This window comes from Photinus pyralis, unplaced genomic scaffold, assembly GCF_008802855.1.
Source record: "Photinus pyralis isolate 1611_PpyrPB1 unplaced genomic scaffold, Ppyr1.3 Ppyr1.4_LG5, whole genome shotgun sequence".
NCBI lineage: Eukaryota > Metazoa > Arthropoda > Insecta > Coleoptera > Lampyridae > Photinus > Photinus pyralis.
The window spans coordinates 44219360-44350966 of NW_022170596.1; the positions used below are offsets into that span (position 1 = coordinate 44219360).

General features: G+C 35.4%; 9 protein-coding genes and 1 long non-coding RNA gene across 16 annotated transcripts; 5 read left to right on the forward strand and 5 right to left on the reverse strand.

Annotated features, from left to right (window-relative positions):
* Positions 1-2516: 2516 nt before the first annotated feature.
* On the reverse strand, positions 2517-65386 carry LOC116172474 (aquaporin-like). Of its 3 annotated transcripts, XM_031489696.1 has the most exons (7): positions 65371-65386; positions 9890-10047; positions 4176-4384; positions 3828-3971; positions 3508-3768; positions 3369-3449; positions 2517-3276 (listed from the first exon to the last, which is right to left on the reverse strand). In XM_031489696.1, exons 2-7 carry the CDS (start codon positions 9990-9992, stop codon positions 3109-3111), a joined length of 966 nt encoding a protein of 321 aa, XP_031345556.1. In that variant the 5' UTR covers positions 9993-10047; positions 65371-65386; the 3' UTR covers positions 2517-3108. The 3 variants fall into 3 exon arrangements, with proteins under 3 accessions (XP_031345556.1, XP_031345557.1, XP_031345558.1); XM_031489697.1 differs by lacking the exons at positions 9890-10047; positions 65371-65386 and adding an exon at positions 6157-6291; XM_031489698.1 differs by lacking the exons at positions 9890-10047; positions 65371-65386 and adding an exon at positions 4907-5042.
* LOC116170759 (zinc finger MYM-type protein 1-like) lies at positions 57993-59018 on the forward strand. The gene has a single exon (XM_031487262.1). It carries the CDS (start codon positions 57993-57995, stop codon positions 59016-59018), a length of 1026 nt encoding a protein of 341 aa, XP_031343122.1.
* Positions 65387-65938: 552 nt separating the features above from the next.
* On the reverse strand, positions 65939-66685 carry LOC116172476. Its single transcript, XR_004145665.1, has 2 exons — positions 66425-66685; positions 65939-66106 (listed from the first exon to the last, which is right to left on the reverse strand). It is a non-coding gene; the product is annotated as an uncharacterized LOC116172476 (long non-coding RNA).
* Positions 66686-81445: 14760 nt separating this feature from the next.
* On the reverse strand, positions 81446-90621 carry LOC116170461 (RNA-binding protein 33-like). 4 transcript variants are annotated; one of them, XM_031486888.1, is made up of 9 exons: positions 90459-90621; positions 90230-90408; positions 90022-90183; positions 89917-89967; positions 89531-89748; positions 88825-88866; positions 86538-86993; positions 86010-86486; positions 81446-82021 (listed from the first exon to the last, which is right to left on the reverse strand). In XM_031486888.1, the coding sequence occupies exons 1-9, from the start codon at positions 90473-90475 to the stop codon at positions 81881-81883; spliced, it is 1743 nt and encodes a 580-aa protein (XP_031342748.1). In that variant the 5' UTR covers positions 90476-90621; the 3' UTR covers positions 81446-81880. The 4 variants fall into 4 exon arrangements, with proteins under 4 accessions (XP_031342748.1, XP_031342746.1, XP_031342747.1 ...); XM_031486886.1 differs by having other exon boundaries at positions 81450-82021; positions 89800-89967; XM_031486887.1 differs by having other exon boundaries at positions 81879-82479; positions 89800-89967.
* Positions 90622-92443: 1822 nt separating this feature from the next.
* LOC116171809 (probable tRNA N6-adenosine threonylcarbamoyltransferase, mitochondrial) lies at positions 92444-94396 on the forward strand. The gene is made up of 7 exons (XM_031488812.1): positions 92444-92707; positions 92758-92891; positions 92941-93197; positions 93246-93453; positions 93498-93646; positions 93692-93837; positions 94184-94396. The coding sequence occupies exons 1-7, from the start codon at positions 92535-92537 to the stop codon at positions 94368-94370; spliced, it is 1254 nt and encodes a 417-aa protein (XP_031344672.1). The 5' UTR covers positions 92444-92534; the 3' UTR covers positions 94371-94396.
* LOC116171811 (GTP-binding protein 10 homolog) lies at positions 94335-95761 on the reverse strand. The gene is made up of 5 exons (XM_031488813.1): positions 95611-95761; positions 95127-95563; positions 94842-95080; positions 94668-94791; positions 94335-94620 (listed from the first exon to the last, which is right to left on the reverse strand). The coding sequence occupies exons 1-5, from the start codon at positions 95739-95741 to the stop codon at positions 94385-94387; spliced, it is 1167 nt and encodes a 388-aa protein (XP_031344673.1). The 5' UTR covers positions 95742-95761; the 3' UTR covers positions 94335-94384.
* A 483-nt stretch (positions 95762-96244) lies between these two features.
* Positions 96245-98554, forward strand: LOC116170874 (decaprenyl-diphosphate synthase subunit 2-like). Its single transcript, XM_031487417.1, has 2 exons — positions 96245-97044; positions 97093-98554. Exons 1-2 carry the CDS (start codon positions 96743-96745, stop codon positions 98048-98050), a joined length of 1260 nt encoding a protein of 419 aa, XP_031343277.1. The 5' UTR covers positions 96245-96742; the 3' UTR covers positions 98051-98554.
* Positions 98555-98762: 208 nt separating this feature from the next.
* Positions 98763-104298, forward strand: LOC116170875 (decaprenyl-diphosphate synthase subunit 2-like). 2 transcript variants are annotated; one of them, XM_031487418.1, is made up of 3 exons: positions 98763-99052; positions 102912-103162; positions 103211-104298. In XM_031487418.1, exons 2-3 carry the CDS (start codon positions 102918-102920, stop codon positions 104157-104159), a joined length of 1194 nt encoding a protein of 397 aa, XP_031343278.1. In that variant the 5' UTR covers positions 98763-99052; positions 102912-102917; the 3' UTR covers positions 104160-104298. The 2 variants fall into 2 exon arrangements, with proteins under 2 accessions (XP_031343278.1, XP_031343279.1); XM_031487419.1 differs by having other exon boundaries at positions 98763-98971.
* Positions 104299-115458: 11160 nt separating this feature from the next.
* On the reverse strand, positions 115459-116307 carry LOC116170760 (uncharacterized protein K02A2.6-like). Its single transcript, XM_031487263.1, has one exon. It carries the CDS (start codon positions 116305-116307, stop codon positions 115459-115461), a length of 849 nt encoding a protein of 282 aa, XP_031343123.1.
* A 5903-nt stretch (positions 116308-122210) lies between these two features.
* On the forward strand, positions 122211-127032 carry LOC116172268 (set1/Ash2 histone methyltransferase complex subunit ASH2-like). Its single transcript, XM_031489444.1, has 9 exons — positions 122211-122306; positions 122357-122515; positions 122565-122743; positions 122793-123137; positions 123364-123566; positions 125784-125961; positions 126015-126295; positions 126342-126599; positions 126653-127032. Exons 1-9 carry the CDS (start codon positions 122284-122286, stop codon positions 126755-126757), a joined length of 1731 nt encoding a protein of 576 aa, XP_031345304.1. The 5' UTR covers positions 122211-122283; the 3' UTR covers positions 126758-127032.
* The last annotated feature ends 4575 nt before the right edge of the window (positions 127033-131607 follow it).

The following is a 131607-nucleotide window of genomic DNA, read 5'->3' on the forward strand; positions in this document are numbered from 1 at the left end:
CTTGTGTTACGTAAAAAAATGTGTATCAAACCAATACGTTTTGTTATCTTTCAAACTGTCGCTTTTCATCGATACGTCAGTACGGTAAGTGCCATTCAGTTAAGAATTTCGTGAAATAAGGTAAAAAGAACAAAAAATGTAATTCTTGTGCCTCAAAGCCAATGTGTTTTGGCAATGAATTGACCAAAAACTCAAAAACACCTGTAGTTTTGTGCATCCAAGTAGATAAAGTGTTTTTGTGATTTCCTCGGTGATTTTGGCGAGTTTTTTCTGAAACTACAAATAAAATTGAATAATTATCGTATGCAATAACGAAGTTTGACACATAGCAATCTAGATGGGAGTATGTTTCAATTTTAAATGTAATTATTAAGATTAACACAGCCGTTGTTTTAATTTCCTCATACTAGAGAGGAAAATTACATTTTATCTTTACCGACAAATTTAAGCGCAGCTTAGCTTAAGCGTAAATTAAAATCCATGGTAACGATTACTGAGACAATGGTTGGTTGCCATGGATTTTAGCTAAGTTCAGCTTAAATTTGTCGGTGCAAACCGCCATAAGTGTTTATTATTTTTTGCATTATTTTGTAGAAGTTGTTCCAGCGAGTTACAGAATTGTAGACGTAATAATTCTACCCTATCGTTAAAGGATAGGTTGGTCCCATAACATCCGCATTTGTAAAGGGTATCTTTTACAGAAATGGTTGTTATGCTTATAATGAATTTTTGTGGCCTGTTACTAAAGTAATTATAAAGGAATAACGATTGGCTATACTTAGCTATTATAGCAGTTATTACTAAAGCATAGTATAATACAGATATTATGCTATAAGTCTATAAGTAAGGGGTATTTGACCATTTGTGTTGTTTTGTAAGGTTTTTGCGTGTATTCGTAGTAGATTTATATTGTTTTCATTGCGCGTATATATGCGGTTTACACCCTTTTCTTTATAAATTCCTATAGTTTGGTATAACTTGTTGGTGAACTTGTAATGTTTGCGAATTGGAATCCGAATCCCAAGCTACCTTCAGTGACATTGATTTTAATTTAAAAATATTTGGCTTAATTACAATAAACAATAAACGACGTAGGTAAAATTCTGTGAAGGAAACTTAGCCGTGTGTATAGTGTTCTGTTGTGTATTCTTGTAATTTACTCTTGACTTGCATTATCATATACCTTATATATGTTTAAGATGCTAATCAATCACTTTATAATATTCAAAGCTTTATACCAGATTCAATAATACCAGGAAATTGACGTACAATAATTTATTAACTAAAGCAGATATTTGGATATCATGCATCTTAAAAGTTACAAACACAAAAATGTTGTCTTACGTACGATGTGCGTTTTAATAAGCCATTGTAGTTCTTTAAACTGCGGCATAACTTGACTATCCTGCGGTAATTCATGGCAATTTGAGAAATGTGAGGAGCGGCTTTTGTTATGTCAGAAACTTCAATGTGGCTAAATCTTTTCCGCTAATTAAGTTATCTATCCGATCCCCTATGATGTATATCTTCGGGTCTTCTTATCAGACTGTGGAATTTCCAAGTTGGGATGTAATGTAGAAATTTTTTTTTAAATTGTCAGCGTGTTCTGATTTGGTAGTGTTTAACAGAGGGTTAATAGTTTTGGATGCTCCAAGCATGAAAGCGAGGCGATATTATTTGGAGTTTGAGAAATCAGAGGTTATCATAATACCAGACGTGCAGTTTTGTATTATCAAGCGCGTGCTTCTAATCCGTCATCTGGATTCTGGGAACATTTAAAAGAGAACAAGTAACCCAAGAAATAGCGTAGATGGGCGGGAATATTGTGCTCTCAATTTTAACGTTTTCGTACTTTACACTGACAATATTTTTCACTATTTTTCTTATCTCATGAATAACGATCGTGATAGGGCAAAGGTGGAGAGTATCAGTGGAGAACCATTCCTTTTTGTTGCAAATACAAACAACAATGTCTTAAAAAATACACAATGACATTGTGGAATCGGTGAACAGTGTCTGAACATGCATTATCTATCGCACGACATCTTGCGAAGTACGTATAGTATTACATATGCGTTTAAAGGACGCTGAATGACGCTGTTCGCAATACGATTTGTATGATTGAGAAAATATGTGATCAAATTATGTAGAACAAATTATCTACTTTTAACTACTTAAATTATCCCTTGTGGCGTCCTTGATAAGTATAATCTGTACAAATCATCATCATTTACTTCAATTTCAGTAACAGACGAGATCGATAAGTTTCACTATCAGCAGCATGCTAGCAACTCTTAATTACTTAGGTAAAAGAGCCCAATTAAAAAAACAAATTATAAACAGAATTTTTAATTCTTATTTACATCGATATATAAAATCCTAACAGATATGTACAATTGATCTCTATATCAAACACCGCACCCAAATTACGATAAGGAACTACGCGATCACTATAACTTATCACAGTTATCAAATAGTGATACTTCAGGTCCCTTAAAATTTTGACACTCAGTTCCCTTCTGCATTGAATACTACAAGAAGTGGGATTAATCAGTAAAGTCTATGCGAAACGATTTTTCAATCTACAAAGTCTATATCTATATCTCTATATCACAAATATAATATCATTTACATTACCCTGAAAGTAATACAACAAATTGGTACAAGATTCACTAAAAATAGCTATACGTAAGGAACAAGTAGAATCTTGCACAATTGCATGCGTATAAAAAATAGTTTGTTTTTCCTACTTATATAAAATCACAATCATTCATGGCTGCATATTCCAACATCGAATAAACTTAAAAACATTAAAATACTACTTACTGGTAAAATTAAAAACGATTCTCACTTTTTCAGTTTTTCCGTCAATTATAAAAAAATAATGCAACCATAGTCTTCCTGCACAATCTTTACCCAACCAAACAAACAGATCTACACTATAAATAAATTAAAAAGCAAATATTGCTTCGAATAATTATTGATCTTTCACTTAGTGAACATTTTGGAAAACACACTTTTTCGAACAGTGTGCAGGGAAATCAGTACGGTTAATTGGAGCAATCTTCATAGGATATAAAATTGGGTTTATTGGGCAAATATTGCTTCTTACACAATGTTGTTTTTCATACGTATGTGGCTTTCATGTAAAGGAATATCTTCGGTGTTGTTTAATTTGTCTTCATTGGAGTCCTCCTCGTCGTCCGAATCTTCAAAAAGGAATTTGTAAGAGAACGTTCCGATTAGTGCGCCAAGAGTTGGACCAACCCAGTATACCTGGAACAAAAGAATGTTATTATTGCAACTGTTGCAAAATGTTGATCTCGAAAAATGTCTTAGTTCAATTGAATTGAAGGGTTGATGCTTACCCAGTGCGAATCCCAGTCGCCGTTGAATACAGCGGGCGCAAAGCTTCTCACAGTGTTCATGCTTGCACCAGTGAAGGGGCCCTGAAAAGAACAAAGATGTTTAGATCTCGTCCAGCAGAATGAGACGCGACAAACTTACCGCTGTCATCGAAATGACGCTGATGATCAAACCAAATCGGACCGGCGTGGAATCTGTATTCTTTGCGTTTCTTTTGTCCCAAACCGAGCAGCAGATCATAATGAGAACCGTAGTTATGATAGCTTCGATTGCCAAAGCCTGCATCGATGTCAACCTGGGGTGTAGAGTTGTGCTGCACAGTCCCGGTTTCGCCACCGCGGGCACCGCCGTACCGTTCACGTCACCGTTGAATTCTTCCGCCAAGTCTTCCGGTATTAAAACCTGCAACAATAACAAAATCGCGTTAGGGGTGGGTCTTGAGCAAGCGAACTTGATCTCACCTTTAAGAGCCCGAAACCTAGGAATGCGCCGATGAATTGTGCCGCGATGTACACTGGTACCAGTAGCGGTTTAAGATGCCCCAGTATTGCCGAGGATAGTGTAACGGCGGGGTTTAGGTGGGCGCCAGAGATGTGACCAAAGAGCTACAAAGAAAAAAAATTCAAAATTAGTTTACATTTTCTCAGAAATTGCCGCTAATTTAGTACAGCCGTTCAACTTGTATAATGATCATGTTAACACAAAACAAATGGTAAATAGACGTTAATTATACGGAGATCTTTAATTACTATAGCACAGAAATTTACGGGTAGTAATTAGACAGGAGTCAGTTAACTGTAGCTAATTACCTGAATTATAAGCAGGACTGTCATTCCAAATATTATTCCGGACAAATGGTGAGGAATCGGAACGACGCTAACTCCACTCACGCATCCCATGCAACCCAAAAATAGCAGAAGGGCAGTACCCAGGAGTTCGGCTAATCCCATAACGAATATGTTGCATACCGCCCTGTTTTTCTTCCTGACGGACTGCGAGAAGAAAGTACTTTGCTTCCCTGTAACAATGAAATCGCATTGAGCAAAATTGCGAGCGCAACCATTTTTTCTAAGCACATTTTGAGTGTAAGAAGTTGCGGTCTGGTTTCGACATTAACGGACGAAAGATAAATTTTTAGTAATCTAGAATTTACTGGTATGAGATGTACAAACTCCACGTGCGCAATATCGGTGGTGACAATATTTGATACGTTTTAATGACAATTATTTTATTGTGTAGGTATTATGGCTTAAAGCGGGGTTCGTACAATTGCTTAAACGCTTGTATTGTAATAGGTTTCAATCCTAAATTGCAATTAAGGTCAGTGCATTGTTTGCTGATGTTAAGCGGAATTTTGTTTAACTTTTTCGCGCAATTAGAAACTGACACGTTAATCAATAATTAACAGAAGAAAGTCTTCTGGATTTAGTAAATTTCAATAAAAGTTAAATGGCTAGAAAATTGCTTTCACGTGTGGAAATTTTTTCATAAAAAAATTATTTTGAATTAACGCGTTCTTAAAAAAATTTTAAAAACTGACCTGTACCCATTTGGTCTCTTTGGTAGGTATTAAAAAAGTGGTAAGCGTATGTTGCTTTACTAAAGGCACCAATCAAACTGTTTTATTGACTGACCACTGGAGATCATGTTGTTTACTTCAAGCTAATGATAAGAAAAATTTAACAGTAGAAGTGCTGGCTACTTAACGGATAATGCCATCGCGTATTGCAATTACGAACAAAACTATTAAGCGGTAGATAATGATTGGGAGGTTTAAGAGTACATACTGTATTGTGCTGATCGAAGCAAAAAAATCACCTTTCAGCTTTTTTCATTTTGTACAGAATTGATACGTGTCAAATTCCACCAAATTATCGCACTAAGATGATCATTTTTGAATATGCGGATTAATTTAATTTTTTTTTGGTTTCAGTTGAACTCGAGTGCATAAGAAATATTTCAAGGACAGGGTGCACCATCCGAAGAGAAAAGTGGGAGAGACACACACAACCTGTATGACGTTGTACGGAGGTGTGTCTGTGACGTAGCAGTTGCCTTGAAGTAATGTTAATAAGGTTAATTATATCACATGACATCGAACGAGCCTCTCATTTCGCAAAGTAATTATTTATTTTTTCGTTGCAGGCTGATGCAATTATCGTACCATTCCCCTACATTCCTGCGGTGCAAAAATTTTAACTGCACATTCACAAAAAGTAGGATAGCGTCCGATAATTAGAACGCCCGCGGGTAGTTGCTATAGGAAAATTCCTATGACCTGAGAAATGCACAAAAATGAAACCCAATCGGTCTTATACGTCTAGACACTTAAAATGCCGCAAAAAATCTAAACCCGGAAGTGAGTGCTGCAATAATTACAAATTATTTTTAAATTGCATTTAAAATACTTTCATTTTTATGCATTGATAATGTTAATTACGACACGTGTCTGATCACATTATGCAAAAAATAATTAAACACGACAAGCAATAAAAAACGGAAACGATTCGCATTCATAGAAAATTCGTATTAGTAAGAGAATCTCTAAATTTAGCAAAACTAGTTTAAAAATAAACAAAAGTGCAAAGAAAAGGGCAGTGGAATTTTCCATTAGATTGCATTGAAAATGAGAATAGCGCCGGCAGGTGTGCCAATATCCAAGGCTTAATGTTACAAGTAGGAGTGGCCAGTTCTTTTCCACTCCACAAACGGAAGAAGCAGTCGATAACATAAGCGGAATACATATTTAGAAAATTGATAATAGGTAGAATTGTAAATAAATAATATTACCTAAATCCATATAGCTGGTCAACATTTCGGTACTCTCCAACAGCATAATTGTAAAATTATCAAATATTAATTAACCAATAACAAACACAGAAGCACTACTGTACTGTAATGAACACGTTCGAATACGGAATGCTTGAAGAACTACAAACGTTTAAACATTCAACACAGCGCGATTAGCTTTTAAGTTTCAAATTGTAATTAGCAAATTGCGACAAAAAACTTGCATACGTAAATTTAGTACTCTGTACGCAGGAGCTTTTTTTTAAAATTTTGTTGTCCCCCTTTATTTAAAAAAAAAATCGGAAGCTCCTATTAACTTTTATTTTGCGAATTTTGGTGTTCCGCTTAACAGTTAATATATCAATGACAAAAAGGAAGGGATTGTGTTGTATTTTAGGTAACGTGAGAGTGTGCCCGAAAAATTAGGTGGGGAAAAAATTGCTCCGCTCTTCCAATTTTTTGTGCAAGCAAAAATTTGGGTGTTTGTTTTATGTTAGTCTTACGTAGGAGAACTCGGAAGTGAAATGCAGGTGCATTATGCAAAATGCAATACCATATTTTAAATGTACTGCCAAAAGCGGAACTATTATTTTGTCACGTCACGTTAACATAAACTGATTCAAGAGTACGCTTGCGTACCGCCGGTTGCCTACAAGCAGAATCTTATCGCTCCAGATCTGTGGAAAACGGATTTGGGATTATAAACAATAAATTAAAGTTTGTTCGATTAGAAGCCAGTTACACGCACTCAAATTCGCAAAACTTTCGATGCTTGACCGTAGGGATATTGATCACGTTTACCTACGTACAATTGTATTCCTATTGCGCCATGCAATTCCATTATTGATTGCTTCATTTTAATTTTCGCGCCAGAATTTGTATTGTAAAACCGATTCGAGCGATAAAGTTTGCTTCGCTCGTTATACCAAGGCGATAACAATGAATTTTGTGCATTATGTTCCGATTACTGCATCTCCATCAATATATCCCTTTGACGTCACAAACCTCATTGTCCAATTAGAGCGAAAATAAAAAAATTATCAAATCATGTTATCTGGATATGCCCAACCAATTATTACTTTTCTAATCTTATCTTAACGATAGTTTGCGTTACTGGAGTACGTTTTTATCTCTGCTATAACTGTAATTAGGAGTATTAGGACATAATGGTCCTTCTGTTGATCAAAAGATTTTTTGATTTTATAAGAGCAAAAGGGACAATATCACTAAATTCACTAAATTAATAGACAGCCAACAAAATAATTTTCGTGAATATTTTTCCAAAAAATGTCCTATTTTTGAGCATTAACAAAAGCTAATGGATCACAACGTCAGGAAATGTGTTCTCCGATGCTCTCTATCGTACTATTTCAAATTTTAACTATCGTGACTCTTAGCGATAAGGGATTAATAAAGGAGTTTTATCGTGAAATATGGCACCCTTCGAACTCAAAATTGGAACTAGCCAAAAATAATCCTGTTTCGAATTTCATGTGCCCCTTTTTATTAGGAATTTCTTTAAAAGTATTATGAAATGTCCTTACTATCGACCCCTTCACAAGTAGGAATTTTTATTGGCGCATCTGTCCTGTTTATAATTGTTGGATCTCTGGCAATCCTATTTTAACCCCCAATCTAACTTGCGTTACAAGTATAATTTACTTAGACGATGTCTAATGGATTACCCTGCGCAAACTTTTATTATAGCATATTGAACGCAACCGCGTCGGAAAGAAAAAAATTTCCAAACTTGGAAAAATATTGAAACGCTTTGCACGTATTAAAAACCCTGGCAGAAAGCCAATTGTTTCTTATTTTAGTGTGACGGTCAAGTTCGAACTAGATACTTTTTTTTCCTTTCGTCATATGAAAAAAGTACCTATGTCCTACACAATAGTGCATCTTCTAGTTTGCGTCATATACCCCACAGTTATTGCAACATTGTTATTTAGTCCGATTCGAGCAGAGCAAATTTAATAATCTGAGCCTTCCTCTTACGACGGTCATTGGATTTTCGGATTTTTTAAAGGAGAAATTTGTTCTGAATAAAACTAAAATAAGGTGCCTTGAAACAAGAGACGATAATTGCGTCGATTTTAATGTCGTACGCTTTAGGATTTAATAATTATTTATACAGAAGTCAGGAAAAATGACACATTAGGGATACTACTGGCGAGAAAATATTGAAGCAAGAGAGTACTTTAACTTCCGAGGCATTGTTATAGGTATTTGATTGGCGAATTTTATATTACATTACTCCCGAAATCGTCTTTTTTGTTATATAAAATTTTAATTGCTATGAGTGTGGTAATTAGTGGTAAAGGACAGGAAGCAGGAAAAGCAGTCAAGTAAAGTGTTACGGCCACTGTCATGAAAAGTAAAATTTCCTCACATAAAGTACCTACGCATGAAAATGAAGGTTTCCTGACGATTTCGGGACAAGCGATTTACCACAGTGATTGAAATGCCAAAGCATGATTTGAGAGCTGTATTTACAGTTTTTTAACTGGTAAGGTAATTTCACAAGTTTTCTATATTGTGTTGACACATGTGGGGTTTATACGTTATTAGTGGGTAATTCACAGCCATCTTTTGTTCCCCAACTTGAAAATGAAATAATTAGGTATTTTTGTCAAATCGTAATAGAAAATCAAATTGTGTTGCATTATTTTAATGAAATGCTAAATTTGGAAAAACATGAGTGCTTTCAATTCAGATGCGGGATTAAATGTTGCAATTCAACCAAAAGCTCCTAAGATGTTGGAGATCCATCCTCATGGTGAAGCGTGAAAAATGGGAACAATGTATAATGTTAAAATCATCTCATAATTAAATCAACATTGATGCTAGTTATGACAATACTTATATCCTTCCACCCCCTCCCCCACTCCTTACACAAACGGAACTGGTATCAGGTTATCAAAAATTCATAATCGTTTGAGTATTAGCAGGGCTTTAAAAACTTTTGCTTTCATAATCTGTGATATCACTTCCCTGAAAAACTATTAAATTAACACTAAGAACTGGCAATTTAAAACACCTAACATTGCACAACCCTTGTTCAAAAAAATGCCTGAAATGCGATAACGAATCAAATAAAGTCGTAATGCATCAGACTGTAAATTTAAGTACAAAATTTAGATTATCTGTTAACGATTATTGTGGCACTAGCTGAGAATACAAATTACGGCTATTCAGTATGCAAGTCACACATATCGATTGACAGTTTGCGTATAGCTTTAGCGCTTCTAAAAAAAAAAGTAGAAGAAAATGCAAATGATCATTGTCATTGTCAAGTTCCGACGAGGAAGTCCAAGTGATCGTCCTTCCTTGCATTAGAAGGTTAGATTTATTTTCCGGTATTCCGAAATGGTAACAAAGTTACGTTTACGGTACCATTCCACAAAAATATAAAAAAATGCTTTTGGTTTTTTAAGCTGTTAAAGGATTAATTGTGCACACGCTGATCCGAAAAAAACTTTTTGCAACCACTCGGTATAACACAAACAAGTGTGTTCGATTAAATTAATTTTGTATTTGGTAACTTTCCACTACTGGAAAGTACCCAGAATCTTTGCTACCTGTCCATACTATAATTAAATAATCTCGATACAAAACCACAGATAACCAACCTCGTCTCTCGGCAGAGTAATTATAGATTTTAATCTCACGTAATTGGGAAACAAATTTTGTAAATAAAATGGAAAAAAAAAAAAATTAAAATTGCACTCACCACCCTCCTGATGGTATTGCTGCTCGCTGCTTCTTAAGATGTTGGGCAGTCTTCTTACGGACAACCGTATCCCATCACTGATACTTGGAATATTATCTAACATTATTTTATTACGTTGAAAATACTGTGTTTCTTTAGCGAATGTTTCTTAATCGACGCTGAAACAATTATTATCGATTAATGTCGTTAGATCAACAATAAAAATTTTTAATGCTGTTTTAATTTTGCAGTCGTTGCAAGCAACGGTACAGACTGTAAATGAATCAAAACGTTGTACGCGCAGCTTTTTTATTAAGAATACATCTACTTACAATTGGGGGAAGAGTTTAATTTTTCTCGATTCATTATTTAATACGTAAGTCGTAAATGCAATGTTAATGAAATATCATCAGTGATCTATTAATTTGTTTACTACCGCCATTAATTGTCTTTATGGATCGCGAAAATAAAAACAAAACGCCCATTTATTAAATTACTCATCAGCAGGTACGGCAAAGATTATTTTTTAAATTGTGTCAAGACCACCAAGAAGATTATTTTAATTAGGATCTCGACCCTTAAAGTCTTATTGACCAAATTTTTCAATCGATTAAAATCAATGGTAATTTTCCGTTAGCGTTTGTTTATTTTATTTTCTATCAATTCGGCATCCAATTAAACTACATATTTAAAATTATGTCTAGGATGTTTTAATTAGAGGTAATAAGATAATGTCCATAATTTTAGAGTAGCACGGTGATTGCCTTTTGTGATAGTAAAACAAAATTCAATACGTGAAAACAATCATGCAGTAAATTTTCAATTAACTTGTTAAGAGATGATGATGTATCAATTTAATACTGAATAGAGCGTAACGAGTAACGTCATTTACGAGCACTTTAACTAAGATCGAGGTGTAAATTTGAGCAAAAATTTTTAACGGGTGGGTGCCAAATATTAGTTATGAAAGACCATACAATTTGCCAAAATGACGTTAATGGCCCAAACTCGTGTTCCCAATCACTAGCCTTGCATGAATAAAAAACTTCATATTCTAATTGAAATGCAGCGGGTAATAAAGGTCACCGGTATGAAAAATAATTTTCTCAATGATAAACTAGAAGTTGCCATTGGCCAAAAAACATTGACACTGCGGTTAATTCATTTACCATAAAATGACTAGAACAATTATTAATTATATAAAGCTGAAAGCCACAATGCAAACTTATCCACACTATCTTACCGGATATATCCAAATAAAACAATACTGGGGTGGTAAAAATCGGTTAAGTGCATATAAATCCAAAATGCCGAAGTGTGTGCGGTAATGTTTTATTTAAAAATAAATTGGCGAAGCGAAATTGGCGCTTTGTATATAACGAAGTAAAATTCGACCCCCCCACTTCATCTGCATTGCATACCTAATCTATTTCAAGCCCCAACGTGCCTTTTTTTGCGTCACGAGATGGTAGGTGTGTTCTGACGTTTTCCCCCTACTCATTTTAAATGGTGCATAGAGCCAAGTAAAATAAAACACCATTAAAAATAATATGTGCAAACTGCATCGTTCGTGATGCAATTAAATTACATTGAGTTCATCAATGAGTTGCGCTATTTATCAACGTTTGATAACATATCAAATACGCGCCCTTTAATTTTGACGTATAGGCACTCCTTGAAAAGTTAGAGCCTTTGCCAAAAAATGCGTAGATAACAGTTGTGAACGTTTATTTCATTGTTATTATTAAGAAATCAAGGAAACACTTCTGGCCCCTACCTACAATCGGTATACCTACTCATTCATTTCAATTATTTGCGGTGCAGACATACTTTAGGGGTTGAGACTGAAGGTATATAAATTTGTCTAGTGTCACAGGCGTAGTTGGCATATGGATAACACGAGTCTCAACGTTGTAATATGAACAAACAAATTTATTTTCACAAACGGGCTGTTTGCGGGGTGGCGATTTTGCCATAGTACTTTCCGTCTTCTACGACAATAAATACTTACGAGCAAAGATCTTATACGAGATGCATGCGTATTTAGAGGCATTCCACAGCCGGATGTAAGTGCAACTTTCGGAGATAATCGATAAACTCTATATAAGTGTCAAGAGAAAGATCGACTGCTTGAAAAATTTTTCGCCCACTTTCGAAACTAACACTTGTAGGGTTTTTTCAAGTTAGTGACACGGAATCATGTGTGCTGAGTAAAAGGAAAGACTTCTTCCAACGCAGGGTGATCTATTGATCTATTGATTCTTGTATTACGTAAGCAGTGGCGGATTTTCTGGAAACCACACCAAGCGCGTATTTTTGCCCTCACACAACTAGGGGTCTAGAAAAAGTGTAATGTCCTATTTTACAAACGTAATCCAGTGAAATGATACCCGTTTTCGCCCATCTTCTTGAAGAATAGTAGGTACCTAGAATCACAAGCATACAATGGCAAGCTCATGTGATTAGGTAAAGTCATTGAATAAAAATAGCGATTTTATTTTATGGTAAAATGTAAAATTTAATGTGAAATCGCAAGGGTCATTGTAAACACTGATGTACGAAGACTGAATGGGGAGAGGGGATATCTTTCCTGTAGCGGAACACAAAAGTGATTAAAAATTTACCCTTCAAATGGATTTTTTTCTAGAATTCCCGAAAATGAGTTATACAATGTAGTTTTTGCAGATACGCTAGTAGATTTTATTACAAAAAGGTTGTAAGCCTCTTTTATTGCCGATATCTTGAGAACCGAAGGTGACATTAGGTCCGATGGATGCGCGGTATATTGGTTAGCATAGACTTGTTAGCGGATTGTAGCCGGTTTGCTTGGATTCACAATACGTAGGTACATTTTTGATTTTCATTCATCAGGGACAGGGAGTCAACTGAACCATCGAAGCGGCCTAAAGGGAGCAGCGATTTTCGGCAAGAGGTAATATCAATTAATACCAGAAGAAAAGATTACCCACGTCAATAGCTGCAAGTTATTTTAAATTTTAGATATGTATACAGTGGTTGGTTATTTTTAGGAATTCGTATAAGAATTTTGTTCGAAGTAATTTTAATATTCCTAAAAGAATCGACCTATGAGAATTAGTTTGATAACTTGAAGTCCATTTATGGACCTGCATGAAACAGATTCTATATTATATTTATTGATAAGAATCGGATCCAAACAAAGGATTTGGGGTATTTTGATTCACTGATTGGAATTTTGCATTTTATTTCGGTAATACTAGTCCTTTGGTTGGATTAAAATTTTGTTTAGCATTTAGAGGTGTGTGTGTTATATTTTAAACAGAATAAGGTATCAGTAATTCATTATATGGTAAAGATGAATCTTAGATAAGGATCAAATATCCTTTACCCACAACTCAAACGAATGGAGGACCAGCACTACTATTTTAACGTTTAAAAAGGGAGACAAAAAAGTAACGTCGAATTATAGAGGAATAAACTTACTGAGTACCACACAAAAGCTCAATTATAATAAACAAGACCGATACCCTTATCTCCCCCTAGACTAGTCTAGAGGATACACAACAACGATTTAGATCAGGCAAATTTTACACAGATACCGTTTTCGTCCTAAGACTGAAAAATCAATCGAATACAATTATAAGCCTGGATAAATATGCTTCATCAATCTAGTGAAAGCATTCGACCAGGTCCAGTTGAAAGGCTCCTTTACGGTAGGCAGTAATCATAATTGACTTTATTCCCATACATCATGTTATACAGGTGCATTCACTACATGAGAGTAATATAAACAAACAAAAACTTTTTTAAGATATCTATAAGAAAAAAAAACAATGGAAGACATAGGTACATAAAACAAATCCGATCCAGGGAAGAATTAACGCAGAACTCATCATTATAACTTTTGATTGAGAAGTCTAATCGGAAAAGTACGAATTGTTTTGGATTCTACGCCCCAAAATTAATAAGAAAAAGTGTTTTCCAGAGAAATTTTGGTGCTGTCGATTTTTGGTAAAAAAGGAAGGTTATACACTACCTTTTTTTGATGCCCGAAAAAAAAATTGTCTCAGATCGACCCGGAAAAAAAATTTTCTTATAGAATGGGGCCTGTAGAATCCATAATTTCAAACAGTTCCAATATTGGGCTACTAGTTCAAAAGTTACAGCCCTTTGAATTTTCTTTCGAAATTGGTTTCTAGTCTATAACTTTTGATTGAGAAGTCTGATCGAAAAAGTACTAATTGTTTTGGATTCTACGCACCAAAATTAATAAGAAAAAGTGTTTTCCCGAGAAATGTTGGTGCAGTAGATTTTTGGTAAAAAAGGAAGGTTATACACTGCCTTTTTTTGAGGGCCGAAAAAAAAATTGTCTCAGATCGACCCGGAAAAAAAATTTCTTATAGAATGTGGCCTGTAGAATCCATAATTTCAAACAGTTCCAAGATTGGGCTACTAGTTCAAAAGTTACAACCCTTTGAATTTTCTTTCGAAATTGGTTTCTAGTCTATAACTTTTGATTGAGAAGTCTGATCGAAAAAGTACGAATTGTTTTGGATTCTACGCACAAAAATTAATAAGAAAAAGTGTTTTCCCGAGAAATTTTGGTGTAGTCGATTTTTGGTAAAAAAGGAAGGTTATACACTGCCTTTTTTTGAGCCCCGAAAAAAAAATTGCCTCAGATCGACCCGGAAAAAAATTTTTCTTATAGAATGTGGCCTGTAGAATCCATAATTTCAAACAGTTCCAAGATTGGGCTACTAGTTCAAAAGTTACAGCCCTTCGAATTTTCTTACGAAATTGGTTTCTAGTCTATAAAGTCATCATCATGGACGAGATTATAAGGGGAGTACGTACTACGTACAATGAAAGGTCATAAAATGGAAGAGAAGGAAATTAATATATTATGTTATGCTGACGACGCGACGCAGTCTAATCAAACAGCCAACTCATTTAACATGATATGTAGTACAGTTTGGCATAACTGTTTAAGACTTGGACTCTAGCCCCACAGGTTGCGAATTCGAATCCAACAACTTGCCAGTTTTTAGTGGTACATCTCCTGACTACCATGCTTCGTACGGGCATGTAAAGCTGGCGGTCCCGGCAGTCATACCACGACTGCCGTCACTGTCACACAGACAGCTGTTGATACGGCCCGAAGACGTATGTAGCTAAGGAGATGCCACCCATACGATACAATACAATACAAAATCAAAACTACCTCTAAGATGCAAACTTGTAGTTGACGAAATAATTATTCAACAATCTTTGAAATCCAAATACTACCAAGTTACAAGAGCAGCAAACGTAGCTGGATGCCTAAATAACACAATATTCCGCAACAAAAACATAGGAATTGAATCAAAATCAATAATATATAAAAGTGCTATAAGGCCTATCATGATGTACACGGCAGAAACAAGTTCAAAAACATCCAAAACCAAAAGAACGAAGAATGAAAGCGCTTAATGCTGGGAAAACGCTGCTGGACAGAGAGAGAAGCGAAAATATAAGATACACATGCGACGTGGAGGACAGTTGGATGCAGAAAACAACTAAAGAATGGAACTAACATATCAAAACAGGATGGAGGATATAAGAATTGTATGAATTGCCCGTGATAAATCACCAAAAGGGCAAAGAAGCGTAAGGACTTTATGTCCTCACTGTATAGCTATGGTTAAATTATCAATATCGTTAACATGTGCTTCGCCCGTTGCATTCAGACATATATACATCGTGATGAAAATTTAGTTTTTTGTGTAGTTTCAAGAGACTTTGTAACCCTTACAGATATGCTTTACGATGGTAATAGACAATATTGACGCCATTATGAATTATGGTGTATATTACCGACTACAGTCAATATTATTAATATATGGATATCGACCAGCACTAGTTGGTAGTCGTTTAAGACAAGAACATGATAAACAAGTTAAAAAGTAATCGTAAACGATTTACATAAAGCGCATTTCCACTTGCATTCATTTCCCATTTGTAAGATGGAACTTGTGTTAAAATCGTAAAAATCCGGCCACAAATATGAAAGATAGCGTTGCACATGGGCAATCCATTGTTGACGTGCTACTTCAATTTCAGTTTATGAGAAGAATTTCATTTCAATGCTTTTCTAAATAAGAAAGTTGGAACAAGCATGCGCAAAAAATAAAATTTTGAAACTTAGATTTTCCTTTATTCCAAGTGCCTATGTATCAAATTTCATTTAAATTCTTCCATAAATAAAAAAGTTGGCACTTTTCGTTCCTTTATCCCAAGTGCCTATGTATCAAATTTCGTTTAAATTCTTCCATAAATAAAAAAGTTGGCACTGGGCATGCGCAAAACCAAATTTTGAAATTGGCGTTTGATTTTCCTTTATCCCAAGTGCCTATGTATCAAATTTCGTTTAAATTCTTGCATAAATAAAAAAGTTGGCACTGCGCATGCGCAAAACCAAATTTTGAAATTGGCGTTTGATTTTCCTTGTATCCAAGTGCCTATGTATCAAATTTCATTCAAATACTTTTTTGCGCGATCGGTCATTTCTGACTATTTACCATGTGTGTTTCCATGACAGTACGTGGAATTTACCAGTTGCTATGATTACGACGACGCCAAAATTACTTACCGATCTAAAAACAGAACAGCAAAAATACTTACCGACGCCTTTTTAAAAATCAACAAAATGGTCGAGATGCGAAAAGGGCACTGTGAATTTTGAATCGATTCGATTCAACTTTTGGCATTGCGTATTATATGGCTAAAGCTATGCCCATATTGAATTTCATACAATTCAGTTCATAACTAACGGAGATGTAAAAGCGATCGAACATTTCTAAACAAAGTTATCGTTCACACGGACAGATAGATGGACAGACAGACAAAGGAACAGACGGAGAGACCAACCGGCAGGCGACAGATAGCAATGCAAAATTATAAACGATCTCTAGGATCGTTAATAAACGGCAAAAGTGTAAAATTATGGAACATGTAAAAAACGGTTTTTTGTTTTTTTTACAATAACTTTTTTTGTAAGCGGTACAGAAAAAATTCCTTCCTTGGTACAAGACTCGACACCATAACGAACCAAATAGCGAAAAAAGTAGAACAATAGCTCTTAAGATAAAGAACTAGTAGCGTCGCAAAACGAGCGGACGGACGGACGGACAAAGTGGCCACAATAGCGCATTTTTTTTTATTTTTGTGGAAATGCGCTAAAAAGCTACGAACACGTTATGGCAAGGATGCATTATTCATGTATAGATTAGTATTTTGTTGCATAGTCAATTTTCATGACAAAAAAGTGTGTATAGGGAGCGCCACAAATAGTATAAATAGCAGAGTAACAGTTACATGGACGTTAACAAATGACGTAATACTTAATTAATTAAAGGTGATTCCAATTGCACACAATATTATTGCGAACAATCATTTATATCTACCCTCACTCATATTCGTCAATGGTATAAAATGCTTCATCTGAAAGTCTTAAATGCATAAAGCGACAACATTGCTTTGCAAATGCTGAGGCTCAACAGTCTGAGAAACGGTAAAATCATGGTACCTTAGTGAATTGTGCCTTTTCTGTTTTAGTCTCTGGAGCACTTTAATTTTTTCTGAACGTTCAAAATGGGATCATTCGCACAATAAACTCTTCCTTGCAATCAATTTTAATTTAATAAATTAAATGGAGATACAAGTAATAATAACAGGAAATTTGGTATCTGACGACTGACGTGCAATCAGCAACTACGAGTATTTATTTCTCTTAAACTCTGTCTTGCGATATGATTTCATATTAAGCCACGGCATAAGTTCTTAAAATTGAGGAATAGATCAGCGTTCCTAATTGTGACGTATTTTATGAGAAAATTATGAATTCAATTTTCTTGCTTATGACATATACTTTGAGCAGGGATTCCTTCTCTAACACACATTATCTGCTTGATTCGTCCGTTTCTCCAATTTCCTTTCCTATTTTGACACTGTGCCGAAACACTAAAATTTAACACCCATCACCCCAAATGCTGACAACCCGTCACTACGTTGATTTGTAGCCCACTTCTTCTTCTCCTCGGCTCTCAGAAGCAACTATCTATTGGAACTGGAGATTTAAGGTTTGAAGATGTAATTATATTTTTTCCCAGCTCACAATATCCCAGCTCACAATTCTGCAAGTGAATAGTGAGCAGGTACCCTGGTACAGTTTATGAGGCATTTTCTTGAAGTTTATTTACCAAGTACAACACATTTTTTCGTTTTTTGTTTAAAAAAGTCGGTCAATGTTATTTTTGTTTAATTGCATTTTTGTTTGTAAAATAAATACGTAGATAGTGTTTTGTTTACTTTGATTTATGTTTGTTATCGAGCTCAAGGACGGCTTGATAAGAGGTTACCAGTCTTAGATTTCGTCATATCACGTAAAATTATGTCCCAACAAGAACATGTGCTGTAATGCGACAGTTACATTATTCGTTTATACTTTGCATATTCTTCTATTTGCCATATTATTGATTTTTATTTAATTTTTTTTAATTTCCATGTTGAGAGGGTAACATAAAGAAGATTAAACTGGCGAATGAATAACATGCAGATCATACACAATCTTGAGCTTGACTCAAGCAACACACAAAGTGATGGTTTTCAGTAACGAAACGTTAGTTCAGCTGAATTTAATTTAGGATAGTCAGACTAATTTTTTGAATAAGGAACGTTTTTGAACGGTGCTCTCCTGTGGCATTTTTCAATTTCTTTCCTAAAGTATTTACAAATTGGTATATACTATTAAAAGTGCAAAAGTTAAAATATTTAGGATAGTTAACTGTATTGATCATGCTAAAATGATTAAACAAAACTTAAGTAATTCTCTCTTTCTCTCTCCGATTTTAAACTCAGGAATGTCACGTGCATTATTCATCATTAATCGACGCTCAAAATATTTTAATCAATGGGCTTCATCGAAGCAGTGCAGTCAGGTGGACAAATGATGTCACGAGTTGAGCAAATTCTTGGCACAGCTGCTTACCAAATCCGGCGATAATGGCCAATGGGACAGGTAGCTTGTTTTTGGACTGATTTTAATCACAGATATGTTGATATCTAAAAAGCGCAATATAATTTGGTATTATAATACGTCACAAACCACTATCAAATTACGATAATAATTGAATGAACGTAAATTATTTTCGTCAATAAAGATATACGAATAACTCTGTAACTACAATTGAAGACCCCACACTCAAAAGCAAACATGCCAATTGTAATTTTTCCAAAACCCCCCATTCATCACATCTTTGTGATATGTCGCGATGATCATCCTCAAATCGCATGCATTTCCACGTTTTGCAGTCCTGGACGAGTGCTAGCCTGGTACATTTTGATGTCCTCAACTATAAATACTACAGATAAACATTTTGACTGGTCTTGGTAACATGATTTTGTTTTAGGTACATAAATGGGATTACTGAAATGAGGCGCGCCCGACGGTGATTATGTGCAGTGGTTGCGTAAAGTATAATTATGCAAAAAGCCATACTGGCTTTTCAGCAATTTGGGCAAGTTTCGTTGTGGTTAAGTAAGTTGGGCAAGAGAAAGTTGAACGATTGATTTTACCTACAATGTAATCTATAATCGCCAATAAAATTGCTCAACTCAATGAAACAGAAATTAATTTAGAATAACCTCTCTATGCACCGTGGTTTCATGGACCTTAAAACCTACCCAATCGAATGTCTAACCTAATCCACCAATGAGAAACCAGTTGGATAACTATTTAGCGATAGGGTTTTCATACAATTTTGGAGATGGATGTCTCAGAAATGGGTCAAGTGGGCAGTCTACAAGTTTTAAGCCTTGATGCCTACAATAGACGAATGGATCGTACGGTACGTGCATAACGAATAACCATAATCGATTTTTAGAAAAAGAAAGCCTCTACGGTTCTCTGAATGCTTTCAGTATACGAACGTAGCGTGTTTCTCTCAATAACGGAACTTTCGTGGTAATATGTGATACACAGTGTCCCAAAAGCATTCCCAATATTTTTGCATAAAATCATGCATAGGATATTCCATGCTTTTGGGAGAATGTTTACGTAGAAATAGTAATTAAAATAGGTAAATGTCAACATACCTTGCGAATCAAAAACAATTTGGTGGGAAGCAATGCAAAAACAAGGTACTTAGGTAATCGTAATACCCTGGGTAATACATACCAACTCTGTACGTTCTGGAAATGGAATGTAGTTTACAATTGGTTAAAATCTGTCAAACACAAAATAATGGTGATATATCATACAACTACAACAGGAGTTAGTGAAGACATAGACTAAGTGAAATGATCAATATTACATGCTTATATACGTACTTGTGCTATCAGATTACAGACACTTGGAAAAGGAATGTCTACCTTGCGAAGTGTCTCATTGAGGTGAAACCAAAAGCCGAGGACGAAAGTTTAATCCACAGTGTTTAACCATTAGCCCTAAATGCTTATTATCATATAGTCACAATCGCTAAACAGTTACCAACGGATTCGCAATACTGCATAAGTACTGTACAATTCTGGGGTGCGATCGCGAATTAGCAGGGTTTTGCATCGAAAAAATTAATTGGGTTGCATATGTGAACCAAAGTATTTCCAGTGGTGATGTTCTAAAGGAGTTCTTTTGTAAGGTGATTGATATGTCGCTGGCAGACACAAAGAGCTTGGTCGCGAGTAAATCACCTGGACAAACTTTTAGAGTATAGATCATGGATGGATGGTGCGTAACATATCTGAACGCCTAGAGGTCATTTCTACTGAACATCACGCACGGAAAGTTTTACTGATTGATAGAATCACACCTCAACTTATTACGTGATACGTGACTACGGGCCCTTATCTCCGCTATCATCCCAGATATGTTGTAACAATTGGAGCGATATATCTAACCTTGGTTGTGCCCAAATGTCCTTGAAAATGAGTATCAATACGAAACAAATTGTTTTACAAGAAAGTTAAAATATGTTATTTATGTAACAGGGCAGTATGGAGTAACCGTAATGGGGTAAATCTATATCGAAATAAATATTTTGCAAATTCAAAGTCGCAAGGTTTACGAAATCTGTAACAGTTCAGTTTAATCGTAATCAGTAATCAGTAATGTTTATTGTTAAACAGACTAATCATCGATAAATGAACAATAATAAAAAAGTAAATATACAATATAGAAGCGGATACATACTGCATTATTAACACTATTATAGGAAAAGTAAAAAAAAAGACAAATAGAATTAATTACCTATTACAAATCTGTAAGAAAAGTAAAGAAACAGTGACAGAAACTGGTACGCAGGGCCGTAGCTAGAACGAAAATTGTAAGGGCGCAAACGAAATGTTAGAGGGTGCACTTATTGTTTACAAAAATGAAGTCTCGAGAGACTTGTTTGTCAAAAAAGCAAAAAATATATTTAACAAAACTAATTTTATTAACTAATTACGATGCTCAATAGATTACACCTAACCTCTGGCTGGCGTACGATGTAATCAGCGATGTTGCCAACTTGTCAAGCAAGAAACAAGCCTAGAGCTAGAATGTCCATAAAATCAGATTTCAGATATGTCTGAATCTGAGTTATTTAAACGTATTACTTTTGAATCAAATTGCATAATAACCATTATTGTACTCATACTACAAAATGTAGTATGTAGGTATTATAATTATCAAGAATACCTAATCATTTTTATTCAATTTTATTGTAATAATTATGAACAACAAAAATATTGTATATTTGTGATAATTAATTTACAATGTACAAAAATAGCACTATTGTACATTTTTATTTTACGATTCTGATCGTGATCGGTCAGAGGGTGCCATTCTGCCATTTAATATCCAGAGGGTGCCAAGCACCCTCTGGCACCCCCCTGGCTACGGCCCTTCTGGTACCGTTGAGTGAAGGATTAGTAATTACTCAATGCTGGTACGTGTATATAATGGTACACTTAATGTTTCAAAGTAGAAAGTAATTCTATGAACGAGGGCAAAATAATTACAAAATTATGTTAAATAAAAAGTTTAAGTTTTAAGCGTATTGAAAATGGGTCAAATCCAATGATCCCGTGGGGTCACGCTTTTCTTTCCCTGCCAAACTCTTGAACCTATTCGGTGGAAACTTTGCACAGTAGACGTATATGCCACATATAACAAGTCATTGAAAATGGGTCAAATGCACTGACCCCGTAGGAACACTTGCACCTATTCGGTTCAAACTTTGCACAGTTAACATATATACCACGTGTAATACCGAGGTGCTCTGCCGCTTTTTTAAACGCTCTTTATGGGTTTATTAAAGATGGCGTTCTACGAAGAAGATCGGATTTTGGAGTAGGATAAGTGAATGTATCTAAATGCCTGGGAGAATACATTGGAATAGTAAATGACAGTTTTTCAAGTAAATAAGGACAATCTAAACTAAAGTTGTTGAGGACCAATGTTAAATGTGGCAACAGTGTGTGTAATCTATAGTAGTAGAATGATCGCTCATGTTTGTAATAGTTATGTATATTGTTCGTGAAATTAAAATCGTATACTTCTGAAATACTTATTGCTTTGTGAAGTTTTTATCCACCGTACTTCTACAGGTTATGGGCCCAGGCCCCAGACGTTTAATCAAAATATTATTATATATAATTCTACGGGCATGGTGTGTTTCTTTTCGAGCGCGGGAGTCTATAATATTTAAATATAACACCATGGATCAGAAGTTAAATATACCAGTTTTAAAGCTAAATTCGAAACTGGGTAATTTGGAAATTCCAGACAACAGTAATGTTGAAAGGACAAGGTTTGTTTGAGTGGTTACAGGGCAGCTTCAGAAACATACTGAAGGTGTTGATGAAATATCAAAATGGTTAAGGATTGATGCTAAAGCTCAGGAATTAATCGTTACAAGAATTGAACAAGGACCCTTAACACACCTGTTATCATGTGAAACCTCAAAAGAAATGTGGTCAAAGTTAAAATCGGTCTACGATAAGGAATCTGTAGTCAGTGTACATTTGCTACAACAGAACAATTGGCCGATATTTTTACTAAACCTCTTGCTTGTGTAAGTTTTAAAACTCTATGCGATAAAATAGGTCTCAAAACTTCTCCACATTGTACCATTGAGGGGGTGTGTTGAAGACCAATGTTAAATGTGGCAACAGTGTGTGTAATCTATAGTAGTAGAATGACCGCTCATGTTTGTAATAGTTATGTATATTGTTCGTGAAATTAAAATCGTATACTTCTGAAATACTTATTGCTTTGTGAAGTTTTTATCCACCGTACTTCTACAAAAGTATTGTTAATAAGTTTGTACAAAACGTGCCCACAGCGTGTCCTGAGAAAAACCACGTTGCGGATATTCGCCATCAATTTTAAAAGCAATGTATTTTAAAAATCTCGCTGAATATTTTCAATGTCGTTTTTATATACGTTGTACTCGTATAGTGGATACCATAAGAGGTCGCATAGTACTCGAGCTTAGAGCGAAACAAGGAGTAATACAAACGAAATAGTAAATTGATATTTTTAGATTGTTTCATATTTCTTATGATGAATCCCAGGGTTTTCATAGCTAAGGTGCAAATCGAGTGTATGTGCTCCTTAATTTTGAGACGAAAATCGAAAGTGACAGAAACTCGAAAAACTGTCAACCTAAAAATGCTCTACGTTCGGTGTCGCATTTTTATTAGTTGACAGTTTTTCTCGTCTAATTGCTAGGCAACAGATTTTCATTACGTTAACAACCCAAATTAACTCGGTACACAACCGTCTATAATTACAAGCCGTGCTGAGAATTATGGCAACACTGCATGGTAGGCCGATTTCCTAATTCAACTTGGCAGTTTCAGGTGTATTTTATACGTGTTTTGGGTGTAATATTCCTATGTACCTGTTTTAACAGTGAGATTGCGACAATTTGTGTTACTCCGTATGGAATGAACAGAAATTATTATTCAGGTAAGTTGCTAAACGAAATACATCGATTTGTTGTCATAACCTCTAAAGCAGGCTACTCCTTGCTGGACCCTTTTCAAGCACTTGTATTTGTTCAAAGTACCTGTACAAGCTCAAATATGACCTACACACTACGTGGTGCGTAAATACGGTATGTGTTTATCGTGAAAAAATACAATTAGTTTGTATTTCAGGTATTCTAGCACGGACATGTCAAATCGATTTTCTGAAGGAACCCTTCAACTTATTCCCAAGAGTTCATGGTACAGGAATTTGAAGTTTACGGGGCTCCCCTCTTTAAAAGCTTCGTACCTAGATCCGCTGGAGTAGTGGCTGGCTTAGTCTGCCATTCCGAATCACACCTGGTCGTTGATAAAACCTCGCTGATGCGCAGCGATTTACTGTCCTTTTACCGAAATTAAGTGCTCAAGCGTGTGCTTCACCTCGACCTCTTGCGACAGAAGTTCACCAATTTCGGAGATCTCGATGGAAAACACATTATGATGCAGTTACCAATTTACAGCGTTCCGAATTTTAAAGTCAAATAAAAATGTTATTATCCAATTTTGTAAATAAATAATGTATATGCACAATTGTAAGCTGCCTAAGTATCTTTCTTCTATATTAAAACCGCCCAGGCGAAACACAGGAGAGAGGAAAATGCCATATTTCAAGAGCAACAAGACGCCATTAAAACTTGTATCGGCCCACCGATTGACTTTCGAATAACGTTGCCAAACTTCTCAGCATGGCTTGTAATTATAGACGGCTGTGCTCGGTAAAATACAAACCTCTTGTGCACTTATAAGTGATTAAATTTGCAAACGTCAAACTTTTACCGCGGTTAAAAATGTGTCAAAATTTTATCGCTTCCGATTTTATTACTTTCAAATATCAAAGATACTTAGACGACCAAAACTTGCTGTTGCTTAGATACCAAACTGTCACAGTCACTACAAACAAGTCTACAATGCGCTAATTTCGAATGCACTTATTTCTTGCGCGATGTCCAGTTTTGGTGCAAATTCTTTCGCATATGTTGAAACCGCTGTGAATATTTATTCAGGAAATAATAATGCCGAATATCCCGCGTGCTAACAAATAGCCTTATCAAATTTTGTCGTTTTTCGTCAAATTGTTTTGCTAAGAAGTACTTCTCGTCAATTTTCCACCCAAAATCCCTCGTGCTACGCGCTCGAGATATTACTGTTACTCACTTCAATTAATATACGACCAATCAACTTTTTTATCTTAGCTTTGTATCAGCGATAAAAATGCGCGTAGGAACGCGTAAAATATAGTGGTTGTGGAATTTACTGTCTTGTATTAATCTCCCTAAAATACACTCGATCTTGATTTTAAATCAGGATAATTTTATTTTTAATTCACTCAAATTTTGTTGCTCCCTGGAAAAAACTTTCGATCAAAAACACATGATCCTTTTGATCTCTAGTTTTAAGATAGTATTTACTTGGCCCTAATAATAGTTGAAGTCATAGTCATATCTGCCACCATTAAAATTAGAGTCTTGTAATCAGGAAGTGTGTGAATTATGACGCCAGTGATTTCGTTATCCACTTATTAATATAGAAGTAATTTTTTCCAAATGTTTTAAAAGCTCATTTTGAATTAATTTCCTTTATATTTAAAAACTCCCACATAGTGAGATCATAAATGTTTTTTCGTATCCATACTCACCTTGAGGCAAAGATTTGGGAAACAATTACCAACTCGAAAACGCCAGAAAATGATTTACTTTATTTCGTCTGTATTTTTAAATTGGTGGGGTTTACTCCATGGCTGATTGATCTACAAAAAAGTTCAAGGGAATCAACAGCCAAGGTAGTGGTAGCTCCCCTATTTTTTCTACAAAATGATAATCTTAGACTGTCGCATTAAAGTTAGAACTAACTGGTATAGGTACAGTTCATTTAAAGATTTTCAATGGGCAGTAGCAATTATAAATACAAAATAAGATCAAAATGCTCTCTTGCTCATTACTCATTTTGAAATTACATCTGAAGTACGTTTCTTTTAACATTTTTTTATTATGTCTCCAGAGAACCACATTCTTATATAGTTCAAGTAGATAGGATTATTTACTTACACGCAGACGTATAACACGGATAACATGGTTTTTCTAATGTGAGTAAAGCTTTTTGCATGAATTTAATTCTGCTGCAGTCCTCATGCTTCATAATTTAAATTTAGGTAAAAGATTGGGCGGTAGAGGCCATAAACACAAATACTTTTTAAAATTAGGAACTGCGTCACCAAGAGCCCAAACATTTGTAATTTTTTTTCAGCAGCCTTAATCGGTTTTTGAGAGTACAAAATTCCGATCTCGGCGAATCTGGTATTCAACACGAAAACAACGAATCCAAGGTAGTTTTTGAAAAAGTAAAAAATTCTTATTACTTACTCGAAAATAAACCTTCTTGTTGCTAATAGTTTGTTTCTACGTTTCACTATTTTAGGATCTCCCATTTCAGAACCCAGACCACCCCTATTTTCTTTAAACGTTTCCCATATCTTTTCGAATTTTTATTTCATTTCACTATTTTCTTCGTTTTGCTTAAATAATGCTTTTTTCCGCTTTATCCATAAACTTATAATTTGTTTCTAATAGCAATAACAATAATCCAATAACAGCTAACCAAGGTTCCAAAACGGTTTCAAGATTTGCGTTTCTTTAAATTTTTTAGCACTCATGGAAGGATGGAACCGCTGATTTAACGAACCAGGAACCACTATATACCCTTACAACTTTACACTCGGAATATCCGAATGTTCAATAACTTCGATAGCCTACAAATGGTACACCCAACAGTTTACGCGAGTTCGGTCGAGGAGAAAAGAATACAACGGTGGAAATATGCGAAACGTGACGTTCAAACAAAATATTACATTAGCCTTTGAAAGAAAGTGTTTGTTTTGGTGCCATATACTATGCAATTTTATTTACGTGCTGGTATTATGTAACAGTCACTTTTAATTATCCTGTATGGAAAACCAATCCCTTAATTAGTACGTAGTCATTTTTTTCAACTCATTACATTTTTTTCAGCTAAAGATGTATTACCGTCTGATATGATAACATAAAAGTAGCAAAAAAGTGAGTAGCCTTGTAACGTTTTTCTATGAATAACGAAAGCGATATTCAGTGATGCAGCACCTTTACATGACTTAAGTCATCTTCCTATTACCAAAATAATGTGGTAGTAATGGTATTTTTCATTTAATTAAGGAATTAATTATTAATCCACAGTCATGATAACGCAATAGCTTATTACTTCCTATAAAATGCAAAATACCTGAATACCGAAGCTATTGTCCCGTCTGCACCGGTAAAGTGAGTGTGATGTGATGATCAACAAAACCTTGAGACTAATTACTAGTAAAAATGCAATGATTCAGCTACTTATTGAATTGAGTAATTATTATGTAAGATGGAAAAATGCCGGAAATGTTTTCCTGTGTTTTCTACAGAGTTGCGACACTGCTTTGGGAACTGTTAATACCACGTCTATAGTGATCAGTTATCCAAAATGTTCCCGCAATGTACCTTCATTTTGTAATTCAATCTCAAATTACTCTAGTTCGGTTGCTTTTCCGGAAAACAACCACTCCTTTGTTATTTCACATCACGAAAATTATTCGATACTTTTGTAACTTCTATTTTGTATACATCGTGGGCACATTTATGATATCTATAGGTTATTGACATTTGTCTATGCGTTGAGGAGAAACATTTTGGCAACGAAATTTGTCCATAAATACATTTACTGAAACGTTGAGATCATTCTGTGCGATTCATGCTAGCTATACACACAGTGTGTCCCTGGTGGAACGCGCCATAGGGAAACGGCAATGTATTATCTCGCGAAGGATCCACGGGGCTTTTGGAATTAGCGTTCAACGTACTTCAAACTCTTTCTAGCATCAGGCAAGCTCAATAACGTACGTTGCGCGCTAACTTCTCATAAAAGAGCGACTGCCTCCCGGTGCTGTTTTTTAGCGGTAGGAATTTGTTCTGGCTTATACCACACTTATACTATTACTCGTCCTTTGATTTTGCTTACATTCTAACTGTAAAAATGCTTCAATTAGTATGGTTATTGTTTAATTGGAACTCATCGAATCTTTCCATTGTTTCAAATTTCACCTTGATTAGGTGGATCCGTATAGAAAAGGAAGTGCGCCGTTAAAGTGATTCTAAACAAATTAGGTGTAATTGTCGATAGTTAGTTAATCGCTCGAACCTAACGAAACTTAAAATAGGAAAATTGGTTGGATTCATGAGAATGTCCTTAGATGTACGTCAATTGTGTTAGTTTGATAGTTTCCGCCTATTCATATTAATAACAAATTTATGACTAACATATAAGAACACCTACGTTAAAGTGATTTAAAATTTGTCACCTAGTGTTTTAAATACATCGGCTCCAATTCGGAATGTTAATGTACTTGGAAATGGCGATGGTGACATATGACAGCTTAAAGTGGTTATTCAGAATATTTGAATCACTAATTATTATTGTCAACCCACTTATTTTCAGACCGGCTTGAACATTCGAACATCATTTTCATTTTGTATTGTAGTCCAGATCATTAAATTGCGAAGAAATATCAGAATGCAACAATTATTTGTAATAAAATCAATTAAATATCATAAGGTTTTTTGACGTAGTGACTAGTGAGTACAAAATGTATCAATACTTTAGTCAGTTTATTTAGTAAATAAATAAATTCTTTTAAAATTTCGCTTCCAGGTTTTAATTCCCACTACTACGGTAAAAAAAACATGATATTAAACAAAGAATTCTGGACCGATTTGAAAAAAAGAACTGTGTTTGTAAGGGAAAATCTCCAGGTCGTCCTTTGATAAGGAATGCCGGTGATAGAAGATGTAAAACAATGCACAGAAAGGAGCTATTAAAATTCGGTTAAGTAAATTAAATGCGCTAAGAACATAATGCAAATTCGTTTGTGGTGCAATTTTTTTCAATTTATACAGTTATTTACGTTAACTTCCCATCGTATTTTGCATAAAGATCCACACCTGAACCCTTCATTTGTCTGGTTAAGAGAATAGTCTCAAGTTATCGATCGCGGGGAACTAAAAATCCAGGTAATTGTTAGTGTATCCCCTTTGAGACTTGGAATTTTGGTTCGAATGCATCGAAGACGTCTTGTTGGCCTCATTTTTTCAATGATACAATTAATGCAGAAATATTAACTTCATTTTTAAATCAACTTCAGGATGCCGGATTGAGGGGAGTACATTTTCAACGGGATGGAGCGTTCACACACACACTGCAAATTTTACACCTCGATATTGTGAATAATATATTGCCTGTAATTGCTTAGTTAGCACTGGATTTAGTTCTACTAGATTTTTTCTTCTAAAACCTCCCTCGCATACTTGATGAGCTTCGAGGAGTAGTATCTAATAACATTTTTTAGAAGCAATTCATAATCATTGCAATACGAAAAATTGTAACTAATGCTTGGAAATATCGCAGTGCCTTTGTAAAGGTTAAATAAGTTAGCAATTCAATTTGTCAGACTCGTGCAATTAAATAAATGATTATCAGTTGTTACCATCCTTGGATTTTTTGTTTTACGGGAAATTCAAACATGAAACAATCCGCAGTCTTTTTGAAACACCCTGTAGTTCCCAACATCACAAGATTGAATTGATTACATGTATTAACATATCATTCTTCTTTGGTAATTACGGTATTTTCCCATTTACCCGAGTATATTTCAACCACGATAGTTCCTAAAATACTTATGCACAAATTTTATTGTGCGAATTCTTAAAATATTATTGTGATTCATTTGCAGCTAATTGATAATTTCGATAGTGTTAACAAGTGTATATTTATATGTCACTCTTCATATCCTGTGCCATTCGCACAGTTTCGCTGCGGCAATCGCTCTTTTCGGGTGCGTATTTTGTGTACTGACCTGATTTAAGTAACCGCCTAATTATTACTTGAAATATCGCTTACCTGTCAAATTTGTGGCCTATAGTTTATCTACCTACAGTTTGAGAGTTTCATGAGCTCGAAGAAGGTGTTCAAAAACCTTTCCTATTCTTCAGTATAATTTTGAGACCTTTTTATTACCGATTTGGAGTTTTGGCTACCATTTGAGAGTCAATTCAATGAATTATTCGGTCAAGATTATTTACTGTTGCAGTATTGATGTTGTATAAAGTTCATTTTTTACACAGACTTAAAGAAGGAAACCCAGAGGGGTTAAATCTGGTGAACGAGGCGCCCATCCATGAATAATTGGTACAAAACTTCAGCAATTCTGCGGAAGTTGAGCGGCGGCGCCCCATCTTGTTGGAGGTACATAACTCTTCGACTTTGTAAACTCATATTATTATCTAAAACGTCTGTTATTAAATTGAGGTATCTTTCCCCATTAAGTATAGCCCCATAAAAAAACAGGCCCAACAATTTTTTTCCCCATCATACCACCCCACACGTTGATATTAAACTTTCGTTGTGGATTACTTGGATGCGTGTAAGAAGTGGATTTTCGCGAGATCAATGGTACATATTATATATTTTTCCTTGTGAACGTATGAAAAGTTGCATTGATCGCTATTAAAAACAAACTTAACAAAATTGGGGATCTCAGCACATCAGGAGTCAATAAACGTGATAAAATGTGCATAAATGTTTCTCAAAATCTTCATGGAATAATGTTAGAACCGATCGGTACTTAAAAGGAACAAGCTTTTATTTTCTTAATATCCTCTAAATTGTGGTTAATTCGTGTCTCCTAAAGCAATTGTTAGGATGAGCATAAATTGAGTAACTCAAAACATTGATTTTAGTTGTTTCACTAATTAAAAAATTGCGTTGACCTCGTTTTTTGAAATACGATAGTTCATTTTTCCTAAATTTACTATGCAATATCAGAAAATATCTTCGAGGGGGTGACTGGCGTTCAGGATATCATTTTCAAAGCATGTAAGTTTCTAAAATATCGCAAATTCAGAATGCGTAAAAGGCACATTTTCTAGGAAAGAAACTTAATTGGCACCATGTCATAAACTTCAAAGTTTGCTGTCAGAAACTTTATAACAAACAACATTTTATCATTTTCATGGATAATGGAAATAATTGAACAATTGTGGTTATTTGGGTATGGTTATATGTAAGTAATAATATACAGGGTGTTTGATATAAAAAGTTACATTTTTGTTATTATCTGAAGAATGCGATATTTTTTTTAAATTACAGATTTGGCTTCAGTAAAAAAAAATACAGTTAGAAATAGTACCGACTTAATGGGAATTGCGCCTTAAATAAGCTCTTTCGAGAAAGACCGGCATTTGCTGTTGTAACGTAAATTTCATTACGTGATTTTAACTGATTTACTTATTTACAATTAGTTAACAATAAATTTATAACATTCTTGAAATGAATTGATTTATAACAGTTAAAATGTATCACTCACATATACACAATTTATAACAGCGCGAACTTCGGTGTTGATATTGTAACCCCCTGATCGCAATTCGATTTGTTTATATAGCAAAATCCGGTCTTTTATGAACGCTTCCGAATGCTCCAGAACTAGCTCCAGAATGTTCTAAATCGAAACAGGTCATATATCCCGAAAAATTGCGTCACATCCGCCTTCGTTCTTTATCGCTGAAGACTAATCTTTCAAGGTATAAAGCCATCAAATCGTCAGGAAAATCTCGAGTTGTGTCTAATTGTCCTGAATATTTTGCGTACAGTGAAATTAAATGTCCATGATGCTAGCAGAAATCGACATATTAGCATGATAATTCAATATCGAATGCTAGCTAGCAGTACATTTCTAAGAGTGGCGGAAAGAAAAATCATTAGGAATTAATTACGAGCCAATGAAGTACAAATTTAGTGCATTAATACCGAAATATATTGTTCTATTATTAAAAAAAACCCAGCTCGTTCATGATTTTAGACTTTCCGTCCGTCCGTCCGTCCGTCTGTGTACATGATAACTCGCGACGGTTTCGATTTTCCAATTCTGTTTTCAGTAATATGCACACAATGGTTAAGGGACTAAGTGATTAAATTTTGGTCATTTGGACTTTCTGTCCATCCGTCTGTGTTTGTCGCTCGTTATCTATATTGGTTTGAACAGTTTATTATTTTTAGAGTTATTGTATATTTTATTAGCTACATATGTACCTACTGATACTGAACAGAATTTAATTGTAAATTAATTCGTGAAAAATACACTACTCATTTCATTTCATTTCATTTGATTTGATTTTTCATTTCATTTTATTATTTGTGATCTATACAATAGTATTTTCACACGTCATCAGGTACAATTACATAATATTTAAAAAAAAAGACAAAGGACACGAGAACATGATCACGCAAAGTATTGTTGCTTTTAAAACTTAAATGTTATCAAATTTATTTAAAAATTCTTCATAAGAATAAAAAGCTGTTCGTTTAAGGTAACTATTTACAAAGTTTTTAAATGCGTGCAAATCTAAATATTTATCACTCACTGCTAACAACATAACGATAGCAGAGCACATAATAATTGGGCATAGGTATTACATGTTTATCACTAGCTATACAGTAGGAGAACATAAGGATTTCAAAATTGTAAAAGTTTGGGAATTCAACTACCACAAACGAATAGATCTTTAACTTTTCTAGGTTAATTTGTCGAAATGCTTCATATTACCTGCATGATGCATCATTCACATCACTTACTAATGTAAAATGAAACGAAATACACAATATTAGATCAGTGTAATTAAAACGTTATATATACACAAACTGTTACAGTAAAGTTTGTTTTCATTTTTATTTAGCAGGACTTTTGACGTAGCATTGTGAAAAAGATCTATGACGGCTTTAAGCTGATGATGTTACTAATATTTCAGTTGTCATATTGGGAATATGAACCTATAGGATAAGAAAATATATGTAAATTGCATACATACAAAAAATGTTATACTTTTTTAACAAAAATGTAAAACATGGAAAAAGTAAACTACTACTTTTGAAGAGGCTTCATGAAACCTGAAGGGGTTGCCGATGCAGATGTGATGGTGACCTAGCAAGTAAAATGAGCCGAAAGGCTACGTGCATAGACCAATTAACAGTGACACAATTTATCACATGCTGATTCGATTGTCCTCAATAATTCTGAAAAAAAACTTAAATTGCACAATTTGCCTATATTTTTCCCCTATTTGCATTTTTTCTTGCTTATACACAAAAATGATGTTTGGTCGATATTATAATTCCACAATGTATGGAATGCTTTATCTGTTTTGTGCGTTTGTGACGGACCTATGGGTAAATTTATCCATCTTATGTACAACAAATGTTACATATTATATATTACTATCGGTGATTCTCATTTTTTTTTTAATCTCCTGGTAGAAATAACGTGATATTGTATTCATCGACAGATAATTTCGCCTATTCTTGCGAAAGTATAGAGACCCAGAAACCCAGTTCACTTCAGTTTTATATGAGTAATCAGTTTACTTCTTGTGGAGATAGGTACTTTGTTGACATTTCAGTCGATATTCTGTTAATAGGCACCCAGCCTCGTCTCTTTGACACAAAACTGTATGCTGATTACATTGTACAATGTCGCGTTACTCATCCAATCACGCACGCCTTTTGTTATACATCATTTACTTACTTATAAGGGATACCTGTAAAAGTACACGTGCACTTCTGCACAGAAATTCAATTCATCAATGAACGTCAGTGGTTACCGCGCATTGACCTCAAAAGTAAATCACGAATCGCAATTTGGCACTAGTAAATGTAATAGGTCCCCAGCTAAAAGATCTTGAAGGAGGGGGCTGTCTATTGTCTAATTAATATAAATAATTAATTCCTATTAATGACCAACATGTTCATCCAGTTTCAATAAAGCTAAATTGTATTAATTAAAGATTTTATGATTTATCGAAAAAAGTATTTAAAAAAATCATGTAGGTAACAAGAGTACCTATAAAAGAAAGTCAATGACACTTTCATTATACCTCTGTATACATTAAAAACGAGAAGGTTGAAATTATTTTCATTTTTGCGTTGACATTGAGCGTGCCATTTCAGTGTGAATTACAGTTCCATTTTCGAGAAAGCGTTTGGCCCGATCAGGAAGTACATCATTTTGTGTTTGTTTCTTTAGACGTGAGCAATAGTAATATTTACATACGATTGTATTGTATTGCATGTATTTATTTCCACTCCTCGAATAAATATCTTATCTTATCTTATAGCATATACTCTTCCAATGTTTGGGGAAAATGCTGATCATTATTGGTTTGAATCCGTTTCTAGACAATAACGTTTTTTTGCGTGTTGGAGGAAGGTTAGTTAATATAAATAATACAATATAAAATTACATTGGTCCAACTAATCTATAGTAAGTGAATAATGTTTAAGAATGTACTTTTTTCTAAATTATTGTAGTTAAGCGCTTTTATTTCCGGATCCGGAAGAATATATATACGCAATAATTGCTTAAAGTACCTAGGGTTGACAGTGCTCACGATATTCAGCACCTGCTATCATGCGAATTACTTATTTTTGGAGAATGAGACATTTATATTTTAGAATTTTAGATGAATTTTCGTTAAGCTAAATAGTCCAATGCGAACCATACAATAAAATGCGCATGCGAAAGAATCAGCTTTATTCATCCAATCGTAACCTAGTTATATCCGCAGAAAGTTCGAGAAAACCGACTAAGAATTGTTTTTTATGAAATGTTTGCGATTTTTTTAAATATTTTTTTAATCGCTGTTATCAACGTTTTCATTTGGTGTATAACTCATTTTCGAAAAAAAACATTTAGTATTGGTACCACAAGAAGTACCGCAGCCTGAGGCGGCAGACGGTCGATTTTAGCATACTCGGATAGGCCAAAGTGGCACTCCACCGGTTAAAATTTTGATCAATCTCGTTCCGTGGATTTCGAGCCAGCTCCCCTACTAGGTATTATAGGGTAGGCACAATGAGTGTAAAAATAGTCAGTCAATGCCCAAATCAATACTTGGTCCTTGGGTTTGAAAGAATATCGTATAGAGTGAGCTTTATTTGTACACGCCACGCGGTTCTTTGAAACACGCTGTACAGACACCACAATACAACACGATTAACATCTTTAGCTCACCAATAGTTTGCCTCAACTACAATTTAAGCCATTTAAGGATTAGGTCAAGCGGTGTTGATCCTTTTCTTGTAATGCGGGAATTTCTAAGAAATAATTTGCATTTTTCATTCACCAGATAATGAGTTACCGGAGCTATGATTTATGGAGGTATGGTCACTTTCTTTGAATACGACACAAGTGTATTGTGTATGTGAAACTAGTTATTCTTTCAAGTTTCAACCTAATTTTAGGTACTACAATACAAACAAGGCAATTTTGGGGCCAATTCATTATCCAAGAAAATTACCTCCTGTAAAATCACTTAGGATATACTTTTGTTATCAATATGCAATTTTGCTGAAAGCAGTCAGCAGATACACTCTCCAATACTGGTTTTCATTCGCCGAGTGGAATTATCTATTGCTTGTATGGTGAAACAAAAGTATTAATGTTTCACTGATTCTGTCAGCCAGTCAGGTATCATATCAGATTCGTACGTTGAACTTCAAATCAAGTACTTTAAATTCCAAGTGTAGGTAAAGGCCTAAATTCTTTACGTATCATTAAACTAACCCATTGTAAAGATAACAACAAGGTCGCATTGATAACTAGTATATAAACACTTTAAACACTTACGCGTGAAATGCATTGCAAACTTGGTTAAAAGCTCTCTTGTTAATGGTAACCATAACCTACATATGCCAATGGTTATAGCGTTTTTGAAAAATAACACATTACTTGTGCTTAGAAGCACTGCAATTTCCAAACCAAACTAAAGAAGATTTTGCTCATAGATCCCCCTTTAATGCCAAATGGATCAGCATCTGCTGCAGTAGGAATAGTTCCCCTTCAGGCGCCTACACTCGTAGTAACTTCCAGGTGAAACAGTAATTTATTTCTTTTATTTATTTATTTATTTTCCTTCTCTTGTTCTGGGCACTCAACAGGCTTGCGTCCAATTACAGAGTGATCCGCATAATTTATTAGAGGTGCCCTTGCCGAAGGTCTTAAGTTGTTCTATACTACTCCGGTATTTACCTTACGAATTAGGAAAACTGCAGGAAAACCTAATTCGGAGTAGCCAGCAGAATGCTGGAAACTGATCTAAGGAAATTCCCATCTCTGCCACAGATGAACAATTCTTACCTCAGCTCAGGTTCGAACACCTTCCGGCTATGTAGCCCAACGCTCTACCACTCCATTGTCTTCAAGAAAATAAATCTCATTTAAAACACTTTGAACATTACACATCAGTTTCAAAACAGCGGACATTTTAAAATGACGGACGTCAAAATAACTTTTAAAATACGACTGAAATCAAAATCACTCCAGACATTTTGGTATGTAAAGCATCAAAATATGTTAAAAAATACGCATTTTGCTGTATTAAGTACCTACGCACCAAAACGTCTAAAATATACCTCTCGACAGTATTTATAATGCGCTAAATTTTGATTTGAATTTTGAAAAATATTTTGCAAACTGTATAGCGAAATAGATTTACCATTTACCATTTTGAAACGCCACCATTTTAAAGATATGAAGTGGTCAGAGTGCTTCTCATGTACAAAACATTTGAGTCTAAATTTTCTCTACAAAAACAAAGCAGCGCGGGTATTTTAATTAAATTAACAACATTATTTCGTGGGAAATATGTCGGTATTTGCGCAATAAATATGCATATAATTCAAATTACTTTTTAACGTGTTAATTACTTACATAATGTTGATAAAGCAGCATAGCTGCTCTGTATGAAGCGAAAAAAAGATAAAATATTTATTCAAATCTCAGCAATTATATCTACAAGTAGGTAACTATTCACGACTTTGAAACCGGAGGCGACATCTACACAAAATATTCTAAATCACCGAACGAGTATTGGCACTGGCATCTGGTGAATCTCATGTTTCCAAAGAGTGTGTTTTGAGAGACAATTCAATTAGGCGTAAAATGTGTGCAACCAGCCGGAGGTTTAGTAAATCGTTTTGCAGGCATACTATATAAAGAGAGATCAGCCCTGGATTAAAGGGGGGGGGGGGGCTTTGGGGGCTACAGCTCCAGGCCCCGCGCCTTAAGGGCCCCAGTCTAAGGATGTACTATTTATGATTTATACAGATTTTGTCTCTCCCTTTTTAAAGCGGTTTTCTAGTATGTCATAATATATTAATGTCTGGTTTGCTATTATGAAAAATCTGTAGGTATTCGTATTCGATAAGCTTAACCTTTACTTTAGTATTAGTATATAAGTAACTATGTGTCAGGGTATGTATTGTTATGTGCGACATAAATTCCTGTTAAACAGCATTCCCGAAATTAATGCGAATGCTTAGACTGGACGGTGTGTAGGCAAACACATTCTTAATATTTTAAAAGTAAGTTGGATTGGATTACGCATTGCACTTTGCACAGCATACATTTTTAACAATAAAAATTAATATCTAATATCTTTAGCCCCTGGCCTACAGAAACGTTAATCCGGCCCTGAGAGTGATCAAACCTGATTATTCCAAGGTATCGTGTTTTGTTGGGGTTTAAGAAATGTTCTGAAAATCTGCCATGTCTGCGATTTCTTTTGTTACTGTTTTTGTATTGTGTCTCTTTTTTCTCTTGTTAGTTATTAATATTTAGAACTGATACTCCAATATTAATGTAAGATAAGAAGAATAAGATGGATTCACTTGTTACAATCCCTAACAATAATAATCTTCAATTATATAAAAGGTCTTTCTCTTATTTAATCGCTTTTTATTTAAACTAAACAAAACTAAAGATTAACTTTTCATCTAAGTCGCTAGCCTTCATTAAAAAAAGCTGTATGCTGATGAAAACATAACATAAATATAAAAAATATAAATAATGTACATCAGTACCATCTTACGTAATTGGAATCATTGATTTTCACAACTCAATGAATGTAGGTAGATTTCCACGACGTATGTATACCTCTCTATGACGTATTCGGGCTAAGTGGTAGACCAGGCGGTTAATATTTGACCAATCTTAATGTTAACACCTTGGGGGAAAAGGCTAATTCCGACAATCTGCAAGTGGGCGAGAAATAATAAAACAGGGCATGCCAATTATCTTGTTACTAAATTTTTGAGCGGTAATGGTTGTTTCATGGTGGACTTGCACAGAATAGGAATAGGCAGCGAGAAGAAACCACGGATGAAAATAAATAGGGGAGAGTACATTAGACAACGTAATGGAGGATGATACAATATATACGCCCTTGACTGGCAGAAGGAAGTGGAAAACAGTTCCTGCTAGTAAACATGCTATGGCCAAGGAGTAGTTTTAGTGCGTATGCCAACTTGGATCGGAAGGAGAATCCCACACTACCTTGCGCTAATAGATCTAAAGCCTAATTTACATTTGGCAAGTTTACTGGCGAAAAGTACTGTCGGCCAGTAACCTTGCCACGTGTAAATGCGTGGAAATAGAGATAAGGTAGCAAGTTTACTGGCAGAAAGTACTTTCCGCCAGTAAACTTGCCAAATGTAAATTAGGCTTAAGGCGCTTTGTGTCGATTAAAGATTTACACACAAAAGAAAATTGTGAAGTAGTAAGTAGTAAGTAGTAAATTTGATAACATTTAAGTTTTAAAAGCAACAGTACCTTGTGTGATCATGTTCTCGTGTCCTTTGTCTTTTTTTTAATATTATGTAATTGTACCTGATGACGTGTGAAAATACTATTGTATAGATCACAAATAATAAAATGATAAATGATAAAAAACTATTGGGTTATGTTATTTCATTATTTGATAGCAGTTATAGGAAAACGTGTCAAACGTGTCTTAATCCATTCATAGATTACCTATGCTACCACCTTGCTAGATTTTGTTGAAATTTAGTACCTATTTCACCTAAACCAATATGCGCAAACTGCAGCTGATACTGCCAGAAAGGACACATTTAAAACAAATCAGTTTAAAAGTTCACTAACCCGCTGAAAGTCATACTAAGCTTATCGGCTGGCGATTTTTCTGTTGTCCAAGCAAAATCAATTATTTTTTGTTGCATTATACCTACTACCCAACTGCTAATTCTCTGATAGTGATATGTATCAAGTCGAATGCAATCTACAAGTCTTGCTGAAGCTGAATTACAGATTGTATCGTACGACAATGGATTAAGCCTAAATCAATCTGTAGAAGTGAAGACTGTCCCTATCCTTGCTAAAAAATAGTTTCAATTGGTATAAAATATTTGTAATTTCCACAAACCACTTACATTTTCAGCCTGTAGTGACTACAATCAAACATTTTTAGTTGAAATGTTCGTCAAGCAAAAGGGGAAGTTGACCCCACTTTGCTTTCCAGTTTCAGTCAATGAAGTACAATCCGATATTAAGCACCTGTCACCTATTTCAGCTTTAATACAAATATATAATGCTGTGAGTGATTGTTGGCCGAGAATCTCGATCTATAAATAAACAAACATGTGATCGCATTTGTCGAAATTTTCTCTAAATATCCTACAGTTGACACTATTCGAAAGACACGGCTAAATAGTTTGAGGCATCCGCAAATTTGATTGATCCGTCGATAAATGAAACTTAATCGACTTGCCATCAATAAATTTTTCAATTGCATTCATTTTTGGAACGCTTTAAATTGAATCAATTTAATACATCTAAAATAGGTAATGATGGAAAATTTCGTAACGTATCGCTAAGTGCATTTTTAGACAGCTAAAAAAGGTTAATGCGTTAGGTGTATTAAATGTTATAGTACTTGGACAATCTCCAAAGAATGAGCGAGTGCAATGTTTTGCATTATGTTACTGTCCATCAAGCAACAAATTTAGAGCAGAGAGAGAAAGTTGCCTATAATGTGCCAACCCTATACTGTCTGAATAAAGTTTATAAAGTGGGTGTTCTTTGCACTAGAATTATTTCACCCTCTTCCATCATATCAAAATTTTCCATCAGAAATCACTCTAACGAGTAGATAAATAAATTATAATACAAAATCCAACACAGACCGCAACCAAATTGTGTTTCTGTTATATACTGCCCGCCATAAGTATCTGAACGCCCAGTTATACTTTGATCAATTTTGATGAATTTTTCAGGACAGTATAGTATTTATTCCGAAATAAGAAACGATGAGGATTTCAACACTAATAATAATAATAATAATGGAACCATGGCTTTCCCGTTCGCCGGATCGATGACCAATCGAACACGTGTAGATATAGGGTATGATGGGTCGGAGGCTAAAGGATTTACAACCACCTGAAAACAGTTTAGATGATCTTCGAAGACGTCTTTTAGAATCTTGGCACAATATGTCACAGGCTAGCATTGATTCGCGAATTTCAAGTGTGCGTAGTCGAGTAGCTGAATGGGAAGAAACGGTACATTATTATTGTTGTTTGAATTAGTTGTTACTGTATCATGCTGAAATTTTCATCATTTTTTTATTTGGAAATAAATACAACTGTCCTGAAAATTTCATCAAAATTGATCAAAGCACACTGGGTGTTCAGATACTTATGGCGGGCAGTATAATATCATAATAGAAGATGTATAATTGACTGTTTTATAATTGCTGCACAAATTTTCACTCCAAGTCCTACAAGAACTCGAATTACACAGCGCCTTTAGTTTCTACTATGGAATCTTCTGAATGTCGGATAGGCGTTACTTACACAAAAAGTTACAACACAATGTGCCCTATGATCTCTCATTATTTGAATTGCACGTTTATTTAATTCATATTTCACGTGGGGTTTTCGTATCACCACCTACCGTACCTAAATACTTAATGCTTTTGTTTCGGCCGTTCCGAGGTAAAACGTCGAGCGCGAAGTCAATAATTAAGGTAAATATTTGATTTATATCCAGTCAACCGAGTCTTTAAGAGAGAATTAGAGATTTCTTTTCAATCTGTTTTAATAGATGACATAATCAATTAAAACAAAATAATGTCAATAACGTTCAAAATCGAACCAATTTTTAAGTAATTAATCAAATCAAAGTTCAACTTCCGTGAAATTACTCAAATTTCCCACGTGGGCGACCCCCGCGAATCAATTTAATTGACTTGATTAACCCAACGAATTAAAGTGCCAAAAAAGGAGTGGGGGCCAAGTGTATGTATACTACTAGGTTTATTCGGGAGCTTGATTTTGATCGGATAATTTTATGTTTACACGAAAATTTTATTGCGACGGCAAACACTAGAGATCAAAAGTGTGATAAAATCGCGACCGCTTTAGCTGGAGCGATTTTATCTTATGCTTATGATGGAGAGATTTTTCCAAAAGGCAATAAAATTTGAGAGTATTAAAAATAAAATTATCCTGATTTAAAACCAAAATCGAGTGTATTTTAGGGAGATTAATAAAAGACAGTAAATTTCACAACCAATATACTATATATTTACGCATTCCTACACGCATTTTTATTCCTGGTAAAAAAGCTACCTATGATAACTATTTGTTTATTATGTCAAATCAGACAGTAAATACATATTATCTATAAGAAAAAAAATCATAATGTAAAATTAAGCAAATTTGAAGCCGTTTGTACATATTTTTATCTTTTGTGGACCCATGAAAATTGTATTTGATAAAAAATTAGTTTCTCGTTTAAAGTTGATTTGTTGCAAGTTCAATCTCCAAATTCATAGGCCCATCATGACTATTTATTATAAGGTAAATTGTGCAAAAAAATTGCTGTTTATATTGTATTACCTTTGAGTTAAAGTCGTCTCGAACTTGTTCTAGTTATTTTGAAATTTATATTGGAAATTACCAATAAGAACAATTTTGTGAAGGAAATTAGAACCATCTCAATTTTTACTTTTTTATAGCTATTTAACTCGAGCTAGGTGTCTATTGCAATCACCGTTTCTTGGATATGTTAATTACATACAACTTTTTTTTTCAAATAGTAAGCCACATTTTTTTATTAACGAGCGCAGTTTTGGAGTGGTTACCCATTCAGATAGGAGTACTACCAGGAGCAACGTTGCTTCAGTGTACACAATAAATGAATTATTTGTAATACACACAAACAAAAGTAAAAAAAAGTCGCAAAAACGTGGAGCCCAGCCCGAGGTATTTACGAGAGAACGTATCCTAAAAAAATTATCGACTATCGCGAACTAATTAGAATTATTAATTTTACAAAGAGTAAATTTCGTTTTTAGCCGAGTATAACAATGGAATTCGGACCAGAACGAAAATAAATAGTGGGTTATATACGAGATTTTTGAAGAAAACATTGCTTAGAAAGGATGTCAGTTTCAGAGGATAATTTATTCGGGTTTAACTGTAGCTTCATAAGCGAGACGAATCGACGTGTAGCCGAGGGTGTAGCAGTAATTTCTTTTGTGGGTTGCGACTACCAGTATCGTAATCTTGCATATTTAAATGTCACTTAATTAGTTTATGCAGTGTGATTGATTTTGCGTGTCCAAGCGTAGATTTCCTTTATATATTGGAGATCGGAAAAAGTGTAAACAAGTATAAATTGCGCATTTTTTAAAAACTGAAAAAGCTTAGTAAATGGTTGGGTTATAACAGGAGGAGGCTCTTTACACACAAACATTTAAGGACCGCCTGGCATACATTCAAAATCCTCCGACTCTCCATTCTGCAGATTTTGCCTTTGAGACTACTTTCGTCCGATAAACCGTTTTCGAGATATACTCTTAAGGTTTTGACATCACCAATGGATATATTTCTTCCAGAAGTCCCAATCGCCCTTTGCGAGTACCATCGTTCTGGAGATATAAGGGAATATATCCGATCACGATAAGCGCCGAGGAAGAGGACTATGGTTGGTAGAAATTAATTCCTTTCGTTGAGACCTTTCATTACAGTACCATGAAGGATAAAACCAGTTTCACTCCCCCCCAACCCCGTTTTATGATAAGAGGACGGAAAGAAGGGCAATAGTTGGTACAAGACCACCATGAAAGATAAAATTAACTTCTAACCCCCCCCCCCCCCAAAGCCCCGTCGCCCACTGATTTCGAAACGAACGAAGGGTAGAACGTGCGTTAACTCCCCCCTCACCCAATTATTTTCAAAAGTTTAACTTGGTACCACTAAAGGCATGCGTATGTCATGTCTGTCACAAAACTACTTTAGTAAACATAATATAACTTATAAGATGCAACAAAACAATAATTACACAAATGATGAAAAAATGTTAAAGAGTTTTTATTCGATGTAATGATAATACATAGGAAGCAAGTGCAATGTATTTAAATTTATCGTAAGTTCTAATAGTTATTTCTGTAACTGCTTTTTACTTGTTTTCTTCGCTTCCTGTTGTAAATTTTATGTTTATGTTTAAATTTCCACAGCTACTGCGATTGGTTCTAAACACATTACTGTAGCTTTAATTTCTAAGGTAATTACAACATATTTGATATCATTGTAAAGAGAATTTCAAGCTCTTTAAGTATATTACAGACAAAAGTAACCATTTTAAAAATTTGTTTTCCGATATCCTTTCACATTGTAAACAGGGTGTCCCATTTATCTTGAAATGTTCCCTTTTTTACCATTTCCAAGTCACTTTTTAGGGAAATCTAGGGCATCAGGAGAAATTTATGTATGTAACCGTAAATGTATGTCAGGACCTATCCCGGGGTCATTTACAAAATTTAGTCATTTTTAACTTTTAAGAATCCTGTCATTCATTTCAAAGAAGATTAAGTTCAACCCCCTTTGTATGCCAGCCTGTTACCTTGCGTTACGTTATTGAGTGAGTTTTAAAGTAAGAATTTAAGCCTTTAAAGTTTGAAGTTTAAGGGTTGCATCGTATGACTCCGCTTTATTCGATGTTACCTCCGCGCGTAGACGGAAGATAGGAGATGGAAAAAGAACAAAGTTGCCCTTATATTATTATCATCGGAGTATTGTAATTTATTATTTTTGCCTTTTTTTATTTCATTGTACAATAAGTAGCAATACTTTGTTATCTGAACATAACATTGCCTGAAATGTAACTGAACTACACTTGGAAAAACTAGAGTTGTTCTTATTTCTCAAAGTACCTACTGCCGATAAACTTCCAATCATGTATGTAATCAGCTAATCACAGTTCAAAGAGACTTTTAATTTTGGAAATTAAGTAGGATAGTTATGCAACTGCTATAGGAACATTTGTGTTTCTTTGTTACTCCTCCGTAAGGTAAGTTTTCTGCCTTTCTGGATGTAATTTTTTATTGTAAATTGAGGTTACAAACCTTAGATTACATAATTTGTAAAATTTTATTTACGTTTTCTTGGCAAAAGTAGGTAGTCAAGGACGAGGTGCCACGGTTTAATTTATTGTGCAGCTGCTACTAAACGTTTCGAAGTATATTTTGAACACTGTTCTACAACGACTAGTTCGGAGTGTTTTCGGAAAAATGCGCCAAAAATATTTTAAAGACAAGAACTCGTCGAACCCACTTCTAAATAAGGACAAATATAATGAAATGTACAAATAATCACAATTCCTAAATTAGCACACCATATCTATCGCGTATTACGTAATTTCAGTTTACTCATTCAAACCTAATTATACTACACTATTTGACATTATCTCCGGAGTCGAAATGCCATTTTGAAGTTGAAGGTCCACACTAGAGGGCATAGTAATATTTCAGTCTTACTTTAGGATCCAATGTTGCGTGTATTCTTCCTCTTGTAAGAACTAAATCCTCACTACTTAAAATGGCAATCATTATTATGCACATGCACACATTATAGTGAACGGATCTTTATACATATTACCAAAAATTCTTTCGAATAGTAAAGTACCTTTCTTCATCGAATCTGAAGATGCATTGTTATGGTTCGTTTTAATTAATCATAAAGTTTAACTCTTGCCCTACTCGTCCTCGAATAGGCGTATTCATTCAAGTCTCAGGACCATGTTCAAAGAAACAATGATGCGGGAATAAACCATTAATTCTTTCCAAGTAGGTATGTATGCTTAGAGCCATACATTGTGACGTTTACCTCATGACAATGATTGCGTCTCAGTACAGAGTAAGACAAAGTAAAGCACGTGGCTCCAAAGCATCCGTAATGGCTTCATTTTTGAAAAGCAGGTATTTAACTTTAATCTTCCTCATTTCGCAAGAATAGGCGTCTGTAGCTTATCTGACAACATATTACTGCAGTGAGCTGTAAAATACACAAGTGCAAATAGCGAATTCAGATATAAAGTAACAAACAATCATAAAGTAAAATTATTAATTCTTCGTACTCTTGATGAAGATAAAAGGTATAGACGTCACGCTTGTTATCTCCAGATTTAGTAAGATCTGTTTTCATCTTTTAAGCCTACAAACATAAGTAGGTAATAATCGTTGGGATTCACTACAGGATTAAAAAAACTCAAAGCTCATTCATCAGAGTTGTTACAAGTAATCACGTGGGGGTGGTTGATGATTTGGCCAATCTTGAAGATGAATACTACATTTTTTTAAATAAAGATAATCCTCTTTGATAACACTCTGTATTCTATACTCAAAGGTGTGGACACGTAGGTATATATCCTATAGGACACGTCACGATATTTAGACTTACAATCTCATACTCATAAATAACAACATAGCAAAATATATATTTATAGGACAAAATTGAGTACTATTTAAGAGTCAAATTAGAGAAGTTTTGTCCTTTTAAATAGAACTTTAGCTTCAAAATTGGCAAAAATGATAAAATACTAATGTCTGTTGGTACATACGTGGTGGAAAATTCGCAGACTATAGTCTACCTACAGTATAAGCACAGATTGTACGTAATCTGTTGTATAAGTATGAAATTACTAAAAGATTACTCAATAATTGAGTAATCTTTTATTAATTTCATACTTATACTGTATGGAATTATAAGCTCAGTTCTGGTCTGTGGTTGTGGTATAATGATGAGGTGTATTACGATTTAGCGTTTGATAGCCTTTTGTTTGAAAAACGTAAATGATGAGTACCTACCTAGATCATAAAAGGTAGGTAAGTATTTTATATTCCCTAAACAGACAGCGACCGAGATGAATTGTTTAATTCCCTCAATATAACGTAGGATGCTTTTTGGTATACGACGATAATACCAAATACTCATCAATGGCCGAGATGCAACTCCACGTCCACATGTGCATAGTAAATAGGCATCAGTTGACCAATCAACTGACCAGTTCTCAGAAATAGTCAACTTTTGATCCGTTGAATAAAAAACACAGCAAGCAAGTTAGCTGAGTTTCAATATAGCCATAGATATACAGGTGTAACTAATGACATCGTTAAACAAACGTGTAATCCTTTTCTTGTCTGTGTGGTGATGGTAAAACTTATTTTAGACGACTCAGAATAGGTAGCCTCTTTTATTCTAGTCTGATATAATTAAAGAATGTGAAGTAGATTAATTGTTACCTACCTACCAACTAGCTGGTACGTCCTGAAATGAATAATTAAAATAGTTGTGTGTATTGGAACTACTCTTGACATCGAAAGTCTGTGACTCTGTCTCGACATTGATTTTTGAATCAATTTCAGACATACGCTGAACCACTGTAACACTTAACAAATGTACGAAATCAATAAAAAAAAAGTGAAATGAAATGGATTCACACATCAATGACGCAGGGCCACAGATTTCAAGTGTGCATTGATGGCACCTCCCAAACACTTGTGTATAAACCTATCAAATACATTGTACAGCGAAAAAATGTGTATTAGATATAGTTCCTGCGAAACAGGACGGGCTCAGCTGGTCATATGTAAGTACCTACCTCACAAGCGGAGTGGAAGTTTACTAACTAATTGAATGTCCCAAAAATGGCTACATTGGTTGAAACATGCCATATAATGTACCTACCCATTGTACTTTGCTTACGTATGTTTAGAGGTCCATTTATAGAAAAAACAATGAGCAATAAGTTTGCAATAAAAAATGTGTAATATTAGTGTGGATAATTTTAATGACGTAATTATACACGTTTACTTAGCGATGATAATTAATGCGACATCTGGTCTGGCCTTAAGTGTATACAGTATGTTGCAAATGCAAGGAATAAATGGCAAATTTTGAAACCCATCGATTTTTATTTTGGACAGGTGCTTTGCCAAAATACCTTAAACCTTTCTGTTTTTTATGTCATTCATCAATGTGAGCGTGTTTTCATGGGCCATATAAAATGTGTAGCATATATTAGGAAAATGCGAAGTGGGAGTTCATTATAATGACAAGCAAATTAACATGGAATGCCCAAAAGTAAATGATCCTAAAAAACCATCACTTACGACTTAACAGATTTAGGTATGCGCACTTGCTCTTGAAAGTCACCCTTCAGGGGATGTCATCCGAAAAGCATCTACTATCACACATAGGAGAGAAAATACGTTGCACGTTAAGAGAAATTAATTAAATGTATAGCATTTTTAAAGTAATAAAAGGCCCTCTATAAGGGAAAAATGAACATTGATCATTTTGAAGTATAAGGAAAGGAGGAAGTGGCCCACCATCACCCCTTTTTGTCTCAGACAAGCGGTCCACTTCAGGGTAGGTCGAGCATAGGAAGTTCTTGAACCATTTGTCTAATATGTCTACTTCAATTACCTACTTCTATTGAATTTGAGCAAAAAATTTATTCACTGACTCACGTCTCCAGCACATTCATTTTGGTTGCGGTAAAACCTTGGTAAAACCCCCTGGCTAGATGTTAGGTGTATGTACCATTATAACCATTAAAGCCTAAGCAGATATGTTTAATAATCATGGACGTATTATGGTAAAACGACTAACACCTAAGCAAATGTGAAATGTCATATGTGGAATAGATTCATTTCATCACACCCCTCTGTGGATGACTCGTCTGTCTACTAAAACCCGCACTCCCTTATAAAATTAACAAAAAAAAGTGCTCCACGACTTGCGTATCATCCCTCCAGTCATTTTGGTATTTGCATAACCGCTTTGCCGAGTAGTTTCACATGAAGAATCGCTATACATAAAACATTCGTACTTAATTTCGCTTGTCTCCGTTGTCGCCAGCGGTACTCGCACTCGCCTTTTATTACTAACCTGCCTTTTAACTTTCCATTTTCTTTTGCTACTCTTTACTTCATTTACTCCTTTTTTATTTTTTTACACGACATACCGGTCATTATATTATTGTAGGTCACGTCAAGTCAATTAATACATCCGGCTACTAAATAACTTCCGTCCCTCTGTAACCAAGCACCCGTTTTCCCATATAGCAACCACAATCTTTAATGAACACCCGGTATATGGACGAACTCAGTGGGGGGCTTCAATACGAAAAACTTAAACTTCTGGACCCATTTGTGTATCTTCTAGGAGTTGGGTATAAAAGGTAAAGTTACGAGCCTTAATTTGTAGCATCGTTCACCGATAAGGCCAACACAAGTAACGAATTGTAATATTGTATGATTTCAGCTCCGTTAATTAATTATTAGCCGATTGTAGTTTCTCAATATTAAGTGAAAACAAGAATTAAAGAAAGCAAGGCCGTGTAATTTACGATAGCAAAAAATACATTGTCTTTGGTGTTGTTGGAGGCGCGCTTAAATAACAAAATAACATTTTTATGATAGCAGGGGACCTTAGTTAATTGTTGAACGTTATCACAAAAGTAGGCCGCCCGGCAGGAAAATCCGATGTTTTTTTCCGCATTTTGGGAATTGTTTATATTTTTTGCAACACACCAAAATCCCGCTCAAAATACTTTCTTTAGAGTATCATAAAACTCTTTTCCGGCATTTGAATAGTATGAGGACGCTTTTATCTACAGTAGTATTCAAAACTGTGCGAACCTTGGCAACTAACTTGTTCCATTCATGTAATGTTAGTTTTATCATTCACTCCGTTCACCTACGTGGCCATAAATATACCTACGTCGCTTTCAGCAATATCAATTTGAAAAACACAAAAAACAACCCCCCGAGTCCCTGTGTTTTTTTGGTAGAGTTGGGCCCATATTGCTGTTTCGCTATTTTCCGGATTTCGAAGCTGTAACGCCTCAGCTTCCCAGACCGCTCCTCCTACACCAAAGTCACAAGGATCGTCTTGCGAAACATGTTTATTACTTATTTCAATAAAAATAAAAAATTTTTGTCATTTACTTAATAGAAAAAGTCTATTTTCTAAAAATAATTCATAAATCATATCACTTTTCGGTTGTTTTGTTTGTGTAGCTTCATTTATTTCAATACATTGGCACTGTAAATGGTAAAAAGGCGTAGATTCACCCTTTGTTTTGAAAAGGAAGCTCTGCTGTTCTAAAGCAAAAAGCAAATCTTGAAGACGTCAGTGTTAAAGAATTTTTATTGAACAATCTGTAGTTCCAATCGAATAAAATTAGGGGATGGCAGGACAGCATGACTATGATTGCCCTAGCTAGACTCTAGTAGGTGTAAGTTATGTAACCAATTTTTACGACGCTAATGAAATTTCAAGCGGTAGCAACGGTCCGAAAATAGACACCAGAAAGCGAAACGCGAAACCAATAGAGAAGTAATACAGTAACTTCAAATATTGTGAACTGTCCCTTTTTGCACTATACCTATAACCTACTAGTATACAATAGGAGGTTTTGGCACAAAATGGTTAACTACGCGTATAGGTAAGTAACAAACGAAAGTTCATGGACAATTTCCAAAAACATTACGGTGCACGTGGCGACGTATCGAGTCACTTCAATGATATCTTTGACGTTCAACAGCAATCTTGCCAAATATTACAATTTTACAATTACGACAAATCTTATTAAGTCTCGCCTAATCTCAGTTTAATTGTTTGGTCGCCACGCGAAGGGGCCTGTCTCTTACCCACCATGTGTTGCTAGCCTATGATCAACAATCATTACATTAATAATAATAGGAACTGACGGTAGGTCCATTTAATTTGGCCTGGAGATGCCACCGTTCACCTTTAGTGCGAGAGATCGCATGATGAATGAGGGTCAAAGTACGATTCCGTTTCGCGATTTGTTAATTATTTTAGTCATCATCATGCGGACGATTTGGAATACGAAATGTTTAGTGAAACAATTACGTTGTAAAATCGTTTTGTATTATTACCACATGAGGTTGACAATAACGTCATCATGCAGGAACACCAACCTCTTTGCTATACATTGGTTGATGGTTGCTAACAAACAGTTACACGCTAGGAAGAAAATGGAGAAAACATTTTAGGAATCTGGAAGGAAGGATCCAATGAGACTAAAAATTCAGAAGATTCGGAGCATCCGAAGAATAAAAGAATAATAATTTTTAGAATCTAATGAAATCCGAAAAATCACACTAATCCGCAGCGCATGATGGATCCAAATGAATCGTAAAATCAAACGAATTGGAAAAATCAGAAGAATACGAATAATCGTAAGAGTGAATTTGTAGGCATATAGTACTAAAAATCGGAAGACTCGCAAAATTTCATAAGCTGAAGAAACGAATGAATTTGTTGAATAATATCAATTTTATGTAAGTGGGACTGATGTTACAACCAGACATAGCAAATATACTACTAAGATGCAGGAAACACAAGTACACCAATTCCTATAGGAATTGAAAATTCTACTTTTTGGACACTCTAAATGTAAATGAAGAAATTCTGGCAACCATCAAAAATATCAAACGAAGACTTCAAGGATTGCCTACAAAGTCACCTAAAGCCACCCAAGAATTTCAAATGTCTTAAAGTCGAAGAATGCGCAAAGTAATCTCAAACATCCGAAGAATCCAAATAAACTCAGAACCTAAGAATCTGAAACCTGGAAAGAACCCAAAGAAATGAAGGATTATTTAAAGAATAGTAGAAGTCTAAAAACAAAAGAATCCGAGGAACAGGAAGAACCTAAAGAAACAGGTAAACCTAATTAGACGGGGGATTTTAAGGGTCTGAAGAAGATAATTTATTCGTCGAATCTGAGGAAAAATTCGTACAATCGGAGGAATCTTAGAGGGTCTGAAAAGCTGACAAATTTGAAACATGTTAGGAGCTGAAGAATCCGAAAAGTGTGAGTAACCTGAGAGTAATTTGAATAAACTGAAGAATCGGAATGATTCGAAGGAGAATTCTTAGTTGTTGGTGTATTCTCTCTGAAAGCCAAGTAGGTATACATTATTTATTTAGTTTTGATTGGATGAACACGAACAAGAAAAGCTGCCTTCAATGTCTACATATTATTTGTGGCGTACGTGCTGAAAGTTGTCCACATCTACATCATTATTGACACGTAAATACTACGGTAGACTACAAGGAATTTTCTACTTTCACATCTCTGCAGTTAACGCGGTAAAATTATAGTTTTATTGTCCAGTTCCATTGAAATTTTCTAAGTTCTAGTTCGAACACTTTCTAACGTGTAAACATACATCTATATTTTACATACAGACTACCAAATTAATAAACTATCTTTATTATGCTTTCAAAATATTAACGATCGTTAATATTAAGGGACTCAAGTTTTGGAACTTATGGCAACGTAGCAGTAGCACCCAACACTTTTTGGACCCTTGGGTGAGTTCTTATGTTGGTCTGCTTTAGCATTCATTGACTTTCATAATCAAATGTGGTTTTTAAACTATCGCTTCTAGTACAGTAACACTTAATTAAGGTTCACCTGTCCAATCCGCCTGTCGCAGGTGACCTGCCAGGTTCACGATGACATTGCTTTGATTATTTGTTTTATGCAAATCGTAAAGTACGAAGTGTGTGGTGTAAAGAAGAGACAATTATTTTCACCTCTTTTAAGCGCAACCCACGAAAGTCCCTAAACGTCGTATCGACTTCGGGTCTTTGCTATATGTAAGCTTGTGTACGCGTTCCAAATGTGCAGCTATCAAAAATTAACTTTGGCGTCCCCCTTTCCTTTGTTGCCCAAAATCGGTCATAATCGTTATGATTTGTTTGGAAAATGACTAAACTCTATTCCTTAATGCTCAAGAAGCATTTTTGGTGGGCAAAATATTTTTAGATGTCGATATCGTTATTTATGCTTCCATTTTCTTGGGAAAAAGACCAAACTCGATTACTCGATGTCCACGACGCGATGTATACATATTTGTTGAACAAAATAGTTTGAACCAATCGTTATTTATGCACGCCAGACTTTAAAGGTAGTCTGTCTGCCTTTGCCTATGTGAGTGAGTTGCGCTGGGATTTGGTTTACTTTGTTGGTAGTTACGAAAACTGACAGTTTTTACTCATCTATATTCTCAGGACCACTTGACAAGAAATTGCTTTCTCCTCTTACCAACAACCCATACATATTGAATTGTTTATACATTTTAGACGAACTTTTTTACAATTTCAATACCTCAATTACATAAAATGGCGAAATCTATGCGGACGTGATATCAAAAGGCAAATCACATGAAAATATTAGCGCTAAATTGCGTTAAAAAATCAAGGTTAAAGAACAGAAACGCGAGTTTCATAAGTGTGGTTCTTACGTCAGGACAAACCTCCGAACGTCATTGGCTTGACCCCCTGAGTCCACCATTAACTTTCAGCTTTGAATGCTAATATAAATAAATCGTCTGCTCACTTCGTTTGTCGTCAGTTGAAACAAATAATACTAAACACCATCGACTTGCATACGACAATAATCAATTTTAGTAAACCGATAAATCGAAATATCGAAGGAATCTCAGTATTACAATCACTTTTAACAACAATGTATTTTAATCTTACAAAATACATTTTATAGTTAAAAAAAATGCATTAAATTGATGTATTGAGCAATAGATAATGCTCTTAATCTTATTCCCAACGATCTCAGTGCAAGAATATCGAATTTGACATGTTTTGATCAAAATCCACGTGGTCGCCAAAAATGCATCAAATTCATGTCTTGAGCATTGAGATAATGCTCTTGGTCCTTTTCCCAACGATCTCGGTGCAAGAATAATGATTTCGACATGTTTTGATCAAAATCTATGTGCCCTCAGAAAAATAATTTAACATCTTTGAATCACATACATGCGGGCATCAAATATGCACGTGATGTACTCTTTCAACATCAAGATAATGCGTTTGAAGTGACTCCAAATTCATGTGTAAAGAATAATAAACAATAAAACTATAAAGGATCTAAATGCCATTTACGCTTCCTACGTAGATTGTAAATTCGCAAATTCTAAAAATTGTCAGATTTTACTCATCCATATTCCCAGGCCCACTTGACAAGACACCTGCGACAAATATAACTAAAGGGCCTATAAAATCAGCTTCATACTCATACATCCAACCATAACCTAGTTATATCCGTAGAAAGCTCGTGAAAACCCGACTAGAATTGCTTTTTACAGAGTTATCAAATGCTGCTTCCGAATCGGAGACCTCTATTCCATTTTTTAGTAACTATATATATGTATTTTTATTAGATTTTTTGATGGAATTTATAATATTCCAAGTTGTTTTCATTTTGTTCGAAGAATTTGTTAACATCTTATCATAATATAGTTTGGATACTACTGATTGCTGTTGATAGTGAATGTGAAGGTTTCGATATACTGTACCAAGTACTGGAAAACTTTGAGACATTATTCTGTAATCAATTACCCTATTTTTCAGATCTACAAGTTGTCTTGTAATCCTAGGTTGTTTATTGGGTCTTTTACCGTTTTTAGCAATTCTAGGGGTTTTGAACGGAAAACATAGTTCAAACTAATATCTGAACATTTCGAAAAAATAGTTAAAAGCTTCATTAGAATTTGTACATTGATAAACCTGATCCCAATTTTCTTGCACAAGATAGGATAAGAAATTGTTGAAACTATGTCCTGAGAATAGTCTTCTTTTTCTATAGTCTGGGGTTATGTTTTCATTACTATTATTAAGGGTGTGTATCGTCAGTGTATAACTTGATTATTATAATAAATGTAAGTATGCGCCAATGGACAAATCTAGGACCAATTAATAAAAGGCGGTGGTGGAAGGCGGCACAATATCATAACTCAAAGGCCCGATGTTCGGCTAATCCGGTCTTGATAAAACACTAGTAATATAATGCTATCAACGTACTGGCTGTGTTTTCTTTGACAGGGAAAACACTTTCCTGTAAGTGATTATTATCTATATATTTTGCATGACGCAACTGATAACAATAACAATACAGTAAAACAAACAGCCCATGGAAACCTTCACAGGCAGCAACCTTCGAAATAAGTTTCGACACTTTTTTAGATACCCCATGAAGAAGAACGAACTCCTGCATCGAGCCAAAATTAAACACGGTGCCATCGTGGCACCATTTTAAATGCAATGGTTCTAACTGACCAAATTGTAGGTACTTTGGATTATAGTAATCATGACGTGAGCTAGCCAATCCGATTATTATTTATAAACATACCCCTTAAACTCGAAGAGTGTGTTAAAAAGTTCGCAAATTGAATATGACACGCCATACTATAATCAAGTGTGTTTATTACAAGTGGCACAAGATTGACAAATCTTGCACCACAAAGTTCAATGATACTTTTGCACATTGGGCAGCATGTTATAAATTTTCATGGAAAATGGTGCAGTTATAGTGTTCCAGCATTTGTCCTTTGATATCATAATTGAAGATGCTATTTCGTTTGTCGGAATGTGATTTAAATAATTATAGGTTTTGTTTAGTTTCAGGAAAGCGTACGTGATCTCGCTAATAATGTAATGAAGTCATCTCCAAATATAAATTGATGGAACTAAGAGCGTAATGGTTTTCCACCAGAAACTGTAGGATACACTTTTGAGCTTAGATCTCGCAATTAATTGGCATTAACAGAAATGACCCACTCAAACCAACTTTATAAGTGGTTATTAGGATTAAAACTATGAGCAGACTGCATATTACCATGATTAAAATTTATGTACATCAATCCCACAATTAATTAACCGAAGCTAATTTCTTTCGAGAGATTTACGTTTTTATGTAAATATTTTTCACCCACAGCTCGCACGAGCTTTACTTATCTTTATCTTACAAAAAGATAATAAGATACCCCGGCGACAGAACTATTTGCTTTATTCAGATAGGCTTACGAAATTTTTGAAAAATTACGCAAATATGCTGTTTCGTTTTGTACTGGCGCAATACCTGATGAATAACATTAAATAATGCAGATCTAATGTTTGCCGGTAAAAGCTGAAGTAATAAACAAATTATTGAATCCTGCGGGTTCACATGCCGAAGTATTGCCGCAATAAATAAATGACGCATTCATTGCCCTGAATAGGTGCAACAATGTTCGTCTTCCACAAATAGTCTAATAAAGGCGTGTAAGAATTAGAATTTGCGAATTTACAATCTACGTAGCGTAAATAGCATTTATCAAAATTGATTGGGATGACAGCATAAAATCGCAAATCTGGCTTTCATCTATTGCCTGCTAAACCTTAAAATAGCTTTATTGTCGTATGCAAGTCAATGGTATTTAGTATTATTTGTTTCAAGGACGACAAACGAAGTCAGCAGACAACTTATTTATATTAGCGAAGCTGAAAGTTAATGGTGGGCTGAGGGGGTCAAGCCACTGACGTTGGGAGGTGTGTCCTGACGTAAGAACCACACTTTGTTATGAAACTCGTGTTTCTGTTCTTTAACCTTGATTTTTTTTAACACAATTTAGCGCTAATATTTTCATGTGATTTGACTTTTGATGTCACGTCCTCATAGATTTTGCAATTTCATGTAATTGAGGTATTTAGATTGTAAAAAATTTCGTCTAAAACGCAGTATGTTTCGGCTGTTGCTAAGAGGATGTGGAAATTTCCACTGAATTCTTAATTTGCTTTTTATTAATAAAAATACCTACCCCACGAAATCGTAAATTTAGATGGATGCGACTGTCCAATAAGATGAGCTAGCTTATTCTTGAACGTTGCCTGCCCAAGAGCGGTCAAAAGACTCTTTGTAACAAGAGAAGATGCTGTTAGCATATTTTTAATTCAGTGGAAAAATCCCAAACCTGATTGAACTCATAGTTTAGTTCAAAGTACGCACTAAAATATAATTGCTTATCCATTATTCTATTAATTTCAATCTTCTATCAAACTATGAACGTCAGCAATTATAACTGTGTTACCTCCAAATTAGTTACATTTCTATCCTATTGTTTAGTTGTTCATATTTGCGGATCATTTTCCCGCTAATGACTGAAAAAACATTCGCTTTTTTCTTACGCAAATAGCAATAATGCGATTGGGTTTAAAAAATAATAATTTGGACAGAGAAAACAACAATTCGTAAATACGTGCCTAATTAAGCGTATCGAAACAATTGCTCATTTTAGGTTAATTTAAAAATGTGGCGCAAATTATAAATAACTATAATCTGGCGCCGCCAAAAAACCGCGAAATCCCCGTGCGAAATAAATGCCCACGTGCTAACCGTAGCTTATTCAACATACTCGTTCGTAATGTTGGTTGCATACACGGTGAAAGATTAATATTCAATAGTAAAAATTTCTTGTGGAATTTTTTTCATTATCAAGTTGAGGTTGTTTCATGTAAACACCCGAACAACATCAACATATTTAGCATGTGTGGTATGTTCTTTGATTAGACGTAAATAAAAATAATAATATGTATCTACACTTTTGTACATTAGTAAAATGACAATAAGTAGGTAGTTCATGTGATAATTTGATGGCGTTTGGGCACAAAAATGTTCCACACGTTACTTTGCCAATTTGGCTGTTAAACAGTTGCTAAGAGCTGAAGGCATGTGATTGCAAAATGCAAAAAGATTTTAATATTTTGTGAATAACGTAGAACATTTATTTTTTTATTATACCTGAATCACAATCTCCGTTTTAAACACTCAAATGCGTGCGAAAAAAGGCCTTTAAAACACACGTGCTTTAAAGTTGCTAAGTAACGATACTTCAAGTATGACTTTTGAAACTGTCATCTGGGCGAAATAAAAAATCTTCCTAAGTCGCTTTCTGTAAATGCAGAACATTTCTTTGGCTTGTACCTATCCTTTAGTTGAAGCTTTTACAAACGCGCGTAATTTAGGGTATGCTTCCAAATCTGTTCCACTTTTTAGTCGCAGCAATAAGTGAAGTTTTGAATGAATGCACCAAAAGATAGCAGATTTAAATACCTTTGACATTTCCTTCATATATGCCAGCATTATCGATGCATTTAAGACTTTATTCGTAAGTAACTTTCTATTCATCCATGGAAACAACTTTTCATATGCTTGATAATAGGCTTTACTGGATTGAGATTTTCCACCTACCAACGTTTGTTTAGATTTTACAACAAGCGATTTAATGGACGGTGTATTATCTTTTTCAACGGAATTCGTTTTATTCACAAAGACGATGATTTTTATAAGCAAACGTCAAGTGAAATTTCCATGGCAATTGTGAAATTACGAACACCCAGCCCACTTAATTAGACATGAATTCGAGTACAACGTCAATATGATTTCATTGTAATTCCTATTTTTAAATTATACTGCAGGTATAATAAAAAATACTATAAGATACACGTGTATAATTGCAACGTTAAAGGCACTCCGCTTTGCGTCGTGCCCTTAAACTCGTTGAGTCTTATACACTTGTATCTTAATATACTATTATACATTGACAAATGCATTCCGGATTCTATATTATTATATTATGAAAAACACTAGTCTCCTTCTCTTAAAGTTCACTTGTGGAAGATTCCAGAATCAGCGCGTAATATAATCCAGGTATGCTGGCAATTGCGTCACTCTTCTTCGCCGCGGATACTGCTCTTCATCAGCTGGCAATTGCACTTGCTCTGTGGGTGACGCTGAGAATCTGGCTGTATTTGTTGACTTGGTCCTTGAGTATCAGACCAGTGGCGGATCCAAGGAGGGGGTTATCGGGGTCATGACCCCCTCTTAAACATTAACCTTTCTGCAAAAGGTGCTGCCCAGGAGCTTCTGAAGACAGCTATTCACGGAAGTCATTCTCCCTGCAATAATCATGCACTAAACAACTCACTGGCAAAATCTAGTCAGGTTGTCATTTGCCGTAACGCAACTGAAACTATGAAGAAAGTTGTAGCATTTGCTAATTCTTCCGCAAAGCGACATGCCGTTTTTAAGGACGTGCTAGGTGGAAAGTCACTACAAAGTATTTGCGAGACGCGTTGGGTAGAGAGGCATGATGGGCATCTACAATTTCAGGGAGATACACTAGTGAAGATATGTGACGTTCTTGAACACATTGCATCATGGAGAGATAGCAAATCCGCATCAGACGCTCAATGCCTGAAATATGCTCTACGCTCCCCAGAGTTCATCATCACCACCACGTGCCTGAATGATGTGTTAGGTACAACTGTGTCATTGAGCCGTTACCTTCAAACATCGTCTTTAGACCTAAAAAAGGCAACTGACGCATTGAAGGATACGATGTCCGTTCTCGAAAAGAAGAGACAGGAAGTTGACCCTGTTTTCCAGCAGTTGTTTTCTGAAGCACAGAAGATTGCTGAACAAATGGACGTTGAGCTAAAAATACCGCGGACCGCCAGTCGACAAAGACATCGGGAAAACTACCCAGCTGAGATCGTTGAAGAGTACTTCCGAAGGGCAGTATTCATTTCCCTATTAGACAGCGTTAGTTCCGACTTGAAAGACAGGCTCTCTCCAGATGTCATGGGGCTGTTCAATTTGAAAGTGGCTAAACGATATGAAGGTCTCTGGGGTGTTCCTGCTTCTACCGTCGTAGCCGAGTTTACAATGTGGGTGGCAAAATGGGAACGTATGGTTCAAGATGGCCTGAAAATTCCGGATTCTCTGATAGAAGTCATTCAGGCTTGTGATGTTGACCTTTACCCATGTATTCAGATGCTGCTCAAAATTCTTGCAACTCTGCCCGTAAGTGCGGCAACCGCTGAGCGAAGCTTTTCAACCCTGCGCCTGCTCAAAACTTGGCTGAGATCAACTATGGAGGAGGAACGGCTCACTGGTCTAGCTTTGCTCCATATTCACCGCCAGATTCAGCTTGACGTCGACAAAATTATTACCACTTTTGGGAAAAGCTCCAGAAGACGAGCTGAATTTGTAATATAAATATATTGTTCTTATATGCAGTAAAAATGTTTTTTTTTAATATTCTGATGTGCACACCACTCCCCACCCAGTCACAAAAATCACTCCATGACCCCCCCCTCCCCAAATCGAAGTCTGGATCCGCCTCTGTATCAGACACAAAGTGTTGATAGTCATCATTCCGTGATGATTGCTCCAGAGGTGTAATTTGAAAATGCACTTTTTTACATTTGTACGGCGGAGTTGATAAATAGGTATGACGTTTTAAAGTTCTTCCTTCGTTCAATTTTACAAAGAAGTGAAGTTGGCCTAGTTTCTTCGTAATAGAACCTGGTTTCCAAATTCTTTTGTTGTTTATAAAAAATTGGGCTACTATACTCTCTCCCCCTCTTGAATACCACGTGATGGTGGAAGAGAAGATGCCGTAGTAACTGCCTTTTGATTTTGAAGCATTGGTTTAATCGAATCAAGGCGAATTCGTAATTTCCTATGTAAGTATTTTATCGATGAGTGGTGTGGCTCGATATCTCATTAATATTTGCATTACTTTTATTTCTGACGGAATCTCAAGATTGCCATTGGCTTCAATGGATTTCTTCCGTTTGTTGCCTGATAACCAGGAACAATCACTTTTTGATAAATTTCATTGTCTTTACAAAAGCAACGAAATTCTTCACTGGTGAAGACTGTTGCGTTATCTGACACAATTTCTTTTGAGTTACCGTTCCGACTGAATATTCGCTGTAAAAGTTCGATTCTATTTTCAGATGTAGGATGTTCATTGAGAATTTCGATTTCCGCCCATTTGGATTTTGCATCGATGCAAACTAAATAATGCTGGTAATTTATCGGTCCTGCATCATAATCCACATGAATAGTGTCCCAATTTTCTGCTGGGTATTCTCACTTATGTGTTATAATTTGTGTTGGTGCATTCGTACTTTTTAGGCACTCGCGACAAGATTTTACCTGGTTTTCAATGTTTTTATCAATGTTTTTCCAGTAACAATAGCGTCTGGATAACTGTTTCATTTTCTGTACACCTAAATCTAAATGTGTAGTGTGCAATTCCTCTAACAAATCTGATTGCATGTTTTGTGGAATAACAATTCTATGGCCCCTGTAAAAAACACCGTCATCAATATAGTGTACATGGAGATAATGGTTAATAGCGACCATTTTGAATTTCTTGTATGATATCTGGTAAATCTGGATCATTTTCAGTTTCAGACTTGATTGTATATGGAGTAATTTATAGTGTCATTGGTAATCGTAAATATCTGTTCTACATTATCGTGATGTAATTAAGTGTTAAGGGCAACATCGGCAGTACTACCATTAGACAAATAGGTGCACGGGAAAGACAATCTGCATTTAAATTTTCCTCTCCCTTCTTAAATTTGGTAATGTATTGAAATGATGATCAACTTGATGCGTACCTCATGAGACGTGCACTAGTTGTATTCGTCGCTTTTGCTTTAGGTTCAAAAATACGCACTAACGGTTGATTGTCTGTAATTAATGTAAACTTGCGGCCTATGAAATATTGTCTAACTAAAATGACTCACTCCTAACACTATAGCAAGAGCTTCTCATTCTAGCTGTGAATAGTTTCTTTCAGCAATGGTAAGACTTCGTGAAGCATATATGCGATTGGAAGTTCTAGAGGGTCATCTTGCTCGGAAGTATGGGCCAATACTGCAGCAACTCCGTAAGGGCTGGCATCGGTTGTTAAAATTAGCGGTTTCGACGGATCGTATGGCACTATTACACGATCACTAGCTAATTCTTTCTTTAATATAGAAAATGCAGAATCACATTTCTTCGACCACACGTAAGTACCTACTTAACATCCTGTTCAAGTAATTTGCGTAAAGGTGTTGTTAACGTTGATAAATCTGGAAGCAATCTTGAATAATATGTTATCATTCCAAGGAATCGACGTAATTCAGCATCTTGGGGTTGGGGCATCTGAATTATCGCTTTAACCTTAGAAGGCGATTTTGCAATCGTATTTTGTGTGACAACATATCCTAAGTAATCGATTTATATAATAATTCGTACGAAAGCGAATTCTGGAATATGTGTGGTTGGAGGTCTTAAATAACATATCAAAGATATTGATAGATGGGAGTGGAGCTAACAGCAATCTACATAAAATTATCCACACAAAGGTTTCTATGCACTTTTTTGCTGGGATCAATATTTCAGAAGATATTAAGGGGGGAGGGAGTGAATTAAATTATAATCAATTCTATGCAAATTGCCAATTCACTACAAAGTTAAATGCCCATGTTTTCACTCGGCGTGCATGTTTATGTCGCCATCTGCGAACTCCATGTAGGTACCACTTAACGCACGTTTTTATGACCATACGCTTTTCTCCATACACAGGTCAACTGGCGATGGATTTAAATAGGGGTTGACTAATGAATGGTAGATATTGATACTATACTACTACCTGCTTACTATAATTTATTACTAGTAGCTTAAAACCAACATAATCATTGCAATTACCTACACATTGTCTTTAAGACAAAACTTGTTGAAAGTGGTCGCGTTTTACTGCGTAAGAGATTCGGAGCTCACTCCTAGGTCAGAGAATGACAGAAATGTGATTTATGATCTAACCTAAAGTAAAATGTACGAACTTGCAATCGCAAATCATAAACATAAGCCACCTTATTTTCGGTATCAGCTAATGGGGATTTTCCCCTAAGACTCTTAGATCACGCGACCGCCCTCGACCTATGACCGAAAAATTATTTTTGCAAAACTGACCCTAGCTTATCCAGTTTGAGTATGGAATAAAAAAATTTGTATTTAATGATTTTAGTTAGGTAGCTTACTAAGTTACCGGCACAATATAAAGGGTAATATTTAAAAAAGTTTCAATTGACGATCTTTTTGTCCTATTAGGTTTGTAAAAATACCTTATCGGTAGAATGGAGGGGTCGAGGGGGGTAAGCAATTTGAACAAAACGATGCATAATTGGAAGACTCCTAAAAAATACCATAAAAGACACATTATTGTATTTGTTTATTAAGTGTTTTTATTTTATTTTTTGGACTTTAGTTTTAAGTGGACGGAGTTTCAACCAAGGCTATTCCACCAATTCTACCCACTATACACTTACAAATATCCATACCCCGAACTCGGATTCGAACCAGAGGCCTTTAGTACCGTAGACCCGTTGCCATGCCACTGCGCCACACGCGTGTTACACGGAAAAGAGAAGTGTGTTGTTTGGGTATGGTACGGACACACGGATCGAGACAGTGACTGCCATAGCAGCTCTATACCTTTTTGGAAAACGCGCTAAAATATACTTATTTATAGCTCAAAAGATATTCTAATTGTGATCCCTTAAATGAATCAGCCATCTTCTTCTCCTGAAAACCAATTAATGCCTAATGTTATTGGGTGCACAATGTGTAAATGCCAATGTTAGAATATTAGAATATTAAACTTTTCAAAATTATAAACGATGATGAGCCATTGACGTAATTTATTAGTAGAACGTCAGGAATCTCAATTAACTTTTTCTAATACTAATTATTCTTGTTGTTTCTACCTGGTCTTTGTTATACGCAATCATAATTTGTTTATGCGAAAAATTTGAATACGGTGATAGGTAGGTACTACCTACTAAAGTACGTTACGTACATATAATACCTACTATTATACACAAAATCGTAACAACGTCATCAATCAAGTGGTACGTAACATTATTTGAAATTTAAATCTAAAATATATATGTATACATGATTCTTGACTACGAGCGTCAGAGGATTTTTTGTTCAAGATATTTTTCGAACTTTATTAGCTTCAAGATGCGCCATAAACGCACAAGGTTCGTACGTTCCATTCTTTTCTGTTTTTGCCAGAGTGAGAATGTGTCCTAAAGTGTTACATGGATATCCCCCTAATTCCGGAGGTATAGCTCAACAGAGTGGATGGATGGATGAACACAGATGCTTTTGTTAAGTACCTTCGTCATTTTATTGAATACACCTCTCCTTCCAACGGAGTGCCATCTTTATTGATTGTTGATAATCATATCCCATACATCTTTAGAAGCAATCAACTTGTGCAAAGAGAGAGTGGAGTGATTGTGATTGGTTTGCCTCGTTACCGGAAAGAAGCAAAAGGCATCGATATTGACCAATAAAGAATACATTGAAGAGAAAGAACGAAAAAAAAATGATAAAATTCAGGCTAAGGAAAGAAAATGAGAAGAAAAAGCGAAAAGAAACGTTTTCAAGAAGTGGAAAAATCTATCAGAGGCTCAAAAAAAATCTGACGTTTTTTGTCTCAGCTGCGAGGAACCATTCACTGATCCTCCAGTTGAAGACTGGATAAAGTGCAATGTATGCAAAAATTGGTGGCACGACGCCTGCACGAGCTACGAAATCAAGTTTTTACTTTCCATTTTTTCGTTAATGGTTTGTTTTTTCGTTTATGAAAAATTAACTAAATGTTCTATGATTCTATCATACTTTTTAAAACTATAAAATTATTTTTAGAATTTTTTTTACTTTAAACTCGACAACCAATGTAATGTTTTTCTATTCAAAAGTTTTTGTAGATACAATTTACAGAAAAGATCATGACAGTTCTTAACTTATTGCATTTCCCACTGCAAAACCCATGGTGTCTTTAAATTCTTTATAATTCATATGACGAATCGAGATACTAATGGGAGGCCACAGTCGGATATTTGCTTCCGCCACAATTATTAAATGTTAATTTGGGTTTAATGGGAAATCCTATCGGTGCTATAATACCGGCACCAATGGCAAACACCAATGTATCCGCGATACTGTCCCCATCTTTATTTATATTTTCTAGAAAAAAAAAACAGGACCAATAATGTGCATTTTATAAGTGCAAACGGGGTTTGCGTTAAAAACATACCAACTTTGGGGCACATCTCAGAAACGCTGGTTCAAACATTTTTTTTCGTCTGGATTCTACGTAAAAATATCTAAAAAAGGCCTCCCAAAAAATCAAACTTTTCGTTTTCACCCTGTATCTCATAAAAGTCAGAAACAAAAGTAGCTAGATTGAATATTGTTTGCGGTATTAAAAGATTCCCAAAAAAAATGGCACAGGGTCCCGACTGCAAATCTCTATCTTTAAAAATAGCCGAGATACACTATATACAGTCACACACGGTACATAGAATAAAATAGATCTTTGAACTGCTCAAAATAATGTAAGGATACAAATTAAAAAAAGGATTTTAAAATTTTAAATTTGCAAGGCAAATTTGCTAAAATTATATCGGAATGCCATTCACGTGCATGGCGGAAAGTTTAGTGCTGATCAGGAATAAAAATTGAAGGTCAGTATAAGTATAATCGGATTCCGTATTCATGGATATAATATCGTGTTATTATAAATTAACGCTTTATTTTATATCGTGGTCTAAACACCCATTAAAGTATCTAAAAGTTAGTCTTACTGCCTCATTTAAAAGTTAAAAACTTGTAATTGCACCCGTTGTACGCGTAGGATTTAGTTTAGGATAGTTTCCAACAACCGCAGTCGATTTTTGGTTTTTTGGTGTAGGTACGAGTCCAAAACCTTCAGAATAGGTAATTGAACTGAGCCGTTCTCGTATTTATAGACGGGAAATTTTAGTCGCGAGAAAGTCCCAAAGAATATTGCATTGTTTTACATACTAGTTTTGACCTTCTTTTTATGGAAGAAAGAAGCTTAATTCACCAAAAAATGGTACATATCTATTTTAATTCTTAGGAAATTAAGGGTTATTTCACACGAAAACACTCCACAGGGTGGCAAGAACACAAACGCGTCAAATACTCCCATCACATTTGCATATACGTATACCAAAATTATATAATACGTTGTAAGTATTAACCATCAAAATGGTTTATGCATTGCTTAAAAAGATTTTGTCCAGAGTAAAATCTTTTTAGAAGTTTGAAGGTTTTTTTCCAGAAATGAAAAACATGATAGGCTTATAACAAAATGTTCCTGAAGGATCGCATTGGTGGTTAAATAATAATTATTCTTAAAAATAAAATTCCATATGTAGGAATGTAGGTAAATAATTCAATACACATCAGAGTTGGATTGAATTGTTAAAAGTCTATTAACTAATGTGGAAGTGACCCAGAACGGTCATATTTAATTGTAATGCTTATTTGCACGTGATGCATGAAAAACGAAACCAACAATAACACTTCGAAAAGTATATCATAGGTTTGTCACTTTTGCATATCATTCAAGTAAATTGGAAGATTGTATAACACCGCACCAAATAAACTCGCTATTGTTCCATTTTTTGAGGAAGTAATTATTTACGTTGGTACTTTTTCTTAATATTAAAATGTAAGCACTTACCCCTTCGACGCTAAACTGTGAAGTGTGCAAAATTCCTCACGCGATGTGCGACTTTCTTCTAAAAATCCCATGAAAAACTAGACATCGTGATTAAGTGTGACATAACTAAAGGCAGGTATCCCCACTTTAATTATACAACTGAAACTGATTTAAATTATCCCCTATTCTCTTATAAATATTGGGAATATCAATAACAGTGAAATATGTAATTCAAAAAAGTTTGCAGTTTTGCGAGCTAAACCCAAAGTTGTTTTGTTGCTACTCGAACAATTTTTTCTCAGGCTCTCATAATTAAATTTGTGATTTGTGCAAAGTAGATAGTAAAATGAAAAACAGCAGACAATTAAAATACCCAATTAAATGTATAATTTCAAATACCAATTGATACTTCTCATCATTAATGCCATACTACTATCGAAACGAAAAATTGTTAACTGTTTAGCATAATAACCTGACTAATTGTTACCATAAACAATGCAGTAAATTGCATTTTATCGCTAGACAAGGTTACCATCAGAATCTATGTTTTGCGCTTTAAACAATAACGTGGTACGTATATGCGCCAAAAGAATGAATAATATACTTTATTTAGGTTTTTTTTATAAATATTGTACAGAGTTTTAGACACTAATAGAAATAATCTTTAAATTTCCAGTTTCGCTTGCTTTTTTGGTTGACTCTGGAACGTGTTGGTGCGCTTCTTCATTCTTACGTCTGCCACAATGCGGTCCTCAGTCTAAAATAAAATTATGAAATTATAAAACTATAGACGGATGAGATCCCATTCGGTACCTACCAATTGGGGTTTGTTATCCCCACAGTAAGTGAACACCTTTCTATTAAGCTGTTAATACCAACAATAACCAACTAATTTACATCTATCTGCGATCAAAGAAAGTTACTGAATCGTAATTGTAACGGAATCACCTTTCACAATTTTACTTCAAAGGACAACAGTATCAGACACGGACTAGAGTGCGCTATTTTAAATTGTACGTTTCGGGGAGGAAATATACCAAAATGTGCTTAGAGAGGTAATAACTTAAAACATTACCCATGCAAATTCCACGACCTTTTCTCCACCACAACATGCTGCACAAGTTCAAGTTCAACGAAACTGCAGTATCCGTTCGCATATGAAAGCGATTGATTTCGCGTACAATTAAAACTTGCACTGACCACAGATACCACCACCTTGACTGTCAGGTCTAGTATGGCACGAACGTTTGCCCTAGTTTCCAAGTTATTGATTCGAGGTAAAATGCAAGCAGAGACAACCTCTATACGGTCAAAGCTAGTTGGAAGCTTTTACGAGGGACTCACACTTCTCTTTTCGTCGGGCCCTTTGAAATTTTAGGAAATTTCCACTGTATATTGTCCAAAATGCTATATTCTTATGTTAATCTGATCGGACAAGGATAAATACATTAGACACGCAATAAGAAATACAGAAAAATATTCATATGTTCTAATGGGGGAAATACTACGAAATGCAACCACCAAAACCCCATGTTTCGCAATATTTACGGGAAAAAAACTGAATGTTCTCATACAATGCCCTCTTATTGCTCTTAGGAACAGTTCATTTTCATGTAACAAATGCGTTCTATAGAATCAAGTTTCCCCAAAACCATTATACAGATAAAAGAACTCAGAAGACAGTAGAACTGCTTGGACACACAACATTAAAAACAGAAAATCCATAATTACGAAAATGGTTGTCACCTAGCACAAAGAGTTAAAATAAATTACATGCATCAAATAGTGCAGTATGAATACATTTAAGATCACAATTAATTTGAAACAAAAATTCCTACATGGATTGCTAAGAAAAGCAGGTTTCTCGCAGAATCTGTGAATCGCCTCAAAAAAGTAAAAAATCAAGGGAATGGTAACTTAGGAATCGTTTCACATAAGCAAATACGTTTACGAGTATAATTTCAGAGCTGTAGCGCTTACCAGTGAAAAGTCAAGAAAAGACAAATCGAAGATCGAGCGTACGAAGACTTTGTCTCATAAATGAAGATAAGGTATCTAGTGGATTCCGGAATGTTTTACCGAACTTCAGATTTAGCAAAAAAATCATGAATCTATATACTTGCCTAAGTTACTAAAAATCGGCTCTACAACTCCGAGCGGCGCCTTTGATCTGAGAATTTGATCGAGAACCAAGCGAGATGAATGGTGCGGGCTCTTTTTCTCGCTTGGGATAAAAGTCGGGGCCGGTTTTTTTATTATTGAAGTAGTGTTGATTTGACAGTATATAGTAGTAGGTGTTTTTGAGCTGTATTTTAATGTGAAAATTTAAATTTTGTAGTACAACATTACGTAATATTGAAATGAAAGGGTGATTAATTTTATTGCCCAATTGAAGATTATAAGGTGGATAAGTAACAAAATAATAGATATAATATATACCTAAAGAACATTCAAATGAAACCCGGTCACTGGTGTAAAGTAAAGGTAACATTTTTATTAACTCAAAAATGTGCACATACTCAAAAATAGTCGCCAAACTGTTGCCACATTTATCCCATTACGACACTAGCCGGTCGAACTCGCTTAATTTTTATGCTAATGTTTATTTCGTAAAAAAAGGAGGTTTTTAAATATTTTGAAAAAAGGTTCTACAAGTTTTTTTCGAAAAATGCGAATAACCAAGTAAAAACATTAACTTTTTCTATGAAAAAAATGATACTTTAGGTCGCGAAGAACTCGAATAGTATTAACTTTACAAAAATTATAAGAACACTTTTTGCTTAGAATGAATTTTTCTATCTACCTACTACTGTTGTCAAATTATAATTTAAAAAATCCACCTCCGAAGGCCGAAATAGGGTGGAAACCATCCCCAGAGTTAACGCGCCCTTTGGCATGGTATAGAATTTGATCCTTAGGCTATTTCCTACCTCCTGTCAAAATTTCATGTTGATCGATTCGATTTGAAAAAATTGCCAACCTTCCTTTCCTTGACTAGGTACTATGAGGATTTCCTTAAAACAAAGATGATACAATTAAAAAAAATCACCTGAATTTTAGGATCAATTTACCAGAAATTCAAGGTTAAAAAATAGTCAGTAAAATATTTTGTAATAAAACATTATTTAGGTACTGGTTTTTATGATTTGAGTTTAATAATATTTTTAACGTCTTTTCTTACTACTTGATTAACAACATGAATTTTTTTGCGCTTTTCAGGTGGGAGGTATCAATAATAGCCTGAGTAAAGTGCCACTCTCCGTGGGAGGCCGAAAATTCCGAAGGTGATATTTTTGGAGCCAAATTTTTCGAGCAGTTACTGCTCCGCGCTCGAAATTCTGGGAGCGAATCTTCGGGTGAGAATATTTCGAGGACAAATCTTCCGGGGCGAATTTACCTCACACACGATGAAAAAAATACTTATTATGCAAAGTTAAACAAATAATTACATTGTTGCTATCAAACTAAGAATAGATACATGTACACCACACTCACTATAACAATGCTATAACATAACATACAAAGAGGTAATTATAGAATCATTATACAATAAAATCTAGTAGGTATACCTAATACTTGAGAAAAAACCAGGAATTAATCAAACCACAACAGCAAAAACAACGATAAAAATCGTAAAACAATGCATAACAACTAGATATTTTTATCTCGGGAAAAGAGTTTCTTAATTCAAATCACCTTCGTCAATAACACTTTTTTAGTCGTCTGGTCTTCTCCCTCTCCCTCTTCCCGGTTAGTTTTATCGTTTTAGGGCGACAATTAAATCTGTTTAAATTATCCGATACTTTATCATCAAAGGAGACGTGTGCAATTTAAGCAACGATAAACGCATTTATAATGTATTGTTACCGATTTAAACAGTAGTGATACTTTATTGAAGAATAATATCGGCGTTGGTATACATCGCAACTTTTCATTGCCAAAGATAGCACTCATCCGTTTGGAGTAATAGTAGGGTACTCTTTGGTAGTAGTATATACATTTTTAAAAATAGGACCAAACAAAACTTGACCAGACGAACGACAGACAGACCCGAGTTCTAACAAAAAAGACTGACCATAATAATAATAATAGCGGCTTTATTTTTTTTTCGTACAGAAAATCATAAACATATGACAAAAAAAGGGGTGAAATAAAACAAACAGTTTTCATGCAAAAAATAAATTGTCATTTTTAACTTGTCATGATAGGCATTTTGAAACCTAATCCCATCCCTCTCCTCATTTCCCATGGGTTCTTTTTGTGATTATTTTGATCTATGCCAATTTTGGTTTTTTCTAGCCTGTCTGGGTTGTAGACTGTTGAAAAGAAGACACACGGACAAACAAAAATTTTGAATCCTAACAAAATAATGTGCACAGGCTTGAATTTATTCAGATACAGTTATGGCCTTCTTTACTGACAAACCGTTAATAGTAGGTTTTTGTATATTTTGCACGATAACAGCCAATGGTTGATACTATTAATAGGGTATCGGAGAAAATGCTACTTCTGTTCCCTAAAGTTACCTACTTGCACTACTGATAGACAATAATTACAGTTTCTATACGTGTTGTGGTCACTGATAAAATCTTCTGTAGGACTATTCGGGAACCTACACTATCCTTGACACTTAAATTTTGATACGCATAAAGTTTGAATCTGTAAACGTCGATTTATTTAAATAATCATTAGGGTTCGCCTACGTTTCAGCCATGTATCATTTTAATATTTAGATGGAAAGATATTTTAGCTTCCCTTTGTATGGATTCGACACGGCATTTTAATCACAAATGGCATCTTACAGTGATTTGAGATAGATACACCAAATTTGTTTCAATTCAAATGATTCTAGCTGGATGATAAGTAACTAATAAATTATATACTGGATTTTAACCTGAGCTCATTCTATAATTAATTGTTGAATTTTTACAGAGTCATACGTGATTAATCGTGTATGGCCAATATTTTGCCTGCAAATAACCACTGGTCACCATTTTTGTGTAAGTGCACCTGAATCAACAACAAGCCTGATACTAAACGATAGAAATAAACTGAGTCACAAAAGAGAAAAAATTAAAAATGCTTTGCTCCCTGGCATGGGGATAGCAGCACTTGTAAAATGTTGACATTTCCATTTATAGGTTTCGGTTGCAACATTCATCGCGGAGAAAAAAATTGGTGGTTAATGAAATCTGAGAGTAAGAAATTGCTATTCTTTTCAAACAGATTCTGCTATGGCGTTGTTACGAAGGATTAATCTATACCGAGAGCTATGGTCCCCACCTCTTTGCCCATTTGTGTGATCTAAAAGTGAATTGACTATCCTTTCATATAGTTACAACTATAAACAAATAACAAAGTTAGGATGTTTTCATTCATGTATCTATTCAAGTAGTCTAGCGATTGGGACACTATGCTACGACCCTGGATTTTCTGAGTAGTACAGAATGTCCAAGCTCAAATACTTTTGAAACAGCTCTCCCTTTTCTAATCATATTTAACATTAATGTTGATATCAGTGCTTTTAAAAATTATCATTGTGTGAAGGGTGTACACTTCGAACAGTAGGTACATTCTTTATATTCATCAAAATGTATTAATTATTCTCTTATTTAAACCATATCCTTTTAACTTCAACACAGAAGCATAACAAATAATTTCTACAAATAAGGAAAATTCTGCACAAAAAAACACCTGCAATTTTATCATCACAAAGTTTTATTAGGGGTCAATACACAAGAGCTTGAATTTTAATCGGATAATTTTATTTTTACACAAAAGTTTCGTTGCAACTGATAAAAAGAGCAAAAGTCTCCATCTCCTACCCTCTACACGTCTGTCTGCTTTCCCATATCGTATTGCGTACCTGGATCCCTGCAATAATTAGATCGACATATGTTACTATATAAATAAGAATCCCTTTATAATGAGTAATTATGCAATAGGAATAGGATGCATTTTAAAGGTGTCTTTCTACTGTAAACTGTCCAACCAACAATATATTGTAGTTACAGTTTCAGCATATTATATGGCAAGTTTATTGTAGTTAAATTATTACATAACGTATAATGTGTTTAATTCAATGGATTAATTTTCTTGTCATGTCACACAATCGATATATATTCGTTTATCGTTTGTAATGAATTCTCTCAAAGTAAATCTGCGGTAAATTTTCCCTTTGGTGGCCTTTTTTTATTATACAGAAATGGTAAAGATCCTATGGATTTTACCAGACAAATAAAATATGTTAAACTAGTCCAAATTATGCCTACGTTACGCTCGTTTCAATGAGATAATTTTACTTGTCCATCACGTACCTAGTTAAATTTGCGTCAAGTCACACCCACGTTATGACACGAGCAATAATTTAGCAATTAGTTTTCGTGCGATTAAATTATTGTATCTAATGTAAAGCGTAGTACGGAAATTGAGTTATTGTTTTCTTTACTTCTTTTATGATAGTAGATGACAGATTAATTTTGCGCAAATTGGGAAGTTTTGGCATAGATTTATATGTGAGAGATAAAGATAATTATTAAGTTAAAATTTTTTAAAACTGACAAAGTTTAAAATTGTCAAAAAGTATTCGTAGGTATATAGGTATACCTATAGTTATGAACAAGTAATGCGAACGCTAGGGAGGAAATAAATAACCAATTTTGTAAGTATAGGTAGGTACCAATCAGTTGGCTATCATTTGGTGTGTATAGGTATACACTGCCTGCGCGTGATGCAGATGGAAATAGTTATTAGTACTTCTCAAGTTTTACACATAATTTTTTTCTGAAACTACAATGAGAATTGAAAATAAAATAGATTTTTCCGAAACTACTTTAGAAATATTTTCCTCTCTAAAAAGGGTGAATAAAATGTGATTTTCCTCTCTAGTGAGGAAAGTAGACAATTGCTGCGTTAATCTTAATAATGACACTTAAAATTGACATTCGTATCTAGATTGCTATGTGTCAAACTTTATTATTGCATACAATCATTTACTCTGGGCATATTGTTCTAGGATATTGTGTTTTTTCATATGGCATTTGATGTTGAGCAGACTGATAGCATGCTGATAGCAATTGGCACAACTCCGTTCACTTTCAAATGAATCATATATACCAAGACCAGTAGTTAATATGGCTACTTTTCTACGAAAAGCGTCTGCATCTTCATATATTTCCTGTTCCATCCTTGTTGGTGCGTGCATACTTGAATCCAATTGTTGTTCATATTTTAACATCGTTAGATTCATTAATACTACAATAACTATCTTGAGTTCAAACTTTTAAAAAGAAAGTGCTGAGATCTAAAGTACCTACTCGGACGGCGGGAGTAGTTTTTTTTTAAAGTACATACGCCACGAGACACGAATATACCAATAAAGGCCCTGGTACTTTCAATTTTGAAAAGTCTGTTATATTCGGGAAAATATTTACAATTTCAGCAATGGTAATTTCGCCCATAATAATCATTAATTTTATGCTGTACATTATAACAACTCAAATTTATAAGGACAAAGCTCATTCGCAAAACAATACCTATACGCGTTAAGGGGAATTTCTGCCATATACAATGTAATAAAAATAAATGGTTTTTAAGTTATAGCTATTTTAAGCGATATGCAACAAGGTCGCGGTTTAGTACGTACTGTACATATAGGTGTAGGTATTAAAAAACTAAAAATTTGCAATGTCATAATGCAGTGTTCTTTCGTAAGTAGATATAATAATAATGTCTTTTATTAGCTACATTACAACAACATAATATATAAAGTACAGAAAAAAAACAACATTCTGCGTGCTAAAGTAGCTAATTGGGCGAAGTTCGAATGCAGTCTCGGCAGAAACTGCATTCGCTCTTCCACTTAACCCATTTCCCAAATATACATATAAAGTTTTGAACGAAAGACTATATGGCTTCTAAATAATATAACATAAACTGGTGTGCGTGGTTGCAGCACAATTCACGAACGATTGATGAGTGCTGAAAATGTGAGTTAATGAGTGTGTGATTCGGTATGAGGGTAGGTTGACCAGTCCAGTCAACCTGTGTTTTTAGTGGGAAAAAAATAGTATAAAGCTAATTTTTTTCCCATCGACTACTACCATTTAGACAAGTGTTTAGCCAAAAGTCCCCGCCCCTACCCCCCTTGCTTCCCCCCCTGTGCCACCCTAAACATGAAAAGTGTAGGGGTTTCGTAAATCGCGTCTCTCTCGATCACTAAACAACATATCGGATTGCAATTTTATTCTCTTTGCTATAACATTGTCTACAAATAAGTTTCAGTTGACTTTCGTCGTAACTTTTACCGTTTGTTTGTAATTCGTATGAGAAGGTAAAAAGTGGTATACTTGAAATCACGAATCTTTGTCCCTGCGTCATTGATTTGTGAATCAATTTCAGACAAGTTTTTTATCGATTTCGCATACTTGACAGATATTACAGTGTTTTAGCGTATGTCTGAAATTGGTTCACAAACCAATGACGCAGGGACAAAGATTCGTGATTTCAAGTATATATTTTTCGGCACGTAATTTTACTTTTTGTCGCAGAAATTTTCACGCCGACATTTTATCAAAAAATGTTACCTACAAAAGTTGTAGCTCCCATTATTACCTTTAAAATGATATGACATAGTACGTACTTTGTTGAAGAGCCTGCGAGATTCAGCCGGTGTAAAGCAGAATGCGTATACCCAGTCGTGGCGGGTTCCGTCGAGGTGGGCCCGGCGGCGCGGCGTTGCAATGCTAATATTGTTGTATAGTGAGTGTTTTTTTTAACTTTAAGGTACACTATTGCATTTTCTCTAAACAAAACCCAACGAGTCTCAGTGAAACCTAAATTCCACCCTTTTTAAATTTGTGTCAAATATTAATAAGTCCTTGTATAGGTACAGCTAAAAAACGTATTTTAAATAGTTTTTTGTTTGAAAATGCATGTAATATTTTGTTTATGTTATTTTAGAAGAAAATAATTGCGGTATCTTAATTTTAAGTAAAAAATATTTTCAGATTATTCACATTAAAAAATAAATTGGTGTTGACCATTTCCGATTTCCTAAACTTCCATGACAAGTTCTTCATTTTCCTCGACTTCAACCAAAGTTACATTGCTGCATGATCCATCCCCAGTCCGTAGCGCTGATTTCCTTATCTCCATTCCATTTTTGAATTTGATAGATGCTCGATAAGCGTGTTGTTCAGCAGCTCCAGATGTTGGAGCGAGGGATGCCATGTTAAATTTGGATTTTAATGACATTTTTGCAACAGCTTTAAGTTACATTGAATATCTACTGTCATTCAGACATGCAGACCTTGTGCATCGATATAGTTTCAAGAAAAAAGCCTCTCCTACCTCTTTGAGAATATTTGTGTCTGCCTGTTTTTCATAAAACTGTTAAGCTTTTGTGCGATCATTTGATGAACTTAGCAATTTGTTCTCGTTGATTTTGCCTTTGCCGAATAAAGAAGACGTGGTATCACATCCTGTGATAGCATAAAAAAATATCACATCCTTCACATCACCAATCTCTTCACGGGTCTTGCTGATGTCATAGGTTGATGGTGTGCCAGAGGGTTTGTGAAAGAATAGTTGTACATTTTGGCACTGTGGTAGCCCTAAGAATAGAACGAAAAGATCTGTATCCTGTCCGACAACAACTGTAGGCCTCACACTTTGAATCTGGGAGACACTATTGCTCTTCCAAAATCAACGCGTACAAATTGCTAAGTTCATCAAATGACAGTTTTATGAAAAACAGGCAGACAAAAATATTCTCAAAGAGGTAGGAGAGGTTTTTTACTTGAAACAAATATGGATGCACAAGGTCTGCATGTCTGAATGACAGTAGATATTCAATGTAACTTAAAGCTGTTGCAAAAATGTCATTAAAATCCAAATTTAACATCGCATCCCTCCCTGCAACATCTGGTGCTGCTAAACAACACGCTTATCGTCTATCGAGCATACTATCAGATTCAAAAATGGATCCTGCAACTGCAAAAAGGCTTGCAAAAGTAATTGCAGCTGATTTAAAGCATCACTTGTTGCACAGAAATGTGTGGGAGCTGTGGCGGATCATGCAGTAATGAAACTTTGGTTGAAGTCAAGAAAAATGAAGAACTTGTCCTGGAAGTTTAGGAAATCGGAAATGGTCAACATCAATTTATTTTTTAATGTGAATAATCTGAAAATATTTTTTACTTCAAATTAAGATACCGCAATTAGTTTGTTAACATTAAAAAAATATTACATGCATTTTTAAACAATAGTTATTTACATAAAAGTCAGGAAAATGATGCATTACTGTCGAGGAAGTATTGAAGTGCGAGGTCCCTTTGGGGCCGAGTGCTTTAATTTCCGAGTCAGGTAATGTCATTTTACTGACGAGGTTTGTATTAAATTTTACCCGAAATCGTATTTTAATATCAAATTTCAATTTTTATATAGAACTTTTAATTAATGTCAATCTCAGTGATGACAGGAGTGTTTATAGACATTTGGAAATGTCACAAATGCGGCCGGTAATTGGTAAAGTGACGGTGCGGCCGGTAAAGTGACAGTTGCGGCCAGTAAAGTGACAAACGGCAGGAAACGTAGTCTGCTCTGCCTCTGTCATGGAAACTAAAATTTCCTGACAGAAAGTAAGCATGAAAATGAAGGTTCAGGACGATTTTGGGTAATAGAAAACTATTTAAAATACGTTTTTTAGCTGTACCTATTAATATTTGACACAAATTTAAAAAGGGTGGAACTAAGGTTTCACTGAGATTCGTTGGGTTTAGTTTAGAGAAAATGCAATAGTGTACATTAAAGTTAAAAAAAACACTCACTATACAACAATATTAGCATTGCAACGCGGCGCCGCCGGATCCACCTCGACGGAACCCGCCACGACTGGGTACGCATTCTGCATTACACCGGCTGAATCTCGCAGGCTCTTCAACAAAGTAAGTACTATTTCATATCATTTTAAAGGTAATAATGGGAGCTACAACTTTTGTAGGGAACATTTTTTGATAAAATGTCGGCGTGAAAATTTCTGCGACAAAAAGTAAAATTACGTGCCGAAAAATATACCACTTTTTACATTTTCATACGAATTACAAACCAACGGTAAAAGTTACGACGAAAGTCAACTGAAACTTATTTGTAGACAATGTTATAGCAAAGAGAATAAAACAAATTGCAATCCGATATGTTGTTTAGTAATCGAGAGAGACGCGATTTACGAAACCCCTACACTTTTCATGTTTAGGGTGGCACAGGGGGGGAAGCAAGGGGGGGTAGGGGCGGGGACTTTTGGCTAAACACTTGTCTAAATGGTAGTAATCGATGGGGAAAAAATTAGCTTTATACTATTTTTTTCCTTCAAGTGGTGTTTTACGACACAGGTTGACTGGACTATAAATAAATCCTATAAGATAACCAAATTGACAACGAGTTTATATGGACCCTTGGGGAACCCCACAGCATATGGGTAGAGCAGTAGACCGATGGCAATTAAGTGTGACTCTTTGGGTTCTACCTTTAAGGTAATTTGTCATAAATGTACATGCATTGGTACTAGCCAACGTAGTGAAGTAAACTTAATAAGATGGCATGATCGATCATATCGAAGGCCTTTGAAAAATCGAGCATTACTAAAATTGATAGTTTGTTAGCATCCGTCGCAGTAAAGATATCATCAGTTAGATTTAACAAGGCAGTCGTACAGCTATATCCATTTCTGAACCCAGATTGCGTTTTTGGCAAAATACAATACTTATCAACATGACTTTGCATCTGATTAGCTACCACCTTTTCCAATACCTTCGACAATACGGGGAGTATGCTGATGGGGCGCAAGTGATTAATATTTTGAGGGTTGTTATTTTTTGGAATGGAACCACATTAGCCACTTTCCAAATATCAGGTACCGTGTTAGATCTAAGACATACGTTAATGATGTACGTGATGTAAGTAATGATAAGCGGACAACATAACAGTAGCATATCAAGACTTATGCCATCTTCGCCAACGGCTTTTGACTTAATATTATATATTCATGACTTCAATGTTTGAAACTTGTTGAAATTGTAACGTGTCGCGAAACTCACACATAATGTTATTTGTGTAAAAGTGTAGTAAGTCATTGTTTATAGAATAATTATGCTTGTAAATAAACGCTTCGTTTAAATTATTCGCTTGGTTCAGATGTAAAGGAATTTCTACATTGCGCGATTTTGAGTATATATCCAACCGTTTAAGTTCCTTCCATAGATTAGACAATTTACTAGTCCTGATGTGGTAAGCTAAATAGGCTTTTTTTTCTTTTTGGATGGCGTATTTAGTATAATTACGCATCATTTTGTAATAATCCCAGTGTACGCTATTGTTGGTTTTTTTAAATTTTTTTAAAGCTTTATCTCTTAGGGACATCATAAGTCTTATATTGTCAGTCAGCCATGGGGATTTCGGTTTGGTTATACGTACCGTTCTCAATGGTGCATGAATATCAAAGATGAATAAAATAAGCGAATTAAAATAATTTACGATGTCGTTGATATTATGAAGTTCATACAGATAATACCAATTGACCGACTGCAAGAGATCGTTGAACTCACAATTATTAAATTTGCTAAAATTTACAAGTTACAAGCATACTATTTTCTGTTATTTTAATCATGCACCTCAATCGACCCTAAACAGTTTTTGTACCGCAGTAACAAGGAGTTAGAGAGGAGGTTATTAGAATTGCGCATACGGCCGTTCTAGCATGTTATGGTGTAAAGCACCACACCATGTCATTTGTCAATGTGAGGCTTACACAAAAGCAAGGGAACGGCTACTTGAAAATGAAAAAATTACACAAGAGAAAGTAACGAAGGTTCGTCCTATCCAATTCCTGGACTTGGTAAAGATACAGGTATTTTGGAAAGGTAGACAATACCGGGTAGCACAATAGATCAAAAGGTCGCAGTGTAGGAACCGACTGATACTATCCCCCAACTAAAATAATAATAATTAGAGCAAAGAAAATACGTGCGCTTTTCGAAAATACCCCCAGAATTATTGGTTTAGCCGCCCTTGACTTCTTGGGAGACTGTTGAGTTGATTTGTCTCAGTGTAATAATATACAATAAAGTTAGTGAATTGAATGATGTCAAAATGATAAGAAAGTTGGAACCCAAGATACAATAGCGGATGTTTAAAGGTATAGGTACGGTCCAAGTATCATGCCGAATGTTTTTTTGTAATTTTAGGTAAGTAATTATATCTATATTATTGGATAGGATTTCGTTTTTCAAATTTTCCTGGAAATTGTACTATATTGTGTAGGGGAACCCGGGGTAGAACGGGGTACTTAACGTTTGAAATTTTTTTTTGAGAAAATTTAACTACATATCCTTACCATTTTTCCTTGGAAGTTAATTTGATGTTATTTCCAACGATTGTTACAAAAATATTTCATTATTTCCTTTTCTGAATTTTGGTATTTATTTTTTTGTCCAAATGTGCACAATTCCCCGTTGTGCCCCACCTATGGGGCACATTGGGGTACATGTGAATATAGCCATTCAACATACACGTGGGGCGGAACGGGGTATGCCCGGGGAGGTACGGGGTATGCCCGGGGCGGGACGGGATATACCCCGTTCACCCAACTTCCTCATCAAAGTCTCTAATATCGTTAAAATGAAGGGATTCACTCAACGCTAATACGTAGGTCGTAGGTGTGTAGTTTCAGACAATACAGAATTGTACGCAAAAAACTTTAGGTAGTTATTACTTTAATTAGCAAACAGAGATAAAAAAAAGAGACTTAGATAACATGTTGACAATTGAAATGTTGAAAATAATACCTTATGTAAGATATTTGATAGACGATACAAAACAAAAATCGCCAGATGTAACCTTCCTGCAATACGGTAGTTTCCCGGTGGGTAGCGCGGTTTATTGAACGAATTAAAAATAATAGTTTTCCCGTTTTCCGATATAAATGTAACTTGTCACAGGAAGGTATATGATGTGCTTGTTATATCTGAGGAAATTCTTGATCTAGAAATGTATAAAAATGCAAAAGAAAGATAAAAAGAAAGAGCAGCACTTTGTAGATGTTGACGTAACTGCCAATTGTTCGCCAATGAAGTAACCCCTTTTCCATCACACTGACAGTACCACACAGCGCTTCCTAATTAGTAGGTTCCTCCCCCTTATAATTCTGGAAATTCTGAAAGCATTAATAGCGCAAATGGTTATTTCAGTGGCATCAGAAATCATCTAACAGGCGTACTATCAGTAAACCATTTATTCTCACAACACAAGGTATTCCCGAACCAGGCATTATAAACCATTTATGTCCCATCTTCGGTTCCAAAAGGGTCTCATACTTCCATATTTCTTCGCCAGTAGTGTCATTTTCCTAACTCTTATGTAAATAACTTATTACGTTCTTCATGAAAGTTCCAACGATTTTTAATCAGCACAATAATTCCCGTGTGTAGGTTTTTTTAAGGACAGCCTAGTTTTTCTTCCACGCTGAGAGGTACAACAATCTTGATTGGCTTTTAAAGACAAATGGTTGACTTAATTATTATCGTATTGGAGAAGGCGTTAAATTTAATAAAGAATAGGGGGATTAATCTGCAAGAAAAATTTTAAAGGATTCGGTTCTGATGGGCGACTGGGCACTCGTTATCGTATCTAGTGAAGGACCAATCAATTAAACGTGTCGATGTTAAATTTTTGTCAGCTAGAAAGGACCGTATATTGTTGTTAGGTTGAATTTCCTAGCGAATTATAACTTGAAACTATTCCATTATTTGATTTTTAAGTCAATATATTCGAAACTGCGTTGTGAACAAGTAATTTAGAAGTGCAGGGTATGAAGTTAATTTTAAAAAAGAATAAAAGAGAACTCTTCAGTACGTCACCGTAAAATTTATGTCAAGGGTTAGCCGGAGGGGTCACTCAAAGGATTAAAAGTCTTCAACTTGCGTGTTCAAACTTTTTGGGCTGATAGTAAACTATGCAAGTCTTAGGGTAAAATACCATCAATAATGATTAAATTGTTTGGGAACTGTTCCATAATATAAGCGCGAGTATCAGCGTTTCCTCTCTGCGTTAAGCATAAGCAAAGAGTAACTAATAATTCTTTGGCATAAGTAAGAAATATACTAATTCCTCAAAGTTTATAGGTTTAAATTTCCAAATTAGCGCACTCCTTCATTTAGAAATTACAAGGCACCAGAATCTAGTATATTGAATTTCTGGTAACGGCACCTTTGACCCTGATGACTGTACCGGTTAGCATGGGATGTGCACGAGATAATTTTTTGAATTTATGTTATTAGAAGTAAAACTGGCCAGTTTTTGAAATGTTTAATAGGTATTTTCATTAGGTACCTAATGCCTTTATATAATGTAAATCCTCTCAAAGTAAGTAGCTTTATCAGAAATGAAAAGTAGGGTATATTTGCTTCTTACACTTTTCCCTATCTCCAATAATAAAAGAGATATACGCTTGGACACGCAAAATCGATCACACTGTATAGTGGATTTGGAGTTCTGGTGGGTTTTTTTTCTATTCTATTTCTTTTAACTCCAAAGTAAATCCACCTTTGGGATATTTTCCTGTGTTAAACTACTTAACTTCAACCGTACAAAACACTGCATCTACGGTAGATCTAGTTCAAATTTTTCTAGCAACAACCAACCATGTGCAAATACCTTGGCTATGATAACAATTTCTTTCAATGGTTGTCTACTCCCACTTGTTTCGATATAATACACTATTCTCAATACATATTTAAGGCATCAAAAGTGAGTAGTTATTAGACATTTACTTCCTACTCTTGTAAATACATTGATCAACTACATTCATGTACTTTCTTAATGAAAAACAAGTAAAAGTAAACTGCCGAAACCGTTCTTTAAATATATTTCATTAATTTCAAGAATATCATACATGAAACATCCTTTTATAATCTTATAATAGGTACAATTCACATTATATTATACCATCTATATTTCTTAGTTTTTTAGTATATAAAATCTATTTATAATAATAAGTGAATACTACAAAAAACAATGATTAAATTAATAACTTATATAAAGATCATCTTCAAATAAATCACCTAATCGTCTTCATATTGTTTATAAACTTGTATAAGATAAAAGTGAAAGGTTAATTAATTGGTAACCTTAAACAGCATTTACTTAATACCACCAAAGGGTATATATTTGCTAATATGTATATCCAAAATCATCGTTAAAATAAAATGTTGCAATAATTTCCAATTGTTGTTCCAATAATCTTTGGTAAACAATCTTACTAAAACAAGGTAAAAACAAAGACAAAATAACAGCTACTTATATAAACTTAGTATCTAACGATTTGCAGATACTAGCAGTGAAAAGTGCAACTAATATCCACCATTGCAATGAATAAGCAAAGTATATTCTAAGATCAAATTCGCGACTAATGCATTTTTCAACTACTTGTACGTGTACACTACTACAAATAGAGAGATAAATATTGTCACAATTTAAATTAGGATACTGGTTTTAGTGTAACTTGGATCATGGACAAGTCGAGCATTGTGCGTTGGTATTTCTTAAAAAATGCATGAGCGGAAGCAACACTATTGAATTGAATTGTTGCCTGTCGCTCCATAGGAGACATTTGAAGCTTCTGAAAACATAAAAGTGTGAACACACAACAAATGTCGCTGCGAAACTAAGAAACAGTTTTTAATTATCTAGTGTACCTATATAATGTTAATGATATTTAACAAAAAAAATGAATGTACTTAACTGATATACATTGCACATGTGTACTTTTAACCAGTAATTGTTTTGAAAGAGTGAGTTTATCAATGAAGTGAAACAGCAGACTGATGAAAATTGACAGGATTTTTCATTGAATTTTTGTTGTTCAGGGCTAGTAGTGATCCAAAAAGTTCGCTTACTAGCATATTCTGGTAAATTATCGACTATTTAGAAGAAAAATTGTTCCATTGATGTGAAGCTTGAACTGCGATCACCTACTATGACGTTTTAATAGGACCCCAATGTATGTTGATTTCCAAAGAGCATGGTTATAAAAATTTGCAAGTAAAATTCTGGCTCCGCCCTGTGTAACTTTTGGTTCTATAACAATGTGCAAAATAATCAAATAATTACATCTCAAATTTGGTAACCATGTTACAATATAAACTAGTTTAAGCCAAGACACCTATAATTTGCTTAAAAAGTCTGCGGTGGTGAATCATCTACTTCAGAATATGGGTATGTGTTGAATCACAAAAAATAACGATTGAATGTGTTTTCTAGTCTAGCAAGTTAAATTAAACTGTGGAAGAAAATATAAACAATTAATGCAAATATATTACAAAAAAATCATTGAGTAACAAAAAGAAAAAAAAGATGGTAAAACAATAACATCATAATATAAGGTAGAAGTTTATCACAGTATACACAGCCAATGTTTTTCTAATTAGAAATGTTGATATGTACATTAATCTAGAAACTTTGTGGTCTTTAGATGGTAGTCAAAAAATAGTGAGAGATCGTTTTATAAAATCTGGACACTATATTTGTTTAATAATGAGAATCCAACAACTAATAAATACTCAAAATTTTTACATCACTGCTTATTGACTCCACTGGTAAAGATTCACTTGGTCTTAAAATGCGTTCCGTAGCACACTAAAATGTTTGCTTTAGCACTGAGCAATTCTTCCCGGAGATTTTTATGTACTTATTTAATACTATTGTGGCACCTGCTGATTTTACTGCTACTATTTACACTCTGCTAAATTTCACATTTCAATAGTCACATATATGTTCATTTGTCTTCTAGAGCAAAGCAACAATTTTGTTAAATTGTAGTCACGCATTATTTTGCAATCGTCTGTTGTCTGTGTTATCTTTTTCTAATGGAAGATTGTTTGAAACTCTTGTTAATTTGTAAACCGAGACATTGATATAGAGTGGAGTCACTGCACTTGTAATCACTCTTACACTGCAATCATAACTCTGTAATTAAAATTAATCTCATAGGGATAATTATTTCCAGTTTTTAATAGATCAATAGATCTGCTCCTAAAATCCTTGTTTATTCTCTGCCTGACTACACGAGCCTCGGTAAAAATTTAAATTTACCCCTTGGGGCAAGAGAGACTACCTGGAAAAATGGAACATCATAAAATTTCATATTTAATTTTCACTATTCTCATGGTAATATCAGTTGAGCATGAGCCTCCTGGCTCTTCCCTGGTTGTCTGTTAGCATGAACATAAAGCTGTTTGTATAGTTTGATGCCAACTATCAATAAACGTGAGAACAAAAATACACTGAAACATTTGCAATTTTTGAAAAAAAAAAAAAAAGATTTTGGTTTGTAAAAACGCATTCAAACTCAAAACGCTAGATAGCAAGATAAAAAGCGGAAGATTGACGGCTGTTATATGATAATTTATGCAATATTAGATAAGTCATATGTTTCTGTGACAACTGCCAAACACGGGCGATCTGATCAGAACAATTATTTAACGTCCATCATTATTGTCGTTTTATTTTTCTACAAACGAGAATATTTTTAATTATTCATTTATAGTTGTTCCACCCATAGTTTGTGGTTTAATGTAGTTTTCTGGTATAATTATTCACAATTGTTACTTAAATAAGATTACGGCCTTACTTAGAGATTTTTACAAATAAATGCTGTCACATGCGTTGGAAGAAAGGGATACTTTCACTGCAGAACCTAACCTACCATTAAAATTTGTGACATTTCTTTAGGGTCAAATGTGACAGATTTTGGATATCTAGGGACACTAAGGATGTACTCTTAACTACTGTATAAGATATGTAATAATGTATAACAGCTACAGTATATAAATTTGCTGATTACTATGACAGAATATTCATAATTGTTCAGATTTTTTTGTATAGAAGTGACTGCAAAGTAATGGTTTTGATAAAATTATTGCTTTACTATTATCAATTAAACTAAAAATATACATACAAAACATGTTAATACCATGGAAAGTAATATGCAGCTCTCTGCATAATTTCTCATGCACGCTTAGAACTGAGATTGTTGTAATGAGAGATTGCAAACGTGATTTACATAGTACACATACTCGAATTAGTGAATCAATAGTTTGTATTCCTTTAAATGCAATGAAAATTATACTGAAAGCCGCATCCACGTCGTTTAACCTTTTCACTGCCAACATTCATCCTCACATGATTAGGTGTCGATAGAATAGATTTTAAGCAGATCAGTAGATATAAAGAATTAAAAATGACTTGATTGGATGCTAAACCTACATTATATTTACAGCACGTAAATTTTCAACTAGAGGGTTGTCCCCTGCAGTTTACACAACAATATAGAAAATTAAAAATGACTTCGATCTGATGAACTAGGAGTTCATTAAAAAATTATCAGTAAATCTATCCAGTCATACTTTGATAAAAGGTGGGAGAAACTAAATGGAAACGAACTCAAGAATATTAAAATGAATGCAATATTTCCATTTTGAAAAAGGTTTAAACAATCAAAAAGAGCACATCCAAAAACTGAGGGCGCCTTCTCCGAAAAACCGCTAATTTTAAGACTTTTGGGGACACAGCAAGAGTTTATCACCATTTCTTCCGATAATCCAAAATTAATGTAATTGCTTCTTCTTGGAATAAAAACATTAATAAAATTGGAAAGAGCAAACCAAAAAACCTACATCTTCTTCTACGTCTGGGATAACAAAAAGTTAAAGAAACGCAAATATTGAGATTTTTATGGACCTAGCAAGAGCGGAGACAGGTTTCAGCCCAGTGCTGTCCCAATTTGGTATCATTAAAAGTTAGTAGTGAGTACGGAATGTGATTCTTCTTCATTTGAAATTTTAGTATTTTGTACAATCGTAAATTGAACTGTGAAGCTGAATGATATATATTTTCACTTCCATTGAAAAAGGCAAATTGTAGCATGATGAGAATTTCTGGATCACCCAATCCACAAAACAATGTCTCTTTGCACAAAAATCATAGTTTTAGACATGCAAAACGAAGCTATTCGACTCAATAATTGACAAAGCAGAATTGCATTCCATTTAAGCACAAAAACAATCTTTCTGAGTTGAAGTCGATCGTTCTATCCAGTGGCCAGTTTGACTGGTAACTCAGTGACTGACACTGATGTCATTTTTCTATGAGAATTGCCAAGTACCTACTTCCCTTGAGCGTAAAGAACAATCAACCACTCAAATGCACCTGAAGAGGAACGGTCAACTATTGCTATGCTAAATGTAAATCATGTATTACAATCAATCACCACTAGACTACCCCAATCAACCAAAGCTATGCATCTACTAACACTATATGATGTATACTCCAAATAACAATTCCTTACTTCTAAGGAACAGAGATTAAATTTTGATTAACTGATTTTTATTAATCCGCTCTTAATCGAAATAGCTAGAATTGACAAACTTTTATTTGATGCATGTAAACAGTCTATACAGTATCAGTACAACAGTGAAAAGGTTAAATTGAACATAAATGAAATGATCATAAACTAAACTCACTTCCGTCGTATAATAATGATAATCTTACATTTAATGAGACAATTTATTGTGAACGCGCTAACGAAAGAAACATCAATATTGCCTTACCTTTATGTCACCGATCCCCTGACACATTTTTCGCAACCTAACGTCGGTGGTACCAGCTGCTAAATTACTTATAACAACTATTGACGTATCAATTAATGACTGGTCCTTAGTAAGTATCCTACGATTACTCAAAAATGATGCTAAATGCTGTTTATCATAATTTGAATCAGTATTTATATTATTATTAAAAGTTTGCGGACGAATGACGGTTTGTTGGATTTTGGGTGAATTTGTAACCTTTGGGCCCAGCCGTACTTCTTTCAGATTACTATACTGTTGTTTCAGGATTGGTGGGTTTTGTTGCTCAGTAACCATTTTTTCTACGTCATCTTTGAGATTACCACTTTTGCCTTCTTGAATGGACTTCAATCTCCGCTCTTCTTTTAACTTGAGTATTTGTTCACGTTTCCGTTTCTGTTCTTCTATATGCAATTTGTACTCGCGCGTGTATTCGTCTTCTTCCTCTTCAACTTTCTCCTACAATTATTTGGCCCGATGCAAGAGAATGAAATTTGTCTCATCACTTACCTCTTTCACGGTAGTGTCGGGCGTTTCAATAGTGCGAACTTCGTGCAAATTTGTAGATGCCAAATTTCGCTTCTTCTTCCGCGTCTCCGCGTTCTCGATTTTTCGTTTGTAGTTCTTGGCCGCATGCGTAAACGACTGCTTCGGTCTAATGATACGATTATTATTAAATTCGTTAGCCGGAGGGTTATATTGCGGAGGACCGCGAGCGTTTTGCATGTACTGATTTTGCTGCACTTGCGGGAATGTGGGGTACACTTGATCGCTCGGACGAAATTGGTTGGGAGGTGTTAAAAATTGATTGTTGCAAAAAGATGTATTTTGAACGGGGCCTGAATAAATGGGTGGAGGATATTGAGGTCCTCCGAATTGTGGAGGAGGCTGATTGAATTGCGGTGGCATCTGTTGGTTGGTAAACATGTTTTGGGGAGGTTGTTGCATCATCATCTGTTGTGGAACCTAAAATTTATACAGAAAAAGTGATGAGTTTATCAAAGCATGATCCGATACTTTTGAGTTACAGAGAACAGATTATAAGTTCACAAGCTTGCAAATCTTGATAGCAAGACTAAAAAGTTAAGCGTTGACCAGCTCACTTACACTGTTTTTGAAACATGAAACAGAAGCACATTAAAAAATAACCCAAAGCTTTTCTTCAAGGGATCAAACTGTTAAGAACGGTTGAGCAGAGAACCAGGCACAGCTTCCCAATGCATTTCAAGCAATATACCTATCTGGCACGTGAAGCAAGAATTATCATCCTGTATCAAAGCAAATATAGCCTTTCATCCTATTTCTACATCTCTTGGTGGTTCAAAACCTTAAAATACCATATGTGTATATCCAACCATTAGTTGAAAATTGTATGCAGACTAGGAGTAAAAAAAACTTATTCAACCATCATCCAATTTGGGCCATTTAAACGTGATAAATTAAATTCGGTAATTTGTAGAAGACCCCTCAATATTCCACAACACAGGTCGACTCAGGCTGATTATGTCAAAAGAGTTTATCCCAAAGAGGTCGTTGTAACCCTGTGGATCAAACAAGCATTTAGTGTGGCACAAACTTACCCCTGACGCCCAAACAATCAGCCACAATGAAAGCATGGAGCGGGAATTTATAGGAAGAATGATGAATCAGCACAATCTCGCAGATTAAGTTGGTACCTAGCTATCAATGGCCTACCTCTAAAATTACCAATAGCGACAATAGCCTATTTGCAAGGAGTAGTCCACATTTGAGCAACTCGAACACTGTTAACGTAATTTTAATTTATGGTACTAACAAATGACAGTGGAGTGGGTAAGTGGATTTAAAGGAATGCGTTTGTAACAATCTATCTTTATTTTATAGATGTTAAATTGAAATTTAAATAGATTAGAATGAATAGAAAGCGAAACAAATGATTGTATATTCTAATGATATCTGTCATTCTTATTAAAAAAGGGACACGGCGCCCGAAATAAAATGAAGTTCAGAACAGAAAACAATATTGTTTCTATGTAAACGACGGTAGAACCTAAGCTTACTATTTATAACGTCTAAATTAAATTCAGAATTGTCAGAAGCTTTACAATGATTTATATGGCTTGTGCTATAAAATAAACTTTTCCTTATGGCTTATACACAACAATAAAGGAAAACTAACCATTTTGTGAAAGTTAATTCACTCGATGGTTAAATACCCTTTATCGTCTTGTATAATAAATAACTATTAATTTTCTAATTGAAACGTTTTACGTTTAGCATTTATTGGTATAAATTAAAACACGCCAGGTCTCCCTCGCTCTATGAACAGCCAAACTTGTCACCACATTCCAAAAGTCAGACCAAGACATCTGGTATGAGGAAACAAGCACCAAAGGCGAAGATTTTAACTCCGCGCAAAACAGGAACTAACTTATAGCACTTTTTTACGTAGAAGTTGTTACAGTTTCAATTTCGTCTTTCAAAGAAAGCAAAAAAACCGTCTATAACTTGCTAACAGATAAATTTTTGAAATATTAATAATAATAATAATACCATTTATTCCTAATACATCATTGTTCATATTAAATTAAACATAAAAACAAAAACAATCATGAACAATTGAAGTAAATTTGCAATTAGAAATAAGAAACACAAAAGAATAAGAAACAAAAAAAAGAAAGAGGAATCACACGCCGCCAATTCCAATTGATCGTTCAACCACCTACCATTAGAGCCTCAAAAACGTATTAAACTTAATAAGCTTCTTGACACTACAAACTTATAAAATGCCCTCTGTAAATACCATTTTTATATTTACCTCATTAAATGAGTTTGGTTGATACTGATTCCAAGCATTGACCTGTATAAAATACGATTGATTAAGTTTTTCTTACTACAAAAGGGGAACATACTTAATTTACTCAGTTTACAATGTTTCACCTACAAATTAATAAGACACATTTACATTTACATTTACATTTTTGTAAATCTTGCTCTAAAAATTAGGTGTGTTCTTGGAATTAAATGTTACACTAGTAATTAGTAGGCATATCTCCTCTTGTCGACTCGATCTATGGACATGCTGCCAATTTCGGGGACGGTAAACAGTGTAGTTAATGAGAATGTCTAACCCAAGGTTTAACCTTAATTCATGGGTGCAAAGAGAAGTTACAAAGAGGTCAGTTTTTGATCCTCCATTATCTAATTAATCACTTACCTTAAACAGTAGATGTTCCTTATGGCTTATACACGACATTCTTATGCAACATTGTTTCAATGTGCAACAATTTACCCAACCTTAAAGATTCATAACACACTTCATTCATTTGTGACTGTGCTTTCTCTTTTGTGAGAGTATTTTTCAAAATGACTTTTTGCATATAGGTAAACTGTATTTTAATTATGCCTGAATTAACGACGTAAAGAAGATCTCATTGCTAGTAAAACTATCTCGAGGTTTGATGTAGTTTTACCTCAACAAACTGTGACCAATATTGACAGTTGCTCGTCTCAAATTAACAAACCTGTGGTGGATGAATGTTCTGCTGAAATACCGGAACTTGGGGTGGAGGTTGTTGAAATTGGGGTACATTCTGCGGCACAGTCATGGGTTGATAGGTCTGAATCCACGGTTGAATATTGTTCACATTCTGATTCTGTTTTCGGTTCTGCGAAAATGGCATTATCCGTCCCACTTGATGGTTATTATTAGTCTTGTGGCGTGCATCCCATGCCAAACGTGCTACAATAAACGAGTAAATATACAAAACCGAGAGATTTGAATTGTTAATACTATTGTTATTAATTTTCACGTGGCCCTTGAAATGGGGATTAATTAATACAGTCTGATTTTGTGCATTACGATTTGAATAACTGCCACCTCTTCCTCTCTGTCTGAATGTGCCCATACCTCGTTTGCCATTGCGTGCAGTTGGCAGGGATGAAACAACTTGCACCTTATCTTTAAAAAAAATTGTTCATTGTAACACGACACTGACAATGGAACGTAACATACCAAGAGAATCAGGAATATTGCTTGATCTGGAAGATGGTATTTGTCGTTCAGATTTAAACCTATCCTCTCGTTCTCGATCTTCCTGTTCACTTGAATTTAAAATTGATAGATCAGCTTCAGGTTTTGTTGTAGAAGTCACTGGTTGTGCTGAGCTATTTTTGTCTAACAAAAAGGAGTTTAAAGGGGGGCAGTAAAGATGTATGCTCACCTTCTAGATCTTCCAATTCAACATCCTCTGAAGCTTCAAGGACAAGAGTGTCCGAATCCTGATCTAATAACAACTCATCGTCCGCTAAAAGCGCATCTTCATCTGCATTAGCAAGATCCCCATATTCACTACCCTCCTCACCGTATTTGCCACCGATTTTATCCAATAATAAGGCGTCCCTTAAAATAAAGGGTAACATTAAATGGGACACACAAGAGGTTTAACTTACGAGTCTGTATCCATCATTCTTTTATATTGTAAATTGTGATGTACGAACTATATAAAGGCTGTGTTCGTCGAAGATGGAAAAATTAAGTTTACAATAACAAAACATGCAAATATTTTTTATGGGGAAGACGCCACCATAGCATATATATATGCACCATAGCCAAAGTAACCATAGAATAGTAACTGTTTGCACTTTTGACGAATGACAGTTCACATCCAAACGTGTACAGGGCGAGTTGTAATTAAAGCAAAGGGACTGAAACAAAGATAAAAATTGTTCCGACCAAAAAATCCAAAAGAGATTACTCTCAATTCGGAAAAATTAATTTATATTGGATGAATTAAATCAATGATTGATTTTCTAAATAAATCAGCGGCAGGCGACTGTCGGGTTTAATACTCATCAATAAAAAGTTATGCTTCATGGTACCAAAAGAATCAGACTAATTAATAAATTGGAACTCAAACGTTATATCAAAAACATAAATCTAAAAAATAAGTTTTTTTAAAACCTATAACTTCTTGGCACCATAGCATCTGTTGAGACCCAGCAGCTTCCTTTTATTCTATTTACTTCTCATGTATCCCTTCGTATTTTATTGAGCGAAGTATCTAATCGATGTAACAATTTTTGACAGGAATGTTCAATCTAATTTTATAAGAAGTACATACTTTAAAATTTCACAAAAATAAGTCCATAAGAAATTTACGTTGATTGTGCTTTAAAATCGGCACACATGTTCTTAAAGATCTACTACTCTGTCAAAAAAGTACCAGGAATTGGTAAAAAAATTTGTAGTACTATAATTTGTACCACGAAACACATTTAAAATGCTTTCAAACGCATTCTAAACTTTTTCCAGAACGGTATTTTCTCTTCCAAAACTTAGAGAGCTTTGAAATGGGCTTTACTAGCACCTCTTGTCCTTCGGAAAGAGTTAAAAGGTAAAAGGGTTTAGTAAGCGCATAGAAGATTCTGAAAAACTCTGATTCTTCAATGATTTTTGAAAACAATCAAGAACCTTCCAGACCATATTAATAATTTTCCAGAGCGTTGTCGCTCTTATTCTTTGCTGTGGAAAGAGCTTATGAAGCACGTGAAAGGCTTTAAAAACACTAGAAAGAACCTGGACTGCTCTTGAAAATCGAAGTACTTTTTAGGGTAATTTATATATAACGGCTTAAGGTGGGTTCATAGCTCTCCGTTCATACGTTTCGGTTTGTGCGTTAGCCAATCAGAATACAGTAAATTTTTAAAACGTACGTCGTCCAATTACAACGGAAAAGTTGGTTGAAGTTGAACATTTACGTTTCCGTTGATCCATTTTTTAACAAGAGTAAGGTTATGTTTGTTATACTGTTGACGTTTAAGAGCAAATTTAACAGTGTTCGCCTATTACGTTCTTCGCGGTGATAAGCTGATAGTAGTTTCTACGTACTGAAGATCACGGTGGGTACAGTACAAAATAAAATTTAGGTTATGGTTATACCTTGTAAAGGTACATTATGGGCGGATTGCTATGAACCTTAACAAATTTCAATATCCGTTTCTCGGATCAACGCAACGGATGAACGGAGAGCTATGAACCCACCTTTATAGTTTTATAAATTTTTCGAGAGAACTCTAAACTTGTGTACAACTGGGTAAAGATTTTTTATACTTGAATATAATATGTTCTAATATAGTAGAACAAGGTTTGAGCGTGATCACGTGGTCATGTTTACTTTAACCTAAAAATTTGCCTTTGTGTCATCGTCATCCGAATAAACAAATACCAAATTTGCACGCTAATGAGGGATTACAGCCTAAGCATTTTCTTTTTGTTATCTATTACTGCTGCACACGTTTGAGGCGAATCTAAATCCGCTTCATGCCGTTCGTTTAGTGTACAGCAGTGATCCAACAACACCTAAAACCTCCGCTCTGTGCACTCCTGAAACAGAAAATTGAACGCACCTTGTTAAGATGACGGAGAGCAACCACAACACATCAGAGCATAACCTTACTTTTCTATTTATTCAAATTTATATTCTTTTATACATAAACAAATTCAATTTTAATTTATGAGCAAAGAGCATGACACAGTTACTAAAATTAATTTGTAACAATTCTAGAAGATATTCTAATATTAAACGCGGTGTAATACTTGGAATTGAAACTTCGTGCGATGACACTGGATGTGCCGTTGTGGATACAGAAGGAAACATTTTAGGCGAAGCCTTAAATTCACAACATTTAATTCATTTGAAGTATGAACATTTAATTCAGATAAGGGAGGCTTATTTCGGGTTTACTTTAGGCATGGCGGTATTATACCCCCTATTGCTCAAGATTTACACCGTAAAAACATAGAGAATGTTGTGGCTGATGCACTGAAAGAAGCCAATTTAAGTTGTAACGAAGTGGATGCTATAGCAACAACTGTTAAACCTGGTACTTAACGCCAAAAACTTACGTTTGTTAGTGATAATTACTTACTTAGGTCTACCACTGTCTTTAACAATTGGGACAAAATATGGGAAACATTTGTGCAGGACGTACAATAAACCATTTATTCCCATACATCACATGGAGGCGCATGCCTTAACAGCTCGTATGCACGACAGTACGATCGAATTTCCTTTCCTAGTATTATTAATAAGCGGCGGACATTGCCTGCTAGCCATAGCTCAGGATGTAGACAAATTTTTGTTGATGGGGCAAAGCTTCGATGATGCCCCAGGTGAAGTTTTTGACAAGGTTTTTAATGCTGTTACCGACAAATTGCATATATGATTTGATTTTTAGATGGCAAGGAGGCTGAAATTAAAAGATATTCTCGAATATTCCGAAATGTCCGGAGGGCAAGCGATAGAGCGTGCAGCATCGAAGGCAACAAATCCATTGGAATTTAATTTCACACCTACACTTTTAAGGTATAGGGACTGTAATTTTAGTTTTGCTGGGAATAAAAACCAATGTGTACGACATATTTTGGCGCAGGAGAGGAAACATGGTAGGTACGTCCGATTATTTTCATTCCGTAATTGTGTATGGTAGGGCTTTCACCAGACGCTATTATTCCGGGTGTAAATAATTTATGTGCCGGTTTACTGTTGGTTATGACTAGACACTTGTGCCATCGTGTTCAGAGAGGTATGGAGTATGCAGCTTTGAAACATTTGATACCTTCTGATCGTAGAACTTTGGTATAACTTAAATTAATGAAGTGAGATGCTAATGCGTGATTGTAGGTTGTGTCTGGAGGAGTTGCTTGTAATAATTTTGTAGCAGCAGGCTTACAAGTTTTGTGTGATGGAATGGAATACAAATTGGCACGGCCCCCACATAAGCTTTGTACAGACAATGGAGTGATGATTGCTTGGAATGGAATTGAAAGGTGATTTTGTGGTACAATTGTCTTATAACATTGAATAAGAATCTGGTTAGCTTGTAAGTGGCAGTCATATATGCCGATCTAATCCTATACCTACTGCTCTAAAGGAGTTGAGCAATCGTATTATTTTTACAGCTTTGAGGGCAAACAGGTATAAATGGTTATATATTACGTGTTTACTACTTAAAATTGTGTAACAGACTGGAAGTACATTGTACTGCTCTTAGTTTTGTAACGACTCTATTAAGCATAAACCTTTGGCTTTTCAAGCTGTCAAAATATAACAAAACTTCTCAATCCCTATAGTATCCATAAGTATAGTTGGAGAACACGATTTTTTAATTTTTAGATGGAGAGCAAACAAGGGAATAACAACAGATTTAGACTCAATCACAATTGAAAAGTCTAGTCCGTTGGGAGAAGATGTAAGAAAAGATGTCGAATTGGCCAATATAAAGCCAAAGTGGATTAAACTAACTGGATTAGTGAATCAAAACGAAAATGTTAAAAAAGATGTATTACAAAACAATGGTTGAAGTTTAAATACAAATTAGACAACTAGCGGTCCTCTTTCACCTAAATTGTGTCTTAGATTGGCTATAAATTCTGCTTTTTCCTCCAGTTCCTTCTTCTTTTTAATTTCATTATGAACATCTAGCAAATGTCTAATTTTGTTCTTAAGTAAATTAACATCATCCACACTTTCCTTAGCGGATATAGCCATAATATCATCAAATACAAAAGGAATTTCTGGCCTCATTTCTTCAGGGTAACTCTTCAATACATCTGCATACATGCACTTAAGACAAGGTCAACTATAAGACAATACTGACCTGATATATTTAAGATTTTGTCTCGTACATTATGGAAGTGTTGGTGATCCGTAACTGTGTCCATTTTATTTATGACCATTAATTTAGGTTTACTTAATAAGTCAGGATTATAAAGTTCTAATTCCTACAAATGTTTTGAATTGTACACACTCTAATATAGCAACAAATAGGTACCTTATTCAATAAGACGATGGTGTCCAAACAATTCCTATGGACATATTGGTACCCTAACCGAAATCCATTTATATCTGCCATAACAAGTAAAAGTTGTGTTCTTTCAACATGCCTTAAAAACTCATGACCCATTCCTCTATTCGCATGTGCACCTTCAATAAGACCAGGTAAATCGGCCACTGATATTTGTCGAAAGTCTGGGTATGAAATTATTCCAATGTTTGGTCGAATTGTCGTAACTAAAAATGAGTATAAGACTTTGGAACAATTTAAAGCATTACGTACAAGGGTAACTTGCAATTTTTGGCTTGGCATGGGAAATAGCTTTCAATAATGTACTTTTTCCAGCATTTGGAAATCCGACCAGACCGACATCGGCTATCAATTTTAAATCTAATTTGACGTTATAAGCTTGCCCTTTGATACCCAAAAACCCATTCTTAGGATGTCCACCTTTTCCTCCATTCGCTACAATGACTTCATCCCCTTCCTTATTTACTTCGCCTAGTTTTTTGCCTTCGTCAGTATAAATTGTTACACCCAGAGGAACTTCAAATTTTAAACTCTCTCCGGGAGGGCCCAGTATAAAATTATGCGTACTATGTGTGCCATTCTTTGCTATGAAACGCCTCGACTGATTGCATCTGCACAGATCTTCTAGTGTAATATGCTCTCGTCCCACAGCAACAACGCTTCCTCCCTGTCCACCAACACCCCCAAATCTAAGGAAGGTCATTGAGAATCCTGAACATTCCAAAACATAACATACTTGGGATAACCATTCCCACCCGCACCGCCTTTCACGTATATCCTTAAAGAATCTTTAAAACCATTTCGTAAGTAAAGCCTGAGTGGGTTTACTTTTGATTCGTATTTTAAACATCTCTCTAAAAACACCATTCCTTTTTATAAAACAGCATAACAACTGTGAAATTAGTAACCCAGCATTACTCCCTGACGCTGTGGTAGACACTTCACAGATATTTTATATACAGGGTGCTAGTTCACTTCGTTGTGGAAGTGTTTTGCAAAGCAATTATGAGTGCGGGAACAGTTATTTTGCAGATGAGCGCGAAGTTTGGCGGCGCGAGTGCGACGCATCTAGCGCGAATCAAGCAAATACTGTTCACGCACGTAACATGTATTCTATTTTTTGCACGGATTAGTTAAATCGAATTTATATAAATTCAAATTCTTTTCGCGAGATTTTTGCGACATTATAATTCTTTTGAAAAAATCTAGTCCTCTATGCCGATAAAGTAGAAATCTAGAAATTTAAGATGTCAATTTATTGTTCAAAACTTCTGGTTTAAGCTTATTTTTGCCCTTGTACTACAGGAAATGATGTAAAGTGTATTTATATTTTCTTTATTACTCTTCCATCATACTACTTATTAGTTTATGATCATCACTAAATAGATAATTTCGTTGAATTTTTAGGCACTAGTGCGCGAAAGTAGATAGTCAATTGTACAATTGATGTTCCCGACGTTCGTGCTTTATTGGGAAAACGCGATTTAAACCAAGGAGTGCAAAAAACGTTTTGAGCGTGAGTGCTTTGGTTCCATCATTAATAGCGCCCCTGTATAGAACTCCATAGCTGTATAAGAGTCACTGATCCTGAGCTGTTAACCTCAAAATTTTAAAATCTATCGATTCGCCCCTCGAAGCAAGAGTCAAATCATATTTCCATGCATTTTTCCTGTTATGTTATGACGTAATATTCGTGAATACAACAATGAAATCGTTCGTAGTTTTCCCCACATAACGCAATAATCCACCTCCAAAGGCACTGGAAGGAGGTTACACCAAATATTTAATGAAGGAAGATGTGGGTCAACTTTCTCTAAGTTTCATGTTTCTTATTTTAGTTTTGGGGGAAACCTCCTTTCCTTTAAGCAATGCATTTATCAAAACTTCCCCTGCAATTTATTCATAAAAGTTTGCTACCACTCGGAGGGGTGTGTGCAAATCGTAATCAATGTCAAACCCGCAAAATTAGCACTGGCAATGTGAATCTTGCAAAAGTAGCCCAATATCAAAAACCTGACTGGAATCGGGCCGTTACCGAGGCAGAGAAGATTGTCGGCTATCCAACTTCGTTTTTAAGCCTCAGGTGGCTGTTAAGTGACGAAATCGCAAATGTCGCATTGCATTTGAGGAAACTAGTAGGTTCGAATCATCCGCTACTTAAAACCGGCAAGTAAGACGATTGCAAACATTTAATTTTGCACTTCACACAATTTTTTAGGAGCTTATTATACAATGGCAAAAATAATATGCAAGCTTGGGGGTTGATTGTACTTCTTGTTTCGAAAGCCGCCGGCCATGCTCCTGACCTTCCCGATTTGGAGCAGGATAAAGCTGCAGGGGTCCTACATAGTCAGCGCGCTCTTGCGGAAGTGACAGAAATGATACGCACAAGCCATTTGGCTCACAAAGGGTTGGTAAACTTGCAAGGGGACGAAACGAAAGAAGATACAAGCGATATGATGTTTGGTAATAAAATAGCGCTTCTAATGGGAGACTATTTACTTGGTAATTGTTGCGCCGAATTGGGTGTCTTACGCAACCAAGAATTGGTAAGCCTGATGAGTTCTGCCGTTCGAGATTTGGCGGAGGCCGAATTTGTGGGACCGCGCGATAAGCAAAATAATCCGTTACCAGCGCGGCCTCTGCCGTACATTGAGTACAAGCCGTTGAATGATGTCGGTTTGGAGCCTTTACTTGTAAGCGAGGCTTTGGGTAACGCACAGGCTGAGTGGACGTTACGGCACGTTTTAAGTGCCGGTAGTTTGTTGGGCAAGTCTTGTCAGGGAACTTTGAAATTGGCCGGGCATTCCTATGAAGTTCAGGAACAGGGATATTTATTCGGTAAACATCTGGCATTAGCGTGGCAGGCGTGTTTGGATCGTGAGCCTTTCGCTCCTGGTAGCACGGAACCTTTTAGCCTTGTGTGCGCACCAGTTATGTTTCATTTACAGCATGATCCCAGTTTTTATGAGGAGATTGAGAAGGGTGAAATTGACGTTCATGATGTGGACTATGACAAAATTCGCAAAGAAGTTTTGAACGGTCCCGGTTTGGATCTTACACAGAAGTTGCAAAGGGAGCATTCACAAGCTGCACTAGATGTTTTAAATCAATTACCACCATCTGACGCCCGGACAGCGTTGGGGAACATTATTGCAGCAATACGTGATATTTAGACAAGTATTGCTCATATTAAGACTTTTATTTATTGTTTTTTATCTTTTGATTTGATGCTTTGTTTATACTGCGCTGGTTTTGTCAGGAAACAATGCACTACCCCTTCAGATTTACATTGAAGAAACTTTTATTTTTTTCTGCTTTTCACTCTAGCAAATGAATGGCTTTTTTTAATGCATTATTGCATTATTGCTTTATATTGAAAATTTCTTTTTATATATAAGATTTTAGCAATATAGCTTTATTTAACAATTCTATACATAGATTATTAAGAGTGGTTGAGGGTTGTTGTTTTTACATTACAATGTTTATCTTTGTTATTTAATTTTTTCTTATAGGTATACTGTTTTCTATACGTTTTCTATCTGCGTTATACTAAATTACATGTACTATTCTGCATAGTATTGACTTGTTTGTATGATTGTACAAAACATTAAGAACCAACAACAATTGTTTTTTTGTACTTTTGTATTTTTTATGAAAATTAAATAATATTTTTTCAGGCTTTTCCAATTATTTGTGTATATAGTAAAAAATAAACCTGTGTGAATTTGCCACCCGCGTTCGCGGATAAATTACAACGAACAACATCCCTTCCACTTAAAAATCGCATTAAAAGAAAACGCTATGTGTTCGAGGGACATTAAATAAGTCAGTGACTGTATGTATTGTATAATATGTAGCCACTTGGAGTTCAATATCACGTTCCAGAAGAAGAGACACAGCCAAACGTACAGAACCTCAAAATCAAATATTTTTTGGTCTGGGCATAGAATTCTAGACTGTAATAGAATCTCATATTTCAATGCATAGAACCCCCTTAAATGAGAAATGGCGCATTAACACAAAATTGACTATATTGCCTTGCATGGTCATCGTCTGAATAAAGAAAGTACAAGCCCAGTCTAGAGACTTACAAGGTTACTATCTTAACCTTGTTGCATGCTAGTAATTGCCATCATGTGATATCGTGGGAACAATTAAGTCTTCATTTAGTTTTGGTAAGTATCTTTCCATTTTTTTTAGTAAATTAGTATCATACCCTTTATCAGAAGTTTTTTCGTTTTAGGTTAGATTGTTGGAATCAGTAGCAGTAGCTGTTGCACGATTTATCTTCTGCCATTTATTCATGCTCGTTGCATGGCTTGTGTTCTATGATGAAGTTGCTCTATGTTTAACAAATAGAATCATATTCTTTCTGCCGATGTGTTATGATTTTCAAAGCACTTATTCACGTTTTCCAACTGCTTGTATGCTTACTTAGTACTTTAGTAATAACAAATGTTAATGCATTTTATACTTATTTATTATACAGTAAGGTCCGAAAGTGTTGTCACTCCTTTGTTTTGTCCAGATCTTACATCATGCGACAGTTCCTTGTAGGAAACAACTAAGCAATATGAAATGATACCAGATAAATGAAGAGTTCAAGCAGGCTCTTTGAGAGGCATTCAGGAAATTACCTACACTGCCTATGCTTTGGAAAATTTCACACAGAATCTGGTGCCTTGACAATGATGGTGTCCTTAAACATGTTTTGGAATACTGGAACTTGGAAGTTTGTATCAAACGTTTGGCCCACATTAGCCATGTCAATTTCAAAATAAATACACATCATGACCAAAATTAAGAAGGGTGACCAGACTGTCGGACATAACTGTATGTGTTTTGCAAATTGTAATTCTAATTATACCTACTAAAAACTGTTGTCTAAAACAGATAGGAAAAAAAAAACAATGTGTTTGATGTTTAATGCAGTTGTGTATTAATAATAGTCTTACGATCCCACATCAAGTCAACCTTCGCCCATCTGTTTACCAAGTGAAATACATTTTTTAGCAATCTTAATGTGTAGGCAAACACATTGCAGATGGGTTGCCTAAAAAATTAAGACAAGACTACCCTTAATTAAAATTAATGTAATTAATATTTCAATCTTGACTTAATTTTTTAGGCAACCCATTTGCAATGTGTTTGTTTACATAATATTATGATTCACTTTAAAATTGTGACAAATGATTCTATGCGTGTTTATCACACATTTAGCGAAAAACCACGCCTACAAGTTGATAATGTCAACATGGTTTTCAAAGAAGAAAGGTGCTTTTCAGGGAAGATGCATTTTTCATTGATTTAAGTTGCATGTTAAAATAGTTCATTTTGGTACATGTTTTAGTCATTCTCACTTTCACCTCCTTTTTGTAGTAATAGTAGTCTTAACAAATGACCTACCAACTTCTCAGGCATCTGAGTTTATGTGGTTAGTTCCAATCACACCCACAATAGCTCTACATAGGCCAGTCACATTAGACATATTATTTAAACTCGGAGTTGGTATCAAAGTTTAGTCCCTCTCTATCTTTATCCTCACTCCCTTAAGATTGTGAAGCATTCCTGGGCGCATCTTCCTTCTCCCCAAGAACTTGTGCTCTGATGTATTACTTATACACCTCACAATGGCACAGTGCACACCCTAAGGATCTACTTTAAGGTCCATTTTGTGCAAGTATCTTTTCATTTGACATTGTCCCGTTATTAGACCTGTCAATATAGGTATTGTCGTGTGCAATGGCATGCGGTCACTACGCCACCCACAAATCATTTATCCAGCTAGCTCAGAACAAATGAAAATTGAAACTTAGAATTTTATAATCTCTCCTCGGACACTTCCTGCATCTGCTATAAAGAAAGTCTCAATTTGAGAGGCTCGGTGGCTGCGATCAACTTTAGAAAATTACAAACAATTTATTACACGAATTTTCATGAACACCTGACATAAATCTTGGGTACAAATAGAAAAATATGAAAAACTATCTGGGCCGCACAATGGGTTCAAATAAACAATTAATTGAAAATGACAAAATTTATTCCGAATCACATGAAAGACAAAAAACAAAATCCCTTAAAGAAAGAAGACGTCGATTAATAAAATAACTTAAAAAAAATTCAAATCTGTTTGGACAACACAAACGCTGACAGCTTCGGAGCTTCACTTTGTTTTATAACATAAGATTGGAGGACAAACATAACTGGCTTGATGAATAAAATGTACCTACACATTTTCGGTAGTTATTCGGACGGTAGAAACTTAATAATAAGAGACCCTAAACAAAAGGCCCCGCCATACAACAACTGCTTGCTTTTTCAACTCTACGAAACCATTTCCGTAGACGGACGAAACACGTTCAACTTTTATACCACTTAGTTAACTTGCTTCTGCACAAATTTATTACAGAAATGACGAACGGAGTCTTCAATAAAACAGATAGGGCTGACTGCCCGAGATATAGCGTAAAAAAATGTATACGCTTTTCAACCGTTACGAAAACTAGCAGCAGCTGCGTCGTTCAGTCGTCTCTCGTATTTAAGGACACTTGCACCATCAAATAAACTTCCTCAAGAATGTTTAAATCAATCGCCAATCAACGCCTGAATGCACCAAACGTCTCCTCGTCTCCAATATGAAACACGCAATTCTTCGAAATGCCTTATCTCTTAACGCTGACAGCTTCGGAGCTTTACTTTGTTTTATAACATAAGATTGGAGGACAAACATAACTGGCTTGATGAATAAAATGTACCTACACATTTTCGGTAGTTATTCGGACGGTAGAAACTTAATAATAAGAGACCCTAAACAAAAGGCCCCGCCATACAACAACTGCTTGCTTTTTCAACTCTACGAAACCATTTCCGTAGACGGACGAAACACGTTCAACTTTTATACCACTTAGTTAACTTGCTTCTGCACAAATTTATTACAGAAATGACGAACGGAGTCTTCAATAAAACAGATAGGGCTGACTGCCCGAGATATAGCGTAAAAAAATGTATACGCTTTTCAACCGTTACAAAAACTAGCAGCAGCTGCGTCGTTCAGTCGTCTCTCGTATTTAAGGACACTTGCACCATCAAATAAACTTCCTCAAGAATTTTTAAATCAATCGCCAATCAACGCCTGAATGCACCAAACGTCTCCTCGTCTCCAATGAAACACGCAATTCTTCGAAATGCCTTATCTCTTAACGGTGCATTTTTGGAAAAAGATACGCTATTATATTCGTTATGATTGGCTGGCTGTCTGACTGAGATCTCGGCAATTACAATAGCTAGATACTTCAAATTGTCACTAAAAGCTTTTTGATGTAGTGTAGATGTGCAGGCTCTAGTCTATTTTGAGTTAGATTACTCGTGAGATCGATAATTTTAAACTTTGCTAATGAAATACTGATCTGCATTACCAAAAATGCGCTTTCATCACGCATATGCTGATTTACAACTTGTTTTTTAAAATTGCGAAAAATTTAAAATATTTAATCGGAAACACTACGTTAGCTAAGATACTCTACACAAACTTCACTCAAAACTAAAAAAAGACACTCCATGTGATTTTATCAGTAGATATAGTACCATAGAGGAATCTAATGGATGTCAATTACAGTGTAGCGAATTATACTTCTGTTTTAAATAGGTACGTGTGCTGCTTTGTTGTAAATAATTTGACTCTTGACTGATTCGATAGTACAAAATATATAGTCAGCTATAGACCTGAAACCATGTGCCACTCAGTTCTTGGAGAGCAATGTCGCTAGCGACTTCTTTAATTCAAATAGTACCTAAACCACTTTCATTATTACAAGTAGGTACCTATCAATAGTTATAGCTAAATAATGTGCACCATTTCTTTCATCATCATAATCACGTATTTGTTCGTTTAAGTATTACAATTCAATGGTAGTACTTTCTCTTAACCTTTTCTTAACATGGTGCTGCTTGATAACAATTTTGAAACTTTTTTAGTATGTGCGACAGTTTACATTGGCCGTTTTTCAATTTTAAGAGCAAAACTTTTCTGACTAGGTACCAATGGCCTTAAAGCATACACAAAGCCTTTTCCGGGCAAAGTTTCTGCGAAATATCCATCATCACTCACCCGCCATAGTAGAAGCTAAAGCAAATCTGACACAGGCAGTTACCGAGGCAGAAAAGGTAGTGGGCTACCCTACCTCCTTCTTAAATCTACGCTGGTTGCTTACTGACGAACTAGCAAATGTCGCAAAGCATATTCGGAAGTTAATTAAAGTGAATCACCCTTTAATCGAGGAAGCGAGGTTTGAACTTATCAATTGGATTTCCTAGGTAACTGCCTTGAATTTCAGGAAAATATTTATGGGGAACAACAACGATATGCCTTCTTGGGGTCTTATCGTCTTATTAGTTTCGAATTCGTGTGGTATAAAGGAAAGCTTTTCCGAATATGATCGCGATACGAGCTCCGGAGTTTTATATAGTCAAAGGGCATTGGCGGAGGTAACTGAAATGATACGCATCAGTAACATTCTTCATAAGAATGTTGTAAATGTCGATAAGAAAATGTTAGATGAGTTGGCGGATCTGAACTTCGGTAACAAGTTGGCTATGCTTAGTGGAGATTATTTGCTAAGTAAAAGCTTTCGCGAACTTGCCCTGCTAAAAAATTCAGATTTAAACGAATTGATGTCATCTTCACTACGCGATTTGGCCGAAGCCGATTTTATTGGAATTGAAACCGAATTCGCGGCGCAATTACCGTGCAAACCAGTCAACGCGCCAACTGCCTTGAAAATCGTTGATCATTTTGGAACAGAACCCCACAAAGTACACGAGATTTTGGGAAATCCCATCGCGGAATGGACGCTAAGAACCACCTTAGGGGGCGCCACTTTGCTAGCAAAATCCTGTCGAGGTGCTTTGATCCTTGCTCGACATTCCGAACCCCTACAGAAGTTAGGTTTTTTGGTTGGAAAAAATATAGCACTTGCTTGCCAAGCGAAGATCGATCAAGAGCCATTTTTACCAGGACAGTCGGGTACATTTAGTTTAATCAGCGCACCTGTGATGGTGCATTTGAATCATTTTCCTAATTTTTATGAGAAATTGATGACCTCAAACATTGACTATGACAGTATTAGACAAGAAATACAAAGTGGTCCTGGTTTAGAAGGTGCGCAGGATTTACAACAACATTTTTCAAAGGAAGCGTTGCGTGTATTGAACGAGTTACCGAATTCTGATGCTCGAATAGCTTTAGAGAATATTGTTAAAACGTTACATAGTTCTGATTTGTAGTTCCTATTTAGCAATGTGAATATCTAGTCATTGTAAGTAGATGATTCATCTACATGCTAGGCATTCTTAGTTTCCAGATATTTTTGCTGTTATTGTTTTGTTTTTAAGAAAAGCAATAAAAAGAGTTAATATACACTAGCATTGGTTAAGGAATTTGATTCATGATACAGTTTTACCCCATCGAGCGAATGTAGGTAACCAATCTCTTCCCTTCTCTAGACATACTTAGTTTACACAAAAAAGAACCATAAAATTGATCCTTATAGGGAATGTCTCAAGATAACGACTCTACTACCTAACTAACTCTTAGAAACTCAGGAATTCTGGGAATCTCGGGGAAGTAAATTCAAGGTTTCATTTAAGTTTTAAAGAAGCATCCGTTTTTGGCTATGAAACCTACCAGACATGACAAACAAGCTGTAGAAAAATAGTGTTAAAAATCGATCCAACATTAACACAACTTACACAAAATTTGGTTAATCGCCAGAAGGTAATAAGACTTAAAAATGTAGCAGTTAAACAGAGATTAAATTTATTCATATAATTGCTGCTTAACGTATCGACCACCAAAAGCGTTTTCAAGGAAAAAAGGAAACGAAAAGATAATCTAACATACGCATTCTTTAAGGATGCACCAATAAGAATTCGCCATTCTATCGTAATTTTGATTGGAGAGTTCAAAATTGATCAATGAACTTTTAGTTGAATGAAGCACGTTTATGCTGTGTGCAATCGATAGATATGAATCACTTAGTAGGTAGTTGTAAGTTGACAAGGTCCTTAGGGGAAAACACGGAAAATCGCGAAAACTTTGAACTCCAATATATTTTAAATTTTAAATTGTGACCAAACGATCAATAAAACCTCCAGAGCGGTAAAAAATCAAAGAAAAAGAAATTTTTGATATCTTAAGAAACATATTTATGCACAGTAAAGCATCTGGGTGGAATTACTTAAATTTGTCAATATGTGTGTAAAATTTCTGGAATACGAGTAGGTACCTATAGGTATTATGTGTTAGGTGTTACCAATCTAAATGTGTAAGGGCTGCTACAGACGGCCGTGTTGTTCAAGGAAGTACACACATGTTGAGTTAGGATTGGTAGCAGTAGTGTAAGTGCACTAGTGTGCTTTAAACGAAAATGAACAAAATAATGCAGAAAATTCCCGCAGGAATTCGCGGGATAGTATTTTCTATAATTCTACAATCGGACATTAAAAAAAAGAAATAAGCAAAATTAAATTAATATAAGAAATAAACACACTGTAGCGGTTTTGAATGCACGTACATAAACATGTACAAAAACGTCAGTCTGTAGGGCCCTTATAAAGTTTATGCTATCTCTGCATAAAACAGTTCCTACTGAATAAGAACCTGATGACCAGCATTTCTCAGCCAGTTGGTGACACAGAAAGTAACTAAAAGTAACCAAAAAATTAATGGAAAAATAAAATTTGAACAACTTCCTTCCATTTTATTTTCTTGAAATTAAGCATGAAATTGACGTGTAATGTAACTGCAGACAAATGAATAGATTCAAACTTATTATTAAGTGATTGAATATGTTGACCAAAATCAAAATATAACCAATTCCTCTTTTTCTCTTACATCTTTCTTATTTACAAATTCGTTATGTTTATGACCAGTACTGGAAATTTAAATTCTATATCGTGCCCACGTTTGCTACTACCTTACTCCTATTTAAACTTCAATGAACAATAAAAAAACTTGGCAATTTCTTACACAAGAAATACTCATTTTATAGCTAACCAAAATTGAACACATTTACAGGAATATCCTCATTTAAACGTAGATTCTAAAAGAACCAAAATAATCAAAATTCGACACGTAAATGAATATGATACAAGTTCACTCGTTTCGGTCAATTTACTAATTCCTTAAAAATTGTCTGATTGCTTTCAATAAAAATTCAATGCAATTTCTTAAAGAGATGCGATCTTTAGTTTTTATATACATTTAAAAAAATCCACTTTATCTACTATATAAAATTCATGGTTTTCCTATGATACAAAACGGTACGGCCCTTCGCGCCTTAAAGCTGGAAGATATAGAAGCGAGAAATTGGATGTTCTGTGAAAATACCTACTGTTGGGCAGACCGACAGACCGAACCTATCGAGATTTTGTTTGACTCGGATTCCTAGTGCTTCAAAACGTGTATTTCCGTCAAAAAGTATAGAGGGTCATTTTTCACCCCAATGCAATACCTCCCTTAGGTACTAACGTGTGGGTGGTAGAAAATTTGGCCCATCCGTCACTCTTTTACCCTTACCCTTGCCGTAACGTTTCTGGACAGTAAGAGTGGACAATAATTTCTGTTCGCCCGTCCCTTACTGAATTATGCCCAACTTTTATTGGTGGTCACTGTCGACCTAAATTTTATATTGTAATAAAATGAAGTGCGACCGTTCCTCTAATGTTCCATTTCATTTATTATCTTTTTACAAGAAGGTGCCTTTCTCAAATTTTCTGAAAAACTTACTTTATATAATCAGTGAGGTACAGCCATGATTTCTACTGGTACGTACTGTTTCTGTTAAGCATGTATTTTTTGAAAACCTTGTATCTTGTAATGAGGGGCGTCCAATAACAAAAAATCTCGATCCAGTCGTCCTTCCATTGGTCCATTGCTTCTTATAATATTGCTGGTGAAATTGTTTGGAAAGGTTTCTTGTTGTAATTATTGGCGTACAATAAAAACTCGGCGTCCGTTTGCCCATGGCTTTTTTATCGAATGGCGGTTGACGTGGAAATTAATCATTTTCTTGGTGTATTTCCCGTTCGTCCGTCTCTCCATTAGACCACGACTTTTGGCCCATTTGTTACTGGAAGGTGACATTTTTCTTACAATTTTCTCAAAAGAGTTAAAGCGAACAAAGAAATTAAATTCAAAAGACCCGAAGATAAAACGAAAACGGACAGGCAAAAATTAGAACCGTCCAATAAAAATTAGTACTTACCTACGGGAAACGGGCGACTTCTCCCATTTGAAAAAATGGATGAAAAATCAAAATTGAGGGTCCTGATGAACATTTGTACCCGAAACGCTTAGTCAGCACACTTTTAGCCTGTAAACAAAATTTGACTTAATTATAGAGATAAAAGTGTGCGCGCTAAGTGCCTTTCCAAAGGAATTCGGTTAGATACTTCTCCAATGCCTTACGCTTTGTCGGTCTACTTCGCCATTTGTCGATTATTAGCAGTAACGCGCGCGATATCGAATAGTGAGGTGCAAGTGTATGGTCTCCTACAATGGTCATTGGTAAAAATGGTTCTTCTTCACTTGGAGAGATCAAAATGATAGGGCTTGGGGTGAGTTATTACTTTCCTTAATTAGTTGCGTAGTTTTGGCTCATGATACCGAAAAGTTGGGATGTTAGTCATCGTTCCAAACGGTATTTTGGCCACAAATGTCGTGGCGTAGAAGTCCAAAGAAAGTAATTTTGGATCTTTTGATTAAACTAAGTACACGTAGTGAGTATAGCGAAGGTCTATACTTTCTTCGAATATCTTTAAGGATGCTTAAATTGAATTAAAAAATGTATTATTACCTACAACTACAACATGTGCAAAGATAACGCGCCGCGTCATCAACACCTGGTTGCATTTTGAAGACAATTATCAAATGACCGCGCGTTTATCTAAAGAAACAAATTTAAATTGAATCATTTTTGTACATAAATTAATGCTCTTATCATGGAGTGGTACTGCACAGTTCAAAAGTTTTCAGAGCTGCAAAATTGAATTGCGCATTCGTTACAATTTTGGAATTAACTCGCAATTGCACTTACAAAATATTCTGTTCATACGTTGAAAGTAGGTAATTGCAGCAAAAGACACTCATTTTATTCGACTTTGTAAAACGGCAGAGTGCAGGTAGAATTTATGTACGGCGAGCCGGTATTTGCCGGAAAAGTTTCTACCGGATTGCCGTTCTTATGCACACAAAAGGCGTACAAAATACAACGACCCATAAACTAAAATTTTCATTTTTGTGATAAAACAAATTTCAGCTCACCCGTCTCCCCATTGGTCCATTAATTCCGGTAACTTTTTAAACTAAAATTTTCGTTTAGTAGTCGTCGAGGTAGTCGTGTACAATAAAAAAATTCAGTCCGACCGCCACTCCACTTGCTCATAGGAACAGATAAATTTTTACTGCTCTCAACTTGAATTTTTTAGATAGTTTAATTCTTGCAACTGGAATAAAATCAATTCTCCCGTCGCCCCCGAATTTTGCCATGCAATCATTTTTTTTCCTGGATTGTACTCCCCACCTCAAATTTTTTGCAAAGGATCCATCTCGTACAGAGCTCCTTATATCATATGGCTTCCTTCTTGCTATGCGTCACATACAGTTAAAAAATCTCCATTCGTCCATTCTTCCATCTTCCGCAGACAGATTTTGCACTAGGTATCGTCACGTACAATTAAGAAATTTCTTTTCGTCCATCCGTCCATCTATTGGTCCCATCCTCTTTCATAACTTTTCACTCGAAGGTGCTCTCAACTTAAAATGTTCTGTAATGGGCCCTTCTTGTATGGGTTTGGAATTAATGGAAGAATCTCTGTCCGGCCGCCCGCCCCTTCATTTAACCACGCTTTCTGTTAAATTTGCACTACTGTAGTAACTACAAGTGAAAATTAATTTTCCTTCTTGAAAGAGTTGCGTACAATAAAAAAAATCTTTGTTTATTCGTCCTTCCATTGGTCCATGGTCTTTCACTTTTTATGAAAGATACTCCTAAATTTGCCGCACAGCATTTTTTTTTGTAAGGGATGGGAAAAAATTTCCCCCTCTCCCTCACTCTCTAGTTAATCATGCCTTCAGCTAAATTTTTACTGATGTGTGTCGTTCACTTATAACATTGTCAGTTTTTCGGTGACATCTTAGTTATTTTCAAACATTTTTAAAAATTTTCAAATGTGTATTGGAAATTTACGTTCTATATTGTGCCCACGTTTCGTTTGCTACTACATTACTCCTATTTAAACTTCAATGAACAATAAAAAAACTTGGCACTTTCTTACACAAGAAATACACATTTTATAGCTAACCAAAATTGAACTCATTTAGAGGAATATCCTCATTTAAACGTAGATTCTAAAAGAACCAAAATAATCAAAATTCCACTCGTAAATGAATACCTATGATACAAGTTTACGCGTTTCGGTCAATTTACTAATTCCTTAAAAATTGTATGGATTACTTTCAATAAAAATTCAATGCAATTTCATAAAGAGATGCGATCTTTATTTTTTATACAAATTTAAAAAAATTCGGTTTATCTACCGTAATTATAGCTCTATATAAAATCGATGGTTTTCCTATGATACAAAACGGTACGGCGCTTCGCGCCTTAAAACTGGACGATATAGCGATTAAATAGCAATCATGTTTCTATACACAATTATCAGTTTATAAGAAAAGATCGCAACACAAGAGGAGGCGGAGTTGGTTTCTATGTCAAGACGCAGTTTAAATATTCCATGATTGAGATGGAGTGCTCAGACTATTACGAAGATTTGTGGATTAAAATTTCAAGCAAAAATAAGGTACTTTGTGTGGTAGGAGTGGTCTATCGGCCTCCACAGCACAGGGTAATAAACTTTATAAATAATTTTGAGGAAGTTTTGGGTATTCTCCTCCCTATGCACGATAGGGTGTATTGTTTGGGTGATTTTAACATAGATGTACCTACTCAATATGAACGATTCTAATACGATACAATATATTTCTATGCTGGAATCACTTAACTTGCATCAGGTGGTGCAAGATTATACACGGGTAACTGACCATGCAGCTTCTCTTATTGATCACATCCTCGTATCTGACCGTGAATCTGTACTTGCATGCGAGGTTAACAATTCACACGGATTCTCTGACCACGATTTTATTACATGTACTATATCGGTAGATCGGTACCACATTACACCTTCCACTAAAACATTTAGATGTTACAAGGGCATCGAAAATAAGTTACATTTGTTTGAACAGGATTTTATGAGTATTTATTGGGACGAACTATATATCATCCAAAACATAGATGAAAAAGTCTATTTTTTGTCATGTCACATTCTTAATCTTTTTAATCATTATTTCCCCCTGAAAACTGTCACCTTTACTAAACCTAAAATGCCATGGTTCACGGATAACATTAAGTTCATGATGAAGCTACGAGACCGCGCATATAATAGACATAAAAAATCACACAAACCAGCACATAGGGATTACTACAAATCTCTACGTAAATTGGTTACCGACTCAATCAAAAATGAAAAACGAGCTTACCTCAACTATGTCTTAACTGATAGTAATAGAAGCAATCTATGGAAAGCTATTAAAGATCTAAACGTGTACAGCAAAGGCAGTGTGCAAGTACCATCTCACTTAAGTAATCCTAACGATATTAATGCTTTCTTTTTAAATTCTATTCCCACTGTTACTCCATCTTCACTGTCAGCATCGTCTCTCATTTATAACACCTTACATACTAAAGTAACTGAGAAGTTCAAATTTCACGTTGTTGATAACATGACTATAGCAAAAATTATAAACAGTATCAAATCAAAATCGATCGGTTCAGATGGTATTGGAATTGATATGGTTAAAATTTGTTGTCCTTTCATAGTACCGTATATCACTCATATCATTAATCAGTGTTTAAGCTTTTCTGTTTTTCCGTCAGCTTGGAAAATTGCTCATGTTATTCCAATTCCCAAAAATAAAAACCCCACTCAATATAAAGATCTACGTCCTATCTCAATACTTCCTACACTCTCTAAAATTTTGGAAAAGGTGATGAAATTACAAATGTATGAGTATTTAGAAGGAAATAACTTACTGTCTACGTACCAGTCTGGGTTCAGGAAAAACCATAGCTGTACTACAGCACTGTTAAATGTTACAAACGACATTTTTCATGCTACTGATGCCGGGATGTTGACAATAATGGTAATGCTCGATTTCTCTAAAGCGTTCGATACTATTAGTCATCGACTAATGAACTCAATCCTTTTGTACTATGGTTTTGAATCGTCAGCTGTTGAACTGATTAGTTGCTATCTATCTTGTAGGAGCCAACGTGTGGTTGTAAATAATGTCAAGTCTTCTGTAAATAATCTGGTTAGTGGTGTTCCGCAAGGGTCCGTCTTAGGACCATTACTATACGTTATATATTCAAATTACATTTGCAGTACTTTAACAAAATGTAAATATCATCAATATGCGGATGATACTCAAATTTATTACTCTTTTAGGCCAGATCAACTTCATTTTGCTATGGAAATAGTAAATAGAGAACTTAATGGTCTAGTGAACGCTGCGTTTGATCATAATCTACATATCAACTCTAGCAAATCGTCTGTAATGATTTTTGGACGTGATCAGGTTCGTGCCAGTACTATACCCTTCATTAAAATAAAAATTCAAGACACGGAATTAACAATCACTGATGTTGCTAAGAATTTGGGGTTACATTTAGATTACAGATTAAAATTTAAAGAACACATAAATTGTAGTGTGGGCAAAGCTTTTGCTACCTTGAAAAGGTTATACCCAAATAGACATATTCTATCTGTTCAAACAAAAATATATCTGTCTGATGCTCTTATTCTATCGCATTTCAACTACTGTGACGCTGTATATGGTGCATGTATAGATTCGACATCGATTGCCAGAATTCAAAGGGTTCAAAATGCGTGTCTGAGATTTATATATGGCATTAGGCGTGGTGATCACATCTCACATAAGATAAGAGAAGCTGGATGGTTAAATATGTCCGAAAGGAGGTTCTTGCACACTGCAGTATTATATCGTAAAATAATAGACACAAAAACTCCCTCATACTTGTTAGATCGATTACGCTATCGTACCGACATACATAATCTCAACCTGCGCCACAGAGGCTTATTAGATATACCACTCCACGCTACAGAAAATTTCAAAAAATCGTTTTCATATAACATCGCTAACGTCGTAAACTCATTATCGCCCAATTTAACGAGCTTGAATTTAAATATGTTTAAGAAAAAATTAAAAAGTGAATTGCTGCAGTTTCGCATCTCAATCATGATGTAAGGAATTTGCAAAAACTCCTATTCTGTCTATTACTTTTTTTAAAATTGTTATATTGGTACTATGTATGTATTAGGAACTTAAGTGCATGTGAGGGGTCGTGCATTTGCATTTGCATATTTTCGTGTCATGTACATAATATATATATATATATGTGTTAGGTGTTTACGCTTGCTACGTGTTTAGGCCACATGGAAGAGCAGTGCTTACTCACTGAATGTGGTCCTTTTTCCACCTTTTGCTTATTTCTATTTTTGTATGTATTTTTTTTCCCTTTTCTGTTTTTTTTTTTTTGGTGGAAATAAACATTATTATTATTATTATTATTATTATGCCAAAATTAGTCTAAATCAAAATAACCGTTTTCCGGAAAAAAATATTTTTGTTTTTTAAATTTGACATTTTTTCTCCGTTTTGTTAAAACCTAGCATATTTTTTATAGGTTGTATAGAAAAATAAGGTTTTTCGAATAACTTAATAAAAATTGTAGGGTGCTATTTGGACAAAAAAAAGTTTAATGCCGTTGCGCTCCAAAATTTTTTTCAAAAATCCGACTCGTTATTTTTCGTTTCCGTATGCGGCTTAATATACATATCCAAAGTTTCAACAAAATCCGTTTAGCCGTTATCTCTACAGACGGAAAAAATGTTATTCTTTAAAATCTACCTAAAATGATCTAAAACGTTGACATTTGATGAAATTTCAAAAATGGTGATCGCAATATATTCTAGCTCGAACTAGAAGAATGTGATATTCCACGCAGTGGGAAGCGAGCTTTAAGGGATTTGAACATTTTCTAGATAGTAACGCCATCTATTGATTGCAAATTCGGTATGAGTTGGTGTAACCTTTGATTATGGTGCAACAGCATTTTTATAAACACGGTTTATCACTGGAATTCATGTGTAGAGAAAAGGGGGGGGGGGGTTATTTTGTTATGTTAGTTCAGTCAAGTGGTTGGTAATTCTATGGTTCAGTCCTCTCTATAAAGAGCCAAGGAGCCATGGCACCACCTCAAGAAATCAGCTAATGATCAATTCTTAAAATATATTAACAATTTAATAATTGTGTTCACTAGACTCTAGAGCATATTGTGTTTTAAAACTTAAAACAAAAAAGAAATGATTTGATAAATTAGGTACCAAGAATTCAAATGGTGCTTATTGTGGACTTCAAATACGCTCGAGCCGTGCCAAATCTAAACTGGCTCGTATCACAGACCATCAACGGGCTCGTATTTTCCTACAAGTGTGGACTTCCGCGGGGGTAGAGGGGTGGGAGGAGCGAAACCGCAGTAGCGTTTATACGTACAACTTGAGCCACCACAAGTTTGGCTCATAAGCACAATTGAGTATTGTGTAAGTGTATGATTTGCGCCGTTTTCCGTGTTTCATTCTTGATGTGTCACACAAATTTTTTTACTTCTGTGTAAGATTACACTTACCCGACTAATCGTTACGTAAAATGCATAAAATAAATATTTTTCCATGCATTCTCTGGAAGATAAACTTTAAATAAAGCAATACCGCACTTAAATTTTGTTTAAAAACAAAATGTGTCTAAATCTTCTAATTCTAAAGAATTGTAGGACACGTCGACCATAGCGATAAATCCGAAAATGAAGGAGTATTCAAAGAATTAATAAATTTCAGTACTTGTTTAGTATAGATAAAGATTTGAATAGTGTTGAAAGTGATAAAACTGCAAATAAAATTGATGCTATTGTTTATAGATAAGGCTAAAGCCATGGAAACGGATACTTAAAAAATCGTGAAAAAAAGTATCACTTTCCATACGATTTTTGGTAAAAAAATTATGAATTACTGAAATGCATGCTTTAAGCATATATATTTTCTCTTATATATATGGCTTTAAGCAAAGAGTATCCATAATAAGAGATACAGCGCAATGGTATAAACGCGTGTTGGCTATAAGAACTCGCCCGCTAGGACCCCAAAAGCGGGCCCTCGCGTAGAGGTGGCCAGAACTAACCGCCTCTTTAAATATTGGCGCGTATTGAAAATTTACAGAATTCTTTATAGAATTTCGGTTTAAAATATTTGCGCGGTTGTCACATTTAATTTTCTTTCTTATTGGCTGTATAAAATGTGGACACGATATAATTAGAAAACATTACTTAAGTATAAAAGAAATCAGCAACGATTCAGTACCTATTGTTAATTACATTGGTATTTTCCTGTTTAGTTGGCGTCTATTGAATAGACAGTAATTACTATTTAATTTAATAACCAATAACAGATACAATTGTAAAAATGTAAATTAAATTTGTTATTATCCATCCTTTTTAGATCGTCTACTACAATCAAATTAAAGTAGACAACATATTTCATAAAATTGGATTTTATGATGAGCATAGCGATTATTTTACAGGAAATTTAGTTTGCTTTAATTTTGTATAGATGCCTACATACGCTGAATCATTAACAATCAATCATTACAATGCAATAATCCTTATGTCCTCAGAAAAAAAACATCAGTCTAATCCAATAATCAGTCAAAATATATAGTGCAGTTAAATAATAAATTAATAAATCTGCACCCGTCGAATAAATTTAAGTAAATATTTACACGTTATTCTCATTTAAACAATTTAATTAAAAAAATACTCTCGACCCGCATTTTAAGTTGCAGTACTAGCAAGCATCGGTCTCCTAGCAACTAAGCTTCGTACACATGTTTTTCAGTCACCATTGGCTAGCGGAAAAAACACAAGTATATGTATTTAAATTTGCCGCTCAACTTGAGCCTCCGCGCATTCTGCTAGTGATTCATCCATCTAAACGATTGATAATGCAGTGTATGTTCTTATTTTTGAAAACAACATTTTCTTCCACTTCAAATATAGGGTTTCTGGAGCGTTTAAATATCTCCGGAATGCGTGGGTCGATCGGAGTGAAAAGTAATGAGATTAAAGGGGACATTAGTCACATCGACTGGTAAAAATATGGTCCAAATCGGTCAAGTAGTTTTTCAGTTGTTGTAAATAAGTTAGGCTTAGATAATCCAACTTAAGTTTTAATTTCAATATTAACAATAATAACGTAATGTTTACAACTCGGCCATTTTTGTATATCCCCCGTGCCAACTTAAGAACAAGTAAACTTAGGTATAACACATATATACAGGGTAAGTAGTAGAAGATATATTACATCCCTCCCCTCATAGAAAGCAAAAAAAAAACTAAGGAGAGTAGCGAATAACTGGACGGCGGATGCGCTTCTCACGAGCCGACCGAGGCGGAGTAGACTGAGCTGCGAAGCTTGGAGGCGGTCGATCTGACACAGGAGCCCGCGGAGTTTCAGCAATACCCGTCCGCACTGGAGTTGACTGCTCAGGCTGGTCCGGCGGAGATTGAGCAGGACCGGATGCTGCAGGCGTCGCAACAGGAACTGGAATCGCAGGAGTAATAGACGGCGTTACTGCTAGAGTCATTGGCACATCTTGTCCCACCTTCTTGAGTTGGTCCACATGTTTGCGATTTAGCTCGCCATCCACCATCACTGTATAGGAGAGTTCCCCATCTCTTGATATCATGTATCCCAACTTCCATTTACGTAAGGGTCGGTCCTTGACTGCGACTTTAGATCCCTCAGGAAAGACTGGGTCATGGTATTCGTACGACAATTGAGCGCGTTTCTCAATTGTAGGGGATACACTGGGATTTTTCAGTAAACTTAGCGGCGTATTCACTTCGCGTTTAAGGAACGCCATTGCTGGACTTACGCCCGTAGTAGGATGTGGGGCACGCCGGTATGCTGCTAGGAATGTACGTAATTTCTCTGCAGCATTACCCTCATTGAGGTTGAGCGTACGCAGGCACAGTTTCATTGCTGATACCATCCGCTCTGCAAGTCCATTGGTGGCGCAATGGTAAGGTGCGATAGTCCTATGCTTAATGCCACATTTCTGTAGAAATTCTTGTATCACGGCACTCACAAATGTAGATTGATTGTCCGTAACTAGGTACGAGGGTAGTCCGTATGACGCGAACAAATCGTCCAATACATTTATCACTGTAGACGCAAGCATGTTTGGTACAATTTTTATCTCAGGCCATTTTGAATGGGCATCAACAATTATGAGATAAGTGTTCTTACCATAAAACGCAAAATCGGCATGTATGCGTTCCCACGGTTTCTTGGGGTGTTCCCAATAATGAGTTTCCAATGAAGGTGAGCGGCCCTTATGCAGGCTGCATGCGTGACAATTTCGGCACAAATGTTCAATGTCTGCATCCATTTTAGGCCAAAATACATAGCCTCGCGCCAACGCCTTCATTTTCGAAATTCCTAGATGTCCCGTATGAAGTTCTTCAAGCACAGCAGGGCGACAGGCACTAGGTATGTAGGTACGCAAGCCCCTCATGACGCAACCCTACTGCAATGAGTAGAGTCCATCTTCATTTTCACCAAGTGTCTCGCCCGAACGGAGTTTCTGTAGCCACTCACGCCCTTCAATGTCTCGCTGAGTATGCTGCGCAATGGATTGGTGAGTCAGCGGCAGTAGTGAGATGTGGTGAAGCTGTACTAGATCAACTGGATCATCTGAGGTAGGAGCCTGACGTAAATCTGACGAGTGTTGTGGTAAACGACTCAGGAAATCAGCGTTGCCGTGCTCTTCAGATTTGCGATATTTGATGGTGAATGAAAAATCTTGTAGAAAGATTGCGTAGTGTAACAATCTAGTAGCACACAAAGTTGGTAATTTCTTTCTGCGTATGCCGAATATGTGAACAAGTGGGGCATGGTTAGTTATGAGAGTGAATTGCCTGCCCACAAGATAGATATTCAGCTTTTCAACGGCCCATTTGATGGCCAATGATTCCTTATCAATTTGTGAGTATTTCACTTGACAATTGTCCAACTTTCTGTGGATGTATAAAATTAGACGATCGGAACCATCTGGATACTGGTGAGCGAGAACAGCTTCTAAGCCTTCAGGACTGGCATCGCAGCTAAGCACAATCGGAAGCTGTGGGTTGTATGACACTAACACATGGTCCGAAGTTAACTGCTGCTTCAACGTTTGAAATGCTGTAGCACATTCACGTGTCCATTTCCAAGGAACTGCTTGCTTCGTTGCATTGTATAATGGAGCGACTAATGGAGCGACTGTAGAGGCCATACCAGGAACGAATTTTGAATAGAACGACACCATTCCCAGGAACTTCTTCAATTCACTCTCATTTGCAGGTGGTGGCAGCTCTTGAATGGCCTGTAATCCATCTTTAGCAGGACGGATGCCAGCTGCTGATATTTCATGTCCCAGGTATGTGACAGAGTCCACGAAGAAAGAACACTTCTGCAAGTTCAGGCGTAGACCGTTGGCTTGCAAGCGTCGTAAAACTTCTGATAGGCGTGATTTCAGAGTAATGACGTCATTAGCCGACACCACTAAGTCATCAAAATAACCTCAGAGACCCTCTATTCCAGAGATCACTTCTTCAATGAATTTGGTCCATATGACCGGGGCTGAAGCACATCCAAACATCAAGCGTGTGGGACGAAACAAACCTTTATGAGTGTTGATGGTCAGCGCAGCTGCCGACGCTTCATCTACTGGAAGACACCAATATGCCTTTGTAATATCGAGTTTGCAAAATAATCGACCATTAGAGATTTTAGCCAATTGTTCCTCGATTTTCGGCAATGGGTATGACGAAACTTCCAACTGTGGGTTCACTGTACACGAGTAGTCGGCGGTAATTCGCACCGAGTCTTTCTTCACGACAGGTACAATTGGTGTAGCCCACTGACTGTGTTCAACTGGCATTAGAATTCCATCTTTCACCATTCTGTCCAATTCAGTTTCGATCTTGTCCTTTAACGCATATGGCACTGATCGATGTTTCATGAACACTGGTTTAGCATTATCTTTGAATTTGATTGACACTGACTTATGTGCACAACCAATCCCTTCTGCAAAAACATCTTGAAATTCACTTTCTAAGTCTTTCATATACTGTTGACCAGCTTTGACTTGATAAACGTGATTCACAGGGATGTAGATGCCCAACTTGTGCAACCATTCTCCACCCAGAATTGACACTGCTGGATCTTGAACAACGTAGATGTCCAAATGTAACTTTTTATGCTTGTAGCGCACTTTCACGGTCGACATGCCCAACGCTGGTATCATAGCAGAGGTACCGTACGGTTGGAACAGCTTGTCACTTTTTTTGAGATCAGCACGTAAGGTCTGGAACAGACTGACAGGAACAATAGAGTACTCGCACCCTGTATCGAGCTCGAACTCAAGCGGCTTGCCTTGCACGTCAATTGTAGCAGTCCAAGGTGCACCTTCTCCATCAATGTGGTGAATTTCCTCCTTCTTCTGTCTGCATACAGTTGCTACATGACCACAGCTTGTACATTTCAGTTTGGACTTGTCCATTCTGCATTCTGGACTTTTGTGACCCATTTTTCCGCACTGGAAACACGTTGGTTTATCAGATTCAGTCGTCGTAGGTTGCTTGGATTCTTGTGGCTGCTGAGTTTTCACTTTAGTAACTTTATTGACTGTAGATGTCATTTTACTATCAGCTAGCATTTGCATTGAACTTGCTTCTGCTCTCTCTATTGCCACAGCTTTTGCATAAAGCTCTTCTAGTGTAGAGGTGTCAGGCATTGTAAATACCTGATCGAGTATCGATTTCGCACGGATTCCAGCAACGAAAATGTCTTTAAGGACTTCTGCTAGTGTATTAGCATCATATCCGCATGGAATCGCTAACGCTCGTAACGACGTTAAGTAGGTATTCAGGAATGCTTTCTCCTTCCCTTTGTCGACGTGAGCACAGAGCGTGTCTTGAAGGAATGCGCAACGGCGGCGGGCGCATGTGCCCAATGAATGTAGTCTTAATCTGCGCATATGACCGCGTAGCTACTGTCTCCGGAAAGATCAAGTTTTTGAGTAGTTGATACGTTGTAGTGGGTAGTAGAGCCAGAAATGAGGCCTTTTGTCGGGCTTCATTGTAATCGTGTATTGAAGCGAGTCCTTCAAATTGGCTGCAAAAATCTTCAATATTTTCGCCCTCTGTATATCGGGGAAAATTTGGAATACCTTGAGGTCGCTGTAGGGGCTCCTCAGGTTGCAGATTCTGGTTAGGCTGATGTTGATTCTGAGCTAGTGCCGCAATGGCTTCGGCCATGCGAGTCATCGCGAGCTGCATAGCTTCCATTCCTTCCATGGTAACACGGATGCTCGAATGAACACACGAATATACCCATCAACTTCACCGATCGACTGCGCCAGTTGTTGTAAATAAGTTAAGTTTAGATAAAAAATCCAACTTGAGTTTTAATGTCCATATTAACAATAATAACGTAATGTTTACAACTCGGCCATTTTTGTATATCCCCCGTGCCAACTTAAGAACAAGTAAACTTAGGTATAACACATATATACAGGGTAAGTAGTAGAAGATATATTACATCAGTTATCGCAAAGAAACCATTTTTAAAGAGGTGGGGTTGCGTTGGTCCACAGATCTCATTTTTAACTGATTTGAACCATTCGATCACAACTATAATCCAATGGAGGCAGTTTATTTTGTTTTATTATATTGTTTGGCCGGCAAAAATTAAAAAGTGAAACATTTTTTCCGGGAATCTTTCATTCTCTTATTATTTGTACAATAAATACTATAAAACGTCTATTGGCCTATTTTTTTTTCAAAAAATTTTCGTTTATTTTCTCGCAAGTCGGAAGTAAATATCGTTCGTTAGACTACTTCCTCTAACTAAACGATCTAGTTCGCTCGACTTTTCCACACGTCCGTCGACGGTAGGACGACGGACAGTGTGTACAAAGGGGCAGGGGCAGAGACGTAATCAACGCGAGCTTATTACTCGCGCTTACTGGGAATACACAGTAAAAAATCTATTATTTACCGCTCAAAAAACGGCTTATTGTTACACGAAGAACATATCTTCGCACCTATGAATCAAACCATCAAGCGTTCGGACCTTAATAAATTGTGCCATAACCGTAGAATGGAATTACATACCTTTAAACATCATACATTTCAAGGAATAATAGATACCTAAATAAGTGCAAGCAAACACTAAAAATTTGGCAACGCTGGGATTTCTGCAATGATATTTATAAACTTCTAAACAAGTAGTTGCCTTGAAATAGCCCCTTAGGCGTAGCGTACGCCAATAAAATTGAGAAAAAGCACTAAAATTTGTTAGGCAACACACAATACATATGCAACACTATTCTCTATACCGTTGGATCTCTTATTATAGTTACTCTTTGCTTTAAGTATATCATGAAGAAGTTTCCAAAGAAATTAAAGGGGCTAAATTTGGTTCCGTCACTCTAGATGAAACTACCAAGGTGTCTCACCAACTCCAGCTTCCAGCCAGTAGACAGATTTTGGAATGTTGTAGATAAATATTAGAAAAGGATCTAGGTAGAGAGGCAATACTTATGTTAAAAGCATAGTGAACGTGGGGTTTGAGATATAGGCGGCCAAGAGTGATCTCAGATCCCGACGGCAACAACCAAGTCGGCGATCCAGATCCGGATTGCATTATTTTATTTTCATATTTTCGCTACCACAATATTAACCTTACAATTACATTATCGCTTTATTCAATTTGCGCACAGCAGCGTTGAGCAAAGCGAGGGCAACAGGCGAAATATACGGTTACGGTAGGTCCGTATCAGAGGCTGCATGTGGCCCTTGTAAAATTAATTTGTGATCAATGATCGAAACAGTATGTTTACGGTGACCGAAACATATTATTTAAAAGTATTATAATGCACATTTTATATCTAGGTATATTCTATATAAAACAAGCATCAAAAGCAAGCCTTTAATCATGATAGCAGAATAGCTAGATAAAGTTACCAGCAGATTCGCCAATTAAACAAGTTGTCTTTGTAGGTACCGTCTTTTTTTCAAATTGCGAGAGAGTACCTATACCTAGCGTTATCGGTTTAAAATAAGTCGGTAGCGTGCTAAAATTGTAGGATGAGTGTTGCAAATCATATTTGCGTTTATGCAAATTGCTACATCAGCAATAAACATAGTGATGGGATAAGTTTCTTTAAATTTCCCATAACAGACTAAACTAGGACCAAGGTGTGGCAACGTAACTGCGGGAACATTAAGATTTTTGAAATGGACATCCAAGGGTTGAAACATAAATTAATAACACTTTCTAACAGAACATATGTACAAAAGTGGACGACGTAAGTTGCTGAGGAAAAATGCTTAAAGGTAAGGTAAACGTATATAACAGATTCCGTGTAGCTTTGCGGCTGAAGTACTTATTAGGAATTCCTACTAGAAATGGCTGAGCTCATTATCCCTTGAGGAAAATTATTAGAAATGGTCATCATGTCGGACGCAGCGTAGGGATTAAAAATCGTGTTTGCGAATGTGAACTGCTCTTAATTAGGTATCTGATCCAATAATTATGATAAGGGACTGATATTTTGCAGGTATACAATTGCATGAAAATAGAATGACTCATTTTGTTTACGTGTGTTACAACGGTTTTCGATAGTTGCAATTGGAGTTACGCTAAAGACTAATTTCGTTGGAGAGGGCGGCTGGGCGAAAATACTTAATACTTGTAAATTGTAAAGAAGGAAAGCGCCGTCGAAATTGTCGATGGCGTTAGCTATCGGTGTTGCAAAACGTGGACTCGGAGGGGCAGAGACGCGATGTGCGATAGAGAAGGGACTACCTTAGTAAAAGATCGGAAAGGATGACCGCTTTTCATATAGGCATTACCACTCTACCTAGATCCTTCACTCAACGCTTATACTCTAAATCTAAACAACTGGAATAATATGGAAACAAAGATTTGTAACTACTAAAATTATGGGAGCAATTTGGCACTACGTTCTACGAGCCGCCACTGGTTCAGTCATAGAGTAAATACAATTTGTATTTATTCTATGATTCAGTGCATGGTCTGTGATCTTTGGTGTGTGGTTCAGTAGAGTTGTAGTTTGTATGTTATTTAGATTTTGAATTTGTTTATTATGGCAGATGAAATAGAGATAAAGTAGGTATTACAGTACTAGTACAAATCTAAAGGTTGATGTTTTATTTTAGTCAATCGCAGAATCTTATACCAATTGAAAAAACAAATGAACTTGAAACAATTGAAGAAAAGTCTTCAGATGTGGACAATGAGCTAATGCTTCAGTTAAAAATCAATGAAACTGAAAAGAGGGAGACAAAATTATTAGAATCTCAATTAAATTGTTATTGGTAAGTATTGTTTTACTGTTTTAAACAATATAACCTCAAAATGTTTTAGCGGGAAAGATCGAAATTTAAACATTGTGGAACTGTTATGTGCAAATTGTAATAGATGGTTTCATGAATCTTGCATTAGCTACCAACTGGGAAAACTAGTTCCATTTTTATCCAATTATATATTTCTGTGTAAAAATTGTTCCCCAACCGGACTAGAAAGTTTCAAAAAAAGTCAAGCTCGTAAGGGAAAATTCGTATGGTGATTTAGATTTATCTGGGATCATTTTAGAAATACAACAAATGTGTGTAACAGCAATCGCTAATCTACAACAAATTAGTTCAAAAGAGGGTCTAAATCGCATCATGTTTAGTAAAGACAAAGAAATCATACCGTACATGGAGTATCATTGGGAAGCATTGACAACGACGGCTCGGAGAGTGACTCAGTCATGGCATTCTACAGTTCACAGGGCTCTTGTTAAAGATATACACATTTTGTTTGTATTCGAGGAAAGTATGACTGATGGACAAATGTATGGTTTATTATGCAATAATTTGACTCAAATAAGGCCAAATTATGAAGCAATGATTAGGGGAGGCACTCTTCGAGTTACCGACATGGGAATTCAACATGGTATGACATTTTCAACAGCTTGATATGATTTGGTGAATATTTGTAAGTTAGGCAGTTGTTTTAAAAACAGTTGTTTAAACTGATTGTTTATAAACAGATCAAAATACTAATTACCTTCAAAGTAAAGATAAAAATGATTAGAGCAGGTAATTGATTTGATAAAAACAGACTATATTTGATAAGATAGCAATCGAATCGTTTCTGTAACTATAATCCATGTTTTCAGTGCCGGTCGTTAGCGGAGTCAAAAGCAGAAATGCGAAAAGGAAATTTCCAAATGAATTTGGACAGTTGGGTAAAAAAGGAAGGCAGGTCGATCTTAGTGCTTTAAAGTTACCTGCACACGGATATCCTTTAGATCATCCGTTTAACAAAGATGGATATCGGTACTTGTTAGCGGAACCAGACCCACATGCACCATACCGTCAGGTAAATATGAATTCATTTGTGGGTACTACAGTGTGATTTAGGAAAAAAATTCGGTTAAAAAACTATCCTGTATTTTGATATGTTATTTCGTAAGTATTGACGTAGGCATTTAGTGATATTATTCAGGTTTTGTGTATCAGATTCCATTTCTCCTCAAATGTGGTTTAATCAAATCAGTTCAAACGTGGCATACAAGTGTTTATTGCATATACTTAGTTATGAAACAGCAATGAAACAATCTCTGTAAGATATTTAGCACAAGGCAGATTTACCTACAGTTTAATACTAATTTAATCCTAAAATGAAGATCTGACAGACGCATCTCATAGTTGTGTCATCATTTCCTACATCTTAATGTTAAAAAGTAAAATTAACGTGTTTATAAAGTTGCTGTTGTAATAGATTTTTCCTCTCACAAATACACAACAAACGCAGTCTTTTTGAAGGTTGTACAGGGTGGTCCATTCTTATGGAAAAACACCGTTTATTTTAAAAGATATAAAAAATCAATTTTAAAGAGAAAATAACAGGCGCAAACAGAATTTATCTATTTCTAATCGTTTGGCCGCTAGGGTGCGTATCGCGAATTTAATCGATTACCTCTAGTTTTGAATGTAACCAATGGGAGTAAAGTCAACTGATAACGTGATACGCAAATGCGTTCACCAGTTGTTCATATCCAACTAGATTTGTGTTATGACATTCAAATCTGAAGGAAACATGGCAGCCGTTGCGCTCTATTTGAGTATAAAGTTCCTAGATTACTAAAGTAACGCAAATGGCAACCATTGTGGCTTCGTTCGAGAACCGTGAAATTTGAAATTGAACAACAGTTGGAAAGTATGCAGCTGCTATCCCTCCAGCCCGGTATTTCACTAGTAAAGGAAAATAAAACAAGGAAGATTTTTTAATACAAATTTTACAAGGCAATAAACATAAATTATTTCAACTTTTCAACCAAATTTTCAATACTACGACTACTTTTGAATTCCTTATTTTTGTTTGCAATGATTTGTGTGTGTGTGTTGAGTGAAAAATGAAGCCTACATTCAAAAAAGAAAAACATTTCTATAGAAGATTCGACCCAAGTACATACAGGGTGTAGAAAAACGATTTACGCACCATAGGGATTTCAATGCTAATTTGTTATATCGAAATATTTCTCCCCTAATTAATTTAGAACAAAGTTGTAAACAGGTTTGTTGTAGCTTGCGTTTGCTCATGACTCATTTATTATATTTCACTTTGGGAAACCGTAGTAATTAAATATGCCAAACAGTGCGCGGTGGATGTTGTGGATTGGGGAGGTTGTGGGGGGGTGGCTAACTGGGTGTTGTCCAACCCGAAAGGGTACGGCCACAGCTTCACCACTGAAATATCTGCATTAGAGGGAACTCTGCTTCCTGATGTTGGCTTCTCCCCCGGGCGTTCCATTAGCTTCTCATTCCTCCTTTGCGCTCGTTTTCTTCTTTCCTCTTTCTCCCTTTCTTATTGTGGTCTTCTCCCTGCCTCTCTTTCTGTCTCCTCTTCCTCCTCTTGGCTGCGAAATGTTCGACGACCCCGTAGGGTCAAACCAAGGAGCTCGGCCGGTTTTTTAGATCCGCTGTATAGGTTTATGGTTATTTACTCCTTGGTACAGAACTAAAATGCTTGGATCAGAGTGACCGTAGAAATTTATAACTAACTGAAATGTCGGCTTCTAGCAGCAGACTAAATGTCGGTCTGTCAAGGACTTCCGGCTATTTGCCTGCCGACAGACCGAGCTAGTTGTGCAGCTGACGTCAAGAGCTTTAATTTGGAACCACATATGACCTGCTTTTCTTAAAAGTAATGATTTCTTATGAAACATACAAATAAACAATTGAATTTGTTTACCTTCCGGCTAATTGCGGTCCGACAGACCAAGTGTATGGTCACACTCAATACTTGTTCATGTATACGTTTTGTGCTGCTATTTGAATGGTAATGGTTTGCGTCGCGGGCTCTTAGAATATATGGTGTCTTTTTGGGATGCTATTACTAGATCAATTAACGTCATAGCGTGTTGCGTAATATGAGTAGGTTCCTTTATAATTTGCACCAAGTCCATATTATCCAATATTGACAATAGATATATCTGTATTAGCAATATTTTTAGAGCTTTTGTCATAAAATACTTTTGAAAAATTCCAAAATTAATCCAGTTTCAATATTTCGTATTTATATTTTTAATTCTAGGAGTTTGACGAAAGCAACGATTGGGCAGGTAAACCAATCCCGGGATGGCTATATCGAATATTGGTACCAAGCACGGTTTTGTTGGCTCTCCACGACAGAGCTCCACAATTAAAGATATCAGAAGATAGGTTGGCTGTTACTGGCGAAAAGGGCTATTGCATGGTCAGAGCAACTCACTGTTAGGTTTGCATGGTTCGTTTACTTGCAGCGATTGTAATGTTGGAATTTTAGGGGTTAATCGTGGCAGTTGGTATTGGGAAGCGACCATTGAGGAAATGCCGGAAGGTTCAGCCGTTAGATTGGGTTGGGGGCAGGACTACGCCAATTTGCAGGCCCCTTTGGGATATGATAAATTTGGATACTCCTGGCGATCAAAAAAAGGTACTAAATTCCATGAATCTGGAGGTAAACGTTTCTCTAATGGATATGGAGAAGGAGATACTCTCGGTTTTTTAATTATTCTCCCTGAAAGGCCCATTACAAAGCTAATTCCAAATACGTATAAAGACAGGGTATGTATTTCCTGTTTATATACAAATATCATTTATCTTTTTACAGCCTTTAGTTAAATTTAAAAGTCATTTGTATTATGAAGATAAGGACAACGTCTCGGAGTGTTTAAAAAACTTGAAACCCTTGAGTGGAAGTAGGGTCATTTTCTTTAAGAATGGTGATTATCAAGGCACCGCTTTTACGGACATTTACAGTGGCTGCTATTACCCAGCCGTTTCTATACACAAAAGTGCGACAGTATCCGTAAACTTTGGGCCAAACTTTAAGCATTTGCCAATGAATACAGAACTTGAATTTCGAGGGGTATGTTTGTCATGTATCTAGTTAAAGGTCACTGTTAACTCACTAATTCGTAGATGAACCAAAGAGCAGAGGAAGCAATCTGTGAGCATACTTTTGCTGACATGATCTACTTAACGGAAAATGAAGGCAAATTAAGATTAGATAGTTTTGTTATGTGACAATAATGTAACTTTTCTGTTGTTTTGTTATTTTTTGCCAATTGTAATTCTACAATTTTTAAATAGTTATTAAGGTAATTATGATTTTGTGTATTAGCATGTATTAGAGTAGATGAAATAAAGTTATGGTAATATTATTTTGAACGTAAACACGCTAGAAATTGATAATTAAGTATTAGTTCCATTGTACAATAGCATACAATATTAATGTTTCTGTTTTAGATACCTCTAGTATAGATAGATAATAATGCTGACATAATAAACGGTTTGTATTATCTTTATCTATTGCGATAGAACAGAATGTTTATTCAGAAATATCTCTGTGAACCCCCCCTTAGTACCACTAGGTATGTAGGGTGTCTGGATGGTGCAGCAACGGCTCTTCTGAAGTAGGTTTATTCTCAAGTTAACTCCATTCTTAACGTTAATCTTTCTTGGCTGTGGGGAAGACACACCAGCAGCTTACTTTACCCACAGATAAGAAGTCACTTTAAAACGCATACCCCGCAAGATGATGTCATATAACTGCCGTGTTACTGAAAATCATGCAGGGTACATTCTGATTCTACTAGCCAAGGAGTCTGTAATATGCTTTTTTGCGATCACAATTTTCATTATTAACACGTATAATAAAAAATTATTACCCTTCTTGTCTAAGTTATTAACCATCAAAACAAGGTTGAAACTTAAGATAGTTAACAGCTTACTTTGGAGTAGTAGGTGCATACTTTTTGAGATACTTAATACCTTCGCAACTACATGAGAAATTAATTGCCCACATATCTGACAAAATTTTATAATAAATGATTAATGTGGTTAAAACATATACAGGGTGTTTATTAAACATACGACAAAAATTTAAAGGGCTATTCTTTGGACTGTTGTAATGTAAACGTAAGCATGATACTGTATCATGCATTGTAAGGATATTTTATCATTCGATGATTTTTGATAGGGCGCTTTGTTTCGAAGATACGGGGCGAAAAAGAATTTCGACAATAACAATTTATTGCCAAATTACATGGAATGTTGTGACAGGTCCATTTTTACTTTATTTTTGTATTGTATTATTTACTTTGATTTTTAGGTTAGGAATTTGTTTATTTGATTTTGAATTTCATATCATGGCGTACTCATTTCATTAAATCTCTTCTTTTGATTTCTTCGATTTTTGCGCTTTTCTTACGATTGTATCTTCCTTTTCACGCTCTAAACGTTTCTTCTTTCATTACTGTTTTCACTATTCTAAGCTTAATGTGTAATACATTTTATTCAATGTTATGTTACGCCTCTGATTCGTTTTCAGGGCCATCTGTTGGTATTTCGTTTAAACTATTGCTATTCATTCCACAGAGTTGTATATAAGTAAATCTTTCCCGCTCTTTTCAAAAATCTATTCTCCTTTTCCCGCTAACTTTTTATGTTCCCGCGTTCGGCTGAAGTGAAGTGATGTACTCGGCCTACCTATTACCTGAGTGTAAAGAATAGAAACTATGCTACTACTTACGGTAAACGTCCCCAAAAAAATTGTTGTTATGAAGGAAACATAATTAGAAATACGGTATGAGTGGTATTTTGTACCTCAGTACAATGCAAACGTCATACATGATTTTTAAAGAGGTATATACAGTAGTCAACTTGACTATTCTCCCTACTTTTCGACCCTGTTTCAAACCTTTGCACACTAAACTGTTGACGACACACCGCGACTAAATATTTACAGTGTAAGCGGTAAATCCTAAACGAATATATTTATTTTTAATCAAAACGTATGCGAGACGTATGTAAAAGCCGGGAAACTAAATAATTTGGCGTTTTACGTGAAGTCGGTGTAGTGGATTTGGTTTTTCGATGTTGGCGCCAGAGATCCCCAGCCGATATCTTGATTCATGTTTACTTTCATAAGGAGGCTACTTAACCTAAAAAAATATTAATAGAGTGGCACCCAAAAGATGAAGCAGTGGTCGACAAACGACATTAACTACATCTACAAGAGCGTGCGCAAACACACTGGGTAAGTAAAAAAGTGGTTGGAGAAAAAATTTTATGTTTCATTCGTACGAAAAATGCGTTTCCCTTCCTTGTCCCGGAAAGGTGCATTTTTCGTACTTATGAAACAAATAACTATTTTGTGCAATTGGACGCGAAACAACAACTTCGCGTTCGCCATGGCAGCCGCGAAATTCACTTTCGCGGCCGCTGTCATAGCGACGGCCGTTAAAGTAAGACAATTGTCACATATATTTTGACAATCAGCATGTAGGTAATTACAAATCTTTTGGATAAAAGTTATTTTAAAAAAACTGTTGACAATTTTGTTCCTTACCTCATTCAAGAATTGCAATTGAACTTTTTTTTCGAATTTTCAAAAACTAATTCCAGATTCGTCATTTTCATGTTCAAAAACCCCAGATACCAAATTTCGTCGAAATCAGAGTTTTTTTCGCGCCCCCAAGTAGGAGTGCGCCCTTTCGTGGTAGGAATTTTGAAATTTTTTTTTCAAAATCGGATAGGGCATACCCGAACACCTATTCAAAGAGGTGTCACCCATTTTTGTAACTCTTAATGGTTGCTGAAAAAAAAATGAAAGAAGAAATCCAGATTTGACCTCTTCTTTGGAGGTGGCTCTATGTTGGTCCTTCGGTTTATTTGGAAAAAGTGCTTGTCTTGATCCCCTCTATCACCCAATTTTTTTTACATGCGGTGATGTTCTTACCGTCTATATCATGGATAAACGAGTGAACACACCTATCGCCAACATTGAAAGAGGGAAATACTCTTCTGTCCTTAGATGTGGAATAGGCGCTAATGCGCTTGCCTGTTATTATGTAGTGTTATTCATACGCGGCTATCCATATACTTCTTTTATATACAGGGTGTTTATTAAACATGCGGCAAAAATGTAAAGGGCTATTACTTGGATGATTCTATAAGTTCGATGATTTTTGATAGGGCGCTTATTTGATTTGATTTGAGAAATCGGATAATTGGTAGGTGTAACGCAATCAGAATCGATCCTGGTGTTTTTGAAAGAGTACGTGAGTCAGTGAGGAGAAGATTCGATTCTTGCATCCGAGCGGGGGGTAGTCATTTTGAACAGTTCATGTAGATTAAGAAACATTGTGACGAAGAAAATTTAGAAGAAAAGAAAGAATCCAGCATTACGGCTCCAGCTGCTCTCGGTGGTATTGGTGGTTCGACGATACTGCTCGGAGAATTTAGGCGCCACTAATTTTCGTTAAATTCAGCCGTACAGGAAAAACTAGAAACCTGCTCCTGGTGATCTGGAAATGCAAGACGAATAACGAGGAGAAAATAGAGGAAAGTAGCAAAATAGGTATATTATTTATTGTACGGCGAATGATGGTGAATGAGAAATGGCCGTGGAACAGTAACAGAGAATTAAGCAATAAAATCACGGAACGAGATCTCGTCTCGCAGTAAGACACAAAATTTGACTAAAAGTTAGTTAAACGGATGGCAAAGATGACTGAATTAATGTAATGGTTTTTTTTTTAAAATAAACTTAACGGGCAATCATAAATGAATAAAGGTTGGAGGTTATGCTTAGCTATTGTTCCTGGCTCCTGAAGTTGTCCAGCGGTTGTTCGACAGACTCTGTGAGTAGACCAGTGGCTCAATATGGGGAAAATAAGGATAGAGAGGAGGGTAGAAGGGATCAAATGGAAAAGAAATTTGAGGGGTATCGATAGAAGACTGAAGACGGACGACTGAAGACTGAAGACGAAGAATTCGAAGCATTATGGTGCAGGTATAACAAATAAGAAGTAAAAATACAAGGCCGAGATGGTGTGGGCCTTAAACGTAGAGACAATATGATATTTTGTGTGCTTAATTAAATTTGGTGTTTTTAAAACCTGTTATAACTGTTCGTATACCTCAACTACAACTATAACTTTAAAATAAGATATTACAGCAAAATAAAGTTAATATTAAGCGTACAGTTCGTATTGTTACTTACCTATATACTCCTGAAATAAAGTCTAAAGTGTTAGAAGCGTTATACTTTGAAACTGTAACATTTTGATTTTCCTTAGAACAAACTGACAGGTACACTTGAAGTCCTTGTAACATTTTTCGTACTGCCGCTTCGATTTTTCAGGTACTAACTCATAAGTGCAATACAGCAGAATTCGCAACAAGTTTTATTTCCGGAGGAGTTCCGGATATCAAAGAATCACTTTCGGAGTCACACATTTTGACTTTTTTTTCACGAAAAGTTATTCATTGTTTATCTCATTTCCATGGTAAAATGAAAACTGGCCGTCTTTCTATTTGCGACGAAAATTATTATTTTTGAAATCTCATTTTTATTTATTGACGATTCTGCCAATCTTCTTTTCGGTACGTTAAAGAATGACTTCGCGGCCTAAGTATACAAATATAACTATTCAAACAAAAGTTATAGGTACTCATTTGAAGATCGGGTCTTCGGGTTACAAAGTGTCCCCCGCTTACTAGTGAGTGATCTAATATCGCATGTAGTTTGAAAATGTCGCAAATAACAAAACAATGACCAAGGTTAGTAGACGGTGTTGGACTTGTAAACAGTATAAAATTTATACTGGAAATAGCGGCATATTGAATTATAGCGGTATCATTTGCATAATCTGCAACTTCACAATCTTTTATGATAAACGAAACCACAGAGTTGTATATAAGTACACTTTATTCCGTATAACTTCCGTTGCACGTCATCATTTTCTGTGACGTAATTACTATGCAATAATGCCAAATCTAGTTTTGAGCGATTTAGGTTATGTCACTTGTCAACAAGACAGTGCCTTCTTTGTGTGAACAATCCACACCTTAAATAAAATAAAAATAAT

Excerpts from the sequence above, each read along its gene's own strand:
- LOC116172474 (XM_031489696.1), bottom strand. The coding sequence starts at position 9,992 with ATGTTAGATAATATTCCAAGTATCAGTGATGGGATACGGTTGTCCGTA. Across the intron at positions 3,972-4,175 it reads CAGTCCTGCTTATAATTCAG|CTCTTTGGTCACATCTCTGG; the intron begins GTAATTAGCTAC and ends TTTTCTTTGTAG. Across the intron at positions 3,769-3,827 it reads TAGGTTTCGGGCTCTTAAAG|GTTTTAATACCGGAAGACTT; the intron begins GTGAGATCAAGT and ends TTATTGTTGCAG.
- LOC116170759 (XM_031487262.1), top strand. The coding sequence starts at position 57,993 with ATGAAGAAAGTTGTAGCATTTGCTAATTCTTCCGCAAAGCGACATGCC.
- LOC116170461 (XM_031486886.1), bottom strand. Across the intron at positions 89,968-90,021 it reads CAATATTCCTGATTCTCTTG|ATAAGGTGCAAGTTGTTTCA; the intron begins GTATGTTACGTT and ends TTTTTTTTAAAG. Across the intron at positions 82,022-86,009 it reads AGGGGATCGGTGACATAAAG|AAGCTTCAAATGTCTCCTAT; the intron begins GTAAGGCAATAT and ends TTATGTTTTCAG.
- LOC116171809 (XM_031488812.1), top strand. The coding sequence starts at position 92,535 with ATGACACAGTTACTAAAATTAATTTGTAACAATTCTAGAAGATATTCT. Across the intron at positions 92,708-92,757 it reads CAACATTTAATTCATTTGAA|GCATGGCGGTATTATACCCC; the intron begins GTATGAACATTT and ends GGTTTACTTTAG. Across the intron at positions 93,838-94,183 it reads GCTTGGAATGGAATTGAAAG|ATGGAGAGCAAACAAGGGAA; the intron begins GTGATTTTGTGG and ends TTTAATTTTTAG.
- LOC116171811 (XM_031488813.1), bottom strand. The coding sequence starts at position 95,741 with ATGGTGTTTTTAGAGAGATGTTTAAAATACGAATCAAAAGTAAACCCA. Across the intron at positions 95,564-95,610 it reads GGTGGGAATGGTTATCCCAA|ATTTGGGGGTGTTGGTGGAC; the intron begins GTATGTTATGTT and ends GACCTTCCTTAG. Across the intron at positions 94,621-94,667 it reads CAAAATCTTAAATATATCAG|ATGTATTGAAGAGTTACCCT; the intron begins GTCAGTATTGTC and ends GCATGTATGCAG.
- LOC116170874 (XM_031487417.1), top strand. The coding sequence starts at position 96,743 with ATGCATTTATCAAAACTTCCCCTGCAATTTATTCATAAAAGTTTGCTA. Across the intron at positions 97,045-97,092 it reads CCGCTACTTAAAACCGGCAA|GAGCTTATTATACAATGGCA; the intron begins GTAAGACGATTG and ends ACAATTTTTTAG.
- LOC116170875 (XM_031487418.1), top strand. The coding sequence starts at position 102,918 with ATGGCCTTAAAGCATACACAAAGCCTTTTCCGGGCAAAGTTTCTGCGA. Across the intron at positions 103,163-103,210 it reads CCTTTAATCGAGGAAGCGAG|GAAAATATTTATGGGGAACA; the intron begins GTTTGAACTTAT and ends CTTGAATTTCAG.
- LOC116170760 (XM_031487263.1), bottom strand. The coding sequence starts at position 116,307 with ATGCTTGCGTCTACAGTGATAAATGTATTGGACGATTTGTTCGCGTCA.
- LOC116172268 (XM_031489444.1), top strand. The coding sequence starts at position 122,284 with ATGGCAGATGAAATAGAGATAAA. Across the intron at positions 122,307-122,356 it reads GCAGATGAAATAGAGATAAA|TCAATCGCAGAATCTTATAC; the intron begins GTAGGTATTACA and ends GTTTTATTTTAG. Across the intron at positions 125,962-126,014 it reads CATGGTCAGAGCAACTCACT|GGGTTAATCGTGGCAGTTGG; the intron begins GTTAGGTTTGCA and ends TTGGAATTTTAG.